Source organism: Argiope bruennichi, chromosome 2 (assembly GCF_947563725.1).
Source record: "Argiope bruennichi chromosome 2, qqArgBrue1.1, whole genome shotgun sequence".
Lineage (NCBI taxonomy): Eukaryota > Metazoa > Arthropoda > Arachnida > Araneae > Araneidae > Argiope > Argiope bruennichi.
Window position 1 is genome coordinate 44,599,922 of NC_079152.1, and position 144,179 is coordinate 44,744,100.

The following is a 144,179-nucleotide window of genomic DNA, read 5'->3' on the forward strand; positions in this document are numbered from 1 at the left end:
TATACTGATATTAATGGTCAAAGAAAGAAAAATGTACAAGTTATAATAAAGTAATTTTGTTAGGGAACTAAATTGTATATCACTCAGATTTTTCTTTAAAATAAATGGAAATTGAATCAGTGGTTTGTAAAATGGAACGAATGCAAAAACTACATTTCCTTGCATTCTTTTATTGCTTTTAAATAATTTCTTTTTAAAAAAAGAAGAACTTTACTTTTGTGGCAATATCTTCATTTGTTTTTCCAAAGAATAATGAATATCTGTTTGATAACAGAAAACTCAGGGTTAGTTGTTTTCTTCTTTATTCTATAACTTACATTGAATATCTAGATGATTACAGACACTCATTAGGCCGCGGTGGACTGGTGGTAAGGTCTCGGCTTGTGAGCCGTAGGATTTCAGGTTCGAGACCCGATTCCACCGAAGAACCGTCGTGTAAGGGGGTCTGTTGCACGTTAAATCAGTCATGCCAAACGTCCTCCCGCTGGTGTGGCGTGGAGAGGGGGGGATGTCGCTGATGCTCAGATGTCGTCCTCGTTATCTGACCGCGGTTCAAAATTACGTGGTCCGTCCCAAAATAGCCCTAGTGTTGCGTTACAACGGGACGTTAATGTAACTAAACTACAGACACTCATTATATCTATAATCATCTAGTTGTCGTTGCTACTTATGGCACTTTATAAGCTCGCTGATAATCATCTTTCAGCTTACTTCATGCGTCATATTCACTTGAACAACCCCTTTTTTACAGAGGGGCACATTCACACACCTCACAGATAGAACGCATAAGAAGGATAACCATGACAGATGACGGGTAAGAGACGCTACCCCTATGCCAGGACGTCAGCAAAATTATCTAGTAATTGTCCGTAATCACAATTAGTCGCTTTTAAAGTTTGTTTTCCGTATATTATGTTCATTCCAATTTTTTCGGTGCCTTGTTTACTTCATTGAACTTGTACTTTAATACCGAAAACCTCATTTATCATATTAATTATTATGTCAGCTAAAAAATTAATATCGAACAAATATGAGTTCAAATCATGGTTGTAAATAATTAATTATTTGCAAATATAAAAAGTGAATAGAAATTATTTTTATATACTAGATATATTTAATATTTGTTTTTATACTATATAATAATATTTTTTCATGAAAGAAATACGAATATGAATGAAGATATTTTTGTGCACTTCTAGTTTGCAAGCATGTAACTATAATGCAATGTAGAAATAGAAAATTCATTGATAAATCCCTAGACAAAAGCTTCACAACTTTTTCTTCACGTAATATGAATAAATATATAAAAGTGAGATATGGTTTAAATTGCTTAAAATTCATTGAAATGCTGTATACAATCTCTTGCACGATTCGTCTGTTCTATACTCCATCAGAATTATAAGCCTATGAAGAACTGAAATATTTATTAAAATGTTCGTATATCATCTTTTACAGACGATTTATCTTTCGTATACTCCTTCAGAATTGTAAGCCTATGAAGAACAGAAATATTTATTAAAATGCCTGTATACCAGAATTTTAAGCAGACGATTCATCATTCGCATACTCCATTAGAATTATAAGAAAATGAAGAACTTCTTTGTTGAATATGGATTGCTATTTTATTCGAGTTTCTCCAAGCGAAAGGTTATTTGAAGCATTTACTGTAATGAGGTTTGGTATTAAAGGACATGAAATGGATTTTTATTCTTGAGTTGAGTTCTTTGGATATGTGATATACTCGGAATGCTAAAATTATTGATAAACGGTCTATGTAAAATACTTAAATTAATAGCAACATTTGACACAGAAACAGTCTCATTTTCTTGCCTTAGAATGAAAAATAATAAAGCATCGAAGAAATTCAGTGAAACCTGTCGGATAATTAAATAAGCCTGATACAGATAATTAAATAGAATTTTGAATAGAAGCTTTCCACTATCGGTGGTTTTTGGAACTAATTTTTTGTAATGAAAAAAATTCCGATTATTTACCAATCAAATTCATAAAAACGACAATATGTTATCATTATTTGTTTTCTTTCAATGCATTTTTTAATAAAATATGAAGATTGTATTTTATATATTCAAGGCACTCGGTAAAAGTGTCTGTCATTTGGGATCAACGGAGCAGATTGGAGACGGATGATTAGAGCTTTCCCATGGGGCTAGAGGCTTGGCAGCTCGCCAGAGAACAGAATAATGAGTTTTCAATGTAATTTCCCTTAGAATTAATGGAGGCAATTCAGAATTTAAATAATTCGGCTTACTTATTTAAAGATAGACACTGGAAAAGAAATTCTGTACAGTGTTTCGTGATAGGAAAGACACAAGTAAATGATAAGACACCAAATAAACAAAATGAAAACAACATATAATAATAATGTAAGTACCAAATAATTTGAGATTGAACTTTCGTTATTAACCATAAAAACATTAAAAGACAAAAATCAAGCTTTTCAGAATATTTATAAAAAATCTTTAATTCTTAAATAATTTTTATAAGTAAAAATCCTCAGTTTAATTAAATGTAATAAAAACAATCTGAAATAGTCTACTAGGAATTATATCGAACAGTTTCGAGAATACGAATTAGAAATACGAATTTCTGAATGAAAACATTGAATTATCAGACATCTTTAAATAAAACGTCTTAATATTCTCTAATTAGAAATAAATTCTTTTTTGAAGTCCAATTTCAACATTATTTTTGTTTATATATTTTAAATCACAATTTTGAGTTACAATCAACAATATTACTTTATTTCAAATCTAATAAGTAGCTCGAATAAAATGCTTGAATTCTTCATTTTGTTTTGAAAAAAACTCTTTTTAAATTAGTTTAATATTTCTACCTTTATAATTTTTATGAAAATAAAATCCAATGAAACAAAGAAAATATTGTATTTTGAACTGTATTCTAGAAGGATTTGAGTGCATAATATAATCGTATTTTTTATGGAGCCATTAGAATGTTTGAGTAAGCGAATAAAGTACTGATTTTTTTAGCTTCCAGTTTTTTTAATCAGTGAATTAAAAGAATATTAAAAAAATGCCTTTTTTAAAAAAATAAATAAAAAATAAATGGAAATCAATGTAATGCAATTATATTCAGCACATGTAGTGTTTTAGTTTTGACAATATATTTAGTCTAAGAAAATATTGCATGTGACTTTATGAAATATGGACGTTGAAAAATTATTCATTCAATAATTTATAAAAAATGCAAAATAAACAAGTTATGCAACGTTTCTGTTTCTAAATAGATGTGTCTAAAGTTATGAAATTAATTTTTGCATCCTCTTCATTTGATGGCTGAGTTTTAAAAAATGTTTCGTTTTTTCAGTTATTTTTCCGAGGAAACTTCAAATCAGAAGAGTACTATATCAGTGAACTGAATATAGTGATATATTAAATAAGAATTTCAAACTCTTCCTTTGTAAAGTTTCTGGATTTCGAGAAATTTCAAAAATGGAACAACCTAGAAATTTGCATAATTGCTCCGGCAGAAACGAATTATTGTAATATGAATTAAATGGCTGGTATCAACCCTATACGATAACTTTTAAAAGGCTATGAAAACAATTCTTATTTTTTCGAGTTTATTCGCAGTTTCTGAAAATAATGTTACCCTTGATTTCTTCAAACAGCAATTTTCTATCTGTGCATGCGATTGTTTTCTGTAAAACAAAAGTTTTGAATTAAATTAACGACAGAAGTCAAATGGAAAATGGCTCAATTGTTCTTTGATCGTGGAGTTACTTCACGTGAAATCTTTAATCAATTAAAATGCTTTGCTTTTGAGAGGATATTTATTTAGAGTCTTGCATCTGTTATTGAATAATAATGAATCGATTTAGGACTCGTCATGAGATACCTTATACAAATGGTTTTATCAGAATAATCAGGAATAAAGCTGGAGAAAGAATAAAGAATAAAGCAAGAGCCGTAGAGCTATTCACGAAATAACTGTTAAAAATTTGACTGCCATATATATTTAGAAAAAGATTGCAAAGACGCAAGATAATGTTGAAAAGACACAGTAGCAAAATTGTGAAATAATACTTTCCAATGAAAAATCGTTTTGCTCAGAATGTTGTTAAAACATCAAATATGATATATTATCCATAAAGCTTTGAAGCTGGTGTCTGAGAGCTTTCGATTTATTAAATGCATTCAGAGCAGGAATATATTATGGTTTGGGTTGTATTGTCACGCTATCGAAAATTGCCGATAAAAGGATAAATTCCAATACGGATATTGACATATTTGACAAGATATATTGGTTACACATTTATCAGCAAATTCTGATATATTGTATTTGAAAGAAACATGATATTTAAACAAGATTCTGCATCATTGCACCAAACCAGTACAAATTGTTCAAATCTTACAAATAAAAAAAAAACTCTTCTTCTTTGGATCAAAGTCCTTTAGAACAATGGTTTTGGATGATTTTAGAAGCTAAAATAAATGCTAAATGACACATAGGATTATCTGGACGTGTATATAGTACATTAATGAAAGAAATTATCTCTTGAAATGATGCTTGTCTCATTTTGATAATGATGAAAGCGAGTAAATTCAGTCATCGATAATGATGATGGTCTATTTAAATAAAAATATTTCAAGATAAGCTTCCGTTAATGAGTTTCATCGCGTAGGTATATTCTTCATTTCCTATCTTATATCTGTAAAATAAAATGAATAATATTTGAACAATATTTATTAGCCACCATGTAATTAATAATTTAATTCTTCGCATTAAAGTTCATATTTTTAATTTTCTGTTAAGGATGTTAAAAAATTAAAATTTCATTTCATTTTGAAAATTTTTTTTAACAGAATATTTTCTCCACATTAATTAACAAAATTAAATTGCTAAGATCCGCGTTTTGCTGCGAAGAATCTCATTGAGTAATATCTATTCATTTTTATATCTGTTTACATAACTTTTAAAAACGCTTCTGTATATTTTCATGGAATAAATGTCTAGATAAAACACACATTATTTGACCTTATCTATTGTATTAAAACTATTATATTGTATTAAAACATTTCAAATGTTAAAATTATTTTCTTTTAATAACTACCTAGGAAAATAGATTATTATGATAGCAAAATTAGCCTAACACAATTTAGGCAATTACTTCTTTTTTTCTTTTAAGCTTAATAACATAATTAATTAAATGGTTTTTGAAAGCTAAAGAGAGAAAATAATTAAAAATAAAAATGTAAAATAACAAATAATCAGAAAACCCTAGAAATTTATACAGAATAAAATTGTTAAAGCTCATTTTATATTTATGTCACCGAATTTTCTATTTTTAACAACAAATAAATGATCTTAAATTGTAAAATATATTATTTAAATCTTTTAGATCTTAATTATTAGTTAATTGATTAATTTAATTAAATTTGTTAATTGATTGATTAATTTTGCACATATTGCAAGGAATTTGAAGGAAGCAGAATCTTGAGAGCTCCATATTTAATATCATAAATTAAAAACCTAAAAACATAAAATGATTAAAATAATAAAAAATACATAGTTTTATATATTTTAAAAAGTGTTTTTTACGATTGTTTATTGTATTTTTTATGTTGTATTTTTATTATTTTTATTGTACATTTACTGCAATGTATGTAATATTTGAAAGTGAAATACGAAATGCAAAGTTAAGTTTTAGTCATCAAGTGGAACTTTGAGTAAATTTCCAATTTCTTAATTTCACATGTAAAATACTATTAATCTAATAAATTTCTTTCGGTTTCTTGTCGAACGTAATAGACTCCAAAAGAGAAACGTTGTGATAAATGAAATACTCTTAAAGCAATTATATTGTTCTTTAAGATGTCGGAAGGTAAGAAAAAGGAAATTTCTCGAATCAGAGATATATTGATGTTATCAATATTCGCTGTAATTTTTAATTAACATTTAATTTCTTGATAAAACTTTTTCTCCTTTATTAATTATATCAGCATGCTCAAAAATAAAACAAAAATAAATATATTTTTTTATACAATTTAACTGAAAAATGTAACATAATAATTTCCAAGGAGCAAGAGATTTGTAAAACCTTTTAAAACCTCCCATCTGAATTTTCGATACAACAAAGTACACGTTCTTACTAAAACGCTCCTACATCTTTTTTTATTTTAAAATCTGTGAAACTAATGTAGCATTTCCTTCAAACAGCTGTTAAAGATGCGACATTTCTAAAACAAGCTCCCTCTGCTCCTCTGAAAGAATCGAATTTTCCCAGCCATGGTTGCTATGGACAGGAAGTTCCGGTATCGATCAGGCCTACGCTTCCTACCTTCCCCTAAATGCTCTCAGCGAATCGGTAGAGTAAATGGAGATTAACCCTCCATAAACCACAAAATGTGCGGTTTACTTAAGTTTAGATTCGTTGGATTTAGTTTATAGTTAGTGCGTCCATAACTAGTTAGAATTATAATAATGAATAACATGCGCACGTTTTCATATAATTTAAATCTGCTATTCCTTCGCCAAGTATATCGCCAAGTATACTTTTATTTGAAATAGTTATTCAGTTTGGATGCATTATAATAGGTGTATGGAAGAATTATATGAAATTGGAAATTTATCTTATATCTGAAAAATAAATGACTTATTTTAAAAGTTTTTCAAAAAGATTAAAAGAAATGAAATGATAAGGAATTTATGAAGTATCTGCAATTGAAGAGACGGTGTATAACAATTTTATATTTAATGTTTACTACGGTAAATGAAGGAGCAAAAAAATGGTATAAGTTTTCATAAATCTCGCCAAGAAAATTCGAACATGACGTTAAAATAATTAAAATAAGTATCACTTTGTAAACATTAGATTTTACTAATGTATTAAAATGTATTTTGCTTGCAGATTAGATTTTATTAGTGTGCTAGAAAATATCTTTTATTAAAACCAAAAAAAAAAAAATGTTTCTTTTTAATATCTATGATAGAAGAAAATATAAACTTTCGGATCTAATGGGCATACATGTTTCGGAGCTCAGATTTCATTAAATAATATATCTTATTTTTACATGGTTCATTGTAGAATGGATCAATTTTACATGGGATTTAAAAGTATAAAAATCTGTTTGATGTAAAAGTAGGTTCGGGAGGGTTAAGCAATAAAATTATTTGTTTCGAACCCTCAAACTAATTTTGAAATGGACTTAAGTTAAAAATTGAAATAGATGGTAATTAATTTCATATCATTTAATGAAAATAAGACTTCGAATAGGGACTTCATTTAGGTAATGATTGAATTTTCATATTTTGTGTATCAATGAAAATTTTAGATGGAGTGAATAAAATAAAGCTGTGATCAGCGAAATGGAGTTTATCTAAGAAAATCAACAACTGATTAATTCAATTGGAATCATTATCTTTCCACAAACATCCACTTCAGGGGAGCGAACAATTGTGAAAGGATGTAATTAATGTGCATCTGATCCACCCTTCAGATCATTAAAGGGATCTGCTCCCGAGTTTTACAGTTTGAAGTTCAAACTACACCACCGGACCCTTGCACCATCGAATTCCAATGCATTCAATGTATAGTAATATAAATAAATTGTTAACTTACCAAAATAAAATAAATTTTTGTTGAAATGAATTAGTATTTACTTATCACAAAGTATTGCAGTAATTAATTTCCATACTCTTAAAGTTTAATAAACATATTTTAAAATCTTTCCAAAAAAATAGAAAAAAATTGAATCTGTCAGAAAGCATAAAACTATTGAATGATTGTAAAGATTAACAATTTCGTTGTTAAATTCTGCAAATTACGATAAATTACAAAAGAAAATATTAATAAGAAATAAAGAAAATATTTTAATCTAATTAATTAATATTTTATAGAACATATAAGTATGTATTAAACAGTGTAATGACATTAGTTATTTATTGTACTTAATTCTATTTTTTAATTCATTTTTAAGATTATTTATGAATATTAAAATTTAGTGCTACATCAGTGAAACATTTATTTTTCAGGTTTAAGCAGGAAGGAATTTTAAATGCAATATTCTGTTCAACGACTGACTTATTTCTAAAATCACAATTCCAATAATTAGATAAAGAGAATGCTTTGCTTTTAATAATATTGTTACAAATCTGTAATTTTGCTTCCCAGCTCGAATAGTGTCATTATAAGAAAGACCGTTTTACAGACTGTCGGATGCCGAGTCAGTGGTCCCAGAGCTTGACGACAACTTGGCGACTTTGGCGACAAAATGGATAATACTCGAAACTTCGAGAATTTTGTTGATCTGTCCATTAGGAACCGAGATACGCCAGATTGGTCTTGAAGATTCCAGCCCCGTCTCCCAGACCTATAAAAGGCCGGCACTCTCAAGCTATGTCGAATGGAGTAGTCGGAGTCGCCGACAAGAAACGAGCCTTCCAGAGAATAGCGAAGAAACGGCGAATTACCAGCGTTGTGTGGAGTGAGTACTGAACTACTGTGTGCCGAATCCTGTGGAGGAAGCGTCGTATATTGTGTGTAGCCAGTTGTGAGAAGTAGTGACTCGGCAGCTAAAGTGAGAGAAGACAGAGAGAAGTTCGTTTGGAGAGACTATAGAGGGAAGATCCGAGGATCCCATTCCTACTGGATTCTGTCTAGCCGCTTCGTGTGCTGTGGACAATTACTACTTGTGGGCTACTGTAGTCTATAGTGTGCTGCTGTGTGCTGTCCTGTGTTAGTCACGGCTGTAAATATTTGTCGTTTGTGTATTCGTCGTCTTTGTGTACTCTTATTTTTGTGTAAATAAAAGTCGTCGTCGTTTTCTACTGAGACCTGCTGATTGTGTGTGCTTTCATACCATATCATTACCACTACCAAAAAGAACCCGAAGGCAGAAGAGGAAAATTCGTAATAACATTAATTTTGATAAATTTATAATTTTTTTAAAATCCTTAGTTGTTAAATTCACAATTGAAATTATAAAATTCATAATTTGATAAAATTTTGAAAAATTATTTAGATATTTAACTGATTCTGCATTCTGCTTTCGCTTAATTGCTTATTTACATTAAAAAAAATTAACGCACATTTTTTTTATTCCTAGCTCATAATTAGAACATATTTTTTCGGTTATCGAAGATAGAACAACGCATTATTTTATTCCCAATAAATATGCGTTAAATTGGAGACTTGTTTCCTAGCGAAAAATATTTACTAAAGCGCTTTGTTTTTCCTAAACAAATATTTTTATTTCTGAAATATTCTTTCTTTCATAGACATTTGAAATAAATATTTATTTAAATCAGAACTTTCAAGATTTACTTAAGAAGGATGAAATGTTTTATTAAATTTTCCAGCCTCTGCCACAATAAAGATGTGCGCAGCTGCCTTTGGAATTTTTTGTTACCCTAATAGTTGCTGCAATTGTACGAAAATACGCATACATCAAATATCAATATTGATAATTATCAAAATTAATGAAACGTAATAAAATGTATGACTAAACATTAATAATTTCTTATTTAAGAGGTAATATTTATTCAGTTTTAAATCATTGATTCATCCCTTTCGCTAAATATTTTACGAGGATTATAAATAAAGTAACCACACTCCCAAACAAATTGTTTAAGAAAACCCATATTATTGATTTCTGTGAGTAATACGAGTTATTTCATTTCACGGTTGTTCTTTTTTTTACACTTGTTGCGTATTATTTTATTTAAAACTATCTGATTAATGCTGAATTTAGACATGAAGTGAGAGAAATAAGAAAAAAAAAGAGAGAAGTATTGTCAATTTTTAATTTTGTATTATAAATAAAGGAAGAACGCTGCTGACAATCCGAATTTTTTAAAAGTGTTTTACGCCATTATTTTTGGTGGAAATACAAAGTTATTAGTATTTTAATTTACTTCCAGTGTGCCGTGAAAAATAGTGAATAGTGATAAAAGAAAATGGATTTAAATTTGATATCAAGTATCTTCCTGGCAACTGAGGACCATGAACAGATTTAGTATTGTCAAGAAGTTTAGTTAAGAAATGATGCTACACCAATCAAGGAAAGCAAACTTGACAAGATCAAATTATTATTTATGTTTCGCCAAGATCATATGAATTATAAAATTCATAATGATAATGGTGCAATTAAATATCAATCGGTTTATCTTTTTATTGGAAAGACTAGAAATTCTGTGGATTGATGATCAAAAATGATGGTAAAATATTATCAATAAAATTTATCGTATGGAACTAATCAAAACTTATTAGTTATTTATGAATAATGCTTCAGTTTGTTATTAAAAACGCAATTGTTTTCTCACCAACCAAATATTTCTGTGAAATGTATAGATATATTTTTATTTCCTATAGCATATTTTTGCTGTAATACTTATAAAAGCAGAAAGATTGGAAAAATTATAAAATGTATGTAATGTTCATATTTGTTAAAACTTTCTATTTAAAAACGTGTTGTCAGAATACAATGAGGTACCGAGAAACCATAAAAAAACTTCCTCGATATGTGGATCAATAGAAGCATATTTATTCAACCAATCGAAAGGAAATTTAAGATACTATAATCCGAAGAAAAGCACTTGAGGTTGAGTTCTCATGGTTGAAATGACAGCGTTCGAAATTTTCTAATGTTCATCGCCACGTTTGTTCTTTGCAAATAGTTCAGCATATTAGAAAACTATAAAAGGGATTGAAACGATTCACGTACAACATACCCAACTTCATAGACGATAATGCATTGTTGTAGAAAATTGTTGACAATCACGAAGAACGTAACATCACAGGAGAAATTAGTATAATTTGAAGTTCCATGGCATCTTTCAGTTCTAATAGATCTCGTGAATTTGATGTATATTCCTCAAATTTCAGATATTCTCAGAATCAGAAATCCAACATAGTGAAATCAGGGAATCTCGGTGACTACATCGCTAAAGTGCTATTACAGCACTTATCGAACGCATGAGGCGAAGTGTCACCATCCTGTTTCCATATAGTGTCAGTTATGATATTTCGCTGCTGCAATTCTGGCATTACAAAATTCTGTAACGTTATTTCATAGTAGATGCTATGATGGAGAGCGTTTTCATACCTGAGAAAGTAACCTCTTCGAAGAAGTACAAACCGAGAACGATTGCGATGTTGCCTCATACATTCGCTTTAGTTTCATATATGGGTGCTGATGTCACATTATGAGAATTTTCGTCAATCCTTGAGAGTCAGTTCTTGTCGTTTACATTTCGATTGAGAAGATGTTTCATCTATCAATAATATCCACAGAGGCCACCAGTTATCATGAATATTTCTGAGGAGTTCAAAATTAACAAAATTAAAAAAAAATTCTCCTTTTTTTCGTTTTGCTAAACAGATTTTGAAGCTTAATATTCTACTCATAAATTCATATTGTTGAGGCAGCATTTTTCCGGTTTAAATAAAACAGCTTACCATTTAATCTTGTTTACTTGTAATTGTCATTTCGTTTCTGCGTTCGAACACTTGATAAAGAAACAGGTTTCCTACACTGCTTATTAAAAATTTTCCAAAACCTATGCTTTGCAGATGGTGTTCTGAGAATGGTGCTTTAACTGGCTACTTCTGTTCTTGGTCTACCCTACCAACGATCCATATACCAAGAGGGTATAAGACCTTGAAGATCGCTTGGGAGAACTGTCTAAGCTTAAGAATTATGCAAAATGCATCAATACACATTCTCTCTGCGTTTTCAATAATCCTTTAGAATGATCCTTTTTTTTGCAAATGTTTTATGCTGGTAAATTCTTAAATTCTTCACCCGTACATACTCCTAAAAACATTCATGGGTTCTTCAAATATGCGTATCAATTTTCGAAGAAAAAAAAAGTGGGTAATACAATTCGAAAATTCCTAGTTGTTATCAAAACAACAGCAATCGTGAGAGAATCGTCATGACAATCTCAAGCGCATACCTGCAAATAACAATATCTAGAATTTCCTTTCTATTGATTGAGTGGATTTCTAGAGAGTTCATATATTAAAAATACTTTTTTATCACTATCCTGTACATATATGTGCTATTTCTTCAATTTGGATTGTGAAGAAATCTTAACAAAAGGATGTAACAAAAGGATGATGAGATTCACAAATCTTAACAAACTTAACAAATGGATGTTTTCCTAGGTGAATATAAATAAAGTTTAACAAAATAATGTATTGATGGCACGAGGAATATGGCAAAAATTAATTAAGCCATAATATTTTTTTTGAGAATGCAAAGAAATAATATCCGTAAACTGACTTCTGAGCGACCAAATCGTCATTTAATTATACGATTAAAAATCTACAAGGAAATAAATTGCATTTTAATTGTTCATTAATTTTCGTGAAATTTCATTCTTATGAAAAATTGTTACAACATATTCACCCTAATTATTATCAAAAATTGTGAATTAGATTGTAATAGCCAGCGCCATTTTATTAAAAACATACTTCATGAATTGAAGCGTGAAATGGCACTTTTATTAAAACGAAAAATAATACGTAAAATAGGACGCATCGCTGGTAATAAATGTGTTAATTAAATTTGCTTGAAAAATGAAATATGTTCATTTCTATCTGTAATAACTCTTTACTTCAATTTATTTTTCTTAAGAATGACCCAGATCTTTTTAAAAATGACTTTAAACATGCCATTTTCCTTTAATTCATAATTTCAAGATTGATTTGATTTGTGAATCTCTGTGGTTTTTGCATGTTTTCTGCTTTCAAATATATTATATTACTTTATATTGCAGTTTTTATTTACAAAAATGCTTGAAAGTATTACCGAAAGAACAGAAAACCAATGTTGAAAATTACAAATTAATATTTGCTTTCTGTATAATGTGGCTATCCAAAATTCTATTCTTTTTCATCAAATTCTATTCATCCCCCAAATGCCTTTGTATCCAAATCTTGCTGGCAAATTTTGTGTTAAGGAACATATTTTATATGGTCAAAGTTCAAATACGGTTCGTCTCAGTTTTTTTGGAGGTATTCGCAGAAATGCTTACATATAATAAGTGTGAATACTTTTAATTGACTAATTAAAAATATCCATACACTTTTGGGAATAATTTCAGAAAATGCCAGTTTTAATATTGATACAATTGATATGATATTAGTGGAAATTTAATGTTAACGCAATGACTCAACTTGAAAATGATTGTTAACACAATAATGGCAAAAAAAATGTAATTTTTTTTGGGGGGGTATGGAATAGTTGTTTTATTTCTGTGTCTAATTCTACGTCAGTTTTCATTTTGTTTTGTTGCAGCTGCATAGAAAAAAAAACTTTCCTAAAAACAATGTGACCTTAAAACAACGTAATCAACTGATTCGGCAAAATTCGAAGCATAAGAAAAAAGTTAGAAGCAATTTCATCAATGTTTCTTAGGAAATGAGTTTCGTTTGTTTTTTAATTTCTCTGAAATATCAATATCCCGAATTTTTACTTCCGGGGGTAAGGGGCATGGATGGATAATAGGCGCAATTTTAACAAATGTAATTAAATGATTTATTATTTATGACGCAAGTGAAATAGAAGTACCAAGGAAGATATAGGATTTAGAGCTCTGTTACTTTAAAATTCATTATCTTCTATACAGGATGTCGGCACTTACTGTGACCTCATAACTAAGTTATAAATTGTTAGATATATACATATTGTTCCAGTTGCAAAAATGATTTAAACCTTTATTGGAGAAATGCTTTAACCCTTTGTTGGAAAAATGCTTTATCCTTTATTGGAAAAATGCTTCAACCCTTTATTGGAAAAATGCTTTACTCTTTATTGGAAAAATGCTTTAACCCTTTATTAAACGAATTATTTTAGCATCAATTTTTTTAAATTCGATTTGAACCATTAGTTAAGTTTTGATACAGTATAACTGCAGGAAGAAAAAAAAACTTTTTTAATTAATTAAAATAATTTAATTAATTAAATTAATAATAAAATGTTAATGTTATTTATGGCTGATATTTACTACTTTCTATTGGAAATATATTCATCGTGTTCTTTCATGTAATTTTATAAAAAATAGTCATATTATGACGATGTCATCCGGATTTAAACAATACTTTAAAGTATCGTCGGTAAATAAAGGGTTAAATGAAGGAAAAAATGACATATTACATTGATGGAGAATCAATAACTATTTTCTCTGAACATTCCGAAATCAAACTTTTCATACAGTTCCGGATCCTATCATTCATAGTTAGCAAATATCCTCGACAATGTAACATTTTAAATAAAAAAAGCACATTCTTTCTTAACTAAAATTGATTGATCTTAAATTGTAAAAAATCATCATTTTAAACAAATTTTAGAGATAATTTCGGTACCTTGGGAAAGATATGGAATCGTTTGTAAATTGTATGCAATCTTTAATTAGATTAAACATTTATAACTCGGTCATTTTCGTCATAAACTATTTTTTACCATATGTTTCAGAGTGCCAATAGTTTTTACGAAATATGGCTTATAGGACTGAAGGATCGTATAAAAAGTTCGAGTTGGTAACTTTTTCAGAAATATGTTTGTTGAGCGACATAAAATATAATTGTCCCCGTTATTTAAAGCATTTTTATTGTTGAAATTATTTGTTTATTTCTATTGTTTAGAAATTTACTATTGGGTTATTATAACAGTAGAACATCCTATATATTTGAATCATATTTTAGTTTAGCCACCTAAATGCACGCTAACACAGTTCTTTATACTATATTCATATCAAATAATAATTGAACAAATATTAATATTTCGTTGTTTACTTTCCAACAATTATTTTTTTGACTATAAAAGTATGTCTGGCTTGTACATTGAGTTGTAAAGTTTTTGATAATTAAATATATAATTAAAGAGACGAGACTACTTACATTTGAGAGGAATTTTTTTTTTGATAAAAGCTATTAAAAAAAATGCGTTATATCTCCTTGTTAAAAAACACATAAAAAATATAAAAATTAAACAAAACAAGCGTATACCTATAAATGTTCTGTTTTATAAATTGACTAATATAATTGAAATTTCAACAAAATTCAAAGCAAGTAGTTAACAGTACAGACAGAATTCTAATGGAAAGATTATAATTTCTTTTACACATTAGATACATAACAACGTTATCTTTAAAATGATATCAACACAAGAAATTAATTAATGCAAAAATTTTATAAAAGTTTATATGTCATAACGTAGACATTATCCTTTATTTTCCAAATATTTTGCTATGAAAAATCTATGAATAATGTATTTGTTCTACATAAAAACCTTTAGTTTAATCTATAGCAACAGTATACAAAATATTTCCTTAAGCCTTCATTATAAATTTTAATTAATTTTAGAGTTATTATGTTAATGATCGATAATTTATTTCGCAAAAATAATTGTGAGAAAAACTTGATTAAAGTTTGTAGATACTGTAAAAAAAAAAAAAAAACTTCTTCCTTCGAGGTATTTATTTTCTCCTTATTTATACGTTCAACCTTTTTGTCTTCATACATAAACATTTTTTTTTCTCTCGATAGGCTCGCATTTTTACTTTCTCCTATATGGAGTATAGAGGAAGTATAGCAATCTTCAAAAAATTGAACTCGAAATTTTAACCACTCTTAACGTTTTAGATCTCCCTGAGTTCAAAAAAACATATTTTTGGAAAATGTCCACTGTTTATTTGTCTATCACAAAGAAAGCTCAAAAATTTGGGTTAAGGTCTCTGAAATTTGGGTTAAGGTCTTTATACAAAATTTGCAGATTTCTATCAAATTTTGAGTTAAATTTGTTCTAAGGACGTCTATTGAATATCTAAAAAGTCCGCATCATCTAATTTCAAGATTAAACAATTTTATAAGCTTATGCTTCAATTTACTGTTAATTTTTAAAAATTTCTCGTAATTCTTTCGCTTTGGAACTTATGCATTTATTAGATATGATTTTAATGTAATTCTATATCATTAGAAAAATTTAGTTTTGCTCTATTTTTTATATTAAATGTTTAATATAATAATTTTTTTAACATTTTTGAATTTTAACACTGATTTTTAGAATGCGTTTTCTTTGAATTAACTCGTGTTCTACCTTTGGAATCACACTTCTTAAAAGTGTATTTAAGGCATTCCTCCATGGTGGACTTTTTAACAATAAAATAAGTATTTTCTAATTATAACTATGTGCCTAGAAATACAATGCATTTCTTATCATTCGATTTAAAAAGCATTTAAAAAATTAAGTTTATATGATATGTGTCTTAAGCTAATTAATCCTCCAATTTGAATAATGTCTATAAATTACAGCAGTTTTTTTATTGTGTGCGTGCGTGCGTGCGCGTGTGTGTGTGTGTGTGTGTGTGTGTGCAGTAGATGCGACATATTTCTAAAAGCTCAGGGCATACTTTAATTAGATCAGGTATACAGAAACAAGGCAATTTTGTATTAAATATGGACACCAAACGCTAAGAGATTGTAATATGAAGATTTTTGTCATTAAATTAAATATTAGAAAAATATACCAAATAAAATATGTAAAATATGTCACACGTATTTAACAGAGTGTAAATTTACAATCGCTAAATAATGCAGCGTGTATAACTTTGAACGGTTAGTCCCTTGAACACTCTTAGTCAAAAGATTTGCTTTTGATACTGCTTGCTATTTGACATCTTCGTAAGATATATACAGGCTTGTAATGTTGAAATTCATCCAATTTGCTTATTGTTCATTTTTAAATTAAATTTGTATTATGAATTTAATCTTCTTAATCCACAAACGAAAACTCTTCTGTAATTACCTGCAGGGTATTATAGGGTTACAAGTACATTTTGCAATAGAAAATGATACCTTGGTGTATTTGGATATCCTTGTTCCAATGCAAATTGTACTTGATTCTTCATATATCAATTATCCCTTTTCTCAAGATTTTATAAAAACTATGCATCTTAATATTCTGATTTACTTCAGCTTATTGAATTAACAAGAGTAACAGAGTTTTTCTAATTCGAGTAATTCGGTATTGTTTTAACGAAATCCCAATCCCATGATTAAATGAAGAAATGGTTTTTTCGTTTTCACGTAGTTTTTCTCTTTTTATTTTTAAATCAATTTTAGCTATATTTAAGTCCCGTTTTAAAATAAAAGATATTTTTGGATGCTTATATTTTTAATTATAACCGAAATCAGAGAACAACGATGACATCGAAGCAAGGAAGAAATGACTATTTGCGTCTGTCTATCCCTCCACATTATACTAGTGAAAGGCCCAGTCTTTTTTACGTATATTATTTTACATTATAACAAAGATTAAATAATGATTCATTTTAATTAATTGAAATATAAGTATTTAATCATGATGTAAAGTCATATAATTTCGGTGAGAAATTGCTATCGTATTAAGAAATTAAAGCAAAGTAAATTATTTTAAGAGCTCATACCAAAATCTTTAGTTATTTTCATTAGTCTAATATGAAGCAAAATTTTCGAAATAAAAGTGCAGCTCTCTACTACTTAGTTAAAAAAATTGACATAATTATATTGCCAAAATAATTCTTTTTTAACATTTATTTGAAAATTACATTTCCATAATTTAGAGTTCAAAACATTAATTTAGAAAAAAATCTACAAGAATAGGGAAACATTTCTTCATTTAATATTGAATTTTATAAAACTTATTTAGAATAATTCTGAATAAAGTAAATCTTTCGTCATAAATCAGAAATTTATAAGAAGAAGAGTTAAATGGAAAAATACTTTTCAGACATTTGAATATATTTAAATTCAAACATGAAATTTCAGAGAAATGAGCTGTTTTTAAATACGAGTTAATGATAAACTTTCATCGAGTCAGTTTTTACTTTTTTTTAATTCCTAGAAGTCTTACTCATCAGGTTGTTCGATGATTTGCAAATTATATTTCGGCTCATCTTTGAAAGAAAATTCCGATGTTATTTGATTAAAAAAAATCATAAAAACATTCTACTGACGAGCCAATGCGTTCGAAATAAATTACTTTTTCAAAATCATTGGCTGAAATATTAAAAACTTTGCGCAATATTATTACACGGAGAAATCTGAGACCTTGAAGATTTTCCAAGTATTTATGCGAAGAATAACAGTCCCAGGAATCTCGTTTTACTAAACTTCAGCTATTTGTCATACGATGCATTCAATTATAAATTAGTTTTCGCAACCTCAATTTATTAGCAGCTTCATAATAAGAAATAAACTTTTAAATTATAAAAAGAAAAAAAGTTTTATTCAATATTTGAATCAAACTTTTATTGGCTTTTTATTCACTCATTTGAAACTATTAGTATTCTTTGAAGTTCATTTTATTTTTAAACATTAATTAAATATAAAGGATGAAACAGATTTTTTTAACATTTCATTCAACTGAAAAAAGTCTTAAAATGTGTTTACAATCGGCATCACAAATAGAATTCGTAAGTTGTTATGAAATAGGGATCCAGCAATTATTTTATGGATTTCGGATTCCCTTTTGCAAACTATTAACAAATTTGTGGCTTTGCTCTGTAATAGAGATTCAACCGTTCATTACAACCAAGCATTCCATCCACACGTACAGGTTCTATCAACCTTTGGCGGACATATTTAGATTTTTGAAGAAGCAGTTGTTAAAGAAGCTGCCAGATTACATCTTTGTGTCAATATCTTAAAGGAAAATGTGTATCAATGTATCTCTGTGCAAAATAAGTTTATTGCACTTGTGGTGATAGCATATAAGCCAGTTAACAACTACGCTACACGAGCATATGCTTTTGTATCTTGGTTATGTTACTGGACTGCGAACCACAAGGTCGCAGGTTCTATCCTCGCGCAATTCAATCCGCTAAATTGATAACCTCGGACGAAGAATCTTCAACCTTCGTACAGCTGTTGTGGCGCCATCTACCCGCAACCAAAGTCGTCAGACTCACTTGACGCAGCAACCCAAACACTCTGGTCATAACTCTTGGCGCTACTCATATGGGTACAGGCGCATTTGAGTCAACAGCTAATACATTGCCACTCAACAGCCATATCGTTCGTCTCATCTCCGACTCACTGGAGGGAGAGTCTGTGGTGAATAGCATATAAACCAGTTAACAAGCGTACACGAGTATTTTTGTTCTTAATGTGATTCACTGTTTTGAAACTATACAGGAAAAAAGGATCGTTTTTCAGAATTAATTATTCGTTTAATTCTAGAAGGAAACAACGTATGTTTTTTCTGCTTTAATTTAATAATTGTAGCAAGAAATAATAGGGTATTAAATAATGGTAAATGCACTGCAACAAATATGCAAATTAAGTTTATTGCATTGTACTTATTATTGTCTGTTATCCTAACGTGGTATTTTATCGAGAATGTGATTCACTGTTTTCGCTAAAGAATACAGGAAAAAAATGTAATGACGTTTCCTTCAGGAATTAAACAAATAACTAATTCTGGAAAAAAACAGCATCAAAATTTTTTCCTCTTTAATTCACTAATTGCGTAAAGAAATAATAGGGTATTAGGTAATGATAAGTTCACGCAACAAACTTATTTTGAAGGGAATGATTCTTTCAAGAATAGATATAAAGATACCTTCTGTCAGCTTCCGCGATAACTATTTCTTCACACCAATTGCTAATCAAAATGTGCTCGCCAAAGGCTAACAGAATTTGAAAGTGCTGATGATGTATTTGGAAGACATTTTAAAACAAATTAGTCTGAGGATCTCGTCATTTGAAAGTTGCTCGTCACAAATTTAAGAGAAATATCTGGTATCTCTGAAATCGTATAACTTACTCTGTTGATGATACCGTAAATATATTACTGTTGATGACTCAGTTTCGAATTATTATTAAAGAAACAGTTATAAAGAAATTATTGTCAATTACTCTGCTAAATAATAGCTTAAATTTCCATTCATGTTTATTTCATGTTTTTGAGTTTTGATAAATTACTTTCTACTATAAAATTAGTCCATAATAAATATTTTTATACAAAATTTGTGTTCTGATTCATTATTTTTTTAAATATGCATTTGTAAAATTTCATGCTTTGGTTAAATGGTAGAAGATTAACATAATATTTTGAATAAAATATCTAATAAAATTTTAATTATCTATTCATATATTCTGCAAGCTTCTTAAAGCTCACTGACTGCAAACCGAGGAGTTCTGCAACAAAGGACGATGTAAATTCGCAAGAAAAAAATGCAATTAGTTAAGTAAAAATATTAATTTAGGGCATTTTAATAACTCTGAATTGAAAATTCTAAAGTTTCGCAATAGTTAATTATAATTACTCACTTATGAAAAGTTATTTTTTTTTATCTTTTGGTAGTAATTAGGTAGCATTTTAAAGATGCAGGGAGAAAAATCAATAAAAATTCATTAGCTGTGGAGGACATATATTTAACTTTAAATCGTTGATTATTTACGTAGAAAAAGCTCTGTTTCTTTGAAAATTATTATTCAGTGCTTCTTTTTCATATATATATATGTGTATATATACATATATTGTCATGAATAAACTTTAAAAAATACTTTTTAACAATAGATTGTTGTTTACTTTTAAAGGCAAAGAGAAAAATAACAAAAGGAAACGCTCTCAATGTTGCGTTTGAGATCAAGATTAATGTATAAAACACACACATGCAGTTTCTGGAAACTTCCAATCAATCTCTGTATGATGCTGTCAATGAATGTTATTGTTTCTATATTTTCATTCATACGATTATCTTTCTCGCTTCTGGTTATTAAACTTAAGTCCACTTGAGTTTAATCATTATTGAAATCTAAAGTAATTATTTATTTCTTAGAAATTCCATCATTTATGCTTTTTAATGTAGTATTATTCCCTTCGTAGATGAATGGCTCCCAGTTTTTGTTTTTATATTTTGATTTCTTTGAAATGTTATATTTTATGATGGAGTTATCATAAGCAAAATTCTTCGTTTAAGGAGGATTGTCGGAAGAATCTGATTCTCAGAATGGATATATTATTTTCTTTATTTACTTATCATTGTTTTATTTTTATAAGTATCTTCAATTCCACCCTTTTCTAATATACTTGAAGGGACATGGTAAGCATGTGAATTATATCTTTCGTTTTCCGACTGATAGCCGCAACGACTTCGTACGTTGCATCCATATATTCAAGCAGGATCCAAAATATTTCTTTAACACGTTTTCAGATAATCCTGCATTTATAATCAGCTTAAAAACACCTGGTGCATGAGACGCTAGTCGATTTTTGCAACATATCTTGACCTCTCTTGTACGTCATTGTTGCAAAGCAATTTGTCGAGCTACCTCTATACAAGATGGGTTGCATAGTCAGTTTCATATTTTATTTCTTGGTTGTAAAGCATTGTGTCGTCTATGTTTTGCATTTATAAAGAAGACAAAAAAATTCATCTCGGCAAGATGGAAGACAAAGTTAGATTCCGTTTCACCTGAGTTATTATTTTCAAAACTCGTTTCAATCCGTAGTCAAAAAACAACGGAATGGTCTTCTCGAAACATTCTCGTATATCCTCCAATTATTTTTTTCTCCCCACCCGCATAAAATTGTGGATATTGGATATAGACATAAGAATATTTTGCATGCCATACAAAGTAATTACAAATTAGAGATCTTTAGAATGCATCTAGCATATTTACAGAATCTATTTTGTAATAAGTGTTTTAGATGCCTTTTTATAGACAAGTGCATATCAAAATTTGACACGGAATTACGATTGTTGTCATAAAATAACACACTGGGGTTCTCACCTTGCAATGTCCTCTTGGGTTAATAAATTGCCATTTACTGCCTTTAGGGTTAAGTTTGGCTTATTTAAGAGTATGCCTTTCTTTAATACGGTACTGTGGATTTAGTCAGAAATGACCAAGTATGAAACACCTGAATCAGCTAAAGTTATAACTGGTTTACCCTCTATTATTAAATTAATTTTATTTTTTCTCATTTGGATGACTGCCGGTATTTAATAACTAATCCTTTTGATATTGCTTCGATCAGCGGTAATGGGATGGCTGGTTGTACACACGCACCAATGAACTTGACTTGGCCGACTACAGCGAAAGCAAACTGGCCTATCATCATCAGCCTTCCAAACGTTGGTTTTCGTCGATATGACCCAGGATATGGAGTTTATTTTGGCTGATGAGGAGCAGAAGACCTGCTCATTGTCATTTACGAAATGCAATGGCGAAAGAAACAGGTGCGATTGATTTTGGATTTGGCGATTTTCTATTCATATTCATTGAGCACTCTGATATGGAAGCTAAAATCTTTAGATCTTCGTTCTTTACGATATCTTCTAAAGAATACACTTGAGGTTCTGCAGGAGGAATTAACAATGACGGAAACAGATTTATTTCTTCTCCCACAATTTGGTGTATTATAAAAAGTAGATCCTTATTATTATCTATAGTATTAAAGTAAGAACATGTGGTTATATTTCAGATTTCTTTCATGTAATTCCTTATTGTTGCCATTATCCATATATTTGTATTCAATAACTTATATGTTGTTTTTATGTCTTTTATTAATAACATTTGGTAAATGTTTTTAGTGACACTTTTCATGAATCGGACAGTTTTATCGTTTATTCGAGGATTTAATCGATTGCACACAGCTAGGATCAATTGAATATATGACTGACTTGTTTCACTCTGCATTTGGATTCATGTTTTTGTCCGGCTCTTCAGTTCTATATCCCTGCAATAAGCTATAGATGAAAGTTGTTTTATAGTGTGTTTTGAAGGCTTCCTATGATATGAGCACAATTTCGTTGCTTTACTATGCCATTGCTTTGCTGTGGTTATTAAAAAAACAGGTATTTGCTAGGCACATCTTGCCATTCAAACGATGAAATGGTACTACGCACGATTATACTTAGAAATTCGATCAAACTTTTAAAACCAATTTCCCGGGTCTTAGAATGTATCTCCAGAAACATAGGAGGGGTATCTGACTTAAAAAAATAGAGGGACATTAAATTTCAGATCTTATTAAAGAACAAGCAAAATTTAGCAATCATTTAAAAATTATTGTGAAACTATATTATTAAGCAAATATGTGAAATGTAAATGATCAAAGATCTGTATAGTAAATAAAAATTACTCTTTTATCTTTTCTACTGAAATTTGAAAATATACGCGTATTTATAACTCCTGCTAACTACCATACTAATAAAATTAAGTTAGTTACATTATTACTTAGCAATCTTTAAATTTATTTGAAATTACAAATGAATTTTTGTTCCTTGAGTGTTATTGAAATTTTGAATGATGTTGACATTTATCCTTAATGTAATAAAATTAAATTAATATTGTTGTAATCTCTTAAGTAACGTACTCAACAACTGCTATTTTAAAGCATAATAATATTTTAAGCTGAGCTAATAAATACATGTAATGCTTATTCGCTATTCCGCTAAGTAATTGAATATTTATTATTGCTAGTATTATCAAGAAATAAACTTGTTACTTTCAAAATACTGGCAAAAATATCCTCTTGATAAAAACATATAAGATTGAATTTAACAAATAAAATAGTAATAAATGAATTGAAGAAAATCTACGAAGATGTGAACTGACAGTTACATCTGAAAATCACACAAACATAAAAATGTTCGCGATTGTGACTTGCGCTTTTCTTAAATGATAAGCTGACATGAACGAAATTCTAGTAATAGAAAACTAGTAAAATTTTCTGCTGACAAGAATTTACTGATTTTTTCTGCTTTTCAAAGCTAGATAAAATAAATGCAAATAAAATAGTCAATAAAATTACAATCAATTTAAGAAAAAAGCATTTATGTTACGTTCTGAAAATACCTATTATGTGAAAACGCTTAAAACATTTATTTAATTTCTATAATATGATATAAATTTAGAGAAGATTTAATGATAGTTAAAGAAGTAATTTCTAGAATTTGATAAATTTGATTATTTTAGATCTCTCGTAGACTAAAAACAATATTTTTGAAATCCATTCCATCTTTGTATCTTCTTCTACCAATTTATTTGCGTGTAGAAGTGCGATAACTCAAGAAACCCAGCATACATAATTGAAATTTGTCTTAAGATCTTGACATCTAATCTATACATTTTTAACATCTTTGGGCAGGATGCCTTAAAAGAAAGGGGAATTTTTAACAATTACTCACTCAGTTTTCTAAAGAAAATAAATAAACCTCTTGGATTTATTTAAAACTTTTGCATACATTTTACCTTTCACATTTCATGAAAATATTTTCACATTATTCATTGCATGTTTTAAGCATAAAAATTTAGAAGTGTCAAAATTTTTTTTTTCACAAAATGCTTTCTAAAATTTTCTTTAATAAACGTAGAGAAATAAAAACATTTTTTATTTGCGAATTAAAAAATTACGAATTTCTTTGTGGAAAAGGATATATTGCCTCAATTAAATGATTTTTATTGACACTTTGTGGAATCGTTTGATATTACGATACGTAAGCAGACTTAAAGATTTGTATCGATGCTTAAGAAATTCTTAGGACTTTGATTGTGATATGTGCAATTACAATGTCATAGTTCATTTCACAACTGTGAGTCATGCTCGCAGTCACTGACGGAATTTCGATAGCCGTCTTCTCAATGAGGCTATCGCAATCTTCTGGTTCATTACTTAGATCTTTATTTCGTTAGAATATATCGTAGATTTCTACCTTAAATCTGATTTCTCTTATAACGGTTAGCGAACAGCTTCTTTGTGAGCTTCTCTGTTTAAAACAGTATAGAAGATATTTCATTCGGCAGAAAAATAATTAAGTACAGGAATATTGCCTGTTTAATCAACAAAATACACTAAAGTATCAAAAACAGCAAAAATTTGATTTCTGAACTTATCAAAACATTAATCTTTTTGCTATTATGTGTTCACATTTTTATATTCTCATATATGAAGTATAAAGCAAGTCAGCGAATTTCTACGCTTTAAAATATTTTTACTTAATGCCTGTCTCTCTGTCTGCCGATCAATCAGTCTGTCTGTTATCTTGATAATTAAAAACGCTTTGAGCAAGGTGGCTGAAATTTAATAGGTACTTTTCCGTTATCCGGACGGAAGTGAAAAATCGACAAATAATGTAGAATTCCGCCAAATTTCTTACGTTGAATATGCGTTTGGTTCATAATTGGCGACATTTGCGCCTGACAAACTGAAAAGTACCATTTAATATATGGAATTACGATCAAATTTACACATTTCTATCAATGTTGATTGAAATGCAACATGGTATATGACTATTTGGCTGTTCGAGTAGAATTGAACTTGACATCTGCAAAATGCAAAAAGCTAGCTAGATAGATGAAATTTGGTACTCAAATTTAAAATATAGATTTCTGTCAAATTATGAAGACATTTAATTGGTGGAAGTCTGTCTAGATGGCTATACGAGTAGTATTGAATTCGACAGCTAAAAAACATAAAGCTTTAGTTCGATAAAATTTTGGTGCACAGATTAAGCATTTAAATTATGATTCTTGTAAAATTTTCAGCTAACTCCATCAAATGGTTGAATGACTGTCTGTCTGTACTTTCACACACATATACACTCAATAACTCACAAACATGACGACCTAAATCAATGAAATTCAGTGCTTTATTTTGTGAATACAGTTACAGTTTTATTTCAGATTTTGGTGCCAATCGATTGCCAAAAAATATGTCAAAAATACATATTATCGTGATAGATTCATTAAAAATGCTAGATTCACACCAAAGACCTAGGGTCCTTAACTATCATTCACCTATGCCACGCATTAGCATCCAAGTGCCGCGGTGGCCTGGTGATAAGGTCTCGGCTCGTGATCTGTAGGGTATCAGGTTTGATACCCGATTCCACCGAAGAACCGTCATGTAAGGGTGTCTGTTGCACGTTAAATCCGTCAGGGCCAAACGCCCTCATACTTGTGTGGTAAGGGGGTGCCAGCTCAGGTATCGTCCACGTCATCTGACCGCGGTTCAAAATTACGAGGTTCGTCGTTAGTACTACTTTGCAACGGGGCGTTAATATAACTAAACTAAAAGCAACATTATCCAAGATCAACAATTTTCTATGGTAAAAATGTAATAACAAATTTTTTGGAGAGTATACAAGAAAGTTTCGGCTAGGCCACTCCAGCTGAATTCTTCTTATAGCTGTTTACAAAGAAATTATATTCATTTGCAATTCAAGAAATTTATTTTGACGAAACCAATATAATTAAAATAACACTATTCTTGTAACTTTGCAAACTAAAATGAATAATAGTAATTTATACTCTGATTGTTGCGTACTTATCAGAACGAATTAGAAAAAAAAAATATAAAAAATATCATGTGATCTGAAGTACAGCATTAACGAAACATAAATAGCTTCAAGATGCTGGTGAAATGCACTTCATTGTATTTTTTAAAGACAAATTTTTTTTAAAAAGTGTCCTGTCTCAACAAGAAAGAGAAGAAATTCTGAAGAGAAACATGAGTTGCCATGCAACCTGTTCTGCCCCATTAGTTTTTTCCCTATCTCTTTTCCACACAATAAAATGATGAGGTGGGTGGAGCTGTGCATAGTGACAAAGAAAGTGAAATCCTACTTCATTTATTAAGTTTGTGAGAGAAAAGAAATATGAACAAATAATTATGTATGAGATAAAAATTCTTTATTGGAGCACCGTTTTACTAGTTTTCTTTGAATGAAGTAACAATTACAGCATAAATTCAATGATATAAAAAATATAGCCAATATCATATTTGTGGCTTAATTGTTCTAATTCAATTTAAATTCCATTAAATAAGCACTATTTCTGGACTGCTCACTAAAAGATTTATATTTGACTCTTAAAATTATAACAAAATTACTATTCTTGAATTAATTCTACGAAAAGAATTTTTTACATATACATGCAATTGATACTATAGTCTAAAACTGCAATAAAAAAATCTGTAATGAACTAAAATATTTTGATGATATTAAGACAGAATGTATTTCATTCATACTTTACGGTAAAATAAATTTATTGCATTTCCGTATAAACATTTAAATTATTTTTTCTATCCAAGATATTCTTATTATATGAAACTTCCAGATTTTGAAACAATTGTTCACAAATTGTTTACTATAGTGAACTACTACATTTAAAATAGAAGAATTCTTGTTTTCAAAATAAATAAGCCAGCATTCATTTAACGATATAGTTTATTCCTTTGATGCTGCCTAACTGAAGGCATGAGATGCGCACAATGATTTTATTTAACTAGTAGAAAGGTACGAACGAAAATAATTGTGAAAATGAGTTAAAGAGTTGCACCAGTTTCTAAAGAAAAAAAAATCAATGCAATTATTAACAAACAGATTATTCTAACGCCCTCATATATTTCATCTCCATTTGGAATTAAAATCTATTATTTACCCTTTTTATGGTACCTATTATCCGGAGTTCTTATTCTGTTTTCAAGGGTGTAATAATATCAAATTATTTTAGTAGCAATATATAAGGAACTTAATAAAGTCAAAACTGTAATCGTTTCTACACAGAACAAACATTTTACTTGTATAAACTATTTACTTGACTCTTCAAGTTATTTGAGGAAATGGAAAGAGCTCGGTAAATTATTTTCAATGATTTTTAGTGACATGACTATGCAATAAATTGCATTACTGTGTGCATTCTGCACAGATATAAGATTATGTTGTAACAGGATTTAAGGATTTATAAATATCGAGGCCAATTAGTAGAAATTGTTTTCAATTACTTCATTTTATTCAATACTTCTTACATTGTATAGGTTTCGTCTATTATTTTATATTATATAACTAATACATCTAGATTAAAATCTTTTAAAAAACTAGTTCGTATAATTAGATTTTATTTTCTGGCTTTAATTTTTCATTCATTGAAATTTTTCCAATTTAATGAGCTAAAGAATTAAGAAGAACATTAATACATCTTATTCATTTAATTCTCTAGTTGCCTAGGTGAGAAAATTGAGAGTTAGAAACATTTAATATTTCTTTCAGCTTTTTGAAAGTAAGAAGAAAATATTTTTTTGAAGTTGTAAAATTTCTTGGAATTCAAAATTAAATTAGAAAAAATTACTTCTCAACTGTTTGCTGTTATTAATTCCGAAATGTATGTAAAAAAGTTTCACCAAAAAGAAAAAATGAGGTTTTTATACCAAAACAACAATAGCAAAACAAAACAAGAACAAATGTCCAATGTTTCTTTTGCAAAATGTAAGCCTGCAAAATTTAATTATAGAAATTTGCTTTTTATTGAAACTCCAGTGTGTCTTTTGGCCTCTACTATAAACATAAAAACTTTGAAAAGCATTTATATCTTGATTTGTGTATTTTTCGTTATTTTGTATATTAGCTGCAGTTTTTCAATTTCTGTGGATAATCGAGTATTTACTGAATTCTTTTCCTACAACAATGAAATGTAAAATATATTCCCGAGATTCTTAAAGAATTCTTTTCAATTAGAAATTTCGTTACAAAAATTTCTTTTTGAGTAGTTTTTTTTATTAGCTAGCTTTCTTTTTGTCATATTTATTGATCATTTTGAGCAATCCTTTCTATTTTTTGAATTTCATTTAGAACTATAGAAATGATTGAAGATTTCATAATTGTCATAACTTTTGCTGCGAAAGGAAATGGTGATGATTGCTTTATTTGGTTCAATACATTAGGTGAGAAAATGTTATTTGCATTCTACATTAAATGTATCACATGTACTATGTATAATTGTAATTATAGAAAAAATATTCTTATATGAATACAAAATACATTCTAAGACCTTTCCCTTGAGTAAATAAAAGCAAAGCAGAAAGGAAAGAAAGTTGTTGAATGCGCATCTAAAAAGAAATAGGTTTTAAATAAAAAGAAATAGGGTTTCAGGAGTGACATAAAATTTATGAATTAAGAAAATATTTCTCATCTATAAAAAGGGAAATAATCGTTTATTAAATATAACAAACAAAATTTTGAGCGAAATCAACTTTCATTCAGAACAAAATTTACTAAAAGTTTAAAAATATCAATAATATAATTATATTTTAAATTAGCCAGTCTCGTATAAAGTTATATACGAAACAACACCGATGATGTAAAAATCTATATTTCCCTGTAAAACTTTTAAAAAACTTTGAATGTTGTTGCTGTTTTTATGGCACTTACCACGGACAAATCCACTGTTCAAAGACAGCCGAATTAAGCCTAAGGGGAAGCGCCTCTTGTTTTTATCATAGAGCCAACTTGGGCCAAGAGTACGACTTGACTACTCACGCCTCACTCATTCGCTTGCACAACCTCTTTTTACAGGAGGGCACATTCACACATCTTACAGATAGAACATGAAAAACAACCATGCCCAACCAAGTCGAACCCGGGACACCCAGATCGCGGGGAAGATGCGCTACCCCTATGCCAGGACGCCGTCAGCTTTGAATGTATTATTTATGTACGTATGCCATGTATTGAAGTAGTTGGAATTTTTTAAAATTTGAATCCATGCAATTCTTATATAGACGAGTGAAAGTTATAGTGATACAGGCCATATTTTCCTTATTTTTCAGAAATTAAAGCGTCGCGAAAAGTTCTGTTTTATTCGAAAATAAAAACGTGTTAAGGTCATCATTTATAAGAAGAGTTTAGATCATAATTTAACAAAAGGGTTGAGTGGGATTGAATTTAAAATTTTAAACAACTTTGAATTTAAAAAAAATATTTTACATCTCTGCATATTCAATTATCCCTATTTTGCAATTTGGAAACAGAATATATTTAAAGATAAAAATATTGTTTTATACACGAAAAACGTCTGTCAAAGGATAAACTGATGAAAACTTAATGACCTTTTAAATTTCGAGAAATTGAAATGATCTTGTAGTCATGTATGCAGAATTATATACTCAGTAACATACGAAAATTATTATTTCTAATTGAAATTTCGTATTTTCCTTTAAAATATATCTGTATAATAAGGTTTTATTCAGTAACATAAAAGCATAAACTTCCTAATGTATTTAATATTTATTAAATTTGGAAAGATATTTATTCATGTGAAAAATTAAACTATGGAATACCGGGAAGATCTTTATATGTATTCTGAATAATGTCTTACTCTAAATATAGAAGACTTCCAACATAAGATAGTTGAACAACTTTCAAACCCAAATATGTTCAAACTCATATAGGATTTTCATTTTCATAGCAAAGAGAAAAGGAAAGATTGGAAAACGGAAGATAATGATATTTTACTTTTTCTACTAACATATATTTGATCTCTTTTTATACTTTATATATGGTTCACAATTTTTTTAATCAATATTATGAAGACCCCCTGGGGTAACCTCGAAATGAGGATGAGATGCTTCCGGCATGGTGGTTGGATCTCGCCACCCTGAAGGGTACACTAATAGGTGAAGGAACTGACTTCTCCCATCGATGACGGGGCGTACTTCCTTCGGGGAGGGTTGTACCGTGGCCGGTGACGGCTCTTAGGATTCAACCACAGTTCCCGCCAATGTTGCTGTTGCGGCGGTCCGGTCATTCAGTTTCTATGGTTTAAATCCGTGTGCCTTCGTGGCGGGGCGGAGAGTTAGATGGCTGACTTATCAATATTATGAAAAGAAAATGTCAGTTGAATGCAAATACATGTACAAATATCAGACAAGTTGAAAGAAAACTTTATACTGTGGTTTCTTTGAATAGGTTTTTCTTTTTATATGTTGATATATTAAAATGACAAGTGAAAAAAAAAACGATTTTGAAAATTCGAAGAAAAGATATTATTTTAAGAAGAATTTATATTTTTATATTTAATTCAGACAAGTTTTGTGTAAGATGGCATTCTGTGAATAGATTCAAACTTAGAAGCAAGGATATATGGTACTTAAATAATTAAAATTTTTAATTGAAAAATTACCATTTGTGCATATTTTATATATTTTTTATATTCATTATAAAGAATATTTATAAGGCAATGAGAATTAACAAGTCCAATTAAATTTACTAAAAAGTCCTATCGAGCAAAAGAGAGTTACAGAAGTAAATAACGTTAAGAATAAATATGTGTAATAAAGCAGTATATATATCGTGGAAGAGATTAAGTAACTCCTGTTACCATTAAAATTGATTTATTGAATCATCGCATTATGCTAATGGCTAAAAGGATGTGTCTTTAGAATTCTAATGAAAATTTTAAGCTTGCACTTATCGACGATAGCTGCCAAATCATAGAATGAGAACATCAAAATCGCGGTTGCGGTCTTTAAAACGTCGATATTGGGAATACCCATAATTTGGAACACGATTAATGAGAAAATGCTAATCCGGCTAATGCTAATGCTAATGCAAATATACTGTCTAAGTTGATCGAGAGTAGATGGTCTAGGTGAGATACTGCAAGTTATAATAGTTGCAATCTGAAAGGCATGATTAAAATGGATGAAATATTACAGATTTGTCTAATTTTAGCTGAATTTACAATGAAAAATAATTAATTTGAAAGAATATCGCGGTAGGTGATATTGATTGAAATAATAGCAAAATACAAATTTTATTAATTTTTTTAACGATTTTTTCCCATTAGAATAATTCAAAAATAAAGAGAAAACTTTAAGTGTAGTTGTGTCAATCTAACATATCCGAATCCTTACTATTTTTTTCTAATAAAATGGACCCTATTTAATGATAAATTTCTGCATAACATTCAACCGTTAATTTCATATCACTCGAAAAAATTGAAAATAATTTAAATTATGAATAATTTTTATTTTGAGAAATGTATGATAGCTTAAAAAATGTTATAATTTGCCATTGATTTTTTTGTACACTCCCTTTATTTCCTTCGCTTTTCAGTAAAATTGATTTATGGATGAAAGTAAAACTTACTTTCGCTGCTCCTATACTAATTTTCGAAAATAACAACCTTCGAATTATCATAAGTAAAATAACATACCTTCTGGAGTATTAATAATAAAGAAGAAATATAAGATAGAAAAAGGAACGTTAGAATTCCTTAATAAAAAAATTGAGCACTTTCTAAAATAAGTACAAAATGTTGCCCCATGTTCTATCGTTTCATGTTGTTCCTTTTTAGATTGGAAGGATTATTTTCTTCGTTCTGTGAGTGACAGGTGGCATTTTGGTTAGTTTGTAAAAGTAACTTTTGTCCTTGGGGAATAAAGCAAATCGATGTAAAATGAAGAGAAAGAAAGAAAATTTCAAAACTATTTCTAAAGAGTTTATATACTGTTCGTCAGAATTTTCCTCAAGGAAATGAGATTAAATTTTATATTTTTACTAAGTTTTAATATTATGTAGAAGAAATGACATTTTCTGTAGGAATTTAACTTAACTTCCATAAAATGCACAGTAAACATTATTTGCACAATTTATCAAAAATTTATTCGAGCACTCTTGGGTATTCAGGAGAAAATTATCATATAATGAATAAAAAAGCTTTTTTTCCTAGAAAAAAGATTTCTAAAAGTATGTGTAATTTTTTTGGTTATACAAGAGATTGTAATATCTTGATCCTGATCGATCAAATAAGAGTGTAGCGTAAAAAGACAATTCTTTCATTTACTGCCTTATATATGTACAAAAACAAAACAAAAAAAACTTGCTTTCAATGAGGTTAATATCAATTACAAAAAATCATATAACAGCTGAAAGTTTAATCACGAAAGAGTTTCTCGATCAAATAGGAGAATAAATAAATAATATTAATAAAAAAATCCACGAGAACAGGCTGTTAACTCTTAACGGCTATACCAGGGGCAGCTCCAGAAATCCGCCGATCTTTATCGGTTGATCCTAACACGGAAACCCCAAACACTTAGATCTTCTCAAAAAAATCAGAAGCAACTTCTTCGGATAATGACGTCTCTCCGAGTTCCAATTAGACACCTCTCACTGCTCCTCTTCCTAAACAAACAAAAATACCGCATTTTATTTTCTTCAGATCTCCGCTAAATTTCGCATTGGGGCACTTGAGCTCCCTATCACCGAATAGCTGCTCAGCAATTCTTCCTCTTTGGTCTCCAGTCGATCTTGGAGGATCCGTCTCTATATTGGTCCCTTCCGAACACAGGTTAATTATAATTCATTCACAGCTAACACCGGCCAAAGTTAGTTCCGGTTAGTTAACACCGGCCTACTTGAGTTCGACAATTCATGACAACGGTTGCTGGTTATTGATCATTACTTGAAGCGTTGAGGAGTGTCTTCATACGGGAAAAAAGTTGAACATCTGAATGTTTTGACGTTCTTCGCCCTAGTAGACATGATGGATCTATTTGAAACGACGAGACACTCACATGTGGCCCTTCATCTGGATATAACAAATGACCAAACAAGATGACTTAACTATATGTGGAAAACGAGTAACGTTACATCTAACCAGAGTACCACTTACTATGTGAGAAAAAAGGGGAAACGTTACAAGATTGTATTTAATGTCTAACATATTTAATGCATTTTCATTCGATTTCTTCGAACAGAAACGCCTCTTTAGGAGACGAATTCAAATTCTCCAAATGAGTTTAACTGGAGTACATATAAAATCCTTTTGTTTTAAAGAGGCAAATGATAAATTATGAGTTCTTTCAATTACTGCTTTTAATGATAAATGAAGTTTGCAGTTTTTTCCCCTCTATTTCTGGAAATAGTAGGTCTATTAGTTTAAATAAAATTGTTTTGTGACAAAAATAAAATCTGTAGATTTTTTCAAATATTAATTTAATGTTTTATAATTTTATATTTTAAAAAATCTATTGCAGAAGAACTTATGAAAGTTTTGATATTACTACTTAAAAAAACTACTTAAATATTATTTTGCAAACTTTTAGGTATTGCCATTCAGAAATTCAAAACATATGCAACGAAATTCAAAAATCTTCAGAATATCATTGTTTTTCATTTTTTTGTATTTTCTTTTTTTTTCAAAGTTCAAAGAATGAATGAATGAACTAAGAGAATCTTGTTACTGAAATGGATCAGACAAATTAAGTATTGTTTTAATCTAACAATTAGATATTAATATTGTTCTCTTCTTTTCCAAATAACCTAATATAATATTCAGGATAGAAGTGAATAATTATTAAAAAATATTGGGACTTCTTAGAAATGTTTAGGAAATCATTGGTTTACAAATTAATAATAATGAAAAAAATTCCTTTGAAATTTGGTTGAACGAAACACGGTAAAACAGATGTAAAAAATGTGATCAAATAAGAATATAAAAGAAAAAAAAGCGAAATAATAAATTTATAATCGTATTAAATACCAGTATTAAGTTTTAATACAGTATTATTCTTAGATTCAAAATAAAAAAAACAAATTGAAGAATTGTCAACCTATTTTCTTTTTCCTTATTTCTGAATTTTCTTATTAAAAACATAATACTATATGAAAAAGTGTATAGCTGATATTAATTTCGGTCCGCGAAAATTTTATCAATAAAAATTAAATTTTATTGAGAAAGATACTTTCCAATTATCATCATTGAACTATTCAATAAATAATTTTGTTGAAATATATTTTATTTTTCAGAACATTTTATTTTCTGGATTATTATTATTTTACTCTATAAAAATATGGTTGATTTGATTTCATTTGATAGACTTAAAAAAATAGTTACTGTGGCTAAAACAGTTTCTAATTCTAAAGCGCCAACCCGAAGTTATATGTAAGCGAATGTCTTCAAAAAACGTATAGAAAAAGTATAAACAATGGAGAAGGTTAGAAGAAAATTTCAAATAACTGGTATTTTTTGTGCACCTGGATCGAAGCGTGTGTAGAAGTTACACGCATACACACATAGAATGTGAGCTAATATGAACATATTTGTGATGACGTTCTGTTTATAAAGCCTCTTCTTTTAACATATATGCAAATCACGATCTACATCCATTAAAAGATGATACATTATTAATCATATTTTGCTTGAATTTAAAATTTGTAAAGTGCAAGCAAAGAGAGGTAACCGGGTATCGTGCAATTCATGATATATTATAAATATGTTGGTCATATATTCTAAACATTTATTTCTGGAATTATCTAAAATATGATGCTTAATCTCTGCAACAAATATCTTGTGATTCTTTTAATGCTTTGCAAATTCGTTATTTAAACGAATATGATAAAACGTATTGATCGAAATATTTTATTTTATATAGTGGAACTTATGAGTAAAGGAAAACAAATTATTCCTAGAGGAAAATTTAACAATTAGCAATAAATAATTTCACTGGCAATAGTTTAAGATCTACAAAAAAAAACTGGAAGCATATATTTCTATTTTTCTTTGTAAAGAAAACCATGAAATTGATTTCATTACACTACAGTTTAGTAATACCACATTCAAATAAAATTATTAATTCCATTAAAATAGTTTGATAATTTGTAGTAAATTACTAATACAGTTTCATCAAGGGCAATGAAATTATTAACCATAGAAATTGCATAGCGTTCTAATATGATAATGCTCCAACCGAATATTACCTTTTATTTTTTTTTAAATTCCAAAGAGAAAATTTATTTTATTAGGGTGTTTGAAATAGATGTCACCCAAATATTGTTGTATTAATTTCCCTTAATTGTTAAAAAATGATATTAATGATGTCGGATAGGTACAATGCCTAATAATATTAAAAGAAAGAAGACGTATTACTTCTTTTCTCTAATGGAAATACCGTTAGTGTGATGTGTTTCGTTAATCTGTTGTGATGTACATTGAAAACTCACACTCAATTCATTTAAAGGATGACAAACAAAAGAATGCTTTTAAAAGTAAGAATTTGTAGTTATTCGTAAATTCGTAAATTTATAAATTTAAATCCCCGTAAAATAAAAACCAATTTTTCTATTTACTCTCTGGATTTAGATGCTAGATTTATTGTAGTTACAGTCAAATTTCCATATATCAAAAATGAATTTCCTGGAAAGATATTCGATATATATAGTAAAACCAATGAAAGGAATTCATATTGCAAATTTTTTAATCTCTTTTAAATTAATAACACATATTTAAAATTAATTTTAAATTTTAAATAAAACAAATATACTATTGAAGAAATTTACACATATAAGTAATTTCCAAATATCTTTTTAATGTAGTAAAACTACGTTAACGATCTTCACTAATACTTTTAAATATTTTACTAACCGAATCAGGATTTTCCTAAATTGCTTATGCTGTACTTGAATGTCCTTATTTTTTGGTCACATGTTTATTTTTTATTACCCTTTATATACCTTTTAGAAAGATAAATTTCTCTTCAAGATTTACGTCAATGGGGCATGTTTACTATAATGCTACTGAAATTTAGTGGGCTTTTAAATTAAGAAAATCAGCTTTTAAGTTAAAAGTGAGATAACTAACACTAAAGCGTATTTTAGTTTTGTTTTTCTATATTTTTGTGAATTTCTGTTGCAGGAAGAGCAGTGTTTTTTTTATTACTGAATTTGTATTCTTCTTATAAGCGGAATTCATGCAAATATATAATTTGAAGTTAATAATGGGATAACTAATAGTTAAATGTATTTTAGCTTTTTGTAAACATTTTTCAGTGAATTTCTGTTAATTTGTACTCTTTCGTATAAGAGAAATCCAAGTTCATTACTTAACTGCAATAGATTTGCATAAAATTTTAAGCGGGCATTTTTTTTCTTTTTGTGCAAAGAAATCTATTGGTGAAACGGTAGAAAGTGGGATCACTGACTACATTTCATAAAAAATGATTTTATAACAGTTTTTTATATAGCATCTTCACATTACGTATTTCTTGTATATCTACTTCAGCGACACAATTCTTATCGTTCTTTTTCAAAATAGAAGACATTGTGACTGCGAAAGGGGGCAAAAGGACAGAGACGATATATTAGTGATCAAATCGGTAACGTCTAAATTGAAGTCCCTGGGAAATAACTTAAAATGATTTATTAGTTAAAGTGCAACTACGCTTGTACATTATGTTTACTAAGCAATTTCAATCGCCACATATGGTTTAAAATAGTAATTGCTGTGAATCATATGGTGGGTAAGTAGAGTCCCCAACAATTAACTTTAAATAAAGAATTAACCATGAGGTAAATTAATAGAAGCAATAAAAATTGAAGAAATTTTTATAAATTAACAATATCAAAACCAATTTATTTATATGGAGATCAGAACGGGTTTACTTATTTTCACGAAAATTCAGCGATAATTTATTCATGTTAGGAGTTGCTTACAACCAGTGTTTAAGAAAAACTATCATGCATTGAAATATTTAGAAATGTTTTAAAACCAGCAGGAGTAGTCTCTTCGAAACTTTCTCGCTTACTCTATAATAAATGTGCTTGTGTATTATTAACCGTATATCATCGGCAAATAATGATTTGAAATAGCCTATTAGTGTGCGACCTTTGACGAATAGTTGCTAGGATGCAATTAATACATAAATATCAGAATATGGAAAGTGAATTTTGGTGTTTTTGTTCCGAGTGTTTAAAACTAAAATTTCTCCTGGAACTAAAGTTACTTTTAGTCACAAAATACTTGTGAAAAAACAAACCGACAGACATGCAATCCTTGAAGGGATTTTGTTTCAAAATTGATGAATACCTATACTTTAGATGTTACATAAGATAACCAAATTTATTCAACTAGTTTTCTGTGTTTTGTATTTACCGTTTAAACTTATATTCGGCTCGCTAGGAAGTCTGACTTTTCCAAAACCGATTTTATAAAATTTGATAGAAATTCGTACAAATTTTGATGAAAAGCTCATATTTCAGTTTTTCTACCTCTGATTCAAAACGTTTGTGAGTTATTTTGTTGACAGACAAGCATAATAATAAAAATGAGCTTTTCGGACTCAGAGAGCTTTGAAATGTTAATACATCTCCAAATGTGGAGTTCAAAGTTTTCATTATTTGCAATACTTTTTTTATTTATACATTGTATAAGAGAAAATAAAAAAAAAATCTATGGAATTTAAAAATTTCTATGGAAGCATAAATGAAAGACGGGGAACACCGGTCATGACAAGGTGCATTAATTTAATTTCAATTTCCAGTCGACAGTGAATCGATATCACAACGTGTCATAGCCACTGGTTGCCCGGAGGCAGAATTTCTACATCGTGATTGGATTTTCGTTGAAGGCTTGCTGCTTGAACTTGGCTTATCAGCACTATGTTAGTAAAAGAGAACACTTCTTTCCAATAAAATCGCCATGTTAAGAACTATATGTCATTCTTATCATCCGTACTCAGTAATGGAGAAGAGGGAAGGATGAAAGCCATTTTTGAGAGGGTGATTTTTCTTCACTATAATTTTACTTTTATAGTTTGAATGCTGTAAATTAAGTAATAAATGTGTCACCATTAAACAATTTTTAACATGCCATAAACAATAGCTGAATAAAAACATAATAATATTAATCTATTGGCATTATAACAAAGATTATGGGATTTTTTTGTTAGTTAAAACAAATTGCTTTCATGCATTCTCAACATAAGTGATTTTATTTCCAGCATAAACAGAGGTTATGCAGAAATGCAGAATCGATGCAACTATCTCACTGCCATTACAAATCATTTACATCAGTAACATAGAATTATTTACAGCTGTGGCGTAGAATAAAGGCTTCAATGCATTAATAATTTAAAAGAAGGAATTCAGTTACCTCTATATGAAACACTTAATCAAACATATTGATTCTATAATCAAGAATAATTATTATTAATAAGGACAGTTTATTATTCTAAGCTTATAATTTCACTTATCTAAAAAATATTTTATCTTTTTATCAATACATTTTTATTACTCACATATAGAGTCTTCATAAGTGAAGTATTGAATAACTTAAAGTCTAATATGTTTCTAAGTATCTGGGGATAAATTATATATTTCAGTTCATTCATCCTTTACCGAAGCTGTCATTCGTGTGATGGATTCCATTTTATTTTAAAATGAATAAAGAGAGAATATTGTAAAGATTTTTGAATAATTTAAAGAAAAAAAATGACGAACGTACAAATAGACTATACGTACATTTTAAGTTGAAATAATGGAAATAAAAACTATCAAAGCCATAAAACAGCCCAAAAATGAACATGACCGAAATAATACATATTTTTGCAGAAATATTTTACAAGGAATCGTAATTGTTATTTTATTTAAGAAGAAACCTGTTACTGGTGTTTTTTTTTTTAAACTAAACCAATCAATAATTTTCTTGATTTTCATACGATTTGCAATTTGATTGCAAGAGCCTTTAACGATATCTATTTATTTTTCCTGTAATAATGTTGGAATGTGAATGAAACAAATGAATATGTTTGTGTGATGCTTTATAATTTTGTTGCCATAGGAAATTATAAGAGCACATATTTAAATTTGATTTATATTTATAATTCCAATGTTGGTAATATTTATAATAAACTTGTAAATTAATCAGTTAATCTAAAAAAATACGATATATCTAATAGGTGAGTCAGGTAAAATTGTACGTAATGCTTTTTTTCCTAGGTAAAAATAGCTAAATATTTAAAAGTAGAATTTAATTGGATAACTGATTTCTTCTGATATAGCAAGATTTATTTTGAATGTTATGATTCGTTGTATAATAAATGTATAAAAAATGTAGTAGTAGTAAATGTATAATAAATAACAAGTGCTGATATAAGGCAATAAAAAAAAGAACAAAAACCCTTGAATAAAGATAAAATTTAATATTTATTGACAATATAACAGCTTTTTATTTTTGAAGTACATAATGATACATTAGAGCATTGGATGAAAATAATTAATTATTTGTTTCCACACATTGTGTGATGTTGTTTTGAGTTAGTTCAAGTCTTCATTATCATACCTGCAAAACGTTTCACAATCTGTAAGTTATTGAATATTATTATAAGTAAATTACGCGATTTATAAAGAATTTATTTTTCCTTAAGGTGTCAATAACCAGTCACATAATTCGAATTCACTTGCAGGTATTAAGGAATCAATCAAACATAATTTAGAACATTCCATCTCATTCTCATAATAACTTTCCAATGTTTTGGAAATGATGACTATTGTGAAAGTGCAGGCCAAGAAAGACTTCTGTTGAGTTTTTTCTGTTGAGTTGAGTTTTATTATACATGTTTATCTAGTGTTCTGCTGACCAAAGGAGACAAAATCTGACTAAGAAAATTAAAGATAAAATCATCTATTGCCTCATGAATACAATTAGGTCTTAATTGGTGCATTAATAATATCTACCCTTACTTTAAAATATTTTAGGAACATAATCAGAATCGACTTTTCTGATCCATCCTGAGGCAAGCGGAGAAATTCGAATGATTGGAATATTACCACAGCATTTGCGAGTTTTATAATTGAATCCTAAGGTTCTTTGTTGGCCACGATACAACTGTTCCCATAGAATGTACTTCCTGTTACAGGTAAGGGAGAGCCAATTTCACACCATTTTCGTACTCACCAGGTCGAGAACCAACTACCATGCTGGAAGTTCCCCGTCTCCATTTTTGAAGTTCCTCCCGATGGAATATTTTAGGAGTATAAATCAGATTCTGGAATTATAGTATATTCCATTATATATCATTGGTTTACGATTCAAAATATTTAAAATTGTGTCATAAATGTGTTTATGATTATTGATAGAAGGAATTTAACTTTTTAGGGCGTTATTTTTTAAAAAGTTAAAAAATAATTGTGAAAAAAGAAAAAGAAAAGGGAAATTTAACTTTTAGACATAAATATCAAAAGACATAATTTCTTTTAGATATAAATTTCATGAATTTTCTGCAATTTCATTCAACTTTTTCATGAAATTTTTAAAACAGACAAAGAGATAATTGTGAAAAATCTAAAGGAAAAAGAAATTTAACTTTTAGACATAAAAATAAAAAAATTCCATGCATTGGAAGATAGCTGTTTTGTGGTATTTTGTTTCATTTTCTGCACCTGTTTTTTAAAAATTTGTAAACAATACAGAAACAAATTGGATAATTTTTCACATTTTTTCTTTGAAATTATAATTTCTATTTGAATATCTGCTGTAGAGAACGACATAGATGCACGCTCCCAACTTCAAGATGTAACGATCTTGGTTTGAAACCTGGTTCTAGCAAAAGACCAACCATGTGCGATGGTTTGTCTTTTGCTTCCTTGTACCCGAAGTATAAAGGAAGAATTGTAATCGCCAAAATATTCGAACATGAGATTTTAACAAATCTTCAAGTTTGAGACCCCCCTCTGTTCGAAAAACACAATTTTGTTACTATATCTTTTTGTCTGTCTGTGAACACGATAACTCAAAAATGCTTTGAGAGAAACGGATAAAATTTGGTATACAGGGAATTTTGACTAAATATATAGATTTTTGTCAAATAAATATATAGATTCGGTCAAATGTTGAACGAAATCCATTCACATGAAGTCTATTTGTCTGACTGTTAGAGTTCAAGTTAACCCCATAGCTACAAAATACAAAAAGCTAAGTAGATAAAATTTGGCACACAAACTTAGCATCTAAAATATAAATTTATGCCAAGTTTTGAAAGAAATCCATTTTCAGAAAAGCTGTCTGCCTGGTTATTCGAGTGCAAAGTTTGAAGATGATTTGAAGACGGTTAAAAAATGGGTTATAGAAGAAATGAGGAGAAAGTTTGGATGTTCAGATCTCTAAAGTTTTTATCATATGACAATTCGTTAAGACCCATGTGATTATCTCAAAACACTCCTCAAATTAAGAGGTTAGTAAAATTTTGATTTTTTGAAATTTAAGAATTGCATAAAAATCTTCCGCAATAGATTAATCAAAAATCTCAAAATTTCATTAAAAAATCTTAAAATTTTCAACTTTTAAAAAATTCCTAAAAAACACATGTACTATAAGAAATGTTCCATTTATTATATTTGCAAGACATATTTTTTTCTCCATATTTCAGAAAAAATAAAAAGGGGGAGGGAAGGGGAAAGAAGACACTTTTAAAACGATGATTAAATAAAATGATTAAATAAGTAATTGCTTATCAAAATCCCAGATGGCAGCACATTGCTTTACAACGTTTAAGCTGTTATAATCTGGGATTACATTCTTGATTGTTCTTGGGCAGAGATATCGCTCTTTTTACAAGGGTTGTGCTCGTAAATAGAATGTGGAGTTACGATAACTACTTGCTCATAAATATTATTTACAATAAAATTATTCTCAAATGAAACAGAAAACCAAAGCAATTGATCTTCGCTTAATTATATCAATTTCCAAAACGACTGGTATTTCATCACTTTTTGCATATGTATAATATGTGTAATAATTGCATATGTATAATAAACATAATTTTAAAAAATAACTTCTTAGAATTTTAACTCTTCAATCAAGTTGAAATTGAGTGAGAAATTTATTTAAAGATTTTTCTTCTATTAAATGCAATATCGATCGACATGTTCCAAAAATAGTATATACATATAATAAACTGATTTTAAGCTTAACACAATAGCTGTATTTTTATGTCATACTAATTTTATACCATGTTTCAAAAGACCTTTTTTTTATAAGATTAATTTGTTTTGTATTCTGCATTGAATGTAAATAAAAGAATATTTCTTCTCACCCCTAAAACTAATACTGCACTTCCAAATAAATATCCTTGTTTCGTATGTTGTTCTCTCAGATTTGTCATTTTCATTTTTAGTACTACATAAATTAATTTCCTGTGTAAACGTCCCATTAAAATTAAATCATTAATTCTATAAATTAAAGGACTTTTGGAGTAGATATTAAAAGAAAAAAAAACAGAATAATTATGAAGGCACAATTCCTAGCTGCATTCAGATAACAATTTGGGAAAACACGCACATATATACGCACATGCACACGCATGCACACACACATATATACGCACATGCACGCGCATGCACACACACACATACACATACACACACACCCCCACACACACACATACACATACACACACACCCCCACACACACACATACACACACACACGCACATACACGCACCCACTCATACCCCCACACTCACATATACACACACACACACATACACGCACCCACTCATACCCCACACTCACATATACACACACACACACATACACGCACCCACTCATACCCCCACACTCACATATACACACACACACACATACACGCACCCACTCATACCCCCACACTCACATATACACACACACACACATACACGCACCCACTCATACCCCCACACTCACATATACACACACACACACATACACGCACCCACTCATACCCTCACACTCACATATACACACACACACACCTTTGAATGGGTGCATTCTACTCTAATCTTCTACACAACACCAATGGAGGGACTTTTTCTTTGGTTAAGCTCTTACCCCTCGTTGATCATTCGTAGAATAGAATACCAAGTTTGGGAACTTGACCCGTTACTAACAGACAACTCTCATATTTACAGAAAATCCTAGAAATTAGGAATTTATAGAAATTTCTAGTTTCTATTAATAGTTTTTGCAATATAATAAATATTAGATTAAAATATATTGGAACTGAAATAAAACAGAAAATGCTTCATGTTTATTTGGATAAAATAGTTATGCATTTTCAAAATTTTACTTGAAACGTAAATCCTTGTAAGAATTTTGAAAATCATTCGATTTTTAAACAAGTACAAATAAAAGTCATTATAATTTTGATGACATTAAATTAAGAAAAAAAAATGGTCAAATGAAGCTTATCAGAATGTTTTATGGCATACTTTCAATGAAATAAAAAATCGAAAATTGAAACGTTAGAATTATTTCTAGAAATATGTGCTTTTACATTATTGGTTTCGTAAAAGTGAGATTGAAAAGCGAAGTAAAGCTTTCCGCCTTAAATAAAATTAGAAAATATTATAGAAAATTTTTCTGTGAGTAAATCCTTAATTTAACAAGTATGTATTTGTGAAAGTCATTAAAGAAGTAATTGGATGTGTAAATTAAATTTCCATATTTCAACGCATATAATTTTAAAACTAAATGCCAGACACGAAAAAGCTGTAATTTTCGTCATTGTTATCATTTAAATCTATGTTTTGCTCTATTGCATTCATTAACAATTTTATGTAAAAAAAAACTACACTATGCTTTTTACAGATACATATTTTAAATATAAGTGCAAGTGCATGAAATGTCAAGAGAAAGAGAGAGAGAGAGAATGTTCTTATTTTCTTCTCCCCATGCACCTATTGCATGAATAAATAAAAAACAAATCCTTTCAGAAACTAGAAAATTCGGTTACCTTATATATCTCTATTTAAAGAAAATCCCCTCACGTTTTTACATTCGCATATAAGCTTATCTTCGCAACTGTGGAATAAATAAATAACAGTGGCGTGTGCAGGATATATTTTTCATTTCTAACGTTCTATTCCAAACTTCTATGCAATTTTTTTGCATTTCTAGCTCATTTATTTTGTACGACAGATATTAGTTTCGTTCAGCAAAGTGCGCATCGGTTACAGTGAAAAATTCTCTATATTTTGGATATTTTTGAGAATGGACAAATACCTTAATGCTTTTTGCATTGCATTGTTGGTTTTCTTTTGAATAATTCAATCTGTTTTTTTTAAAGTTTTTGATGAATAAATGGATAAAAACTCGTCGAATTTATAAGAATTTATTAAGATTCTGCGATTATCCTTATTTATTCTACACAAATTCAAACCGAATACATAATTGCTTTTTCTGTAATGGTGTGAATCATTATTTACAATTCTGGTAGAGATTAGAATGCTTTTCTGCAAAACAGGTAGAATGGAAGTAACAAGTATTTGTTTTACGCGTGTTATAAGATTATCGCATATAATTAGAAACATATTTTATACAATATATAATCAGAAGTTTTATTATTCCATTTATAATAATCTCATTATTTTTTTTAGATAAGTAACTTCAAAAAATTATTCAAAATATTGACATAGTTGTGTAATGTTTTCATATAAAACTGCTTTTTTCAGCCATTACCGAAAGTACGATGGAATTTCCCCACTCTATTTGCCCATATAGTCACACATAAATTAATATTAGTGTTTCAGATTATCGAAAAGTAAACCAATGCTGAATTTTGGACATTATACATCTGTTCGATCGGTAGAAAATGCATTGGAAATTGTATTGAATTTGAAATGTATTGATTCGCAATTATGAAGGCGAGAATTATATATTAATTTCCATGCATCAAAGTTTTTGCTTTTATAAACAGATATGTACGAATGAGTAGATGGTCACTTATTTTTTGATTTTTCAAAGATTGTTAGAAATATATCCTTCTAATGATAAAACATACACCAAATTTCATTCAATTCCCTTTTTGTTTTTGAAAATCGTTTCGATAATCGAATAGACAGACAAAATCTAAAATTTGATGGGAATCCTTTTAGTTAATTGGTTATCATGATTAAAATTAGTTTATTTTGATTAAAAATTAGTTTATTGTTATTATTTGAAAAGCATTCAACAGTTCATAAATTTTTAAATTATTTGAAATTAGTTTTTCTATATTATGTATAGTTATTAAGAAATGAATATTTTGGTAATGGGTAAATAATTTTGAAACTTATTCCAAAGACGAAGGCGGCATTTAGGTCTCCATATGTTATTCAAACTTCCATTTCGTACCAAGAAAGTCGTTTCATCATAAAGAATTTAACTCCCTTTCAATAAAGAGTGGAATTTACTCTCAAATACCGAATTTACTATTCAGAAATCAGATACCTAGATTCATTTCACTGCAGTATTAAAATATGGAAAGAACTGGAATATATAATTGAAATTTAGTTCACCGAAATAGTAATAATTATCTTGAAAAGAAGAACCGGAAAAATGTATACCAACTGTATATATTTAGAGGTATGCACAACTGTACATACTTCTAAATGACTTGCGTCATGTAGTCAAATACACAATTTACTTTTTGGATTGTTGCTTGCATTTGGCTTACTAAAAGAAATTGAAAGGATCTCCCATAAAGCTTTAAAGATTAAAATTGCAAATATTTCCTTTAGAGATTCCTTCACATATATTTCTTGCGGAAATTATGGAAACTTATATCAAAGAAATCTGGCTTCATGATTAGTAGAAAAAAGTAGAAGAAGAGAAGAAAGATGTAAGAAGATGTAGAAGAGAAGAAGATGTAGGAAAGATGTAAAAAGAAGAAAAGTAGTAAAAGAAGTAGACAAAGGAGTAAAAAATAGAGAAAATAGGAAAAAAATTACATTTGCCGTAACTTATATATTATACAACAGGTTATATTTGCAGTTCTCAATTTTTTGAAAAAATGAAAAGAGTGAAAGATGGAGCCTGATATAGGTTTTAAAATGAAATTTTCAGTAGGAACCGAAATGAATATTCAGTAACTGATTAATTGGACGATCTTTTATCGAAAAGCTAATTAAAGTTATCACTGATGAACATTATTTTTTTTAAATATCTTTGATTTATCCTCTCTATTAGCAATTCATGTTTACTACTTAGTGGCACTAAAGATAATAATCAGTGCAATCTATAACTAGACAGTGGTTCTAGAACCGACAAAGTCTAATGATTTATCTTAGCTAATCTGTTTTCGTATAAAGAAAAAATACTTTCAATGGAAAATGTGCATCATTGCAAACTTCAGAAAACATGTTGAAAGGTTTTTATTCATTAGCGTCTTCATGGCTGCTTCAAATTCACTGTTAAACGGCTGATTCTAAGTTAAGTTTCTTTGACTTCACTTAAATCATTATCTGATGCCTATAAGTTGTGGCAAGTCAAGTTGAGGAGAGGAAGCTATGTAGCTCATTTTCATGCTGATTAAATAATATTGAATATAACACTTGTGTATTTAAAAGTAGTTCCTATTTATGAACAAATTTATTTTTGTTTTGAACAGTGTATATAACAATAATGTATCTGTGAAAATTTGTACTAGAAATAGGAGTTGCTTTCTGAGTCCCTTGTTTTCAGTTTTCTTAGAAATTCATATCGAATAATTTATCGGCGAATCCATCCATATAAACCATTTTGAAAACCCGAAATCAGTCAAAACGCGAATTAACTTGGTAAAATGCGTTCTAATTGACATCGCCAGGGAAAACCCGAATTAACTAGGGAAAACGCGTTCAGACTGGCAGCGCCAGGGAAAACCCGAATTAACAAGGAAAAATGCGTTCTCACTAACAGAGCTAGGGATAACCATTTTATTCGTGTTTTGACTGATTTGTTAGACAAAATTATTTGCATCTATTCAAAATTATTATATTAAATTATACTTAGTAAAACAGTATTTGAGGAAAAATCCTATCATTGAAGAAAAACATACTTCCTTTTTTTTGGATATTGTTTAAAGCAGTACTGTTATTACAGGTTATTTATTTCGACAAAGCAAACTATTGTGACACTTAGAATTGCAAAGAGAATAATTTTTCATGCATAAACTTCTCTCTGAAGAACAATGTTTTTTTACAAGAACAGTGGCGAAGAAACTATAGTTCCTATAGTTTCTTGCTGTTATTCTCAGAGATATTTCCTGATTCGGTACTTGTTCTTTAGCTGAAGAATAGAATCATATATATAATTTTAGGATTTGTAGAGTAAAACAGTAGGTTTAAGAGCCAATAATTTTCACTGCAAAAAATATTTATACTAAAATACTAATTTCTAATTTATTAATTCTGCGTCAAGACATAAAAATTATCTATTTCTTTTACTATCCTGATTCATTCTCATGTGAATGAAAAATTCTTGAATTGAAAGACACTTCTTTTTCTAAAAAGAGAAAGTTAACAATTAAGCAAAGTCTGTAATTAAAAGAAATGATAAAGTATAGCATATCGACTTTATAAGTTCAATATAGCGATTTAATTCAAATGCTAAATAATATCAAAGACTTCACATTACATGTTAAACAAGCCAATTAATTCACTGTTAGCTATATGATGATAATTTCGATGATATACAAAATGGATTTATAAGACTTCTTTCGAATGAGTAGGTAAAATTTTAATTTACTTTCTCCTTCAGTCAGAAAAATATCGGTAAGCAAAATAATGAATTTAATTGAAACCATGTTTTCCGATTTTACAGATTAAAACGAATCGTTTGTCAAAATAGACAAGTATAGTATATTTTCTAACTTCAGATAAGATCGGCAGATGACGCCACGAGCTAAAGAACGAAATTAATGAATTCTCAAAATCTGAAGAACTTTTCAAAGCCATATAAATAAATAAATATAATCGTATGTTCAGATTTATTTTCTTAAAAAACTTTTGAGTGAGACAATGGTATTTTCAGAATTTTGGTTATCATTTTGTGTCACAGCAAAAGTTGAATGAAACATTTCTTAAATTATTGTAATTTTTCTGAAACAGACAAGGAAGTTAAATTTGAGAAAATTCCATGAATACAAGAAATTATATTTTAAAACTTAATACAACAAAAGTGATTTCCTTAACAAATTTTCGCTTTTGAATTATTAATAATAGAGTTATTTGTTGTTAATTGTAGTGAATCTTCAGTTTAAATCTCTTCTATTAAAAAGTTCCTAAAACCATTCGTCTGTAACATTCAATTCTTTTCCTAGTCTTTGTAGAAGAAGAACAAAAAAATATAAGGGACTGTAATTGTTACATTTTTAATATGCTCTTGGATAATTATTTTACATTTTAAGATTTTAAAATGAAATTATTGCAATTAATCCTAGAATTTTCCTTTGTGTATTGTCTTTATTTTTTAATAAAAAGTATTTTAAAACACCATTTTTTCTTTATTTAAAAATTAATAATTAATCAATTTATGATAAAAATGAATTAAATAACTTTAAAGTAAAGAATTAGAAATGAAGTATCGAAAAAGTTCATTTGTTCAAAAAGAACTGTTCAATAAGAGAAAACGAAGTCGTGATCATGTTGTGTGAGTTTAGCAATAGTAAGAAAGTAAGATTAATTTGATTTGAAAGGAAGAAGAATTATGAAATATTCATTTACATTAAATGAAAATTCCATAAGTCATTTTAAAAATCAAACAAAACATTTAAATAATAAACACTTTTAACCAAGAATTTTTTCTTGCAATTCGACTACAATCAAATTTCTCAATAAAAAGCTCAAATTTAAAATAAGATTTCATATCATAAATTTGTTTTGTGAAAAAGGGTTAAGAAAAGTTGAAGAGTTTAGACATGGAAAACATTTGTATTCCAATTAAATTTAGCATTGCAATCAGCCTTGCTGAATGTACATAATACTAAATGTACAGTGCGTCATGAGCCATTTACATAATGCTAAATGTACAGTGCGTCATGAGCCATTTACGAATAATTCGTCTCGCATTTAACCATTTGGTGATTTTCAACTAACTATTCGAATATGATTGTTTTAATGAATAGTTTATTTATGAGAATGTATGCATATAGAAATTAATAATTAAAAAAAATGTTTATTGGAAAATGTTCGTGTGCAAAATGTATGCACACTATTATTTTTATTTGATCTTCCTTTTATGAATTTTTAATTGGTTGCTTTTCATGAAGGGCATTGAAAATTCCTGGCGTCAATCAGTATTTCTGTTCCCCCCTCCCCCAACTCCAACAAAATATGAAAACCAAATGTTTATGATCACACTTTACGGAAATTAAGTTTCTGGTATTTTTTATAAAGAAAAATTTATTTAAAATAGAAATTTAATTACTTTTACCACTCAAAGGCTTAAGTTGTCATAAAAAATATGAATATTTTCTGTCACTTTGAAAAACTAATATTTCAAATTTCTGACAAGCAGTATCTGAAGTACTGCCCCATAAGACGAAATTGAAAATTTAATTAGAAAACTTAACTTCAAACGTCCATCTTCCGAAAAAATGCTCCTTTTAAAAGTCAATTTCACGCCGGTTTAAATCCTCCCCCCCCCCTAGCATTTACTGACTAGTTCTTGAGGATGGTAAATTTATCTTTTCTATCCGCAGAAACCTCCCTTGAATAATTTTCTTTAATTAATGAGAAAAAATACCGTAAAAAGGTGAAGAAAGCTATGAAAAAAATTCCCTCGTATTATGTACCTTTCAACATGCCTAGGTTTCTAATTACTTAACGCAAACCATTCACCTGAAATGATGATAGTAGAAAGGACTTCTTTTATCATTGCTTTATTTTTTTTTATTTATATTAGTATTCCTTATCCCCTCCTTCTCCTTTTTTTCCTTGCGAATGAATTTCTTTTTTTTTCTTCATGCTCAAAAAATCGGGTGAAAAAATGCTGAAGAATTCCGCGATAGAAAAATCTCCCTTAAGAACCTTTCTTCAGTTTATAGTTATTGGAAAAGACTTTTCTACAATTTTAAAAAAATAAAATAAAAACACTGATTTAAGACAAAAGAAATGCATAAATCATCGACGAAATAAATTTGTTCCCGTTATCTTGGTTTTTCAAAACCTGCTTTTATTTCTTTACTAACATTAGAATTTATTGCCGTAGAATATTAAACAGAGTTTATTTCTTAATCTCAAACAGAGCACAAATCTTTTGTTCAAATTCAAGGAATAATTTTAAGGTAAAAAATAATTCTAAGGATTTTTTACTTATTTTATTCGTTCTTTCAAACTTATATATATATAAAACGAAATGGAAGTTTTCGAATATTTAATTTTTTTAAGCAATCCAGTGGAAGATAGCATTTGATAACTTATACCCATTATTTAATTATCTCTGTAATAAACGTTCTCTTTAAAATTATCTAATAGAAGACGAAAATATACGATCTAAGTAAAACTTAATAAAGTAATTAATTAATGTGTTTGTATTTGTATGTGTGTGTATGCAGGCCTGAATATCTGATCTAGAACTTCCAGATATAATATATATGTACTTTGGAGGTTAGAATTGTGCATCTAGGAGATTTTTTTTTAAACATTACTTATAATTTTAATTAAGTAAAAATGAAGCAAAAGTTTGACGTTTTTTTCGTCATAACATCCGAAAATATTGCAGGACGTAAATGAAATTTACATAATATCATAGTTAAAAAAAGTATCCTTTCAATGACACCATTATTTAAAATTATAAATTAAATTTCTATGTTTAATGAATTAAAAATATTTCAACCATATTTTCAAACAATTTATTTCGCACAAAATAAAAAATGGTTCATTTGTACGACCACATTAAGTATGCATGAAAAAAAGATTTTATTAAAGTATTGTCATCACATTGACAAAAGCTCATATTAAAAGTTTTAATTGATTATCATTGCAAAATAAATTTAGGAAAATAATTTGGCGGCACATGTATGTATGAAATAGAAGCAATATGAACTCTGTTGCTTTCTAATACAATATACTCTAAAAAAGTGTTTTCTGTGGCCTTTTAAAATATTAATTTATCAATTCAGTTTTATTTCAGACAAACATAGCTTAATGTATACAGGCTATCCTCTCTAATTAGTGTCCAACATCTAATTTCTAAAACATTTGTTAAAGCATCTAATAAAAAGCAATAGCATCTAATAAAAAGTATTGTAAATGAAGGAAATAATTATATTTTCTGTAGTTTAAATCAATAAATGTTCAAAAGGATTAAGAATTTAAAATTTTTATTCACATATTCTGTGCTGCAAGTTATAATTAAGACACTAATATGTTAAATAAGAAAAGTTCTAGTTTTCTGCAACAAAAACGATTGAATTATAAAAATATGAATATGTCTAATCTATAAAAACATATGATTTTAGACTTCTTCACTGATCGTCTGAAAGAAGATATCTCAATTAAGGACCAGGGTGTTCTAAGGTCGGTTGACCTAAAATAATGAAATGTTGATTATCTTATAGTCATAATATTCAAAGCTATATAACTCGGTCAGATTTTATCACAGAAATTTGAAACATTAGATTGTCTAGATTGTTTTACTGAATATGGTCGAAGGTATGTATAAAATTTAGACTTCATGATTATTCTTCAAATACATATTTATTGGCAGAAGTAAAATAAAATATTATTTGCCGCATTTAATTCCTTTGAAAATAAAACTGAAAACTGAATTTTATGATAAAATGGATATTTTTTGTATTGAATAATTCTTTGAGTTATTGCATCAATTAAAAAAAAATTATTCTACAATACTCATAAGACTTCAGTGTTGAAGAATTCAATTTACTGTAGGCAAATTTCTAAAAAAAATATTTAGTTTCAGCGAAAAAATGTTTGCTAAGCGAAATTTAAAAACGGTTAGTAAAGATTTATCTCATTCTTTATAATTTAAAATTCAAATTTAATGGCATCTGACAGAAAATTAGAGATATACATAATACAATGCACATAATACCATAAGGCTTTTATAAAATATGAGTTATATGACAGTCAAAATGTAAAGCTTAAAAATATTTTGCTGCAGAAGCTCTTTAGATACCAAGCTATAATAAAATAATCAACTGGAAATTTTAGTGAGCATTAATCTTGGGGAATAAGTTGGTAGTCAAAGGCGGTGTAATAAAGATTAATATATACGTCTGTGTGAGTACGTTTGTTGGCCTGACCGTTAAACCTACCAAATTTAGCTTATAAATGCATTGGAAAGTGGGAATGTGTTACTCGGAGGATTTCTTGGGCATTTTAATAGCTAGTAAAATTGTTAACTAGGTAACTGCTGCTAAAACTGTTAATTGGTTAATTATCTGGTGTTAACTGGCTAAAAATTAAGCTGAATCCTGATTTTTCTCCGATACTTTCAAACATATTATTGCACAAATGGGAATTTTCCAAGATTTTAAAATTTAAAAATTATTTCTTTTAATGATATCAATTAAATAATTATACAAATTTTTCCTGAGTTTTGGCACTTTTTTAAAATCTTAATTTCCAACAATATATATTGATATCCTGAAATTCAAACCTTTTCGTTGTTTTATCAAATAATTGGTTGTACAATTTTCTTCCTTAGTTAAAAACAGATGAAAGTTTCTGTTTAACATGACGAATAAAAATTGAAGTTACAATGTCGCGAACTTTTGAAAATAAATAACAATGAGTTTATTTGCAATTTTAATTGTACTTTGATTCATAGGAAATGTCTCTATTAGAATGATTCATATATGCACAATGAACAGAGCATGTGAAAGAAAATTTTAGTGTCTGAAAATATCAAGGTAATGTGGATATAAAAAATTATGTCTAAATGGTTTTACTAAGATTAAATATAATTAACTCCGGCGAACCAATTAATTGCCAAAGGTGATTTGTTAATAAAGAAGTATTAATTTCCTCCTGAAGCAGAAAAAATGCAATACTTTGCTCTGGAAAATTAAAATGTGTATTTTCCTTTTTAAATTATTATTTTTTCAATTGCATATTTTTTTCGTTGACCCTTTAAGCAATTTAAATGCCTCAAAACATATATTTTTTCAATGTTTACCAAAGAATTGCAGCAATGATAATCGACATTAATAGGGTGCATATATCCAAGTATTATTTTTATGAAAAAAAATTTAATTTCTTTCTGTGTTGCACTTAATATTTTTGATAAATCAAGAGAAAATAAAGTATTAAAAATAGTTAAGTATAATTAATTCATTTGACTTTTTCAGAATGATAATAATTTTCATGGCAAATAAAGGAAAATAAGAGAAAATTTTAAGCTGAAAAATTTCCAATATTTCATGTAGGGCGAAAGAATAAATGAAAAAAAAGAAAAAAATAGGTACAGTATTTTGAAAATTAATTCTAAAGGTGAAATTTATTATGAAAAATCTAGGCTTGTTCTTCTTTTGTGATTCTTAATAATTCAGATTTTATTTGGAAGAACTTTCTTGATGATCAGAAACTTTATAAAATGATTAAGGTACTTACTTCGAAGTAAAATGAATCTGTTTTACTTATTTCTTCTTGCTTGTCATATTTCTTGAGTGGTAAGGTATAGAAATATACAACTATAGCACCTCTTTTTCCCCTTGAGCAAAGAGCGTCCCCTTGTGGCGTTTTACAGAAGCCCCTTGTGGCGTTTACAGACAAGCAGTTAAAAGGGAGACATGCATCCTGAGGTCGACTTTTCCCTATGCGCACCCCTTGCGCTAACGCCAAATGATTTCGGTTGGAAACGGTGGAATCCCTCCACCATACTGTTTACTTTAACCTAATTTTCTATGTGTGTTTGTAAATTTTGTAGTGTAGCTGTGTTTGTATAGATTAAAAATATTATATTTAAAACCGGGCAGTTCATTAGAAAATCACTCACTATACAACTAGTTAATATTTTACTAAAGACCAATTTTCAAGATTAAAATAAAGATTTGATATGTCTAGTTTTATGTCACGTCTGTTATTTTATATTAAGAAACATGATTATTCCCACTATTTATATCAAACACTATAAATTAGTGTTAAATATCGTTTCAGGCTTGGAAACCATTACCATTATTTTTAGCTTTTAACTTTAAAACAAAGATATTCATTGAAAATTTATGATTCTAGCACTTATAATTATATGGTTCTAGAACTTATAATTTTTTACAATAAAATAAATGACTTTTTCACAAAACCCTTTCCCAAATTTATATTTTCTTGAAATTGGTTTGATGTTGTACATTTTGAAATTGTTTTCTTAAAGAGCGTCTTTCTTGCAGTTCAACAAAAATAAATCTTATTTTTTAGACAAAAATTTCGCTTATAATTTAATGAAAAATGATTTATTTTCAGAGTTTCTGTTTATAACATAGGAGCCAATCTGCAAAAAGATAAAAATAATTAGTTGTTAAATCTGTAAGAAACATTGCTAGTCCCATTTTTCTAAAACTCATGTTGAATTATTTTTTCTTTGAGTTGATTATTATTATAATTAGTTATTTCCATTTACAGTGATCTATAATAAAACATAAAAATATTGTGAATCATTATATGATGACAACATCTTTAATCATCATTTAATATCTAAAATAATGAAGAGATTCAGTGAAATATATTTGAGTATTTAAGTATAATCTTAAAGAATTGTTTATTTAGGTTCAATAATGCAATCATTACAAAGTTTCAGCAATATGCATTTTAACTAAAAATGACAAGGGTAAAAGACAGAAATAAATAAAGAAATCCAAAGGAAAGGAATATGTTGCTTTTTGCATAATAATTTGCATAAACATTACTTGTTCGAAACTCTTGGATATATTTAGGATTGAGCAGGAATGTATGCACTCGAAGAAAGGAAAATAATTTAGATAATCAAAACATACAACTTGAAGGAAAACGGACGGCCATGAGAGAAAGTTTTGCTGCTTTTTTTCGAAATAAAAACTAAAGTAAAAATAGATAAGATTGACACATCAGGGAGCATTGCATCGAATGATTAATGAGTCGCCTATCAAATCGACTGTATAAATGCCAGAACCATGCAAAAAATATTTGGTTGTCAAAATGATTCATGATCGCGGTGATATGTGTTTATATCCTATTCGTCTTGACTCCCAGAATTGTTTATCGAGGATTTTCCCCAAGTTTAAGTACTTTGAGCAATTATTATGAAAAAATAAGATCGGAGGATATTTTTCTTAAATAGTTAAGAATATTATCTGTGCTGTAGTGAATGATCACTCCAAGATAAAATAAAATCCAAAAACTCTATTAATAATCTCCATCAATCAAAGACAAAACTTGTAAATAACTTTTTACAAATGCTCAAAGTTCGAAATATCACTAATGCACATATTCATGGTATTTTAATCAGAAGAATATTATTAAAATAGGAAAAGTTATTTAAGAACAGAATCATACTCTTGAAAGTTAAATACAAATCTTAAATTTATTTTATATTAATAAACCTTAATCTTATAACTTCAAACGAGTGTTTCTTGTATATATATAAATTTATTTATTTCGTGTATCTCGAAAACAGCTCTAAGATTTGGATCAAATTTCATATTTATAAAGGTTTTAGTTTTTAATATAAGTGTCTTTCCTGGAAAAAATATCTCTCAATTTTACACACACACACAAAAAAAAAAAACATTTTTTAATGACTCTCAGATCTGTTCTCATGTTGAGAATGTCATGTAGCGCCATCTCGTAAATTTTTGTGTTACTTGCATTGTTGCCATAGAATGATAATCTATTGGTACCTTAAAATTCTGTGAGATGGCCCTGACGGATGTAGGGTGAAGCAAGATAGAAAAATATACATATGTAATCAGTATGAGATTCGTACTTAAATATTATCTCCAAGAGAAAATACAATTTTACAAAAAAAAAAAAAAAAAAAAAAACATCCTGCAGAGTGAAATTCTGTCTCTCAAATATTTTATTTTAATATTCAATTAAAGACTTTTTACAAGTCATGTGAGATTCCAGCAAATCTGCAGGATAATTATATAAACTATTAGATAATAATTTTTAATTTTTTTTGTCTAATTTTTTAATGACTTTAGTCAAAACATTCGTTTTCTTGCCTTTATTAAAGCTTTTAATCCTCGATAGTCTTCCAAATATCCAAAGTTACTTGAAATATAAATGCTCATATAGGACACGATTATTTTAGTATAATCATTAATTTTTATTCTTTTATCATTAACCAAGATATTTATGAATAGACAAATATTAATTCTGGCAAAAAAAAGTATTTCTGGTATATTTAATATACTCTAAAATTATATTTAAAGACTGTCCTAACATAAAAATAATGTTCAATATAATGTTTCTGGAATTTAACAAATTGTTGTGAAATGAATATAACGAAACAGTAGTTCAATTGAAAAAAGCATAAGACAAAGAACTTTAAATTTAATTTACAAAAAAAAGATTAAATTAATTATTTTGACTTTTGAAAATAGTTCAAAAGCGTTAACCCAATATATATGCGAATAAATAAATCATGCATAAAAATGTGTAGCTGAAGCTTCATTTTTGTTTAATTAACACAATATAATATAATTTAATCTGCAATAACATAGCATTTTGAGGTAATTCGATATCTATCTGTGGACTGACCTCGTAGACGGTCAAGAACAACACTTGATTTGATATGATTGACTTGATTTACCATGATGTTCAGATTTAGAGTACATCATGCCCACATGAACATCAAATCTAAAATGGAATCACGTCTCGAACCTAGCATCAACTAGCTGATACCTTACTACTAAACCATCGAAGTCCAAATAATGGTCCCCGATTTAATTAAAGAAGAGAGCCAATATAATTGATTAAACGCTACTTAAAATCATGCACCAGGTACTTTCATATCTTAGTATCGTAAAAAAAAATTGTGAGTGGTATTTGAAACTGCGTGATGTTAAATTCAAGAATCTTCTGTTATTAGAGAGAGCAAAATGTAAGAAATTAGAATTCTAGTTTTTCTTGAAATTTTGCATGGAATAATCACGCCTCATAAACTAAGCTATCAATTCTTTGAGCATTAAATCTAGCTTAATATATATATCCAGATCAGAATTAAATGGGAAAAAAGTATTAACATACTTGACTGATGTTCTCACGAATGGAAAAATCTGGAATTTAAAGGAGATTGTCGTTTATTCCCACATGAAAAAAATTCCCTACCTCATATAAAATGTAAAAAGGAAAAGGGAGAAATTTACTCCAGACTGAAGTAGATCTCCAAAAGCTTTTTGCGCAAGAAACATAATGTTACATTCTTCTTCTGGTAACTAAATAATGGAATTCTAGAAATTGTCATTATCTTTCGGTTATAGTATTTATTGACAGATGTTTGTTATGAAAATTAGATTTTAGCGAAACTATGAAATATGTTATTAAATATTTCTCAGTTTGGAATAGTTTTCTTCATAAAATCAGTTGGATTTTGCTTATATGTCCATTTTTGAAGATATGTGATGATTTTTATAATTTCGTTATGCACATTTTAATATTTAAATTTTTAAAAACTACTTTTTTAAATTGAAAATTTTGATAAAATCTTGTAAAGAAAAACCCCTTACAAGTTAGAAACAACAATTATTATCAATTTCCAGATCATTTATCAGTCGTATTTTTGTGTTTAGTCGCTTGTCTAAGATCATTTTGATTCAAATGAGAATCCATCAATTTCTTAAGATTTTTATCTATTCCTGATTAAAATTTTACATTAAGGAATGGCTTGATTGTTGTTTAAATTTGAAAAGTGCGACAAAAATTATTTACAACAGTATACAGGTAAAACATTATGAGAATAAAGATTGCAAAAAAAAAAAAAATACAGCATATTTCATATTTCAGGAACGGCAATATATTTTTTAAGTTACCTGCAATTTTCTCTGCTACTCATAATTTGATAAATTTTTAAGCAAGACGATTTTAGCCAAATAAAAATTTAGCTTAAATATTTAACGAAACAATTCCTATTTCTATAATTTCTAATTCCGTTTCTAGTTTTAAAACGTATTTAGTTTTAACTGGTAATTTTTTTTGTATATAGTTGAATTTTTTCTATCTATTTTATGAACAAATTTAAAAATATAAGTATTTATAATTAAAAAAAAAACTTTCATTTTGACATATTTCATAGTTTCATATTAAAAATAAATATTTGTCTGACAGATGCGTTAACGAAAGAGAAATATTTTGTTTATGACAATTGTTTTTAGTGTTAAATGCTTTTAACAAAGTTTATAATATTATTGTTATAGAAAATTACCACTTCTACGTGATTTTACTTATCGTCTAGTCTTATGATAGGCCGCTATGTTGAATTATCAACTAATTAATTTTGGTTAAATATTCAGATAATAGATTCATTCCAGTATATAAACAAAAGATTTTTTCGACATAATTTCTTCTAGTATTTAATGTATTCTATATCCATGTTTATATATGTACTCTCATAATAGGATACAGTAAGAAATTTAGTACACCCAGATTAATTTTTCAGATCTTTTCAACAGCACTCAGTAGGAGGTGCATTTTATAGTTCATCTAGAGCATTTCGTATAAGTCTGCAGAGTATTTGTTTCACGATAAATTCGTTTTGTAATTTAGCACAACATTGACAAATAATGTGACAAATCTAAAAACTTATCTCCATATTTAATCATGACTTACATAATATATGTTATGGTGTATGCAATTAATCACTGGTAATTATCTATAATTACCTGTATTACCTGCATGTACTTTTGATTATTCATAATCGTCATTTAAATTATTAATGATTAGTTATAAATTTATTATATTTATATATAAAATGAGATGAAACTTAGTTTATTAAATTACAAATGTTAATTTCCGAATTTCGTTGATAAGGAATTATGGCTTAAATTTAATTGCAAATCTTTTAAACGTGCTTCTTACAACTTTCCAAAAGACCTTTATTCACGCACTTGACTTTTTTTAATCATATTAGAACATTAAATAGTTATTGGAAAATGCAATTATAGTTAAGTCAACCGAGCAGTAAATAGAAATATATGTGTATGAAAACAAACCATTAAGGGCTTTTCATACTATTTGTGAGAAAATTTCAAATGAGCTATGACGTTAATTATATTATCGCATATGAAGATGCCTATTTTGATTCGTTATTTACTAATTGCTTTTAAGAAACTTAGTTAAATAATTAAATACATCTCCGTTTAACTTAGTTGTTTCGACGTTTTCCAAGAAATGTTTAGGCAGATAATCTTCCTCCTTTATGAAGATTTAATTATAGCATTATTGTATGTATTTGAAAATAAAATAATTTTATTCCTGAATAGTGAAACTCTATTCGGATTTCTAACATTCAATAAAGCCACATTAAAGTTTTGAAATCTCGTAATATTTTGCAATATATATAAATTACTACTTAGAGAATATTTGAGAAAACTGGAATTTGTACTAAAACACAAGCGAATAACATTATTTAATATTAATGTTAAATTGTTTAAGGGGAAAAGTGTATTTTGGCGCAGTTTTGATTTCTTATAACTTCCCTATTGTTGTTTGTGCATATTGTATCAAATACATGATTAAAAGGTTAACAAATTACATAATTGATACTATTATAATATTATTATATCAAATAATAGGGAAATTTATTATATTATCCTAAGTATTGGAAGAGCCCGAATCTGATATCCTCTTTGTATTTAATGAAGTTATGAATCCTTTTGATACGTTTTTCTCCATTAAAGGAAAAGTTTCTGTCGAAATATTCCCATTATGATAAAAATCTATACAGCATAAATGCTAGAATTTTAACTGTGATACTTTTCCGTAATTTGAAACATAGCAATTTTAATCCTATATCTCTAATTAGATACAGATAAATTACAGTATTGAGAGCCAACTGTTTTATAAAAACTCATTGAGTTATAATTAAACGTAGAAATATTTTAACAAAACATTTTAAAATAAAGTCATTATGCTTCAACTTTAAATATTTTCCCGTAAAATATAAAATACCAAAATATGCTTTAATATTTCAATTTACATTTAAATCGTAATTAATCGTTCAGAACATTTTCATATTTTATATAATTATAAAACGTAGAAATACTTATCATATAATTTTCATAGAAAATTTCTTGTTAAGGATCATAACCTCCAAGAAAAAATGAAATTTTTGCAAGGAAATAAGAAAGTCTTTGGAAAATAACATATATCATCTTCTCTCAATTTCTGTTCTTACCTTCAAAAGCATTAAAACTTGTGAATATATATATGGCATTATATAATTACTTATATAATGTCAGTGAAATTACTTATCGGATTATTGGAAATTCATTCTGTAAATAGATTGTAATCCTTACTGCTTTAGTGCTAAATAGGGGAATTTATATGACAGAAATTGCACCTCATGCAAGGAGAAAGTTAAAGGAGTATGAATGCGCATAAAATCGGAATCGTTTTGAAAATTATGTCATACTCTAAAATTTGTATTATGCTCTTTTTTGCAAAAAAAAATTATATTATGTGTTATATTACATTATATAAATAATTACTATAAATTTTGCTAGCAATCTTAACTTTTCAACTTATAATGAAAAACCAGGCAGTGATAAAAACATTTTGCTTTTATATAGTTAAACTAAGCAAATCTTTCTATTGTTGGTATTTATGTAACTTGTCACAGACAAGCGCGTTGACGAAGTCAGCAATTTAAGCCTAATTTGTGCAGTAGCTTCTGAGGGTAAAGGCCCCTGAGGACACAAGGACAGAAGTCTAGCTCATATGAAGATGACACTCACACGCGCTTGCACACCCCTTTTCACAAGGGGACCCATTCACAAACCTCACAGATAGTATACAGAGAATATAACAAGTATGCCCGAACCAAGACTCGAACCCGGGACGGCCAGTTCATGGGAGAAGACGCGCTTCCCCTAGGTCAGAACGCCTCAAGTCAGTCGGTTTATATAACGGAGCATTTAATATTAAAATGAAAATAAAGAAACAAAATAGATATAAAAAACAATGAAATACCATGTGATCGTTTCTCATAAAGTATTAAACAATACAACAATACCTATAAAACAGCTTTCTTATAAAGATTTAGAAATAGACTTTTTCTGAAACTGAGCAGAATTTTTATTAACCTTTTAAAATATGACCATACATTTTTTTTTCTTTAATGAACCATATGTTTTGCTAATACTTCATGGTTGACGCTTCATAATCAGAAATGGTTTTAGCGCCAGTAAATTCCCTCAAATTCAAACTCATAAATTATTCAAGTTAATATAAATTAAAATTATATTGAAGTTTAGTTTAAGATGAAAGAAAAATCTAACAAAGAAGTATTAACTGAAAAAAATTTAGAAGAATATAAAGTATTGGTAATAATATTTTTTTTTTCACTCAGCATGCTAAGTGAGCAAGAAATTGAAGTCACTATCTTTGATTGAATTCAACAATGAAAATAAATGAAATGAAATTTTATATTTAACTTACATCTTAAAGAACTACAATTTCCACTGCTTTCTCTTCAGAAATCGATAGCTTTTCCAAATCTATAATTAGAAAATCGCAAAATACATAATGTTTTTTTTTAATTCTCAAATCATTATAATTATATCCAATTTTAAATTATGTTCAGCTACATTATGAATACAAATAAAAGCCTTCCAGCTCTGATGCCAAGTTTTCAAATTTTTACCGCGTTACTTGGAATTCATACCTTATCACACGAGCCACATTTTTTAGTGCTGAGTTAAATTGTTCTTGAAAGTGGATACCATAGACGAGCAAAACTCACCCGTTGAGAGAAAGAATCCCTCAATCCATCTGCCATTAGACGCATCGCTGATGTTGTTGATGTGGCTGTGGAAAGTTTTTTTTTCTTTCTTGACACCCTCATCAACTCTTTAAATCACGGGATTTTTCCTTTTCTTTACTTTAGTTCGCGACTTCCGAGTGTCTTTCCACATTTTTTTCTTCAGAATATTTTCTGAAATTCCCATGAAAAAAGTTTCTTTTGAGAATTTCAGAAACGTGGGGGAAAAGAGACGAACTTTAACTGCATTTTGATTAATGTACCTTGTCGTTTCTTTCTTTTTTTTACAGTCATTTGATCTTTCACATAAACCGACTTTTAACAGATTTTTTTTACAAACCTTTTAAGAGGATATATCGGTGCGTGTATATCTCCAATGTAATTACCAGCTACCAACAGCACACAAAAAATAAGACTTGTTTTGTCTTTTTATACTTTTGATAATTTTATTCAAAGTGCAGTTGAGTGTGCTTAATTGAATCATAATTAGAAGGAAATAAAAGAAAGTCATCCAGCTGATGAAAAATCAACAAAGCAATTATTCATATTTAGACAGGTTTGAATTTATGCTATTAAGTTCTTTAATAAATAAGATATAAAAGCAAATAAAATAAAAAAAAAACATCTGGCTATTAACTGTAAATTAAATATGTTGAATGGAAATGCAAAGTAGAAGAATTAAATAAAGTTTATAAGAACTTTTAAATAAATATCATGGAGAACACACACAAAAAAAAATGTAACTAGTTTTCATGACCAAGTTTTATTTTTTAATTTTTCAAAACTATCTTTGGTTTTGTTTAAAATAATATCGATTATAATTTACAATGTCTTCACTTTTAAAGAAATTTTTTATTAATTCTTTTAAATAATGTTTTATTAATTCTTTTAAAAATGTCAGAAAGAATGCTTTCTATTGAGTACTCTTCAGAAATTCCTAAAAAAATAATTCATTCCTTTCTATTAATTTTTAAAAAAATGAAAAGTTAAAAAATTATTTGTTTTAAATAATGATTCTCTCTTTCTTAACCTTTTTCTTAGTATCTTAAGCAACTATCAATGCTAAATTCATTCGAATTACAATTGATATTCGGTATTATAGATTGAAGGTATTGATATAGCCATATATAATTTTTTCCCCTTTAAAACAATTTTGTGCAACAAAGACATAAAAAGCATAAAATGTTATGGATTTTAACCAATTCACACAACGGTTTTTAGTTTCTGCAATTTGAAATAGAATTACGAATCTTTACAATATGTGAAATTAAAATCATTCATCTCTGAATTGAACAACAGATATACAATACCAAGCAAACTTCAAATAGCCTTGTTGAGTTAAATTCCCTTCTAGAGCCTTGTTTACAGATGTGAAATTTCTTTTCAAATACAAGATTATGAATAGGAATAAGATAATGTGTAAGATAAATTCCGGAATTAAATTAGAAGCGCGTTTGTATAAATTTCATCTCATTAATATATTACATTTCATAAAACAAAGAAAAACCTATTGAAATGTATATATTATTGTTAAAATATGGAATTCGTTATCTAATAAAATAGATAATTTCATTATATAACTATAAACTTTATGATATATCTTTGAAGTTGATATATGCACTTAAATGAAACTTTATTTATTTCCAAAAATATAGATCAAAAGAATCCCTATGTAAGCATATGATTATGATAAATGCCTCTTTAAAAATAATTCAAAGTACTGCAGATATTTTTTTTCTCTGCATGTCGGGATTTGTAAATGTTCTCTTAAAGCAATAATCTAATAATAAATGCCCTCTTAAAGGATTAATCTAATAATAAATGTACTCTTAAAGGAATAATGCCAGTTCTTTTAGATATAGATAATGGAAAAAGGTATAATATTATAGAAATGATGGCTTAAACATCGAATTCGAACAGGAAACTGAAAATTTATACTTGTCTGAAAGTTAGTAGCTGATATTTGATCAATATTTCTTCATTATCTTAAAAATCCTTTATATATACATGTGCTATATATATATATAAATGAGTTTGGTTTTTAATTTAAAGAATATCATGAAGATTTCATTGGAAGCTCTTTCTTCTCATCTGAAAGGATTTATTAAAGAATAAATTTTTCTCATCCTTTTGTTGTTTGAAGATAAAATGAAAAAGGAAACGAAACCTGATTCAAAGGAAGAATTTCTTTCAGGTGAATAAATCTTCGAATTTGGATGATTGATGTCTTTTCATTCGCAGCCTTTAAAAATAAAGGCTGTGGATTTAAATAAAGGAATTGTTTTTGTCATTGCTAAATGATTTTTTTGCTTTGTTTTATAAGAAAGTTCAATCTTGGTTTTAGTTTCATATGATAATGGAAGGTAAAATGATAAAGGATTTGGAATAAAATTTAGTTTAAGAAAGTTATTCTTCCGTTTCTTAGAATATACCAGGGAATTTATTCCAACTGCATTAATAGTATTATATCTGAAACAATGTATTTATACACAAAAATCATATTTCTTTTGACATAAAACGGAATGTTTTTTTTTTGAAAAGTTATGGATGTTATAATTGGAATCGATTTTATTCCACTGATCTTTGAAATTATTTTATCGAAGAATAAACATTTTTGCACCCTTATCAGTTTTATTCCAGAAGTGAGTGAAACCAATTTCTGAAAAATTTAGAATTTAGTGCTGAAATTTCAGTACTAAGTTTTCTAAAGAAAGTATTACAACATAAGTTCCAGATATTAGCATTTTAATGCATTTCCTTGAAAATGTAACCCGGCTATATAAAAACCTCAACACTCTGGCTACGCAATTCTTTAAAATTACTATTTAAATGCGATGTTTGCAAATAAGTTCAAATATTTTTCAAAGAAAGTGAACTGATACTACATGTTACATGATAATAATATACTATAATAAGAATCTGTAGTCGTAAAAATAAACACTATAAGTTTCGAAAAACGCGGGATGCAACTGAAATGGACTGATTGCCAAACAGAGGAAATCGCGCGATATGAGCTGGAGGGTTAAAAATAAGCTATTCATATGAATTATAACTTTTCATATTTTTGTATTAAAAATTAATTTAATTTTCAACTTTTATGCTTGAATTAGTATGAAAGGAAAACATTTAACCCAATAGATGAGGCGGCATTAGTTTGTGATTAGTCAAGTGCAGAAACAAATTTAATCCATTTCACCGTTTTACATATCAGATCATTTAAATTACAAGGTACGAGCATTATTAAGCCTTTATAAATATATATGTCGCTGTAAATGTGATTAATCAGGTGATTATGCATAATTAATTACCAGTGAATATTCATAGTCACAGTTAAATTTACTGGTGATTTCGAATAATCACTGGTGATGATATATAATTACCAGTTTATTACAATTATGTAACAAATATAAAGCATTTTGAAATTAGATATAAATATTAAGAAAAACATTTTTTTTGGTTATGTAATATATAAATGAGTTAACATTAAGATTCTTTCATCCATTCAGACAAAAATGCAATCAATTGTAATATAAAAAAACTGGTTATCCAAGTATTATTTTTTTGCCTCATAAGCAACTATGATTATCTCACAATTATTTATAACCGAAAATGTCATTTAAAATTTATCCAAAAATTTACCAGAAGAGCTAATTAAAATAAAGACATATTAAAAAAATTAATGGCCTAAACTACTGAAGAGGTTTCTAAGTTTATTAGAATTACTGATTTTTACTAAACTGACCAGAAGTCTCAAATTGATTAATACAGTACTACATTTTTGACTTTTTATTCAAGAGTGAAACAACTGTCCTAATGGAATGAATATGAATTGAATGAATCCATCTGATTTGTGTTTTCATATTAGGAAATAATTCAATGCCAAAGGAAGATAAATCAAATTTAAATTCTAATATGTTCGCTTTTGAAAGATTTACTTCCCTAAGAAACTCAATTATCATTTACGTGTGTGTATAAAATCTGAAAAAATAGTGAATATAAAACCAAAATATGTTTTTTAAATTTATTTTGGTCTTTTTTTCTCAGTTTATTGCAATAAATAAGTATTTGATTTTGAAATTTATTTACATTTTACATTTTTATCAATGTTCCAACCTTCTTAATATTCTTGTGCATTATCGACGTTTGTATTATTTCGAACTGTTTATTTTGTATTCTTTTGTATTTTGTTTTATGTATTATTTTTATTATGGTAACTTGTTACCATCACTTTAGTATAATGGAAAAAGAAGTCCAAAAACTCTTGGATCTTTTTTTGAAGTTGCAAATTCTAAGACTTGCGTATTGCAAATTTGTTATTGCGTAAAAATAAATTGGTTCTTGGGTCAATATGATGCGGTTGTTCGAAAATGGAGAAAGTAACTTTAATATGTTCTCAGATTTATCTTTGTTGAGGATCACCTGATGAATTTTCAATTTTTAAGTTCAGTCAATCTTTCTACGAAGAAGATTGGAATAAAAATCGCTTTCTTTTTCTTTTATTTAGAATTATGAATAATGTACATAGATTCAACGATGCCCTAGACAAAATATTACAACATCTGGTAACAATATTTTTATGGCTTTTTGAGTACTTATGAAGTCCATTCGAAGTAGGTATTTTCTCTTATGTCATCCTGAATATACCATTATACCCTTTTCTGTACAGCGACAAATATAAATATGAATAAAAATATTACCATTTTAAATAAATAAATAAAAAAACCGTTATGAAAGGCTATTAATATACTGGAACAATATTTTTTGTAGTAAGATTTTGAATTCTTTCAGAATTATTACTGTAATATAACATTTCTTTAATATAACTATACTTTTAAGTACAGTGAATTTCCAAGAATTTCTAAACAGTGGTTCTGACATTTGAGTTTTGTGTCGATCGCAAAGCAGTTGAAATGCCAAAGCGTGTTCAAAAAATAAATGATTAACAATATCGTTATGTCATCGGACATTTTTTGGGAGCTTTTATTTACAAATTTCATAAGAATAAATATTCCAAAAATTTTCGTACATGTTGTATGTCATTTCGTATATGTCGTATGCCATTTATTCATTTCATTATAACTCATGGAAGAAATTTAATACAGTTTACTCCCTATTGTCTGAGGAAATGGTTAGCACAGAAATCATAAAAAAAACCCTCAACATTAACGAAAAATTACAAAAATCAAGACGAAAGCGCTTTTATTTTTTTACTTCAAAGGGCCTCTTCTTACAAATTTAATAGCCTGCAAGTTTATAAATAGTTATCATTTTCTTTGTTTTGGGTAAATTTGTTTTTCTTGTTAAGATATATCTTTTTTTAAATTTCCATTAAGATTTTGAAACTATATTTTGCTATAAAAAATGCATCATTCATTCCTCAAGTCTCTGAAGGAAAAAAAAATGAATAAACCTCGAATACCGATGAAATTCAGTAGAACGGAAAATCCAAAAACATATAATACAGAGTTTTAATAATACGGAATTAAAAGACTGTTTTAGATTTCTGAACATTCATCTACGAAGTATTCCACCAGCAAAGAGTAAAATAAGAATAATGTTTATAAGGGGACATAAAAAGTATTTGTTGACCCATCCATGAAAATTCTTTATTAATGGTCAATAAATATTGTCAGTGAACAAGACCTGGTTTCCGCAAGTAAATTCTTTTTCTCACTGCTGCGAAGCTTTTGTTTTTAAACAAAATAAATAAAATGTATAATTTTTTTAAAAGAATCCAGTATTGATTTACATAGAAATTTTTCAATTGTTATTCTAGATTTCTAGCTATATTTAGCATTGCACCAACAATTGTTTCAATATATAGAGACGTTTTTACTTTCCGTTGAATAACTGCTTCGCAAAACATAAAAAAATAATCTTAAAGCAGTTCCTTGTTTCTCGAAAAAGTAAAAGAAGAAAGCTTATTTGCTTTATAATTTCCCTATTTAAAAAACTGTTTACTCAATAAAATTATTATTTATTGAAAAAAATTTCACTTTATTGCAACTGTAAATAATTTTATATAAGAATTTCTGTCAAAAATATTATTATTTCCATTTAAATAAACTTTAACTCTCACTCTTCAAACTTTTGGGATTTTATTTTATCTTTTTATAGTAGAAGCTTTTGAAGCTATTGTTAAAAGCTTCCATAATATTTTTCCACATAAAATATCACCCTTTATTTGCGCCAAATAATTTTCTGTACTTGTAATATTAAAAAAATTTCGGATATAATATTATTTTTTATATATGTTCCACATTTTACATTTTTTCAGGGAGAAAAGATTTCTAAGATCGTCAGCAGCTGTGATGAAAAAACAAACAAACTTTTCTTGAACTTTTGTGTCTGTGCTAAATACGGAAGATTATTTCATCTCTGTTACAATCCCCTTGGTCAAAGACAAAGGGTAAATTCCTAGAGTATCCTCTTATTTATACTTTAGTGTTTAGTTGCTGTCGTTTTAAAAGCTGACAGTCTTTTGAAATTTTTCTTTAATTTTCGATGTTGAAATTGTGGCATTAAAAAGAAAGTAATTTCCTTTGTTGGAATTACCGGAGGATGTAGACAAAAAAAAAATGAAGTTTGTAATGACAGTAAGGCTGATTTTGGAAATTAATTGGAATTCCATACTCATCTTGGCAAGCAATTTTCTTTTTTTACAAAGTAAATATCGTGAAGCAAAATTCAGAAAAAATACGAAAATCGGGCAAAAAAAAAATAAAAAATCATGATTTTAGAAGATGAAAAATTCTTTGTTTAAATGATTCGTCGATATTCGTCCAACAAACATTGAGTTTTAAAAGAGAAAAAACTAAACATTGCCTTTAAGCTAGGAATTCAATTCTTCCAGTAGTTGATTATACCATTTTTAGAATACGGACAAATTTTACAAGTCTGTTTGTGGCAAATGGATCCCGAGACTCTCAAGAGTCAATGGAGAAACATTACCCCCATAGATCCACTAATATTTTAGAAAATACATTTTCAGTAGTGATAATCTTCTTCAGACATGAAGTTTGCCATAAAAGTGGGTATTTTGTTTTATTTTTCTTTAATTCATATGGGACCAAAATGCAAATGACCTCAGTTGTTGAAAAATCCAAAAAACCAAGGGGCTTCAAGAATATGAAGATCTTTCTACTAAATATGCCCCAAAGAAAATATCTTGGATGACAATTTTTGAAAACTATCTCCGCAAATTGGATAGACAACTGCATTCACAGGAACGTAAGATGATTATGTTTACTGATCATTGCACAATCTATATTGTAGCTTTAAATTTATAAAATGTAAAAACTAAATTTTCTCTTCCAATTGCGCAAAACAGAGCTCAGAATTGTGATTTGTTATTATAAAATGCTTGAATGTGCACTACCGAAACCAACATTTTGAAAGACATTTTTGTAATTATATAATTAGGAGGAAAGAAAAAATCAGTAAACGTATTTGAAGGCCTCCATATAGGATTTCTCCAGGACTGAAATAATTGGTTCTGAAGTACTTTCGTAAAATGTGGCTTCCATTTGGTTAGAGGTGATGAATTTGACAATAAAAATTCTATTAAAAGGAATGAGTTATTTTTATTTCAGATGAATTTGAGGACTATATAATTTGCGATATAAACCACTTTACATCAGAGATTCCGATTCTAGGTAATTTTATAGAAGCAGAATTAGATTGTTTGGGTACTGATCAATATGATAATGAAGTGCACGAAATTTATTCTGTAAAAGAAGCCCTTCAATCTTTGAAAATAATGGCAAATAGAGAAGGTCGTTGAAGGTCAGTGATAAGTCTGCGAGAACTCATATGTATTGAGAATTCGATCCATTATTAACTGACAAAAATAAAACATAAAATTAAAATAATCAATTTCCTTAAAAATAATTTTAAAAAAAAACGATATCCTTACTAAAAACAAAACATACAATTAAAATAATCAATTTCCTTAAAAATAATTTTAAAAAAACAAAAAAACTGATATCCTCACCACTGTGAAGAAATAAATAAAGGGTATGTAATCTAAATTAGTATTTGTTTCATATTCAGTTTTTAGTTTTTTGCATATTTCTTTTTCGTTTTTCCTCATATAACAGTAATTTCATTTTAATTCCTTGAATAACGTTAAATCGAAATTTTATTTAACTTTAATCTGCATCTTTTTTTACCTGTAATGATCTGTTTTCTTCCAAGATTGCCAAATTCTTTTATAAGACACCGAACAACACCGGAGACACCGAAGTGCTCGGTCTATATTATCTTTGGCTTCGTTAAATTTTCTCTAACACCATTAAGTTTCAAATGAATTAGTTAGACATTTTTAATAAAATTTTGAAATTTTTCATTAAAATTTTTATTTACTTCCTATTGTTGACGGGTTTTTTTTCTAATTCTCTCTTTATTAGATCATAAACGTGTTTTAGAATAGCCTGTAAAAAAGAAGTTACCAGCATTTTGTAAGTGAATAAATATGATACTGAAATTAAAGGATTTCATTTGTTTAAAATAATCCTGATTATTATTTTGAGATGCGTTTAAACGTAGGAAGTTTCAGGTTTGATTTAATTTGTCGTTTGTTATAGTAATTATTTGTTATGTTAGAAAAGTTTATTTATTAAAAATTTAAAAATCCAGAAGAGTAATTTACAAACAAAACATCCTAAATTGTAGTTTTGGCTAATTTTTCGTATATTCCCATAATTAGACTAAATCTTTATGCTTGATTAATTAATCTTGAACTATGCAAAATTCGTTTCAAGATATAAATTGAAACTACGGATATTCAATTAATATTTTTATAGATTTTTGCAATGCTAAGCAACATGTAAAAATAGGAACAACATCAACACATATTTGAAATATAAATTCATATCTTTAACATAAGTCTAAATGAATTTCAAACTATTTCACAACTACATACGGTGAGCGACGATGAAAAAACTGAAAAATTCCATTCAATAGCGAGACGTTTCTGATAGAAGCCCATAATTGTATAGAAGATTTTAGAAATTGTGGCCTAAATCTTTATCGTTCGGTTTAACTTAATTGAATCATCATCATTAATCCGCTTTGATATAAATTATTATGATACTTTCTTTAAGCATGTATTGATAATCTTCCTACCATTTCATAATGATGATATAATAATAACCCATTTTGTTTTATATGTTTGAAATATTTTAGATAACATTATCCTTATCAATACTTTATTTACACAAGTATTGATAATCTTCATACCGTTTTATAATAGTAATGATATAATCAAAATTTATCTTGTTTTATATATTTGGAATATTTTAGATTATACTATTCGTATCAATACTTTTTTAAGTATGTATTGATAGTATTAAAACCATTTTTTACGGAACTTTAATAAACGTTTGTGGAGGATTGGTATGAGCGAGGATAGAACCTGGAATCTTGTGGTTTGCAGCCCAGAAAGCCCCAATTGCTCGGGTAGCGTAGCTGTTAACTGGCTTATAAGCTATTCACCACAGTCTCTCCCTCCAGTGAGTCGGAGGTGAGACGAACGATATGGCCATTGAGTGGTGATGTATTTAGCTGTTGATTCTAATGCACCTGTAATCATTTGAGTAGCGCCAAGCATTATGGCGAGCATGTGTGGGTGAGTGGTTGCTGATGCTGTTTACTGCGTCAAGTGAGTCGGACGACTTTGGGTTGCTGCGGCCTTTTTTTTTTTTGTGTTGTTGTGTCAAGTGAATCTGACGACTTTGGTTTGCTGCGGCCTTATTTTTGTGTTGCTGCGTCAAGTGAATCTGACGGCTTTTGTGTTGCTGCGTCAAGTGAGTCTGTCGACTTTGGTTGCGGTAGATGGCGCCACAACAGCTGTATGAAGGTTGAAGGTTCATCGTCCGAGATCACCAATGTGGAGGATTGGAATGAGCGAGGATAGAACATTGTGGTTTGCAGCCCAGTAACATGACCATGATACAAAAGCAATTGCTCGGGTAGCGTAGCTGTTAACTGGCTTCTAAGCTATTCATCACACGCTTTTAAAAGCTCATGCCATTAAAGATGACATAATTAAGAATATTAATTATTGTTACGCCCGCATAAGAAAACAAAATTAAAATTTATAACAAAATTATATGTTTTTATATCCGTATAATTGCGGGTATTCAAAAAAAATACAGAAGGTTTGTATAAAGAAATAATTATTCCAAATTGTGAATGAAACCTCGCTTACAAAATGAATTAATAAATTATTTCAGTTTCCTTTAATCCTGTGAAAGAGTGTTACAAATTTACATTGACACAAAATCTGATTACTTTCCTGTACTTAATTAATGAAACTCAAAAGAAAACAATTTATGTAAAAATTAATTTACCAACATGAAGAAATGAAAAATTCGCTTTTTTTTCTTTTCTTGTATTTAATGCTAATGATATAAAATTCTGTGAACTTGTATAAATCAATATTGAAAATGCTTAGTTCTTTCTCTCGAATTAATAAATTATTGCATAGCCATTTGTAAAATCGCAATTTTTTTTTGTATACTAAAAGGCAGTCTTTTTTGTCTTAAATTTCCCTTATATTTTATTATTTAACTTGTAATTCGTTATAAAATATACATAATGTACCTGATTAAAGTTTACTAATTTAGAATTGCTAAATATACTAGAATATCACAACAACTGATCACTAATTTCTATGCCAGTAAACATATCGACCAGAAGAAAACTCAGTATACAAAAATTATTAATTCGAAATATGACTGTTGTCAGACTGCATATTATGATGGAATACACAAACATATTTTCTTCCATTTGAGAAAATTGCTGTTCCAAATCCTGAATTCATTCGTAAAGAATTTTTATTCAATATACTCACCTCGAAATAAAGCTTTTCTTATGAAACAGTTTTTATCAAAACGGTTATTTTGGGTGATGACAAAATTATGAAACTGCATTTTAAACCGCATAATTTTAATTTTAATTAATGAACTGTTATACTTTTAAAAATACAGTTTCATGATTTGATATTTTCGAATGGAAAACATCTGATCGATACAATTTTATTTCATAATTTCTTGCAACCAACTTAATAAATATAACAAGAAATTATCAAGATGTGTTGAGGCGTTACATTAATCATCCTGAGAATAATTTCAATGCAGGCCATGAAAAACAGTTTCATCAACTGTTGATTGAAAATTTTAGAATTAGAAATGTCTGAACACAAACGCAGGAATTATTTAAACTTAGAACAGATGGAATCTGTTTTAAAATAGAGACAAAATAATTCTTTAAATTGACTCGCAGCTCAATTTTTTTTAAAGTCAATTCCGTAGGAAATCACACTCTAAGGAAAAAAAAAATCAACAAAGAAGAGCCAAAAGTATCAAACAGAACTTAGTAATTTATAAAGATATTCATGTATAGATTCCAAATTTCCTGTATTACATAATCTGTTATAATAAAACAAAATGATTAATAACAGTTTTATCGTGAATTCTTTGGAAATATCAAATACAATTCCGCTTAATCCACAGAGACGTATTCGTCTCTCTCCAGGGAATCCAAACTAGTATATTTTCGGAATATTTCAAGTTTCACGGAAGTAAGATTATGTAGATATCATTTAGAAGTATGTTTGACTTTTAGCATGGGATAAATCGTGTTAATGAGTCTCTTTGAGATTATTAATTCTCTCTGGGAAACAGTTATTAATTCCTATATTAAATTATGCTGACAAATGGAAATATTTTCCATGTTGTTAATGTCAGGAACTATATCACTTTTTGCAATATTGTTCCTGGATATTTTTTTTTCCTTTAAAGGAAACAATATTTATAAATTCTTTCAGTCCACTATTTCTTTTATTTTAATTTTGAATTTATGAGTTTAATCTAACTTTTTTTTGTATAAATTCGAATGATCCGCGAGTAAATTTGATCTAGATATTCTCATGAAATTCCACATTTTATATCTATCGTAACCTACTAAGTCAATAATAAAAAAACAGAATGACATGCTCATGCAAAATTTTGTTTGTTAGCTATATTCCATAACTGTAACATTCTTTAAAATTTTTGAAGAAACTAAATCTAAGAGAACATTTATCTATTTGTCTAACCATGTGAAAATCAAATATATATATATATATATATATATATATATATATACACTCATGTCCAAAATTAAGGTCACAAACATAAAATCTGCAAAAAAATGAAAAACTATCCACTGTGTTGTCACGAAATTTGGCACAGAGGTACACTATAACGGAAGAAAGAACATAGACACATAACAACATGGAAAATATTTTAATTGGGAATTAAGAAACAGTATATATCAAAAAGTGTTACATTATGAATCAGAGATAAAGCCTTTATCTTGGGAAAATCTTGTCTAATATGAAATGTGACCACCGTGCACTGCTATAATGACATCACAACGAGCTTTCATACTGTTTATGAGAGTGTCGATCAATGCTGGGAGCAACAAAGCCCATTCTTCCAAAAGGGCGGCTTTTAACTTTTGGAGGGTATTAGTAGGGGGGTTACGCTGTGCAATGGCTCTTCCGAGACCATCCCAAACATGTTCAATAGGATTGTGATCCGGAGCCCTCGAGGACCAGTCCATACGTCGTATATCCTCTTCCTCAAGAAAATCCTCAACGATCTGGGCTCTGTGTGGAAGCGCGTTTTCATCCATAAATATGAAGTCTGGGCCAAAAGCACCCCGAAACAACCTCACATAGGTTTCAAGGATCTCATCCCTATAGCGATGTGCATTGACAGTACCCGCATCGAAGACGTGCAGTGGTGTACGACTGCCCAACATTATGCCACCCCAGATAAGGATTCCTCTGCCACCAAATCTGTCAATTTCTTTTACGTAGGAGGGATGATAGTGAGCTCGTTGCTCTCTCCATATGAAGATTCGACGAGTGTCACTATGTGTGGTAAATCTCGACTCATCACTGAAAAGAAAACGCCCCCATTCTTGCTGTGCCCAAGACTGATATGCTAGGCACCACAACAGCCAGGCTTTTCTGTTGGATGCAGTCAAAGGGACGCATTCAACTGGTCGTTGGGCATAAAGAGCCCTCTATGCTAGACATCTGTATACTTTTTGTCTGTAAATTCTTATTCCAGACGCAGCAGCAAGGTCACGAGCAAGTTGAGGAGCCGTTGTCAGCCTATGCCCTCGTGCGCTTCATGCCAAATAGTGATTCTGTGCAGGCGTCTTTGCTCTGTGACGGCCTAGGCCGGCGTTCCTAGTTACAGTACCACTTGTTTGGAATTGATTCCACAGCCTGGATACCACTTTCGGTGCCACTTGTAACCATCAATCCACCCCCCACTTGAGACTGCCCAGCTTCAAGCCTACCAACGGTTCTCCATCTCAAGGCATCGTCTAAACGATCATGAGAACTCGTTGTCACTGAAACAGGTTAAAGTTTTTGTTTTAATGCAATATTCACAAAATGGCAGGCAAAAATCCCAGATGCCTAAACTGTCTAATTTCAATAGTTCCCAAAAAACTAATGCTAAACAACATTTTTTCCCACAAAAAAGGTTAATATCGTGTTAGCTGTCCTTCACAATATATAAAATATAATTTGTTTGTTTGTTTTATGAGTTTTTTACATGAGTGTATATATATATATATATATATATATATATATATATATATATATATATATATATATCAAATCCACTAAAAATTTTAATTGTCTGTCATCTCATCTTCTGCTTAGAATCATATTTTAAATGACTTAATAGATTAATTGATAGTTCTAAAATGTTGAAAGAGTAAACTATCATTGATATCTGATTTACTAATTTTTCATTATTAATTACAAAAGCATTCAAAATTCCAGTTCATCAGGAAATGATAGGAAATTTAATTTCGAAATTCACCTTTTTTTTGATATTTATAACTAATATAACAGAGTCATTTCTTCTTATTGATGTACGTAGATTCTAAGCTATATTTACTTTATATTACCTCTGTTCCATGATAATAAAAACAAGTGAATAAATAAACTGGAATTATTGTATATTGCAGCTGTGAATTACGTTGTAGAGAAAAATTCCTGTTTTCAATTAAAATGGTCTGGTTGAATGAATATTGTTCATCTGTATTGACATATTCTTTTTTGTGTGTACCGAATTGTTACGAATTGTAGCAATTTTTCTAACGTCATGAGCTAATCTTAATCAATTATTTTGTTTCATAATGAATATCAACCTATTGTAAAGGTAAGATGAAAACAAAATCAACAAAGATTGAATGGCAATTATGCATCAAAAGTTCGAAACAAAATGAAAATTTTTTACTTTGATGCATCAAAAGAAAAACAGTAAGTTGCAAAAAGATGCAATTACGTTAGTGCAAAATAATTTAAAAGGCAAAAGGATAATCTTATCAAGAATGTGGAAACATAAATCCGACACATGATTTTCATTATGAGTCTTATTCAAGTGCTAAATCTTTGAAAACTCAAACTGCAGATATTTTTTTTTAATTTAGAAAAAGTAAATGCCATCCAGACGATATCAAGCAAACAAGAACTCCAGAAGATTTTTTAGGGGAACAGAAATGAAGAAACCAAATAAATTTTACTCCTATGTGATGAAGTTCGGGCAATTAAGGTAGATGTTTACGTTAAACGTCGATTTTTTGTGAAAATATCATTTTTTTTTTCATTTAATATTTTTAATGTTTGAGCAGAATTTCTTTTTTATAAAACCGTTTAAATTTTTTTTCGAACTTCATTTTTTTTTGGAAAGTTACACCAATTTTTATATTTGTTTATACAAGTTTTGATGCTATTTTGCATTTTTAAAGACCATTTACTCAAAAGTTTTGGTAGAAGTTTCTTATGGAAACTTCATAATGCATATTTTGTATTTAAATTTGGTATACTAATTTCTCAAAATGTTCTACAGTTTCTACACTACGGAATAAGAAATTTATTCATTTAGAAACATTTCATAATTGTTTTTATACTTCGCAATGAGAACAAAAATGAAAATTTCATGTTGTTTATCAGTTGAAACCCAATATTTAAAACGGTATCTCAATATTTAAAGAGTAAATAGAAATAAAGTTCATTTTTTTTGTCTATGGGTAATATACGTCTATATTTAAAGAGTAAATAGAAATACAGTTCATTTTTTTTGTCTATGGGTAATATATGTCTTTATGAAGCTGTTGGAAAAATTGTAAGCAAATCATTTTATAAACCTCTAAATCTAAATATTTATGCTTTATATCTATTGTTAGTAAAAAAACAACAAAAAAACCCTGAAACTTTTAAAAACTTCCAATTATTAAATATCTTTTGTCATTAACCAATATTTTTTAGTTCCATATACGTTTTTTTTCCATATTTTTTTAAGCGAAAGTTTAAAAATATAGTTATTTTAGAGCCCGTTTAAAAAATTCATCTCGAAGGTAGTCGCATACCTGAAATTAATGAAAGTTGATTCTTAGAAATTTAAGGAATCTTAACGTCAAAGCAGAGATTTCGCTCTGTTGTAACTTTAAAATCGAACAAAGAAAATGATATTAAAATGGAAGCAAACGGTTAGTTAAAGTTAAGAGAAACCAATAAATTTCAAAATTTTATCGAAATAAGTAAATTTGTGTGATTTTTGTTCCCTAAAAAAAGATCAAATAAAGTCATTAGAGATAAATTTTTATTCTCCAAATGGACGAATGTGATAAAGAACCAGAATATATTGTAGTTTGTGGTCCATGTCAAAGACGTTAACAGTCTCAAGATAAATGAAAACTTCAGTCCTGATTTCAGAAATACTTTTCGAAAATAAAGCTTAATAATAAATAAAGCTAAAATAAAGCTTAAGATATTTATTTGCAACTATTTGTTTAGATTCAATATGTATATTTGTTATGCCTACCCCTGACTTTGAAGAGGTGCCATTAGTTAATGTCAAGTTGAATGAATTCCTCCAACAAATTGCAAACTAATCAAGGCATTTAATTTGCAGGTGGTTAAATCTTTGAATTTCGAAAATCATTAGAATAAATAAGAAAGGAATTAGAGTAAATAAGATTTCTATACACCATACACCGACAAATTTTACTAAACCATCAAAAGTATTCTAAAAGTATCATGCATTGAAACAGCCCGTGAGTAAAAAAAGCAAGTCTCTGAAGTTTACAATTTCCTTAAAAAATATTATAAAACCTTAAGGAAAATGTACATATACAACAATAAAAAATAAAGATAAAACACACACACACACACACACACACACACACACACACACACACACACACACACACACACACACACACACACATATATTATATATACAATAACGATAGTAACTAAATATAACTATAATAACTAAAATACAATAACTATGGCAAATTTTCTTTTAATTTCTGCAACTAACATTTACGAAATAATCTGTAAGTTTTGTAAGTTATTTCTGATTAAAGCCATTCACAAACAACTGATAAAATTCATTATCTTATAAATCGCGGAACATTTTCAATTAATTATTTACTCTGCCACTACAATTTGCACTGCTATTTTCGCCTCAACTCTCTTTAAATTTAGAGACTTTAAATTAGATGCCGTAATTCACTGAACTTCATTCTTTCCTTTATTCAATTGAGTAGTTAACGTGATATTTCATCAATCCGTGTAACAAGCTTCTCTATTTTGCCTCTCTTTGAAAATCCCCCCAGGATGTACCTTGTTAACGTAACTAGATTCATTGAAATTGTTGTATCGGCATCTGTTCCAGAGGCTCACCAGAAATGCTCTCTAAATTTCCGAGATAGGGTTTAGAAAGCAAACTAGATCATCTTTTGTTTGTAACAAAGTTTTCATATTATTGAATATTATGATCTAACATCGCGTTCATTCAGATAAATGCAATTCTGTGTATTTAATGAATATGTAAGTACCCTTTTTCTATTGTTAGAAATTATTCCTAAAAGAAAGACCATAGCAATTTTAGGTAAGTACAAAACAATACATTTTATGGAAACAAGACTAAAGTATTGACTGACACTTCGCTTACTTGGTTAAAGAAAGACGAAATAATATATATATATATATATAATTTGAAAGTATATATAAATTTTTAACGGAATAAATTTTGTCATAATCTTATTAGAACTTCCTGTTAATATTTAAATCAATTTCATAATATGGAAAAGACAAAAAATATTGAAAAAGTAAACTTTGCAAGAATACTTGTTTTCAACTTAGAATGCTAAGTGAGATATATCTAGGCGGATACCGTAATATATGCCCAGGAGGCAAATATGGGCTTAAAATTGTTATTAAACATTTAAAGTTTATATGAAATTATTTAATTTAAATAATTTTTATTGAAAATTCACTAAAAAAAATCTTCTTTCAAGTTTATATGATTTTTTTTAATTGAAATATTACGTATGTGAGATATAGAAATAAGACGTTAGAGTTAAAAATATAGAAATCAGATAGTAATATAGAAATCAAATTGTAGTTAAAATAAACGACTCATTCATCTAGCATTTCATTAAGAAGTTACTGTTGCCTTCTAATGAAATGTGATAAAAAAGAGAAAACCACCACGATTAAAAATTAACTGTTGGCTATTGCAGCTAAAGTATGATGCTTTAAAGGAACAACTCAAGGTAGATGAATCCGATGTAGTGAGAAACAAGATTAAGGAATAATGAATTCAAATCAAGAATACATATGAGTGACTTTCTATAGAATTTCAAAGAAAATATTTATAGATTTTCATTTATGCATATTTTGTGCAAATATATATTCATTATTCACTTCAATAATCTCGGATAGAATTGGAAAATGTTCCCGACTGAGAAGAGGTTAAAGGCCATATATAAAACTTTCCCTCACCTCCCAATGATTGATAACTTTCAATCAAAGTATTAAAAACTGAAGTTAAAAACAATTAAAAAGGAACCTGGATTTGAATTTGACCTATTAATGATTATGTTCAGTATTGAAATAACTAATATGGAAGCACTTAAAGAGATTCAGAGGAAGAGACCACAACGTCGTTGGTTTTTAACAAGGTTGGTTCTCCTTTAAAATACAGTTTTCAAATACAGATTGAATTATTCTATTCAATTTTTATATACATATATTTTTTATACATATGCTCGTTAATTTAAGTCTTGAATTGCGATGACTAAATGAACGATTGAATTCTCTTGTGAATGAGTTTTTCTTTACTAATTATTTTGTGTGAATCTAAATTTTGCAGTTAGTCACTCAGCCAGCATGTTATTCAGAAACTTAAACATCCGACAATTCAGATGAGCAGTCAACAGTTCGAAGCATAATGCAGTCACTGCAATCTAAATAATGCTATATAGTTGATGGTATCTTTATGCTTTCCAAATTATTTTCTACTTTGCATTTTCGCTTTATCATATACGAAATATAAAAAGAGAACATTTGGTAACTGTTAAAAAATTCGATTTTGAGATTTTTACAAATACCAACATTTTAGATTTTCCCGAGGTTGGAATATACGTTTCCGTAATTACGTCTCTCATTCTGTTTGTTTTTGAACACTATATCTCAACATTTTTTGAGCCATATGGCTAAAATTTGGCTATGATCTTTAGATGCATTTGTAGATTTTGATAATATTTTGAACGAAATTCATTTAGAAGATGTTGTTTTTTTGTTTGTTTGAATATTCGATAATTACAAAATAGAGTTTGATGAATAAAATTTGGCGTATAGATTTAAAATCTAACTAATGATCAAAGTTGCAGAACACTAACAGCCTTCTCTAAAGAGGATCAGTTTTTGTTTCTTTCTCCTTTTTTAAATCATACCCCAAAACCTTCTGGTGATAGAACTTTCACTCAAAAATATAAATTCAAGAGTATTCTTTCTATGTTAAAAGTTAAGTAATTTTATAGCTAAATTCAAAATAAAAATTTGTATATCCTAAGGTATCCGTTATCTTTTTTATTTTATATTGTAAATTTAAATAACGAAATATATAAATACACAAATAAAATAATAATACATTTTATAAATAAATTTTTATCTACCAAAACAGCATCGATTTTTTTTCTTGAAAATATTTTCACACACACACACACACACACACACACACACACACACACACACACACACACACACACACACACACACACACACACACACACACACACACACACAAAATACACACCTATATATATATTAGCGAGACTGCATAGCGAGCAATAAAAATATCTTCATAGCGAGTTTTATTTTCCTATTTCAATTGTTTTCCTTTTCCTATTTCCTGTATTCGATGAATGTATATATACACATGAATTTCAATTCTTTAAAAATTATTAAAGCAGCTTCCATGAATTTTACAAAATATTGCTAATTGTAAAAGTGTTATTGGCACAATGGCCAACCAATTTAAGTCTATTAGGGAAAAAATCTTGCGAATTCGAAAAATAAATATTGAATAATTGAATCATAAATTCTGAATTCCTTCTGTATTTACGGAAACAATAAATATGAAAGAGCTGTAAATCTGATATAAATTATTTCCTCAATCGACAGAAACGAGAATGGGATATTCTTTAACAGTTAAGTAACACTTACGTTGCCAAATCCAACAAAAAAAGAGGTATATATTACTTCTGTTTTTACTATCAATTTATAAGTCGTTTAATCTTTTTAATTATATTGATTGATATTTTAAAATAGTACTCCCTCAGGAAGAAATTTATGATGGAAGAAACATTCCTTTTTTTATATTTTCGTATACGATATATACAAAAAAAAAAGTATTGTAACTGTCAAAAAATTTGAAATCGAGTGAATTGATGTATTACCACGTTTCAAACTTCTCTGAGTCAGAAAAACATATTTCTGGAATTATGTCTGCCTCTCTGTCTGTATAAGCTAAAATAAAAATGCTTTGAAGTTGTTCTAACTTCTAACAAATTTTGAGAAAAATTCATTCAGAGAAAGTCTGTTTGTCCGACTGTCCAAACATAAGCGAACTAAACATACCAAACTAAAGAAACTAGAAATATAATATTTAATGTACAGATTTAGCATCTAAATTATAGATATGAATGGGACTTGGAACCAAATCCTTCATGGGATTGATTGTCAGTCGTTTTACATATATTCATGAATATAAATGAGATTACATAAGCGCAGAATAATTTAAATAAATGGTGTTTGTTATATGTTCTTATAACTACCGTTGAAGTTCTTTGTCAAATTTTGATTTCATTCAATCTGAAAAAAATATTCCAAAGTGTATATTATCATTATAGATTAAGTAAAAATACTCTCCATTTCATATATATTCATAAAATACTTTGCATTTCGTATATATTCATAAAATACTCTATATCTCGTATATATTCGTAGACATATTCTATATTTCACACCAAATTTCTATATTTCTGTTTTGACCATAGACTTCTTTTTGTTCATCATGCGAGAAATTTAGGGGAAAAAGTTCAAGCTGGTTTATTTCCACAAACCAACAATCAATCGCCATAAATAAATAGTTTTTTTTCCTTAACAATTGTTCATCAATCATACGTTAATGTTTTTTCTGTAACAATTACTCATCAATGGCATCTGGTTAACAATATACATGCATATTCTTTACTGTTCGACGAAGCACATTACTCTTATGTGAGGGATTGGGGAAGGAATAGCAACTTTATTAGCGAGTATGGAAGAAAGTTTGGAGACCTCTTCGGTTTATTTCAAACAATTTTGCATGGATTTTTTTAATGAAATTTACTTTAAGATAACCAAAATTAAGTCGGAAACAAGCAAGAAAAAAAGTATTTTAAAGCGGATCCAAAGAAAAGAATTAATTATTAATTGCAAGCAAAGTAATAATTAAATTCTTTAAATATAATATTCTTAAACACGTTTGTTTTAAAATATTAGCAAATCGAATTAACTGAAGAAATCAAATTGGTAAAATGTCATGTGGTATTAAAAACAAAATTCTTTTCATTGCATACTGTAAACCTGCGAAATTTTTATTATTCAATTTTATGTACAAAATTTATGTATTTATTTTTTTATCGAAACTTAAAAGTAAAAAAAATATCCTGTAATACAAGTTCGTATTATATTTTATATATGAATTCAAATAGGCAATCAACAACTATTTATTTAATTTTAAAATCTGAAAAAAATCCCTACTTAATTATAATTTGAATACTTCAAATGAATAATTTTGAAGGATTTATTAATTTACTTTTAATAATTTAAACAAGAGAAACTATTTCAAAGCTTCACCAAAGACATTTTTACAAAATTATAAACGCATTGCAGATTTAAAGCATTTTGAAACATTAGACAATTTTATCAAGGGAAGTGTTCCCCTAAAATGAAAATTGATCTTATGTCAAGTGACTAATTTATGTTAAATTATTCTAATTTCATCTGTATAAACGCATTTAAAAATACAACTTAAGATACCTGTAAAGGAGCTGTAAGCCCTATTCATCAACTTAAATCTTTTTTATTAGATCGAGAGCTTATAGGTTAATCTAAATTGATGTCTTAATTCCCTGAGAGGCTTAGCAGTGAAAGGAGCGTTAAGATTAAGTGACAATAAACCAGTTTATTTTTAGACATAAGAAATTAACGACGAGGCTAAAGAAGGATAAGAATTTACTAGAATTTCCCATGAGAAAACTCATCTTGCAAGCGTAGAAAACATACTTTTAGCTAATTGATCCAAGATGCGTGTTTTGCTTACTTCACTGTTTTTGGAGAAAGAATTCCTCTTAAGATGTTACTTAAAGAAAACTTATTGAAAGAAAAAGATTATCATTTTGTATATCAACAATTTCATGCTTTCAAGAAATTTTAAATTGAATATATCAATGTTGTTAAAAAGTTGCTTGAAAATGGAGTGCATTTTCTGAGAGTAGAATGTATCTCGCTTAAAAAAGAAAACTGTTAGAACTGCTATTATTTTTCAGTGCAGATTTTAAATAAATTGCTCTGTATTCCAATCTTTTAAGTAAGATAACACTTTTAAATTTTATGGAAAATTCTAAAAGAAAACCTTTTTTCAATCTACAACTAAGAGTGAATTATTTAAAAGAACATTTGTGAATTTTTGCGTTCAATTTTTTTATAATGGTGATGAATACTGCTATGAATTGTATTCTGAGAGTAGAAAGTATCTCGCTTAAAAAAGAAAACTGTTAGAACAGCTATTATTTTTCAGTGCAGATTTTAAATAAATTGCTCTGTATTCCAATCTTTTAAGTAAGATAACACTTTTAAATTTTATGGAAAATTCTAAAAGAAAACCTTTTTTCAATCTACAACTAAGAGCGAATTATTTAAAAGAACATTTGGGAATTTTTGCGTTCAATTTTTTTATAATGGTGATGAATACTGCTATGAATTGTATTCTGAGAGTAGAAAGTATCTCGCTTAAAAAAGAAAACTGTTAGAACAGCTATTATTTTTCAGTGTAGATTTTAAATAAATTGCTCTGTATTCCAATCTTTTAAGTAAGATAACACTTTTAAATTTTATGGAAAATTCTAAAAGAAAACCTTTTTTCAATCTACAACTAAGAGTGAATTATTTAAAAGAACATTTGTGAATTTTTGCGTTCAATTTTTTTATAATGGTGATGAATACTGCTATGAATTGCCAATTGAATTTTTTTATCAAATTCAAAATATATATTATAAATAAAAATTTAGAATTTTGAAACTCGCAAATCAGTTAGACATTTATCCAGCAACGACTTTTTATCTAAACAAATTTTTTTCATGAAGTCGATTTGTTTCACATTAATAAACATTTTCATGTAAAATAAATTCGAAATTTTGAATAAAATTAACATAGCCAAAAACAGTAAATTGATTTTAGTTAATCAACTTTCTATTTTAAAATGAATCATGGTCAGATGATGAGTATGACATTTGAGCTTGCTAATCTCCCTCACAGCTGCCACAGAAACCTGATGATATTGGATCAAATAACACATATTTAATACGCACCTGATTCATTATAAGATGGAATTTCATAAGCATTTCCGTTTCAAATCCGGTGTCCTCGAACGAAACTGCTCATACTTTACCACAAATAAATGTGACTGTTTTCAAAGGAAAATTATATTCCAATAAAAGAAATTAACTCATGTAGAACATCTGAAAATTGATCTGTGGAGGGATATCAAAATATAAATACTGTTATGAAGCAAATTAAAAATGTTTTAATAACATTCATTGGTGAATTGATTATTCATTTAAAATATTGTTACGTAGATATTATTAATTGATAATCAATTCGCCCAGGAACTAAATTGCTTAACCTTCATTTACGTGGAAGTTTCGTAAGAAAAGGGAGCATTATATAAAGATAGAATCTATTCATTCATATACTTATAAGAAAATCAATAATTTTAGAATTATATACAAAACGCATCACCATGATTCTTGTTAAATTGCTTGATTAATTCATAAATAAAAATGAATTAATTAGGCTGAAAATATCTTGGTACTTGAGACCAGTAAAACTGTTCTATTGCGTATCATGTAAAATCGAGTGTTAGATTAGCTACATCAACAACAACAGAAAGTTTTATTAAATAATCCAAGATGTAAGAACTGTTGGGAAAAATTTGCTGTGCTAAATAAATTGAGTGTAGTATATCTAACGATTAATTTTATATTGCTCTTGAAAAGAGTTAAGACGATATTTTACTTGATTTTGACATATTCTAAAATAGAGCAAGACATCTAATAAAATCGCTAATATTTATGCCCTTAAAAATAGATTGGTACATTGCTGTATATCTTTGAAAAAAAAATTCAACTTATCCACATTGAATAAACAGATAACTTTCAGATAATTGAGCGAAGTTCATCTCTGACAAATCATGCAGATATAGCAGATTATTTCATATCGACTGGTTCTTAAAATTTCCAACAATAACAGGAAAATATAAAACTAATTTGGACACAAAAAATAAGAATGCAGTGAGTATGAAATCTGAAAAATAAATACATAAATCTAAAAATAATTTTTGAACCATCTAAGTAAGATTATAAGAAAAACAAATCTAATAAAAAAATTATTATCAATAAAATATAATTAATAATGATAATAATAGATGTAGCCGATATGGCAATGTATAATATCGTTTAACCCTTTAAAAGGCCATTTTTTTCTAGTCATGTTACGTTAAAATATTTTTAGGTTTGAAATTAGAATAAGAAAATGGATTCATTTAACTTATTAGATAAATTTAGTTTGATTAATTAATTAATTTGGTTAATTAATAATTAAGTAACAAATCAAGACACATCATTTTGTGTAAGATAAAGAATTGAAGCATCTAAATTTCTGTCTTTGTAAAAAAAATTGTCAGAACTCATGCCAACCTACATAATTTCATACAAATATTGATAAATTTGGTGGGAAGCATACCTCCTACGGCCATAGAAAGGGTTAAGGTATCAAATTAAGATGCAACTTAGTGTTAATATGAATTTTAGCATATTTCGTCTGAGATTCATTGATATTTTATTCTTAAGTCTTATTCTGCACATTTTGCTAACTCCCCATAATTCTATAAGTTTTAAAAAGATTTTAATCAATTTTTTAAGCAGTCATTTAAGAAATGATTGAGATCATTATTTACATCGCCGTAGTATAGTAAATTTTTAAGAAAATGGTAGAGAAAATGACAGGAATCTATAATTTTAGTCTGTTTTTAAGTAGTCATTTAAGAAATGATTGATATCTTCATTATTTCCATCGCCGTAGTATAGTAAAGTTTTTAAAAAAATGGGGCAGAAAATGACAGGAATCTATCATTTTTTCTTGAATTTTCTTACATGTTACATGTACATTAATAAAAACAATCAATTGTTTCAAAAAATAAAATGAAGCTTTGAACTGCAATTGATCGACAAATTGTGAATCAATGTAAAAAAATTATGTATTGTTGGATTCTTAAAAATTTTTATCTTTTTTAAAATGAAAAATTTAAAATTACTATAATTCACATGATTGCAATTTGCTGAGAAAGTTGCAGAAGGAATGATTTAGTTGAAATCTTTTACGGTTTGATTCATACATCTTAATTTCATCACATTCTAAGAAATAATTTTCTATAAAAATCATATTAAATCAAAACTGAATATTTCGGTGGAATTTTGGCAATTTGATATAAATAAAATAATTATTAATATTCAATATGGATATTAACTTTTCATAAACAATAGTCATAGCTTTTCTTCATGGATATCAAATAAACAAAACGTCAGTGGGAGAGATCTCATTAAATTTCCCCGCATATTCTCTAATAAAAGTATTATACCACGCATAAAACTGCGGACATTTGGCAAGACTATAAACCCACAAAATGCTCAGATATTATTTTCAGAATAGTGTATATTAGAGTTATATGCAACGAAGAAATCCAAATATTATTTTTGTCGCCTGTTGACCGATTAACAGAGAATAACAAATGAAATCACTAGGTCACCAAACACCAATGAAATCACTATAGCAAATACTATTTATTTAAGCAATTGACTTTATATGCATGTGAAAGTTCAGACGGATAGACAGTCAATTCTCTAAGATTAGACGCCAAATTCGAACGAGGTTCCAGAATTCGTACATAACTACATTTTCGATATTAAATATGTGTATCATATTCATCTAATTCATTTTATTAATTTAATTTATTTCATTACCGTTTTCATTGCTGACAATAGCAAAGCAGCAGCACTTCTGAATTGAATTCGTGTAAAATTTGAATACAAATTTGGTATAATGCCCATGTACCAGATTTTGTTCGCACCGTCTTAGTGGCAAAAATGTAGTATTAAGGGACATCTCAAACGTGAAGGTTTATACAAATCTTGAGTTCGAATTTATTTTGATAATCATAATAATTTCTCTTTGTATGCTTAATTTATGGGAAAATAAAAAGCGGATTTTTTTTAATGTGAAATTCTCTGTACCTTGTGCTGAGCTAAATATCTATTCTCTTACCCGACATTTATAGATAAAAATATGGGGACTTATAAATTTATAAATTTATGTGGGCATTACCAATTTATGCATTTACTTATTGTTATTTAAAAACAATATATATAAAGGCTCAACTGCATCTGAGATAAATTTATAAAAAATAAAATTTATAAATATATTAAAATATATTAATGAGGATAGTCTATAATATTCAATGATATTAAGAAGTAGAATTTTTGTAATTCTAAAGCAAGTTAAAGAAAATTGTGGACATTCATACTTGCAAACGAAAAAAAGATTATAGAAAGCTAAGAAACAACCGAAAGATATGGAATAAGAAATGTATTTTACTCCGTGTCTCTTAATTTAAAGTACAGTACCGATTCTTTAAAATCAAGTTTGTCCCGCGTCAGATTTCTACTCGGCATTTCGTTTAGAAATGAAAATTCAATTACTTGAGATGTTGGATTCCAGAAAATTTCGGAACGAATAGAAGAAAATAAGTACATTATTTTTTCACGCGAAAGTGAGCAAAAAAATAACAAAACGAAATTCTTTTCAATCAAAAAGTACAGGAACAAAAATTGTTCGCAAATTTCCGGCACTCGCAAAGATAAAGTCAACGTAAAAAAAAAGCTCCGAAAAGTTGTGGGAAGAGAAAATTCGAAATGAATTGTGAAAGCAACTCCATGAAAGAGTCCTTAATGATGCCACTCACTATTTCTCTGAAATGAAACTCTGAAGAGAATACTAAATTCTCTTTCTACTTTTAAGAAGACGAAAAATATTTCAGGAAAGAGATTTGATTATTCCTCTTTTATTTGCTTCTTGGAGTTAAAAAAAAGAACAGAATAACTTAAGAATGTCAATCCCGTTTTGAGCTGAGAAATATAAGGCACTTCCGGGTTCTGTAATGTTATTACATGAATTCAGAATTCTTGGAAATAGACACAAAAAAATGAAGTAGAATTTATTTCTTCTCAACTACAATGTAATATTTTTTTATGTTTCACATGTAATCTAATAATATTACAAAACTTGATTTCATGCTTTTGGCATTAAATGATCTCAAATAATTTTTATATCTTTGTATTAATAAAATGAATAATGGAACCTGACTAGAATATTGATTCCCGAGATTTTAGATATTTATTACTGAAAGAAATTCTTAGCATAAGTTTCGCCTCTAATCAGATCCTAAATGACGGAAATTGTCTTGCGAAATGCGGGAGGTTAGATAACAAAATAGAATAGCTTGGAGAAGCGCACAATATCCGGAACTAACCTGAACAACGGAAGTCTTGTAGGTATACTCTAAAGTAATGGTTAAAAGTTTTTGATACGTGCAACGAAAATGAAACACAAAACTAATACTGCTGCTGAATATACAGGAACAGTATCGATTATCTTGTTCTAAAAAATTCCCTAGTTTTGCTTAAATATAATAATAAATGTCACCCTACAACTCAACAGTTCAAATTCAGCAACCCCAAGAATAGGCCCAGGGCTATGTTGAGTTGAATCATTGAGAATTTTCCAATGATATAAAGATATGCCGTGAGATTAGCAAAGTGGATTTGATTATGTGGCCTCAATTCTGAAATTATTCAGTTTGGACAAACTGCTTGGAGTTACGACGAAAGATTTCTTTCACCGAAAACTTTGTTTCACTATTCAATGTCGCTGAATTTTGGAGTTAATAAATCAGACCAAAAAAAAATCAGTAAATGAGTTTGGAAAAATAATTACTTTCCTTATAATTACTTACCTTATGTTTTTAAAAGCAATTACTGCTGAGTAGAAATTCTTTCGATTTATTTTAATAGTAAATCTTAATCATGAGAGGAAATTCTCCTCCCTTTGAAATCAAATTAAATTCTTAGTATAAATTTGCAAAATTTAATTTTATTAAAAGGATAATTCTAAGCAGATTTAGAGGTTCACCATGCTCGTTACTGAGCAGAACGCCTATTAGAACTCCTACACCATAAAAGTTTTTTTTAGCGGATTTTTATAAAAGAATGTTCGAACCATTTTTTTTTTTCTTAAAGGCGAAAGGGCTAAAAAATTTTACAACTTCTTTTGTTTGAAATGAATTGCCTTTTTAAATATATTTTTATTAGCACCAATTTATATGTTAATATCATGTACTATTATTAACAACCAGACATATTTTTTTTTATTTTATGTGTTAGAGAACAAGTTAAACACTAGATATTTCATGAAAAATTTTCGTCTATATTTATTAACCGCTAATCTGAAGCTTTCAATAAGAAAATGAAATATCCTAATAATAAAACGAACAGCATTATTAACATTAAGCAGGTGACTACTCAGAAAATAACAAGTTCATTTTGTTTAAATTCAATTATTTCATTTCATTTTCAATTATTATTAATATTTAATGACACTTCATTTGTGCTTTGCAAAGGTAATTGAGATACCTGCCACGAATTCGTTAAGAATTCAAAGAAAACGCACCTCCTTCTTACAGAATGTGGTAAAGTCAATGGATTGCAGGGGTTAGTGATAGGAGGAAAGGAGGCGAAACAAGGAGCCTGGCCTTGGATGGTAAGTCCCTCTAATTAAAAAAATATATTTTGTTTAAGTATTTCTTGTCCATAGGAAGCACCTCGTCATTGAGGATGAGAAGCTGCCAGCATGAGGATTGGTTCTAGCCGTCCTTGTGGTTACACGAAAATGTGGAGGTCTGGCTCCTCCCATCGATGACGGGACGTACTTCCTTATGAAAGGATTGTACCGTGGCCGGGGATGGCACTTAGGACTCAACTACAGTTCCGGCCTGTGTTGCTGCTGCATCGTTTATTCTCATTTTTCATCATTTTTACTCAACTTTCAAATGTGTGTAGAACATTGGAACAATTTTTCACGTTTGTTTATCATCTCGATTGATTTGTTTCATAATTTCTTAAAATTGACTGCAAATGAAGATTAAACTATGAATATTAAAATTGTTAATTATTCTACGAAAAGAACATATTTTAGTTCCCTAACTATTTATTTGAAAAGAATTAACACTTGTCAGCAAGCTGGGAATTTGAAATATATTTTTTTCTGTCTGGATTAAATATGAAGTAATTATAAATAAAGTGGTCTTACTCAGACTTATAAAGAAATAATTTTGTTTGATGTATTTTCTTGAAACTTGATACATTCGTTATTTGGACCATTAGAAAAAACGCATGCAATAAAAATTAATACTTGCAATATTAAAAAGATGATAAAAAGGTGGTGCATAAAGAGAAAAAATGCAGAAATTTGGAACACAAAACTTTATTTTATCATATTATTTGTTCAATGTGCATTAGATTTGCATCAATCTTATATTCAGAATTTGTTCAACAGCAGGACGAAGTATCTTCTGAAGAATCGCCGAAACGTGGGGTGTTATTTTTGCTTTCATTCCTAACCGAGTCTAAGCTTTTTTAGAAGACATGAGCTTCCAGGAATAGCCAGAAACGCATTTTATTTATGTTAGAAAAGATAACTTAAATATCATTTTTTTGGCTGTAATATTTTCAATTTTTATAGTAAAAAAATGCCAAAGCTTCGCTTAATTTTAAATTAATTAAAATTCTAAATAAATGTTTAAAAAAACCCGCAGAGATGTATATTTCTACACTACAAAATATATATGTGTCAGTTTTGGTAGCTCTGGTTAAATGGGCAAATACACAAACATGTATCATTAATATCAAGGTGGGTTTACACCCGACCAATTATTATTGTATTTTTTTCTACTGCTCATACGTTTGTAGAATTTGACGGATTTTTGGAGTGAAAAAATTGATAACTTATCATATATTATTTCCGACATTTTTTACTCTTTGTTCTTTCTGAAACTAGGTTTTTTTTTCTTCATTTTTTTGCCATTTCTTTTCTACAGTTTTCCAAATATGGGTATTTTGATCTTTTTTTTATTTTACCATGTTTTTTTGTGTAAATATTCATCATTTTAATATAATACGCAATGAAAAAGAAAAATTCAGGGACACTGCAAAAATTTTCTCAAACTCCTGTTATGCGAACGTTTTTATAATTTTGCAATAGCCTTTCTATGATAAATCTACATAATATGAATTTATCGGCAATTTACGACCTATTAATATTGAATTGCTGCATTTACTATCTTATTTATTTCAATATTGGATAAGTCTGGAGCTTTCCACATACAAAATGCAATTGCATCATGTTGACGGTGATTTCAGAAAATAAGTCTTCGTTTATTTTTTGTTTTGAAAGAGAATGAAACATTCACGAGAGACAGTCGAACTGAGTCCCAAATCAAATACTTTTTTAAATTAAAAAAATTATAGTGATACTATCTAAGCCATTTTCGAAAAACTGGCTGTTAAAACTAAAAAAAAATGTTTTTAGACAGGTTTCTTGACCATAAAATTTAAGAATTCCATTTCAGAATTGATTTCAGTTGCTTTAAATTATGAATTTATTTTGTTATTTTAAATGCTATTGTAATATTTGAATCACTTCATAATTTCAAATCGTTTTCTGACTTCAAAGATTCTTCATTTTTGCATGTGAGCATTTTTTCTCCTGGTAAATTTGATTTTATTTTCTTGAAAATCTTTAATATGTTAAGTGTTCCTCAAACCAAGCATATTTCCCTCAATCTAGTTGAATTTATTCCATATTTTCAGTTTTTTTTAATTTTGGATTCCGTTCGTTAACTTAAAAACTGGTTGTAAAAATGTTTTTAGACAGGTTTCCCAACCCGAAAACCATAAGGGATTCCATTTTAGAATTGATTTCATTGCTTTAAATTATGAATTCATCTTGTTACGGGAAATTTGAATGTAATTGACGAATCACTTCATAATTTCAAATTTCAAAGAATCATTTTTGCATGTAAACTTTTTTTTACCTTCTGATAAATTTTATTTTCTTGAAAACCTTTAATATATTAAGCGTTTCTCAAACCAGGCATATTTCCCGCCGTTTAATTGAATTTATTTCATACTTTCTGTTTTTCTTAATTTTGGATTCCGGAAATTCTTCAATGTCTGTATTTTTTTGCAGGTGGCAATTTTTATGCGAGACCGATATGGAATATTTACTCATAAATGTACAGGTGCCATGATTACCAGAAAGCATGTGCTATCCGCTGCTCACTGCTTCAAAAGAAAAGAGTATGTTTCAAATATAATCATATTTATAGAATATCATAAAATTCATATTACTATTTCAACTGCTCACCAAATGTGCCTAAAGAAAATTGGAAATCGTAATTAAAAGAAAGCAAACTCAAACTCCATGGTTTGATTTAAGACAAGTTATCGGTTCAAAGAAAACTCGAAAAGCTATTAAAATTACTACACCTCGCTGTCTCATAAAATCTGCTTTGTAACAAAACTTAAATCATCCTCAAAATAAATAATTTTTTTGAATGTCAAATTATTAAAATTGTCTATAGAATTCACAAATAAAAAAAATGTCAGAATATTAAAACTTTTCTCTAAGTATAATAGTAAGCTAACTTTCGAAAAATTGAGGATACTCAAATAAATTTCATTCAAAATATCTATCTTTGTATTCATTATTACTACCTCCAATAGCTGTTATGACTTTAACAGATAATTTACAGCAAATATCTTCTTATTTCCTATTTCAGGAGGCATTATTTTTCTTATGGTTGTACATTTGTAGGCAATTAAATAAGAATGACATTCAATAGTATTTTTCTATGAAATTCAGCTTCACCCATTAAATTTATATCATTAACCTTTGCTAACCATTAAAAATTTATTCATGTTTAGGTTTATTTGAACAATGATAAATCAGTTAACTTTAAAAAAAAACCCTGTCCCCATTGCTAGATGACAAAATAAAATTGGGATTTCGCTTCCAGTAGTGGTGCAGACCAAGACGGAGAAAAAATATTTTTAACACTGATCGGGGTTACAGACGATGTTGGACGACTATATATATATTGATACCCTTTTGTTGAAATAAAATTACCAAAATGTGTCGTCTATCTGTTTTACGATGAGTTAAAATCCAAAATGATCAGTAATTGGAAGAATAACACTAGGAATTATAAGATGCATATTTAAAACAAACAAATGAAAAAAAATTAACAATATTAATTATTTATAATAATTTAAATTATTTTAAAATGTCCTTTAAAAATAAAATTTACCAGAAAAGAAAATATAAACAAAACCAAATACCTTTAAAACTGACATGAGTTTTTTTCTTTTTTAGTCCGTCTCTATATGTAGCAAGGATAGGACACGTCTATCAGAATCTAGCTTATGAGTACGGTATCAGTCAGATACATGTTCCTAATACTTACAGCCGTAACCAATATTATGACGATATAGCTGTCCTGACTTTGTCGAGAGAGATAAATTCTAAGAATGTCAGTCCTATCTGCTTGCCTTTGAGTTCTGAATTCGTAAATTTGGAGGGAACCGGTACCACAGCTGCTGGTTGGGGATCTACAAAACCAGGTAAGTATCTTTTATTTGTCAATAAATTAAAAAAAAGTATTCAGTACCTTTATTAAAATTCAGCTATTTGACAGAAAATTTGCCCTGTGGGATTTTGATTGCGTGTGAGATTTCAAACCAGAAATGTTTAATGCTTGCTGATATATGACAGTATAAAGCTGGAAAGGTATAATATCTTTCAAAATGAATTACTTGCAATGATGCACGAAGGAGAAACACACTTTGCAGATTTTTCCCCGTCTTAAAAATTTTTAAGAATATACTATTGATAAAATAATCACCTTACTTCACTCTCTTCATATGTGAAGAAAAAATAAAAACTTGGATAGACAAAAAAAAAAAAAAAAATCATCGCTACATGTCAAAGTTATATAATATATTAAAGTCAGAGTTATATTCAGAAAAAGAAGGTCAATGTGTAATAACAGGGTTATTTGTTATACACTGTTTTTTATATTTAGATAACGTTAAAATTATTTTTTTATTACTTTATATAGACGGTCCTGCAAGTCGTTTGTTAATGGAGCTCCCTGCCATTCCTGTTATATCTAACCAGAAATGTAACGCTATATTGACTGAAAAAGTGCTAGACTTTCGACAACAGTTCCCAAGAGGAATTACAGATGGATTTGTATGCGCAGGATTTTTGGAAGGTGGTAGAGACACTTGTGGGGTAATTATTACATTATTTTTTCATTAACATTATTTTTTCTTATTAATAAACATTAGCATAAATTATTAATCAAAGAAATGCATAAGAACGAAACATTTGGTTTTAACCAATCAGAAGGATTAAAAAAAGGCTCTGAGTCTAGTGAAGGAAGGATTTTCATTTTGGGGAAAAACCGTCTCTTCAGTTAAATGACCTTATTCGGAATTTCCAAACTGGATTTTTAATCTGCGTCAAATTTTGGTAGGATCACGACAAGAAATGGAATATTTATATCTTTTCACAATTTGCAAAACTGCAATATGTGCTTAAAAGCTTTATCAAACTACTTATCAGAAACGCGACAAAAAAAATGTGCAATACGCAAACAAGTGACTCATGTCGAATAACAAGAAATAAAGAAACAAAACAAGCTTTTTTTAAAACATGTAGGTGTATTTAAAGATCCAGCTTGCATACAAATCATATGTTGCATTGCCTTTGCATGCAATATATCAGACCCGAACTACCTAATGTTTTTCGTTTTGGGACAATTATAGTGCTTGCTTGTTTATGCAATGACAAGATCGAATATTCATGGTTCGAAAGCCATGCTTTGTATTTGGTGCGATGAACTTGAACTTAGTGTTATAGTATAAAATCTGCTTCAATTGAATGAAGAAGGCTATTAAACCAACTGATGCATTTGAACCATGCATTGAAGGGTCACATTTCGAGCAAACACGTGGTGAAATTTTTGAACGGGACATCGCTCGATCACATATTGATCCGCTAGTTAAAAAAATAGAAACTCTGAAATAAGAAAATTTATCACACCCGCCAATGCACCAGATATTGCTTTATCGGATAACTACTTTTTTCTATCCATAAAACATACCCCTGTGAAGTAATACTTCCAAACTTCCGAATGATATAAGAAAAATGGATCTATTGGGGAATACTGTTTTCGATATGGTATCCATATAACATCAGAAAGATAAAAGAATAGTTAGCGATAAACAATACTTTGAAAAATAATAACATAAACAATTTTTGACAAGTAAGCATTTAATTTGCAAAAAATTCCTTCAAAATTAATTCACAGTCATAGTAAGTAATTCTGTATCAAAAGAAATAATTTCAATTTGGGTAATTTTAAACCTGCAAAAATATTACAAAATTAATATATTTGTTTCAAATATATGGAAAATTAGTTTCACATTAGATTTTAATACAGAATGAATATTTCTAACCTTTTTTAAAACTATATTTTACAGTTCCTTAATTTCTTATTTAAATTTGAAAAAGTTACTAATGAATGCTGCTGCTATTTTTTCACAGCTTGAGACTAATATCATAAAATATTTATAAATTTCTGAGCAATAACTCAAATATTGAGAAAATTTGTTTTGAACGCTTGCAACATAAATCAGCTCTAGGAAAGTAATTGGAAGGGAAATAATCAAAGAAAAGTCAGTTCTGTATTCCTTCTCATGAGTTTATTATCCAATATGCGTTCTCACTAGGGGATCCTTTGTTGCTTGTAAGTGTCAAATATCATGAAGGATCGTTTATTCCTTAGCATTAGGTGGGGTTGCTCTTCGGCGACTCCATCAAGTTTCACGCATGGCCTCTGTCTAGGTAGGGGTATTGTTTGCTTTCCACCTTAAGAGACTTTAGTAAAATAGAAAAGGGCTCGGTATATTTAATTCGATTTTTTCTTTGACAAGAATTTAATATTTTCTTTTATTCATCTTGCAGGGTGATTCCGGGGGACCTCTGATGGATCTTCAAGGTGATCATTTGTATGTCGTTGGAGTGGTTTCATTTGGAGTGGATTGCGCCAAACCAGGTTTTCCGGGAGGTTACACAAGAGTGTCCAAATATCTGAAATGGATTCACCAAATCATTAGATCATGATTGCTCAAGTATTTTTAGGATACGTTGCTTTCAGAATCACTGGATTTTATTTCAAAATTTATTTATGATCCATCTATTTATTGAGAAAGAAAAACCATTTTATCATCATTTGTATAGATATATTTGCAGAATAAAATTATATATGCATTATTTCATTGTCCCCTTTCAATGTTTAAATTGGAATTTCATTTTTAAAAACTAAAAATGGATGAAATTTCATTGTGAAACTGTGTTTCTATCAAAGAAATTATAAATAATTTTTTCCCTCTTCGTTCAAGTCTTTAGAAATAAGAATTTATTGATTTCACAAAAAGACTATATTAAAATTATAACTGCATTTTTTATTGAGTCGTTTTAATGTATATCTGAATTTTTATGTGAAAGATGCTTTAAATATCAAAATATTATTGTAAAAATTTATTTTCGCCATAGAAATACAATAGATTCTCCATCCATTCTAAATCATTAGGAGAATCTATAATTTTCATTTTAGTGCTTATTATAGTAAGATTTATAATTCTTTTCAACAAAACGCGGTTTTATCTATTTTTAACATTCCTTTGTAAGGAATAATAGCAGCCATTCAAAAATAAAATGATAGAATAAAGTACGAGAAAAAAATTATCCACGGAGTGATAAAAAAAATGCAGATAAGTTTATGCAAAGGAAGAAAATTTTAATTATTAAATAATACAGGATCTGTGTCAATCCACACAAACTAGAACGTTTTTTTCTGGTTTATCGCCTGATACAAATCTGAATAAGTTATCATGCAACAAAGTAATCAAAAATCATGATGATTTTGACATCTAGTTGAAAAAAATTTGAATATTACATTTTTCCAAATGCTGTCTTTCTGAATTTGTTTCCTTTGTTTGTTAGTTTAGTTTGGGGTTTTCTGGTGAAAGAGCCATGATGTTGACCCTGCTGCGCTAAACAATAGGTAAAATTATATCATTTTAAAGTAGTTTCAAACAGATAATGAATGAATCAAGATTTAAATAACTGGATAGAACTTTATGGACTTTAAAAATACAAAGAATTGGACATGAAGTGTCTTATTAAGCAAGAAAGATAATAGCGTGCAAGATTTTTGAAAAAACTGTAAACACTCGGCATTGAAATATGGGCTATCTTTCAATATATTTTGAACAAACTTTTGAGAATGACATTGAGAACTCAGTGGAAATTTATTCCCTTATCTGATTAATCATGATACTTAAAATCTAACATTTAATATATCTAGTAGTATATCCAAATCCATTTTAAAGCATAATCAGTGACAATTTAAATTAAATACACTACACTTTATATATTTATCATTAAATTCTTTTCTCAGTATTTTGCCACCATGATTTTCTAAATTAAATTGAATTCAGCTTCAAACAAATATATTTTTGATGATGTACATTTCTAATATTTGCTTGTATTCAGTTTCAAGTTTTCCATATTCTGGGTTCTGGATTTTCTGCAATCTTGTGATTCTAGATTTTTTTTTTGAACAACGATTAAAATTATTCTGGATAATTACATAAGTGTGATAGCCGAGAAGTGATAAAAAAAATCAGGAATCTTCTGATTTTCTAAATTTTTAGCCATCAAACAATTTGCATTGCTAAGAATTAAAGGAGATCTAGTTTTTTCATTAAACATCCAAAAAGCAATTAAAGAAAAATGACCGCACATGCTATTTCTCAAAGACATTCGAAAAAGATTTTTTTAATAGCATCAAAAACTTTAGAATACGTAATTTTCAAAATCCAATGAAAACGCCAGTAAACACAGATCATGCTATTTTAGTTAGACAATTAGATTTTTCGGAATAGTATTTACATTATGATTCACTGGAAATACGGAATCAATAATTCACAAAAAGTCGGTAAATTGGATAAAAATATCTCACGAAGATAAATTTCAATTTGTTTGTGTCTTTCAAAATGTAATTTGTTGTCGCGGGAATCGATTCAGAAATTGAGATGTTTAAAGAAAATAAGATCAAGACAGTTCAATTGCAACGATAATTATCTGTCCATCAAAATTGCTCGAGAAGTACTACCTATCTTCAAAAAAAGCTTCTTTAAGGCAACAAAAAAGGATGAACTGAATTTTGTATGCGGTCTCTATATCAAAATTGCAGATATGCATTAAATTTTGAATTGAATCGTATAACGAAGAGAAGTTCAACATGAAAATTCAATTCTTTTACTTAAGCAAAAAGTCCTAAATGCATGCGAGACAGTCAAAAAAAAAATAAAAAAAATACTAGGTTTGGTTTTTACAATTTAGAAACAACAGTATATTTTTGACTAGATGTTAACTGAAAATGGTTTTGGTTATATTAACGTCCCGTTTTGAAGCAACACTAGGGCTATTTTGGGACGGACCTCATAATTTTGAACCACGGTCAGATAACGAGAACGACACCTGAGCTGGCACCCCCTCTCCACGCCACACCACACTAGCGGGAGGACATTTGGTTAGGACAGATTTAACGTGCAACAGACCCCCTTACACAGCGGTTCTTTGGTGGAATCGGGTCTCGAACCTGAAACCCTCCGGTTCCGAAGCCGAGACCTCACCACCAGGCCACCGCGGCCCTTAACTGAAAACGGTGTAGTCCCCCTAATTGATTTTCAAGTACTGAAGTAAACCACTTGCAGTATAGGTAAGGATTCTTTGAAGTTATCTAATATTGTTTCTTCTTTACAGATCTTAACATAACAGATAAAGTTAATTAACAATAAGGAAGATAACATGCTGAATTCTCGTCATATTTAGCAAATCATTCCTAATTTTCAATTTAAAAGAAATGCGAATTTGAAAAATCTTAATCATTTAAACATAACAGAATTTGGAAATTTCTCTGCATTAAATAATTCTTTATCATGCACTAATTTAATGGCATTTGTTTATTTTTGTGGTCCGCTGAGAAAAATTGCCAGAATAAAGTGTAACCCGTCTCCAAGTTAGTGATTAGCGAATGGCAAGTCGGTGTTAGCGATTTTGGCGTAATCTGAAAATCGCCAAATAAACGCATTATCCCGGTGTAATCACTCAAAAATCACCAGATAAATCTTGGAATACAACCATCTTGATATCTTATGAATAATGTAGCTTGTCAATCTTGGCACAATCTATAAAACGCCAAGTAAATCCATTATTTTGGTGTTGTTTGTATAATCTGAAAATCAAGTAAACTCGGGTGCCGAGAAAAAAAGGAAATACCAATTTTACTTAAAACCTTGTAATGAAAATATATAAAATATAATGGAAAGCATATATACTAACCTCCTACGCCGATCAGCTGCCAGTAATACTGTTTGTATTCAAATACAGTTAAATATAATATATCTAATTTTCTTCACAAAGTCCGACTGAGAAATTAATAGAAAAAATAATTGGTATCATTGAAAATATAGTGTTTGAATTTTAAGATGGTGTAAATAATTCTTTTAAATGGGCAATTAATCCTTCTGGGTGCTTACCATGTGCTCATAATTCCGTTTGAATCCGTATGGTAGTATTGAGTAGAATTGTTTAAGATTAAAACAACAAACAGTTATTCAATTATATATACATGATGTCCAACATGATATAAATTTTCTGTAATATGGCACCTAGACGCATACTTTCAAATACAGACAAAGCTTCGTACTTCTATCTAGGAAATTTGCAAAGAAATTAAAAAGTCAAATTTATTGACTTAGATTATTATTTCATACTTATGACTGGTGACTGGCTTTTCTTTGTAGTTCACTGGATTAATACACATATCACTATAAGAATTAAAAGAGCGGAATCACAAAAAATTCAACATGTCCTCATACTAAAATTAAAAAATTGGCCAATAATTGATGTTTTAATTCAAGATTTTTCACACGTTCTCATGTTACAAGAGGTTTTTATTAAGTAATAAAAGAGAGTCAAAGAAGATTTTTAACAGAGTAGTTAATCTTTCTAGAGGATACAGACTATGTATGTCGTGCTCCATTTCATCCGATTCTATTATGTATATTAGAATACTGAGATTCAAACAGAAATATGGCTTAATAGTAAGTGTATCTTCAAAGTTTCTTGGGCTATTATTTTTTATTCAGAATAAAACACTGAGTTGACAAATTCAATTCTGACATTATATCAGATCTGAATACTTTATTACATTCTCTTTTACATACATTCGAATTTTATTTATTCTGTTTAATACAGTGCTTTCACTATAATATATACAAAAAATAGCGACAAATGCTAAAATTGGGATTATCCTTTAAAAGTATTGAAGAAAAGGCATAGTTAAATATAGAAATATTTTGAAATTAAAATATATTTATAAAATATATGATTCGGAAATAATTCATAGAAACTCTATGAATAATGGAAAAATATAGATAAAATTTATTTAAAAAAAAGAAAAATTATAAAATTATTTGCCGCTCCCCAGATTCTAACAGAAGATCAGCAAAATACAATGACACACACTGCCGATGTAGCCACCTAGCCTCGTATAAAAAAAGATTATGAAGGATCAAAGATTATTATTACGACTCGGCAATAAGTTTTAAGTATTGTGTAAATCTGGATTTAAATGCACAATGTTAAGAACATTAACAGATTCTGCGCATGTGCGCGAATTGACGCTTAAAATTCCGATAAAATATAGATATTTTGAAATTCAAATATAGTTTTGAAATATATGATTTGGAATGATTCATATTAAATCTATGAATAATGGAGAAATATAGATAAAATTTATTTTTAAAAAAATTTTTTAAATTATTTGTCCATCTTGAGATTCGAACAGAAGACCAGCGAAATACAATGACACACCCTGCCGATCTACCCACCAAGACTCAAACCTTGGCAGATTCTGAAAGGTGAAAGATTCTGATTACGACTCGGCAATAAGCTTTAAGTATTGTGTAAATATGGTTTTAAAAGCACAATGCTAAGAATATTAATAGAATTTGCGCATGTGCGAGAACTTGACGTTCAAAATTCCGATAAAATTAAGAAATATTTTGAAATATATGATTTCGAATGATTCATAGTAACTGTATGAATAATGGATAAATACAGATAAAATTTATTTTTAAAAAAAGAAAAATTATAAAATTATTTGTCGATCTCGAGTTTCGAACAGACGACCAGCAAAATACGATGACACTCCAGCCTGATCTAGCCACCAAGCGCCGAACCGCGAGAGCTTCTGAAGGGTCAAAGATTCTCATTACGACTCGGCAATAAATTTTAAGTATTGTGTAAATCTGGTTTTAAAAGGACAATGCTAAGAATATTAATAGATTCTGCGCATGTGCGCGAACTTGACTCTTAAAATTCCGATAAAATATAGAAATATTTTAAATTTATAATATAGTTTTGAAATATATGATTTTGGATGATTCATAGTAACTCTATGAATAATGGAGAAACATAGATAAAATTTATGTAAAAAAAAGAAAATTTATAAATTATTTTTCGATCTCGAGATTCGAACCGAAGACCAGCAAAATACAATGACACACCCTGCCGATCTAGCCACCAAGACTCAAACCTCGGCAGTTTCTGAAGGGTGAAAGATTTTCATTACGACTCGGCAATAAGTTTTAAGTATAGTGTAAATATGGTTTTAAAAGCACAATGCTAAGAAAATTAATAGATTCTGCGCATGTGCGAGAACTTGACTTTCAAAATTCCGATAAAATATAGAAATATTTTGAAATATATGATTTCGAATGATTCATAGTAACTCCTTGAATAATGGATAAATATAGATAAAATTTATTTTAAAAAAAAAGAAAAATTATAAAATTATTTGTCGATTTCGAGCTTTGAACAGACGAGGAGCAAAATACGATGACACTCCCGCCCGATCTAGCCACCAAGCGTCGTACCGCGAGAGCTTCTGAAGGGTCAAAAATTCTCATTACGACTCGGCAATAAGTTTTAAGTATTGTGTAAATCTGATTTTAAAAGCACAATGTTAAGAATATTAATAGATTCTGCGCATGTGCGTGAACTTAACTCTCAAAATTCCTATAAAATATAGAAATATTTCAAATAGAAAATATAGTTTTGAAATATATGATTTGGAATGATTCATAGTAACTCTATGAATAATGGATAATATAGATAAGTTAATTTTAAAAAAATTTAAAAATAATTTGTCGATCTCGAGATTCGAACAGAAGACCTGCGAAAGACAATACACACCCTGCCGATCTAGCCACCAAGCGTCGTACCACGAGAGCTTCCGAAGGGTCAAGATTCTCATTACGACTCGGCAATAAGTTTTAAATATTGTGTAAATATGGTTTTAAAAGCACAATGCTAAGAATATTAATAGATTCTGCGCATGTGCGCGAACTTGACTCCTGAAATTCCGATAAAATATAGAGATATTTCAAATTGAAAATATAGTTTTGAAATATATGATTTGTAATGATTCATAGTAACTCTATGAATAATGGAGAAATATAGATAAAATTTATTTTAAAAAATTTTTTAAAATTATTTGTCGATCTCGAGATTCGAACCGAAGACCAGCAAAATACAATGACACAACCTGCCGATCTAGCCACCAAGACTCAAACCTTGGCAGTTTCTGAAGGGTGAAAGATTCTGATTACGAATCGGCAATAAGTTCTTAGTATTGTGTAAATATGGTTTTAAAAGCACAATGCTAAGAATATTAATAGAATTTGCGCATGTGCGAGAACTTGACGTTCAAAATTCCGATAAAATTAAGAAATATTTTGAAATATATGATTTCGAATGATCCATAGTAACTGTATCAATAATGGATAAATATATATAAAATTTATTTTTAAAAAAACAAAAATTATAAAATTATTTGTCGATCTCGAGCTTCGAACAGACGACCAGCAAAATACAATGACACACCCCGCCGATCTAGCCACCAAGACTCGTAACTCGAGAGCTTCTGAATGGTCAAAGACTCTCATTACGCCTCGGCAATAAGTATTAAGTATTGTGTAAATCTTGATTTAAAAGCACAAAGCTAAGAATATTAGTAGATTCTGCGCATGTGCGCGAACTTGACTCTTAAAATTCCGATAAAATATAGAAATATTTTAAATTTATAATATTGTTTTGAAATATATGATTTGGAATGATTCATAGTAACTCTATGAATCATGGAGAAATATAGATAAAATTTATTTGAAAAAAAGAAAAATTATAAAATTATTTTTCGATCCCGAGATTCGAACAGAAGACCAGCAAAATACAACGACACACTCTGCCGATCTATCCACGAAGAAAGGTACCTCGAGAGCTTCTGAAGGGTCAAAGTTTCTCATTAAGACTCGGCAATAAGTTTTAAGTATTGTGTAAATCTGGTTTTAAAAGCACAATGCTAAGAATATTAATTGATTTTGCGCATGTGCGGGAAATTGACTCTTAAAATTCCGATAAAATATAGAAATATTTTAAATTTATAATATAGTTTTGAAATATATGATTTGGAATGATTCATAGTAACTCTATGAATAATGGAGAAATATAAATAAAATTTATTTAAAAAAAAGAAAATTTATAAATTATTTTCCGATCTCGAGATTCGAACAGAAGACCAGCAAAATAAAATGACACACCCTGCCGATCTAGCCACCAAGACTCGTAACTCGAGAGCTTCTGAATGGTCAAAGACTCTCATTACGCCTCGGCAATAAGTTTTAAGTATTATGTAAATCTGGTTTTAAAAGCACAATGCTAAGAATATTAATAGATTCTGCGCATGTGCGCGAACTTTCAAAATTCCGATAAAATATAGAAATATTTTGAAATATATGATTTCGAATGATTCATAGTAACTCTATGAATAATGGATAAATATAGATAAAATTTATTTTTTAAAAAAAGAAAAATTATAAAATTATTTGTCGATCTCGAGCTTTGAACAGACGAGGAGCAAAATACGATGACACTCCCGCCCGATCTAGCCACCAAGCGTCGTACCGCGTGAGCTTCTGAAGGATCAAAAATTCTCATTACGACTCGGCAATAAGTTTTAAGTATTGTGTAAATCTGGTTTTAAAAGCACAATGTTAAGAATATTAATAGATTCTGCGCATGTGCGTGAACTTAACTCTCAAAATTCCTATAAAATATAGAAATATTTCAAATTGAAAATATAGTTTTGAAATATATGATTTGTAATGATTCATAGTAACTCTATGAATAATGGAGAAATATAGATAATATTTATTTGAAAAAAAGAAAAATTATAAAATTATTTGTCGATCTCGAGATTCGAACAGAAGACCAGCGAAATACAATGACACACCCTGCCGATCTAGCCACCAATACTCAAACCTTGGCAGATTCTGAAGGGTGAAAGATTCTGATTACGACTCGGCAATAAGTTTTAAGTATTGTGTAAATCTGGTTTTAAAAGCACAATGCTAAGAATATTAATAGATTCGTCGCATGTGCGCGAACATGACTCTTAAAATTCCGATAAAATATAGAAATATTTCAAATTCAAAATATTGTCTTGAAATATATGATTCATAGTAACTCTATGAATAATGGAGAAATATAAATAAAATTTTTTTAAAAAAAGAAAAATTATAAATTAGTTTTCGATCTCGAGATTCGAACAGAAGACCAGCAAAATACAATGACACACCGGGCCGATCTAGCCACCAAGACTCGTACCTCGAGAGCTTCTGAATAGTCAAGGACTCTCATTACGACTCGGCAATAAGTTTTAAGTATTGTGTAAATCTGGTTTTAAAAGCACAATTCTAAAAATATTAATAGATTCTGCGCATGTGCGCGAACATGACTCTTAAAATTCCGATAAAATATAGAAATATTTCAAATTCAAAATATTGTCTTGAAATATATGATTCATAGTAACTCTATGAATAATGGAGAAATATAAATAAAATTTATTTAAAAAAAGAAAAATTATAAATTAGTTTTGGATCTCGAGATTCGAACAGAAGACCAGCAAAATACAACGACCCACCCTGCCGATCTAGCCACCAAGACTGGTACATCAAGAGCTTCTGAAGGGTCAAAGATTCTCATTACGACTCGGCAATAAGTTTTAAGTATTGTGTAAATCTGGTTTTAAAAGCACAATTCTAAAAATATTAACAGATTCTGCGCATGTGCGCGAACTTGACTCTTAAAATTCCGATAAAATATAGAAATATTTTAAATTTAAAATATAGTTTTGAAATATATGATTTGGAATGATTCATAGTAACTCTATGAATAATGGAGAAATAAAGATAAAATTTATTTAAAAAAAAGAAAAATTATAAATTATTTGTCGATCTCGAGATTCGAACAGAAGACCAGCAAAACACAATGACACACCCTGCCGATTTAGCTACCAAGACTGGTACCGCGAGAGCTTCTGAAGGGTCAAAGATTCTCATTAAGACTCGGCAATAAGTTTTAAGTATTGTGTAAATCTTGTTTTAAAAGCACAATGATAAGAATATTAATAGATTCTGCGCATGTGCGGGAACTTGACTCTTAAAATTCCGATAAAATATAGAAATATATTGAATTTAAAATATTGTTTTTAAATATATAATTTGGAATGATTCATAGTTACTCTATGAATAATGGAGAAATATAGATAAAATTTATTTAAAAAAAAGAAAAATTATAAATTATTTTTTGATCTCGAGATTCGAACAGAAGACCAGCGAAATACAATGACACACCATGCCGATCTAGCCACCAATACTCAAACCTTGGCAGATTCTGAAGGGTGAAAAATTCTGATTACGACTCGGCAATAAGTTTTAAGTATTGTGTAAATCTGGTTTTAAAAGCACAATGCTAAGAATATTAATAGATTCGTCGCATGTGCGCGAACATGACTCTTAAAATTCCGATAAAATATAGAAATATTTCAAATTCAAAATATTGTCTTGAAATATATGATTCATAGTAACTCTATGAATAATGGAGAAATATAAATAAAATTTATTTAAAAAAAGAAAAATTATAAATTAGTTTTCGATCTCGAGATTCGAACAGAAGACCAGCAAAATACAACGACACACTCTGCCGATCTATCCACGAAGAATGGTACCTCGAGAGATTCTGAAGGGTCAAAGATTCTCATTAAGACTCGGCAATAAGTTTTAAGTATTGTGTAAATCTGGTTTTAAAAGCACAATGCTAAGAATATTAATTGATTTTGCGCATGTGCGGGAAATTGACTCTTAAAATTCCGATAAAATATAGAAATATTTTAAATTTATAATATAGTTTTGAAATATATGATTTGGAATGATTCATAGTAACTCTATGAATAATGAAGAAATATAAATAAAATTTATTTAAAAAAAAGAAAATTTATAAATTATTTTTCGATCTCGAGATTCGAACAGAAGACCAGCAAAATAAAATGACACACCCTGCCGATCTAGCCACCAAGACTCGCACCGCGAGAGCTTCTGAAGGGTCAAAGATTCTCATTAAGACTCGGCAATAAGTTTTAAGTATTGTGTAAATCTGGATTTAAAAGCACAATGATAAGAATATTAATAGATTCTGCGCATGTGCGAGAACTTGATATTCAAAATTCCGATAAAATATAGAAATATTTTGAAATATATGATTTCGAATGATTCATAGTAACTCTATGAATAATGGATAAATATAGATAAAATTTATTTTTTTAAAAAAGAAAAATTATAAAATTATTTGTCGATCTCGAGCTTTGAACAGACGAGGAGCAAAATACGATGACACTCCCGCCCGATCTAGCCACCAAGCGTCGTACCGCGTGAGCTTCTGAAGGATCAAAAATTCTCATTACGACTCGGCAATAAGTTTTAAGTATTGTGTAAATCTGGTTTTAAAAGCACAATGTTAAGAATATTAATAGATTCTGCGCATGTGCGTGAACTTAACTCTCAAAATTCCTATAAAATATAGAAATATTTCAAATTGAAAATATAGTTTTGAAATATATGATTTGTAATGATTCATAGTAACTCTATGAATAATGGAGAAATATAGATAATATTTATTTGAAAAAAAGAAAAATTATAAAATTATTTGTCGATCTCGAGATTCGAACAGAAGACCAGCGAAATACAATGACACACCCTGCCGATCTAGCCACCAATACTCAAACCTTGGCAGATTCTGAAGGGTGAAAGATTCTGATTACGACTCGGCAATAAGTTTTAAGTATTGTGTAAATCTGGTTTTAAAAGCACAATGCTAAGAATATTAATAGATTCGTCGCATGTGCGCGAACATGACTCTTAAAATTCCGATAAAATATAGAAATATTTCAAATTCAAAATATTGTCTTGAAATATATGATTCATAGTAACTCTATGAATAATGGAGAAATATAAATAAAATTTTTTTAAAAAAAGAAAAATTATAAATTAGTTTTCGATCTCGAGATTCGAACAGAAGACCAGCAAAATACAATGACACACCGGGCCGATCTAGCCACCAAGACTCGTACCTCGAGAGCTTCTGAATAGTCAAGGACTCTCATTACGACTCGGCAATAAGTTTTAAGTATTGTGTAAATCTGGTTTTAAAAGCACAATTCTAAAAATATTAATAGATTCTGCGCATGTGCGCGAACATGACTCTTAAAATTCCGATAAAATATAGAAATATTTCAAATTCAAAATATTGTCTTGAAATATATGATTCATAGTAACTCTATGAATAATGGAGAAATATAAATAAAATTTATTTAAAAAAAGAAAAATTATAAATTAGTTTTGGATCTCGAGATTCGAACAGAAGACCAGCAAAATACAACGACCCACCCTGCCGATCTAGCCACCAAGACTGGTACATCAAGAGCTTCTGAAGGGTCAAAGATTCTCATTACGACTCGGCAATAAGTTTTAAGTATTGTGTAAATCTGGTTTTAAAAGCACAATTCTAAAAATATTAACAGATTCTGCGCATGTGCGCGAACTTGACTCTTAAAATTCCGATAAAATATAGAAATATTTTAAATTTAAAATATAGTTTTGAAATATATGATTTGGAATGATTCATAGTAACTCTATGAATAATGGAGAAATAAAGATAAAATTTATTTAAAAAAAAGAAAAATTATAAATTATTTGTCGATCTCGAGATTCGAACAGAAGACCAGCAAAACACAATGACACACCCTGCCGATTTAGCTACCAAGACTGGTACCGCGAGAGCTTCTGAAGGGTCAAAGATTCTCATTAAGACTCGGCAATAAGTTTTAAGTATTGTGTAAATCTTGTTTTAAAAGCACAATGATAAGAATATTAATAGATTCTGCGCATGTGCGGGAACTTGACTCTTAAAATTCCGATAAAATATAGAAATATATTGAATTTAAAATATTGTTTTTAAATATATAATTTGGAATGATTCATAGTTACTCTATGAATAATGGAGAAATATAGATAAAATTTATTTAAAAAAAAGAAAAATTATAAATTATTTTTTGATCTCGAGATTCGAACAGAAGACCAGCGAAATACAATGACACACCATGCCGATCTAGCCACCAATACTCAAACCTTGGCAGATTCTGAAGGGTGAAAAATTCTGATTACGACTCGGCAATAAGTTTTAAGTATTGTGTAAATCTGGTTTTAAAAGCACAATGCTAAGAATATTAATAGATTCGTCGCATGTGCGCGAACATGACTCTTAAAATTCCGATAAAATATAGAAATATTTCAAATTCAAAATATTGTCTTGAAATATATGATTCATAGTAACTCTATGAATAATGGAGAAATATAAATAAAATTTATTTAAAAAAAGAAAAATTATAAATTAGTTTTCGATCTCGAGATTCGAACAGAAGACCAGCAAAATACAACGACACACTCTGCCGATCTATCCACGAAGAATGGTACCTCGAGAGATTCTGAAGGGTCAAAGATTCTCATTAAGACTCGGCAATAAGTTTTAAGTATTGTGTAAATCTGGTTTTAAAAGCACAATGCTAAGAATATTAATTGATTTTGCGCATGTGCGGGAAATTGACTCTTAAAATTCCGATAAAATATAGAAATATTTTAAATTTATAATATAGTTTTGAAATATATGATTTGGAATGATTCATAGTAACTCTATGAATAATGAAGAAATATAAATAAAATTTATTTAAAAAAAAGAAAATTTATAAATTATTTTTCGATCTCGAGATTCGAACAGAAGACCAGCAAAATAAAATGACACACCCTGCCGATCTAGCCACCAAGACTCGCACCGCGAGAGCTTCTGAAGGGTCAAAGATTCTCATTAAGACTCGGCAATAAGTTTTAAGTATTGTGTAAATCTGGATTTAAAAGCACAATGATAAGAATATTAATAGATTCTGCGCATGTGCGAGAACTTGATATTCAAAATTCCGATAAAATATAGAAATATTTTGAAATATATGATTTCGAATGATTCATAGTAACTCTATGAATAATGGATAAATATAGATAAAATTTATTTTTTTAAAAAAGAAAAATTATAAAATTATTTGTCGATCTCGAGCTTTGAACAGACGAGGAGCAAAATACGATGACACTCCCGCCCGATCTAGCCACCAAGCGTCGTACCGCGTGAGCTTCTGAAGGGTCAAAAATTCTCATTACGACTCGGCAATAAGTTTTAAGTATTGTGTAAATCTGGTTTTAAAAGCACAATGTTAAGAATATTAATAGATTCTGCGCATGTGCGTGAACTTAACTCTCAAAATTCCTATAAAATATAGAAATATTTCAAATTGAAAATATAGTTTTGAAATATATTATTTGTAATGATTCATAGTAAATCTATGAATAATGGAGAAATATAGATAAAATTTATTTTAAAAAATTTTTTTAAATTATTTGTCGATCTCGATATTCGAACAGAAGACCAGCAAAATACAATGACACACCCTGCCGATCAAGCCACCAAGACTCAAACCTCGGCAGTTTCTGAAGGGTGAAAGATTTTCATTACGACTCGGCAATAAGTTTTAAGTATAGTGTAAATATGGTTTTAAAAGCACAATGCTAAGAAAATTAATAGATTCTGCGCATGTGCGAGAACTTGACTTTCAAAATTCCGATAAAATATAGAAATATTTTGAAATATATGATTTCGAATGATTCATAGTAACTCCTTGAATAATGGATAAATATAGATAAAATTTATTTTAAAAAAAAAGAAAAATTATAAAATTATTTGTCGATCTCGAGCTTTGAACAGACGAGGAGCAAAATACGATGACACTCCCGCCCGATCTAGCCACCAAGCGTCGTACCGCGAGAGCTTCTGAAGGGTCAAAAATTCTCATTACGACTCGGCAATAAGTTTTAAGTATTGTGTAAATCTGATTTTAAAAGCACAATGTTAAGAATATTAATAGATTCTGCGCATGTGCGTGAACTTAACTCTCAAAATTCCTATAAAATATAGAAATATTTCAAATAGAAAATATAGTTTTGAAATATATGATTTGGAATGATTCATAGTAACTCTATGAATAATGGATAATATAGATAAGTTAATTTTAAAAAAATTTAAAAATAATTTGTCGATCTCGAGATTCGAACAGAAGACCTGCGAAAGACAATACACACCCTGCCGATCTAGCCACCAAGCGTCGTACCACGAGAGCTTCCGAAGGGTCAAGATTCTCATTACGACTCGGCAATAAGTTTTAAATATTGTGTAAATATGGTTTTAAAAGCACAATGCTAAGAATATTAATAGATTCTGCGCATGTGCGCGAACTTGACTCCTAAAATTCCGATAAAATATAGAAATATTTTAAATTTAAAATATAGTTTTGAAATATATGATTTTGGAATGATTCATAGTAACTCTATGAATAATGGAGAAATATAGATAAAATTTATTTGAAAAAAAGAAAAAATACAAAATTATTTGTCGATCTCGAGATTCGAACAGAAGACCAGCAAAATACAATGACACAACCTGCCGATATAGCCACAAAGAATCGTACCTCGAGAGCTTCTGAAGGGTCAAAGACTCTCATTACGCCTCGGCAATAAGTTTTAAGTATTGTGTAAATCTGGTGTTAAAAGCACAATGCTAAGAATATTAATAGATTCTGCGCATGTGCGCGAACATGACTCTTAAAATTCCGATAAAATATAGAAATATTTTAAATTTATAAATTGTTTTGAAATATATGATTTGGAATGATTCATGGTCACCCTATGAATAATTTAGAAATATTGATAAAATTTATTTAAAAAAAAGAACAATTATAAATTTATTTGTCTATCTCGAGATTCGAACAGAAGACCAGCAAAATTCAATGATACACCCTGCCGATCTAGCCACCAAGACTCGTACCTCGGCAGCTTCTGAAGGGTCAAAGATTCTCATTACACTCGGCAATAAGTTTTAAGTATTGTGTAAATCTGGTTTTAAAAGCACAATGCTAAGAATATTAATAGATTCTGCGCATGTGCTCGAACTTGACTCTTAAAATTCCGATAAAATATAGAAATATTTTAAATTTATAAAATTGTTTTGAAATATATGATTTGGAATGATTCATGGTCACTCTATGAATAATTTAGAATTATGGATAATATTTATTTAAAAAAAAAGAACAATTATAAAATTATTCGTCGATTTCGAGATTCAAACAGAAGACCAGCAAAATACAATGACACACACTGCCGATCTAGCTACCAAGACTCGTACTTCGAGAGCTTCTGAATGGTCAAAGACTCTCATTACGACTCGACAATAAGTTTTAAGCATTGTGTAAATCTGGTTTTAAAAGCACAGTGCTAAGAATATTAATAGATTCTGCGCATGTGCGCGAAGTTGACTCTTAAAATTCCGATAAAATATAGAAATATTTTGAATTTAAAATATAGTTTTGAAATATATGATTTGGAATGAATCATAGTAACTCTATGAATAATGGAGAAAAATAGATAAAATTTATTTAAAAAAAAGAAAAATTATTCGTCGATCTCGAGATTCGAACAGAAGACCAGCAAAATACAATGACACACCCTGCCGATCTAGCCACCAAGATTCGTACCTCGAGAGCTTCTGAATGGTCAAAGACTCTCATTACGACTCGGCAATAAGTTTTAAGTATTGTGTAAATCTGGTTTTAATAGCACAATGCTAAGAATATTAATAGATTCTGCGCATTGCGCGAACTTGACTCTTAAAATTCCGATAAAATATAGAAATATTTTAAATTTATAAATTGTTTTGAAATATATGATTTGGAATGATTCATGGTCACTCTATGAATAATTTAGAAATATTGATAAAATTTATTTAAAAAAAAGAACAATTATGAATTTATTTGTCTATCTCTAGATTCGAACAGAACACCAGCAAAATTCAATGATACACCCTGCCGATCTAGCCACCAAGACTCGTACCTCGACAGCTTCTGAAGGGTCATAGATTCTCATTACACTCGGCAATAAGTTTTAAGTATTGTGTAAATCTGGTTTTAAAAGCACAATGCTAAGAATATTAATAGATTCCTCGCATGTGCGCGAACTTGACTCTTAAAATTCCGATAAAATATAGAAATATTTTGAATTTAAAATATAGTTTTGAAATATATGATTTGGAATGATTCATAGTAACTCTATGAATAATGGAGAAAAATAGATAAAATTTATTTAAAAAAAAGAAAAATTATAAAATTATTCGTCGATCTCGAGATTCGAACAGAAGACCAGCAAAATACAATGACACACCCTGTCGATTTAGCCACCAAGATTCGTACCTCGAGAGCTTCTGAATGGTCAAAGACTCTCATTACGACTCGGCAATAAGTTTTAAGCATTGTGTAAATCTGGTTCTAAAAGCATAATGCTAAGAATATTAATAGATTCTGCGCATGTGCGCGAAGTTGACTCTTAAAATTCCGATAAAATATAGAAATATTTTGAATTTAAAATATAGTTTTGAAATATATGGTTTGGAATGATTCATAGTAACTCTATGAATAATTGAGAAAAATAGATAAAATTTATTTTAAAAAAAGAAAAATTATAAAATTATTCATCGATCTCGAGATTCGAACAGAAGACCAGCAAAATACAATGACACACCCTGCCGATCTAGCCACCAAGATTCGTACCTCGAGGGCTTCTGAATGGTCAAAGACTCTCATTACGACTCGGCAATAAGTTTTAAGTATTGTGTAAATCTGGTTTTAAAAGCACAATGCTAAGAATATTAATAGATTCTGCGCATGTGCGCGAACTTGACTCTTAAAATTCCGATAAAATATAGAAATATTTTAAATTTATAAAATTGTTTTGAAATATATGATTTGGAATGATTCATATTAACTCTATGAATAATGGAGAAATATAGATAAAATTTATTTAAAAAAAAGAAAAATTATAAAATTATTCGTCGATCTCGAGATTCGAACGGAAGACCAGCAAAATACAATGACACACCTTGCCGATCTAGCCACCAAGATTCGTACCTCGAGAGCTGCTGAATGGTCAAAGACTTTTATTACGACTCGGCAATAAGTTTTAAGTATTGTGTAAATCTGGTTTTAAAAGCACAATGCTAAGAATATTAATAGATTCTGCGCATGTGCGCGAAGTTGACTCTTAAAATTCCGATAAAATATAGAAATATTTTAAATTTATAAATTGTTTTGAAATATATGATTTGGAATGATTCATGGTCACTCTATGAATAATTTAGAAATATTGATAAAATTTATTTAAAAAAAAAGAACAATTATGAATTTATTTGTCTATCTCTAGATTCGAACAGAACACCAGCAAAATTCAATGATACACCCTGCCGATCTAGCCACCAAGACTCGTACCTCGACAGCTTCTGAAGGGTCAAAGATTCTCATTACACTCGGCAATAAGTTTTAAGTATTGTGTAAATCTGGTTTTAAAAGCACAATGCTAAGAATATTAATAGATTCCTCGCATGTGCGCGAACTTGACTCTTAAAATTCCGATAAAATATAGAAATATTTTGAATTTAAAATATAGTTTTGAAATATATGATTTGGAATGATTCATAGTAACTCTATGAATAATGGAGAAAAATAGATAAAATTTATTTAAAAAAAAGAAAAATTATAAAATTATTCGTCGATCTCGAGATTCGAACAGAAGACCAGCAAAATACAATGACACACCCTGTCGATTTAGCCACCAAGATTCGTACCTCGAGAGCTTCTGAATGGTCAAAGACTCTCATTACGACTCGGCAATAAGTTTTAAGTATTGTGTAAATCTGGTTTTAAAAGCACAATGCTAAGAATATTAATAGATTCTGCGCATGTGCGCGAACTTGACTCTTAAAATTCCGATAAAATATAGAAATATTTTAAATTTATAAAATTGTTTTGAAATATATGATTTGGAATGATTCATATTAACTCTATGAATAATGGAGAAATATAGATAAAATTTATTTAAAAAAAAGAAAAATTATAAAATTATTCGTCGATCTCGAGATTCGAACGGAAGACCAGCAAAATACAATGACACACCTTGCCGATCTAGCCACCAAGATTCGTACCTCGAGAGCTGCTGAATGGTCAAAGACTTTTATTACGACTCGGCAATAAGTTTTAAGTATTGTGTAAATCTGGTTTTAAAAGCACAATGCTAAGAATATTAATAGATTCTGCGCATGTGCGCGAAGTTGACTCTTAAAATTCCGATAAAATATAGAAATATTTTAAATTTATAAATTGTTTTGAAATATATGATTTGGAATGATTCATGGTCACTCTATGAATAATTTAGAAATATTGATAAAATTTATTTAAAAAAAAAGAACAATTATGAATTTATTTGTCTATCTCTAGATTCGAACAGAACACCAGCAAAATTCAATGATACACCCTGCCGATCTAGCCACCAAGACTCGTACCTCGACAGCTTCTGAAGGGTCAAAGATTCTCATTACACTCGGCAATAAGTTTTAAGTATTGTGTAAATCTGGTTTTAAAAGCACAATGCTAAGAATATTAATAGATTCCTCGCATGTGCGCGAACTTGACTCTTAAAATTCCGATAAAATATAGAAATATTTTGAATTTAAAATATAGTTTTGAAATATATGATTTGGAATGATTCATAGTAACTCTATGAATAATGGAGAAAAATAGATAAAATTTATTTAAAAAAAAGAAAAATTATAAAATTATTCGTCGATCTCGAGATTCGAACAGAAGACCAGCAAAATACAATGACACACCCTGTCGATTTAGCCACCAAGATTCGTACCTCGAGAGCTTCTGAATGGTCAAAGACTCTCATTACGACTCGGCAATAAGTTTTAAGCATTGTGTAAATCTGGTTCTAAAAGCATAATGCTAAGAATATTAATAGATTCTGCGCATGTGCGCGAACTTGACTCTTAAAATTCCGATAAAATATAGAAATATTTTAAATTTATAAAATTGTTTTGAAATATATGATTTGGAATGATTCATATTAACTCTATGAATAATGGAGAAATATAGATAAAATTTATTTAAAAAAAAGAAAAATTATAAAATTATTCGTCGATCTCGAGATTCGAACGGAAGACCAGCAAAATACAATGACACACCTTGCCGATCTAGCCACCAAGATTCGTACCTCGAGAGCTGCTGAATGGTCAAAGACTTTTATTACGACTCGGCAATAAGTTTTAAGTATTGTGTAAATCTGGTTTTAAAAGCACAATGCTAAGAATATTAATAGATTCTGCGCATGTGCGCGAAGTTGACTCTTAAAATTCCGATAAAATATAGAAATATTTTGAATTTAAAATATAGTTTTGAAATATATGGTTTGGAATGATTCATAGTAACTCTATGAATAATTGAGAAAAATAGATAAAATTTATTTAAAAAAAAGAAAAATTATAAAATTATTCATCGATCTCGAGATTCGAACAGAAGACCAGCAAAATACAATGACACACCCTGCCGATCTAGCCACCAAGATTCGTACCTCGAGGGCTTCTGAATGGTCAAAGACTCTCATTACGACTCGGCAATAAGTTTTAAGTATTGTGTAAATCTGGTTTTAAAAGCACAATGCTAAGAATATTAATAGATTCTGCGCATGTGCGCGAACTTGACTCTTAAAATTCCGATAAAATATAGAAATATTTTAAATTTATAAAATTGTTTTGAAATATATGATTTGGAATGATTCATATTAACTCTATGAATAATGGAGAAATATAGATAAAATTTATTTAAAAAAAAGAAAAATTATAAAATTATTCGTCGATCTCGAGATTCGAACGGAAGACCAGCAAAATACAATGACACACCTTGCCGATCTAGCCACCAAGATTCGTACCTCGAGAGCTGCTGAATGGTCAAAGACTTTTATTACGACTCGGCAATAAGTTTTAAGTATTGTGTAAATCTGGTTTTAAAAGCACAATGCTAAGAATATTAATAGATTCTGCGCATGTGCGCGAAGTTGACTCTTAAAATTCCGATAAAATATAGAAATATTTTGAATTTAAAATATAGTTTTGAAATATATGGTTTGGAATGATTCATAGTAACTCTATGAATAATTGAGAAAAATAGATAAAATTTATTTAAAAAAAAGAAAAATTATAAAATTATTCATCGATCTCGAGATTCGAACAGAAGACCAGCAAAATACAATGACACACCCTGCCGATCTAGCCACCAAGATTCGTACCTCGAGGGCTTCTGAATGGTCAAAGACTCTCATTACGACTCGGCAATAAGTTTTAAGTATTGTGTAAATCTGGTTTTAAAAGCACAATGCTAAGAATATTAATAGATTCTGCGCATGTGCGCGAACTTGACTCTTAAAATTCCGATAAAATATAGAAATATTTTAAATTTATAAATTGTTTTGAAATATATGATTTGGAATGATTCATGGTCACTCTATGAATAATTTAGAAATATTGATAAAATTTATTTAAAAAAAAGAACAATTATGAATTTATTTGTCTATCTCTAGATTCGAACAGAAGACCAGCAAAATTCAATGATACACCCTGCCGATCTAGCCACCAAGACTCGTACCTCGACAGCTTCTGAAGGGTCAAAGATTCTCATTACACTCGGCAATAAGTTTTAAGTATTGTGTAAATCTGGTTTTAAAAGCACAATGCTGAGAATAATAATAGATTCTGCGCATGTGCGCGAACTTGACTCTTAAAATTCCGATAAAATATAGAAATATTTTGAATTTAAAATATAGTTTTGAAATATATGATTTGGAATGATTCATAGTAACTCTATGAATAATGGAGAAAAATAGATAAAATTTATTTAAAAAAAGAAAAATTATAAAATTATTCGTCGATCTCGAGATTCGAACAGAAGACCAGCAAAATACAATGACACACCCTGTCGATTTAGCCACCAAGATTCGTACCTCGAGAGCTTCTGAATGGTCAAAGACTCTCATTACGACTCGGCAATAAGTTTTAAGCATTGTGTAAATCTGGTTCTAAAAGCATAATGCTAAGAATATTAATAGATTCTGCGCATGTGCGCGAACTTGACTCTTAAAATTCCGATAAAATATAGAAATATTTTAAATTTATAAAATTGTTTTGAAATATATGATTTGGAATGATTCATATTAACTCTATGAATAATGGAGAAATATAGATAAAATTTATTTAAAAAAAAGAAAAATTATAAAATTATTCGTCGATCTCGAGATTCGAACGGAAGACCAGCAAAATACAATGACACACCTTGCCTATCTAGCCACCAAGATTCGTACCTCGAGAGCTGCTGAATGGTCAAAGACTTTTATTACGACTCGGCAATAAGTTTTAAGTATTGTGTAAATCTGGTTTTAAAAGCACAATGCTAAGAATATTAATAGATTCTGCGCATGTGCGCGAAGTTGACTCTTAAAATTCCGATAAAATATAGAAATATTTTGAATTTAAAATATAGTTTTGAAATATATGGTTTGGAATGATTCATAGTAACTCTATGAATAATTGAGAAAAATAGATAAAATTTATTTAAAAAAAAGAAAAATTATAAAATTATTCATCGATCTCGAGATTCGAACAGAAGACCAGCAAAATACAATGACACACCCTGCCGATCTAGCCACCAAGATTCGTACCTCGAGGGCTTCTGAATGGTCAAAGACTCTCATTACGACTCGGCAATAAGTTTTAAGTATTGTGTAAATCTGGTTTTAAAAGCACAATGCTAAGAATATTAATAGATTCTGCGCATGTGCGCGAACTTGACTCTTAAAATTCCGATAAAATATAGAAATATTTTAAATTTATAAAATTGTTTTGAAATATATGATTTGGAATGATTCATATTAACTCTATGAATAATGGAGAAATATAGATAAAATTTATTTAAAAAAAAGAAAAATTATAAAATTATTCGTCGATCTCGAGATTCGAACGGAAGACCAGCAAAATACAATGACACACCTTGCCGATCTAGCCACCAAGATTCGTACCTCGAGAGCTGCTGAATGGTCAAAGACTTTTATTACGACTCGGCAATAAGTTTTAAGTATTGTGTAAATCTGGTTTTAAAAGCACAATGCTAAGAATATTAATAGATTCTGCGCATGTGCGCGAAGTTGACTCTTAAAATTCCGATAAAATATAGAAATATTTTGAATTTAAAATATAGTTTTGAAATATATGGTTTGGAATGATTCATAGTAACTCTATGAATAATTGAGAAAAATAGATAAAATTTATTTAAAAAAAAGAAAAATTATAAAATTATTCATCGATCTCGAGATTCGAACAGAAGACCAGCAAAATACAATGACACACCCTGCCGATCTAGCCACCAAGATTCGTACCTCGAGGGCTTCTGAATGGTCAAAGACTCTCATTACGACTCGGCAATAAGTTTTAAGTATTGTGTAAATCTGGTTTTAAAAGCACAATGCTAAGAATATTAATAGATTCTGCGCATGTGCGCGAACTTGACTCTTAAAATTCCGATAAAATATAGAAATATTTTAAATTTATAAATTGTTTTGAAATATATGATTTGGAATGATTCATGGTCACTCTATGAATAATTTAGAAATATTGATAAAATTTATTTAAAAAAAAGAACAATTATGAATTTATTTGTCTATCTCTAGATTCGAACAGAAGACCAGCAAAATTCAATGATACACCCTGCCGATCTAGCCACCAAGACTCGTACCTCGACAGCTTCTGAAGGGTCAAAGATTCTCATTACACTCGGCAATAAGTTTTAAGTATTGTGTAAATCTGGTTTTAAAAGCACAATGCTGAGAATATTAATAGATTCTGCGCATGTGCGCGAACTTGACTCTTAAAATTCCGATAAAATATAGAAATATTTTGAATTTAAAATATAGTTTTGAAATATATGATTTGGAATGATTCATAGTAACTCTATGAATAATGGAGAAAAATAGATAAAATTAATTTAAAAAAAAGAAAAATTATAAAATTATTCGTCGATCTCGAGATTCGAACAGAAGACCAGCAAAATACAATGACACACCCTGCCGATTTAGCCACCAAGATTCGTACCCCGAGAGCTTCTGAATGGTCAAAGACTCTCATTACGACTCGGCAATAAGTTTTAAGCATTGTGTAAATCTTTTTCTAAAAGCATAATGCTAAGAATATTAATAGATTCTGCGCATGTGCGCAAACTTGACTCTAAAAATTCCGATAACATATAGAATTATTTTAAATTTATAAAATTGTTTTGAAATATATGATTTGGAATGATTCATATTAACTCTATGAATAATGCAGAAATATAGATAAAATTTATTTAAAAAAAAGAAAAATTATAAAATTATTCGTCGATCTCGAGATTCGAACGGAAGACCAGCAAAATACAATGACACACCCTGCCTATCTAGCCACCAAGACTCGTACCTCGAGAGCTTCTGAATGGTCAAAGACTCTCATTACGACTCGGCAATAAGTTTTAAGTATTGTAAATCTGGTTTTAAAAGCACAATGCTAAGAATATTAATAGATTCTGCGCATGTGCGCGAACTTGACTCTTAAAATTCCGATAAAATATAGAAATATTTTAAATTTATAAAATTGTTTTGAAATATATGATTTGGAATGATTCATATTAACTCTATGAATAATGGAGAAATATAGATAAAATTTATTTAAAAAAAAGAAAAATTATAAAATTATTCGTCGATCTCGAGATTCGAACGGAAGACCAGTAAAATACAATGACACACCCTGCCGATCTAGCCACCAAGATTCGCACCTCGAGAGCTTCTGAATGGTCAAAGACTCTCATTACGACTCGGCAATAAGTTTTAAGTATTGTGTAAATCTGGTTTTAAAAGCACAATGCTAAGAATATTAATAGATTCTGCGCATGTGCGCAAACTTGACTCTAAAAATTCCGATAAAATATAGAAATATTTTAAATTTATAAAATTGTTTTGAAATATATGATTTGGAATGATTCATGGTCACTCTATGAATAATTTAGAAATATTGATAAAATGTATTTAAAAAAAAGAACAATTATGAATTTATTTGTCTATCTCGAGATTCGAACAGAACACCAGCAAAATTCAATGATACACCCTGCCGATCTAGCCACCAAGACTCGTACCTCGACAGCTTCTGAAGGGTCAAAGATTCTCATTACACTCGGCAATAAGTTTTAAGTATTGTGTAAATCTGGTTTTAAAAGCACAATGCTAAGAATATTAATAGATTCCTCGCATGTGCGCGAACTTGACTCTTAAAATTCCGATAAAATATAGAAATATTTTGAATTTAAAATATAGTTTTGAAATATATGATTTGGAATGATTCATAGTAACTCTATGAATAATGGAGAAAAATAGATAAAATTTATTGAAAAAAAAGAAAAATTATAAAATTATTCGTCGATCTCGAGATTCGAACAGAAGACCAGCAAAATGCAATGACACACCCTGCCGATTTAGCCACCAAGATTCGTACCTCGAGAGCTTCTGAATGGTCAAAGACTCTCATTACGACTCGGCAATAAGTTTTAAGCATTGTGTAAATCTGGTTCTAAAAGCATAATGCTAAGAATATTAATAGATTCTGCGCATGTGCGCGAACTTGACTCTTAAAATTCCGATAAAATATAGAAATATTTTAAATTTACAAAATTGTTTTGAAATATATGATTTGGAATGATTCATATTAACTCTATGAATAATGGAGAAATATAGATAAAATTTATTTAAAAAAAAGAAAAATTATAAAATTATTCGTCGATCTCGAGATTTGAACGGAAGACCAGTAAAATACAATGACACACCCTGCCGATCTAGCCACCAAGATTCGCACCTCGAGAGCTTCTGAATGGTCAAAGACTCTCATTACGACTCGGCAATAAGTTTTAAGTATTGTGTAAATCTGGTTTTAAAAGCACAATGCTAAGAATATTAATAGATTCTGCGCATGTGCGCAAACTTGACTCTAAAAATTCCGATAAAATATAGAAATATTTTAAATTTATAAAATTGTTTTGAAATATATGATTTGGAATGATTCATGGTCACTCTATGAATAATTTAGAAATATTGATAAAATGTATTTAAAAAAAAGAACAATTATGAATTTATTTGTCTATCTCGAGATTCGAACAGAACACCAGCAAAATTCAATGATACACCCTGCCGATCTAGCCACCAAGACTCGTACCTCGACAGCTTCTGAAGGGTCAAAGATTCTCATTACACTCGGCAATAAGTTTTAAGTATTGTGTAAATCTGGTTTTAAAAGCACAATGCTAAGAATATTAATAGATTCCTCGCATGTGCGCGAACTTGACTCTTAAAATTCCGATAAAATATAGAAATATTTTGAATTTAAAATATAGTTTTGAAATATATGATTTGGAATGATTCATAGTAACTCTATGAATAATGGAGAAAAATAGATAAAATTTATTTAAAAAAAAGAAAAATTATAAAATTATTCGTCGATCTCGAGATTCGAACAGAAGACCAGCAAAATACAATGACACACCCTGCCGATCTAGCCACCAAGACTCGTACCTCGACAGCTTCTGAAGGGTCAAAGATTCTCATTACACTCGGCAATAAGTTTTAAGCATTGTGTAAATCTGGTTCTAAAAGCATAATGCTAAGAATATTAATAGATTCTGCGCATGTGCGCGAACTTGACTCTTAAAATTCCGATAAAATATAGAAATATTTTAAATTTATAAAATTGTTTTGAAATATATGATTTGGAATGATTCATATTAACTCTATGAATAATGGAGAAATATAGATAAAATTTATTTAAAAAAAAGAAAAATTATAAAATTATTCGTCGATCTCGAGATTCGAACAGAAGACCAGCAAAATACAATGACACACCCTGCCGATCAAGCCACCAAGACTCAAACCTCGGCAGTTTCTGAAGGGTGAAAGATTTTCATTACGACTCGGCAATAAGTTTTAAGTATAGTGTAAATATGGTTTTAAAAGCACAATGCTAAGAAAATTAATAGATTCTGCGCATGTGCGAGAACTTGACTTTCAAAATTCCGATAAAATATAGAAATATTTTGAAATATATGATTTCGAATGATTCATAGTAACTCCTTGAATAATGGATAAATATAGATAAAATTTATTTTAAAAAAAAAGAAAAATTATAAAATTATTTGTCGATCTCGAGCTTTGAACAGACGAGGAGCAAAATACGATGACACTCCCGCCCGATCTAGCCACCAAGCGTCGTACCGCGAGAGCTTCTGAAGGGTCAAAAATTCTCATTACGACTCGGCAATAAGTTTTAAGTATTGTGTAAATCTGATTTTAAAAGCACAATGTTAAGAATATTAATAGATTCTGCGCATGTGCGTGAACTTAACTCTCAAAATTCCTATAAAATATAGAAATATTTCAAATAGAAAATATAGTTTTGAAATATATGATTTGGAATGATTCATAGTAACTCTATGAATAATGGATAATATAGATAAGTTAATTTTAAAAAAATTTAAAAATAATTTGTCGATCTCGAGATTCGAACAGAAGACCTGCGAAAGACAATACACACCCTGCCGATCTAGCCACCAAGCGTCGTACCACGAGAGCTTCCGAAGGGTCAAGATTCTCATTACGACTCGGCAATAAGTTTTAAATATTGTGTAAATATGGTTTTAAAAGCACAATGCTAAGAATATTAATAGATTCTGCGCATGTGCGCGAACTTGACTCCTAAAATTCCGATAAAATATAGAAATATTTTAAATTTAAAATATAGTTTTGAAATATATGATTTTGGAATGATTCATAGTAACTCTATGAATAATGGAGAAATATAGATAAAATTTATTTGAAAAAAAGAAAAAATACAAAATTATTTGTCGATCTCGAGATTCGAACAGAAGACCAGCAAAATACAATGACACAACCTGCCGATATAGCCACAAAGAATCGTACCTCGAGAGCTTCTGAAGGGTCAAAGACTCTCATTACGCCTCGGCAATAAGTTTTAAGTATTGTGTAAATCTGGTGTTAAAAGCACAATGCTAAGAATATTAATAGATTCTGCGCATGTGCGCGAACATGACTCTTAAAATTCCGATAAAATATAGAAATATTTTAAATTTATAAATTGTTTTGAAATATATGATTTGGAATGATTCATGGTCACCCTATGAATAATTTAGAAATATTGATAAAATTTATTTAAAAAAAAGAACAATTATAAATTTATTTGTCTATCTCGAGATTCGAACAGAAGACCAGCAAAATTCAATGATACACCCTGCCGATCTAGCCACCAAGACTCGTACCTCGGCAGCTTCTGAAGGGTCAAAGATTCTCATTACACTCGGCAATAAGTTTTAAGTATTGTGTAAATCTGGTTTTAAAAGCACAATGCTAAGAATATTAATAGATTCTGCGCATGTGCTCGAACTTGACTCTTAAAATTCCGATAAAATATAGAAATATTTTAAATTTATAAAATTGTTTTGAAATATATGATTTGGAATGATTCATGGTCACTCTATGAATAATTTAGAATTATGGATAATATTTATTTAAAAAAAAAGAACAATTATAAAATTATTCGTCGATTTCGAGATTCAAACAGAAGACCAGCAAAATACAATGACACACACTGCCGATCTAGCTACCAAGACTCGTACTTCGAGAGCTTCTGAATGGTCAAAGACTCTCATTACGACTCGACAATAAGTTTTAAGCATTGTGTAAATCTGGTTTTAAAAGCACAGTGCTAAGAATATTAATAGATTCTGCGCATGTGCGCGAAGTTGACTCTTAAAATTCCGATAAAATATAGAAATATTTTGAATTTAAAATATAGTTTTGAAATATATGATTTGGAATGAATCATAGTAACTCTATGAATAATGGAGAAAAATAGATAAAATTTATTTAAAAAAAAGAAAAATTATTCGTCGATCTCGAGATTCGAACAGAAGACCAGCAAAATACAATGACACACCCTGCCGATCTAGCCACCAAGATTCGTACCTCGAGAGCTTCTGAATGGTCAAAGACTCTCATTACGACTCGGCAATAAGTTTTAAGTATTGTGTAAATCTGGTTTTAATAGCACAATGCTAAGAATATTAATAGATTCTGCGCATTGCGCGAACTTGACTCTTAAAATTCCGATAAAATATAGAAATATTTTAAATTTATAAATTGTTTTGAAATATATGATTTGGAATGATTCATGGTCACTCTATGAATAATTTAGAAATATTGATAAAATTTATTTAAAAAAAAGAACAATTATGAATTTATTTGTCTATCTCTAGATTCGAACAGAACACCAGCAAAATTCAATGATACACCCTGCCGATCTAGCCACCAAGACTCGTACCTCGACAGCTTCTGAAGGGTCATAGATTCTCATTACACTCGGCAATAAGTTTTAAGTATTGTGTAAATCTGGTTTTAAAAGCACAATGCTAAGAATATTAATAGATTCCTCGCATGTGCGCGAACTTGACTCTTAAAATTCCGATAAAATATAGAAATATTTTGAATTTAAAATATAGTTTTGAAATATATGATTTGGAATGATTCATAGTAACTCTATGAATAATGGAGAAAAATAGATAAAATTTATTTAAAAAAAAGAAAAATTATAAAATTATTCGTCGATCTCGAGATTCGAACAGAAGACCAGCAAAATACAATGACACACCCTGTCGATTTAGCCACCAAGATTCGTACCTCGAGAGCTTCTGAATGGTCAAAGACTCTCATTACGACTCGGCAATAAGTTTTAAGCATTGTGTAAATCTGGTTCTAAAAGCATAATGCTAAGAATATTAATAGATTCTGCGCATGTGCGCGAACTTGACTCTTAAAATTCCGATAAAATATAGAAATATTTTAAATTTATAAAATTGTTTTGAAATATATGATTTGGAATGATTCATATTAACTCTATGAATAATGGAGAAATATAGATAAAATTTATTTAAAAAAAAGAAAAATTATAAAATTATTCGTCGATCTCGAGATTCGAACGGAAGACCAGCAAAATACAATGACACACCTTGCCGATCTAGCCACCAAGATTCGTACCTCGAGAGCTGCTGAATGGTCAAAGACTTTTATTACGACTCGGCAATAAGTTTTAAGTATTGTGTAAATCTGGTTTTAAAAGCACAATGCTAAGAATATTAATAGATTCTGCGCATGTGCGCGAAGTTGACTCTTAAAATTCCGATAAAATATAGAAATATTTTGAATTTAAAATATAGTTTTGAAATATATGGTTTGGAATGATTCATAGTAACTCTATGAATAATTGAGAAAAATAGATAAAATTTATTTTAAAAAAAGAAAAATTATAAAATTATTCATCGATCTCGAGATTCGAACAGAAGACCAGCAAAATACAATGACACACCCTGCCGATCTAGCCACCAAGATTCGTACCTCGAGGGCTTCTGAATGGTCAAAGACTCTCATTACGACTCGGCAATAAGTTTTAAGTATTGTGTAAATCTGGTTTTAAAAGCACAATGCTAAGAATATTAATAGATTCTGCGCATGTGCGCGAACTTGACTCTTAAAATTCCGATAAAATATAGAAATATTTTAAATTTATAAAATTGTTTTGAAATATATGATTTGGAATGATTCATATTAACTCTATGAATAATGGAGAAATATAGATAAAATTTATTTAAAAAAAAGAAAAATTATAAAATTATTCGTCGATCTCGAGATTCGAACGGAAGACCAGCAAAATACAATGACACACCTTGCCGATCTAGCCACCAAGATTCGTACCTCGAGAGCTGCTGAATGGTCAAAGACTTTTATTACGACTCGGCAATAAGTTTTAAGTATTGTGTAAATCTGGTTTTAAAAGCACAATGCTAAGAATATTAATAGATTCTGCGCATGTGCGCGAAGTTGACTCTTAAAATTCCGATAAAATATAGAAATATTTTAAATTTATAAATTGTTTTGAAATATATGATTTGGAATGATTCATGGTCACTCTATGAATAATTTAGAAATATTGATAAAATTTATTTAAAAAAAAAGAACAATTATGAATTTATTTGTCTATCTCTAGATTCGAACAGAACACCAGCAAAATTCAATGACACACCCTGCCGATCTAGCCACCAAGACTCGTACCTCGACAGCTTCTGAAGGGTCAAAGATTCTCATTACACTCGGCAATAAGTTTTAAGTATTGTGTAAATCTGGTTTTAAAAGCACAATGCTAAGAATATTAATAGATTCCTAGCATGTGCGCGAACTTGACTCTTAAAATTCCGATAAAATATAGAAATATTTTGAATTTAAAATATAGTTTTGAAATATATGATTTGGAATGATTCATAGTAACTCTATGAATAATGGAGAAAAATAGATAAAATTTATTTAAAAAAAAGAAAAATTATAAAATTATTCGTCGATCTCGAGATTCGAACAGAAGACCAGCAAAATACAATGACACACCCTGTCGATTTAGCCACCAAGATTCGTACCTCGAGAGCTTCTGAATGGTCAAAGACTCTCATTACGACTCGGCAATAAGTTTTAAGCATTGTGTAAATCTGGTTCTAAAAGCATAATGCTAAGAATATTAATAGATTCTGCGCATGTGCGCGAACTTGACTCTTAAAATTCCGATAAAATATAGAAATATTTTAAATTTATAAAATTGTTTTGAAATATATGATTTGGAATGATTCATATTAACTCTATGAATAATGGAGAAATATAGATAAAATTTATTTAAAAAAAAGAAAAATTATAAAATTATTCGTCGATCTCGAGATTCGAACGGAAGACCAGCAAAATACAATGACACACCCTGCCGATCTAGCCACCAAGATTCGTACCTCGAGGGCTTCTGAATGGTCAAAGACTCTCATTACGACTCGGCAATAAGTTTTAAGTATTGTGTAAATCTGGTTTTAAAAGCACAATGCTAAGAATATTAATAGATTCTGCGCATGTGCGCGAACTTGACTCTTAAAATTCCGATAAAATATAGAAATATTTTAAATTTATAAAATTGTTTTGAAATATATGATTTGGAATGATTCATATTAACTCTATGAATAATGGAGAAATATAGATAAAATTTATTTAAAAAAAAGAAAAATTATAAAATTATTCGTCGATCTCGAGATTCGAACGGAAGACCAGCAAAATACAATGACACACCTTGCCGATCTAGCCACCAAGATTCGTACCTCGAGAGCTGCTGAATGGTCAAAGACTTTTATTACGACTCGGCAATAAGTTTTAAGTATTGTGTAAATCTGGTTTTAAAAGCACAATGCTAAGAATATTAATAGATTCTGCGCATGTGCGCGAAGTTGACTCTTAAAATTCCGATAAAATATAGAAATATTTTAAATTTATAAATTGTTTTGAAATATATGATTTGGAATGATTCATGGTCACTCTATGAATAATTTAGAAATATTGATAAAATTTATTTAAAAAAAAAGAACAATTATGAATTTATTTGTCTATCTCTAGATTCGAACAGAACACCAGCAAAATTCAATGATACACCCTGCCGATCTAGCCACCAAGACTCGTACCTCGACAGCTTCTGAAGGGTCAAAGATTCTCATTACACTCGGCAATAAGTTTTAAGTATTGTGTAAATCTGGTTTTAAAAGCACAATGCTAAGAATATTAATAGATTCCTCGCATGTGCGCGAACTTGACTCTTAAAATTCCGATAAAATATAGAAATATTTTGAATTTAAAATATAGTTTTGAAATATATGATTTGGAATGATTCATAGTAACTCTATGAATAATGGAGAAAAATAGATAAAATTTATTTAAAAAAAAGAAAAATTATAAAATTATTCGTCGATCTCGAGATTCGAACAGAAGACCAGCAAAATACAATGACACACCCTGTCGATTTAGCCACCAAGATTCGTACCTCGAGAGCTTCTGAATGGTCAAAGACTCTCATTACGACTCGGCAATAAGTTTTAAGCATTGTGTAAATCTGGTTCTAAAAGCATAATGCTAAGAATATTAATAGATTCTGCGCATGTGCGCGAACTTGACTCTTAAAATTCCGATAAAATATAGAAATATTTTAAATTTATAAAATTGTTTTGAAATATATGATTTGGAATGATTCATATTAACTCTATGAATAATGGAGAAATATAGATAAAATTTATTTAAAAAAAAGAAAAATTATAAAATTATTCGTCGATCTCGAGATTCGAACGGAAGACCAGCAAAATACAATGACACACCTTGCCGATCTAGCCACCAAGATTCGTACCTCGAGAGCTGCTGAATGGTCAAAGACTTTTATTACGACTCGGCAATAAGTTTTAAGTATTGTGTAAATCTGGTTTTAAAAGCACAATGCTAAGAATATTAATAGATTCTGCGCATGTGCGCGAAGTTGACTCTTAAAATTCCGATAAAATATAGAAATATTTTGAATTTAAAATATAGTTTTGAAATATATGGTTTGGAATGATTCATAGTAACTCTATGAATAATTGAGAAAAATAGATAAAATTTATTTAAAAAAAAGAAAAATTATAAAATTATTCATCGATCTCGAGATTCGAACAGAAGACCAGCAAAATACAATGACACACCCTGCCGATCTAGCCACCAAGATTCGTACCTCGAGGGCTTCTGAATGGTCAAAGACTCTCATTACGACTCGGCAATAAGTTTTAAGTATTGTGTAAATCTGGTTTTAAAAGCACAATGCTAAGAATATTAATAGATTCTGCGCATGTGCGCGAACTTGACTCTTAAAATTCCGATAAAATATAGAAATATTTTAAATTTATAAAATTGTTTTGAAATATATGATTTGGAATGATTCATATTAACTCTATGAATAATGGAGAAATATAGATAAAATTTATTTAAAAAAAAGAAAAATTATAAAATTATTCGTCGATCTCGAGATTCGAACGGAAGACCAGCAAAATACAATGACACACCTTGCCGATCTAGCCACCAAGATTCGTACCTCGAGAGCTGCTGAATGGTCAAAGACTTTTATTACGACTCGGCAATAAGTTTTAAGTATTGTGTAAATCTGGTTTTAAAAGCACAATGCTAAGAATATTAATAGATTCTGCGCATGTGCGCGAAGTTGACTCTTAAAATTCCGATAAAATATAGAAATATTTTGAATTTAAAATATAGTTTTGAAATATATGGTTTGGAATGATTCATAGTAACTCTATGAATAATTGAGAAAAATAGATAAAATTTATTTAAAAAAAAGAAAAATTATAAAATTATTCATCGATCTCGAGATTCGAACAGAAGACCAGCAAAATACAATGACACACCCTGCCGATCTAGCCACCAAGATTCGTACCTCGAGGGCTTCTGAATGGTCAAAGACTCTCATTACGACTCGGCAATAAGTTTTAAGTATTGTGTAAATCTGGTTTTAAAAGCACAATGCTAAGAATATTAATAGATTCTGCGCATGTGCGCGAACTTGACTCTTAAAATTCCGATAAAATATAGAAATATTTTAAATTTATAAATTGTTTTGAAATATATGATTTGGAATGATTCATGGTCACTCTATGAATAATTTAGAAATATTGATAAAATTTATTTAAAAAAAAGAACAATTATGAATTTATTTGTCTATCTCTAGATTCGAACAGAAGACCAGCAAAATTCAATGATACACCCTGCCGATCTAGCCACCAAGACTCGTACCTCGACAGCTTCTGAAGGGTCAAAGATTCTCATTACACTCGGCAATAAGTTTTAAGTATTGTGTAAATCTGGTTTTAAAAGCACAATGCTAAGAATATTAATAGATTCCTCGCATGTGCGCGAACTTGACTCTTAAAATTCCGATAAAATATAGAAATATTTTGAATTTAAAATATAGTTTTGAAATATATGATTTGGAATGATTCATAGTAACTCTATGAATAATGGAGAAAAATAGATAAAATTTATTTAAAAAAAAGAAAAATTATAAAATTATTCGTCGATCTCGAGATTCGAACAGAAGACCAGCAAAATACAATGACACACCCTGTCGATTTAGCCACCAAGATTCGTACCTCGAGAGCTTCTGAATGGTCAAAGACTCTCATTACGACTCGGCAATAAGTTTTAAGCATTGTGTAAATCTGGTTCTAAAAGCATAATGCTAAGAATATTAATAGATTCTGCGCATGTGCGCGAACTTGACTCTTAAAATTCCGATAAAATATAGAAATATTTTAAATTTATAAAATTGTTTTGAAATATATGATTTGGAATGATTCATATTAACTCTATGAATAATGGAGAAATATAGATAAAATTTATTTAAAAAAAAGAAAAATTATAAAATTATTCGTCGATCTCGAGATTCGAACGGAAGACCAGCAAAATACAATGACACACCTTGCCTATCTAGCCACCAAGATTCGTACCTCGAGAGCTGCTGAATGGTCAAAGACTTTTATTACGACTCGGCAATAAGTTTTAAGTATTGTGTAAATCTGGTTTTAAAAGCACAATGCTAAGAATATTAATAGATTCTGCGCATGTGCGCGAAGTTGACTCTTAAAATTCCGATAAAATATAGAAATATTTTGAATTTAAAATATAGTTTTGAAATATATGGTTTGGAATGATTCATAGTAACTCTATGAATAATTGAGAAAAATAGATAAAATTTATTTAAAAAAAAGAAAAATTATAAAATTATTCATCGATCTCGAGATTCGAACAGAAGACCAGCAAAATACAATGACACACCCTGCCGATCTAGCCACCAAGATTCGTACCTCGAGGGCTTCTGAATGGTCAAAGACTCTCATTACGACTCGGCAATAAGTTTTAAGTATTGTGTAAATCTGGTTTTAAAAGCACAATGCTAAGAATATTAATAGATTCTGCGCATGTGCGCGAACTTGACTCTTAAAATTCCGATAAAATATAGAAATATTTTAAATTTATAAAATTGTTTTGAAATATATGATTTGGAATGATTCATATTAACTCTATGAATAATGGAGAAATATAGATAAAATTTATTTAAAAAAAAGAAAAATTATAAAATTATTCGTCGATCTCGAGATTCGAACGGAAGACCAGCAAAATACAATGACACACCTTGCCGATCTAGCCACCAAGATTCGTACCTCGAGAGCTGCTGAATGGTCAAAGACTTTTATTACGACTCGGCAATAAGTTTTAAGTATTGTGTAAATCTGGTTTTAAAAGCACAATGCTAAGAATATTAATAGATTCTGCGCATGTGCGCGAAGTTGACTCTTAAAATTCCGATAAAATATAGAAATATTTTGAATTTAAAATATAGTTTTGAAATATATGGTTTGGAATGATTCATAGTAACTCTATGAATAATTGAGAAAAATAGATAAAATTTATTTAAAAAAAAGAAAAATTATAAAATTATTCATCGATCTCGAGATTCGAACAGAAGACCAGCAAAATACAATGACACACCCTGCCGATCTAGCCACCAAGATTCGTACCTCGAGGGCTTCTGAATGGTCAAAGACTCTCATTACGACTCGGCAATAAGTTTTAAGTATTGTGTAAATCTGGTTTTAAAAGCACAATGCTAAGAATATTAATAGATTCTGCGCATGTGCGCGAACTTGACTCTTAAAATTCCGATAAAATATAGAAATATTTTAAATTTATAAATTGTTTTGAAATATATGATTTGGAATGATTCATGGTCACTCTATGAATAATTTAGAAATATTGATAAAATTTATTTAAAAAAAAGAACAATTATGAATTTATTTGTCTATCTCTAGATTCGAACAGAAGACCAGCAAAATTCAATGATACACCCTGCCGATCTAGCCACCAAGACTCGTACCTCGACAGCTTCTGAAGGGTCAAAGATTCTCATTACACTCGGCAATAAGTTTTAAGTATTGTGTAAATCTGGTTTTAAAAGCACAATGCTGAGAATATTAATAGATTCTGCGCATGTGCGCGAACTTGACTCTTAAAATTCCGATAAAATATAGAAATATTTTGAATTTAAAATATAGTTTTGAAATATATGATTTGGAATGATTCATAGTAACTCTATGAATAATGGAGAAAAATAGATAAAATTAATTTAAAAAAAAGAAAAATTATAAAATTATTCGTCGATCTCGAGATTCGAACAGAAGACCAGCAAAATACAATGACACACCCTGCCGATTTAGCCACCAAGATTCGTACCCCGAGAGCTTCTGAATGGTCAAAGACTCTCATTACGACTCGGCAATAAGTTTTAAGCATTGTGTAAATCTTTTTCTAAAAGCATAATGCTAAGAATATTAATAGATTCTGCGCATGTGCGCAAACTTGACTCTAAAAATTCCGATAACATATAGAATTATTTTAAATTTATAAAATTGTTTTGAAATATATGATTTGGAATGATTCATATTAACTCTATGAATAATGCAGAAATATAGATAAAATTTATTTAAAAAAAAGAAAAATTATAAAATTATTCGTCGATCTCGAGATTCGAACGGAAGACCAGCAAAATACAATGACACACCCTGCCTATCTAGCCACCAAGACTCGTACCTCGAGAGCTTCTGAATGGTCAAAGACTCTCATTACGACTCGGCAATAAGTTTTAAGTATTGTAAATCTGGTTTTAAAAGCACAATGCTAAGAATATTAATAGATTCTGCGCATGTGCGCGAACTTGACTCTTAAAATTCCGATAAAATATAGAAATATTTTAAATTTATAAAATTGTTTTGAAATATATGATTTGGAATGATTCATATTAACTCTATGAATAATGGAGAAATATAGATAAAATTTATTTAAAAAAAAGAAAAATTATAAAATTATTCGTCGATCTCGAGATTCGAACGGAAGACCAGTAAAATACAATGACACACCCTGCCGATCTAGCCACCAAGATTCGCACCTCGAGAGCTTCTGAATGGTCAAAGACTCTCATTACGACTCGGCAATAAGTTTTAAGTATTGTGTAAATCTGGTTTTAAAAGCACAATGCTAAGAATATTAATAGATTCTGCGCATGTGCGCAAACTTGACTCTAAAAATTCCGATAAAATATAGAAATATTTTAAATTTATAAAATTGTTTTGAAATATATGATTTGGAATGATTCATGGTCACTCTATGAATAATTTAGAAATATTGATAAAATGTATTTAAAAAAAAGAACAATTATGAATTTATTTGTCTATCTCGAGATTCGAACAGAACACCAGCAAAATTCAATGATACACCCTGCCGATCTAGCCACCAAGACTCGTACCTCGACAGCTTCTGAAGGGTCAAAGATTCTCATTACACTCGGCAATAAGTTTTAAGTATTGTGTAAATCTGGTTTTAAAAGCACAATGCTAAGAATATTAATAGATTCCTCGCATGTGCGCGAACTTGACTCTTAAAATTCCGATAAAATATAGAAATATTTTGAATTTAAAATATAGTTTTGAAATATATGATTTGGAATGATTCATAGTAACTCTATGAATAATGGAGAAAAATAGATAAAATTTATTGAAAAAAAAGAAAAATTATAAAATTATTCGTCGATCTCGAGATTCGAACAGAAGACCAGCAAAATGCAATGACACACCCTGCCGATTTAGCCACCAAGATTCGTACCTCGAGAGCTTCTGAATGGTCAAAGACTCTCATTACGACTCGGCAATAAGTTTTAAGCATTGTGTAAATCTGGTTCTAAAAGCATAATGCTAAGAATATTAATAGATTCTGCGCATGTGCGCGAACTTGACTCTTAAAATTCCGATAAAATATAGAAATATTTTAAATTTACAAAATTGTTTTGAAATATATGATTTGGAATGATTCATATTAACTCTATGAATAATGGAGAAATATAGATAAAATTTATTTAAAAAAAAGAAAAATTATAAAATTATTCGTCGATCTCGAGATTTGAACGGAAGACCAGTAAAATACAATGACACACCCTGCCGATCTAGCCACCAAGATTCGCACCTCGAGAGCTTCTGAATGGTCAAAGACTCTCATTACGACTCGGCAATAAGTTTTAAGTATTGTGTAAATCTGGTTATAAAAGCACAATGCTAAGAATATTAATAGATTCTGCGCATGTGCGCAAACTTGACTCTAAAAATTCCGATAAAATATAGAAATATTTTAAATTTATAAAATTGTTTTGAAATATATGATTTGGAATGATTCATGGTCACTCTATGAATAATTTAGAAATATTGATAAAATGTATTTAAAAAAAAGAACAATTATGAATTTATTTGTCTATCTCGAGATTCGAACAGAACACCAGCAAAATTCAATGATACACCCTGCCGATCTAGCCACCAAGACTCGTACCTCGACAGCTTCTGAAGGGTCAAAGATTCTCATTACACTCGGCAATAAGTTTTAAGTATTGTGTAAATCTGGTTTTAAAAGCACAATGCTAAGAATATTAATAGATTCCTCGCATGTGCGCGAACTTGACTCTTAAAATTCCGATAAAATATAGAAATATTTTGAATTTAAAATATAGTTTTGAAATATATGATTTGGAATGATTCATAGTAACTCTATGAATAATGGAGAAAAATAGATAAAATTTATTTAAAAAAAAGAAAAATTATAAAATTATTCGTCGATCTCGAGATTCGAACAGAAGACCAGCAAAATACAATGACACACCCTGCCGATCTAGCCACCAAGACTCGTACCTCGACAGCTTCTGAAGGGTCAAAGATTCTCATTACACTCGGCAATAAGTTTTAAGCATTGTGTAAATCTGGTTCTAAAAGCATAATGCTAAGAATATTAATAGATTCTGCGCATGTGCGCGAACTTGACTCTTAAAATTCCGATAAAATATAGAAATATTTTAAATTTATAAAATTGTTTTGAAATATATGATTTGGAATGATTCATATTAACTCTATGAATAATGGATAAATATAGATAAAATTTATTTAAAAAAAAGAAAAATTATAAAATTATTCGTCGATCTCGAGATTCGAACGGAAGACCAGCAAAATATAATGACACACCTTGCCGATCTAGCCACCAAGATTCGTACCTCGAGAGCTTCTGAATGGTCAAAGACTTTTATTACGACTCGGCAATAAGTTTTAAGTATTGTGTAAATCTGGTTTTAAAAGCACAATGCTAAGAATATTAATAGATTCTGCGCATGTGCGCGAAGTTGACTCTTAAAATTCCGATAAAATATAGAAATATTTTGAATTTAAAATATAGTTTTGAAATATATGGTTTGGAATGATTCATAGTAACTCTATGAATAATTGAGAAAAATAGATAAAATTTATTTAAAAAAAAGAAAAATTATAAAATTATTCGTCGATCTCGAGATTCGAACAGAAGACCAGCAAAATACAATGACACACCCTGCCGATCTAGCCACCAAGATTCGTACCTCGAGGGCTTCTGAATGGTCAAAGACTCTCATTACGACTCGGCAATAAGTTTTAAGTATTGTGTAAATCTGGTTTTAAAAGCACAATGCTAAGAATATTAATAGATTCTGCGCATGTGCGCAAACTTGACTCTAAAAATTCCGATAAAATATAGAAATATTTTAAATTTATAAAATTGTTTTGAAATATATGATTTGGAATGATTCATATTAACTCTATGAATAATAATGCAGAAATATAGATAAAATTTATTTAAAAAAAAAGAAAAATTATAAAATTATTCGTCGATCTCGAGATTCGAACGGAAGACCAGCAAAATACAATGACACACCCTGCCTATCTAGCCACCAAGACTCGTACCTCGAGAGCTTCTGAATGGTCAAAGACTCTCATTACGACTCGGCAATAAGTTTTAAGCATTGTGTAAATCTGGTTCTAAAAGCATAATGCTAAGAATATTAATAGATTCTGCGCATGTGCGCGAACTTGACTCTTAAAATTCCGATAAAATATAGAAATATTTTAAATTTACAAAATTGTTTTGAAATATATGATTTGGAATGATTCATATTAACTCTATGAATAATGGAGAAATATAGATAAAATTTATTTAAAAAAAAGAAAAATTATAAAATTATTCGTCGATCTCGAGATTCGAACGGAAGACCAGTAAAATACAATGACACACCCTGCCGATCTAGCCACCAAGATTCGCACCTCGAGAGCTTCTGAATGGTCAAAGACTCTCATTACGACTCGGCAATAAGTTTTAAGTATTGTGTAAATCTGGTTTTAAAAGCACAATGCTAAGAATATTAATAGATTCTGCGCATGTGCGCAAACTTGACTCTAAAAATTCCGATAAAATATAGAAATATTTTAAATTTATAAAATTGTTTTGAAATATATGATTTGGAATGATTCATGGTCACTCTATGAATAATTTAGAAATATTGATAAAATGTATTTAAAAAAAAGAACAATTATGAATTTATTTGTCTATCTCGAGATTCGAACAGAACACCAGCAAAATTCAATGATACACCCTGCCGATCTAGCCACCAAGACTCGTACCTCGACAGCTTCTGAAGGGTCAAAGATTCTCATTACACTCGGCAATAAGTTTTAAGTATTGTGTAAATCTGGTTTTAAAAGCACAATGCTAAGAATATTAATAGATTCCTCGCATGTGCGCGAACTTGACTCTTAAAATTCCGATAAAATATAGAAATATTTTGAATTTAAAATATAGTTTTGAAATATATGATTTGGAATGATTCATAGTAACTCTATGAATAATGGAGAAAAATAGATAAAATTTATTTAAAAAAAAGAAAAATTATAAAATTATTCGTCGATCTCGAGATTCGAACAGAAGACCAGCAAAATACAATGACACACCCTGCCGATTTAGCCACCAAGATTCGTACCTCGAGAGCTTCTGAATGGTCAAAGACTCTCATTACGACTCGGCAATAAGTTTTAAGCATTGTGTAAATCTGGTTCTAAAAGCATAATGCTAAGAATATTAATAGATTCTGCGCATGTGCGCGAACTTGACTCTTAAAATTCCGATAAAATATAGAAATATTTTAAATTTATAAAATTGTTTTGAAATATATGATTTGGAATGATTCATATTAACTCTATGAATAATGGATAAATATAGATAAAATTTATTTAAAAAAAAGAAAAATTATAAAATTATTCGTCGATCTCGAGATTCGAACGGAAGACCAGCAAAATATAATGACACACCTTGCCGATCTAGCCACCAAGATTCGTACCTCGAGAGCTTCTGAATGGTCAAAGACTTTTATTACGACTCGGCAATAAGTTTTAAGTATTGTGTAAATCTGGTTTTAAAAGCACAATGCTAAGAATATTAATAGATTCTGCGCATGTGCGCGAAGTTGACTCTTAAAATTCCGATAAAATATAGAAATATTTTGAATTTAAAATATAGTTTTGAAATATATGGTTTGGAATGATTCATAGTAACTCTATGAATAATTGAGAAAAATAGATAAAATTTATTTAAAAAAAAGAAAAATTATAAAATTATTCGTCGATCTCGAGATTCGAACAGAAGACCAGCAAAATACAATGACACACCCTGCCGATCTAGCCACCAAGATTCGTACCTCGAGGGCTTCTGAATGGTCAAAGACTCTCATTACGACTCGGCAATAAGTTTTAAGTATTGTGTAAATCTGGTTTTAAAAGCACAATGCTAAGAATATTAATAGATTCTGCGCATGTGCGCAAACTTGACTCTAAAAATTCCGATAAAATATAGAAATATTTTAAATTTATAAAATTGTTTTGAAATATATGATTTGGAATGATTCATATTAACTCTATGAATAATAATGCAGAAATATAGATAAAATTTATTTAAAAAAAAAGAAAAATTATAAAATTATTCGTCGATCTCGAGATTCGAACGGAAGACCAGCAAAATACAATGACACACCCTGCCTATCTAGCCACCAAGACTCGTACCTCGAGAGCTTCTGAATGGTCAAAGACTCTCATTACGACTCGGCAATAAGTTTTAAGTATTGTAAATCTGGTTTTAAAAGCACAATGCTAAGAATATTAATAGATTCTGCGCATGTGCGCGAACTTGACTCTTAAAATTCCGATAAAATATAGAATTATTTTAAATTTATAAAATTGTTTTGAAATATATGATTTGGAATGATTCATATTAACTCTATGAATAATGCAGAAATATAGATAAAATTTATTTAAAAAAAAGAAAAATTATAAAATTATTCGTCGATCTCGAGATTCGAACGGAAGACCAGCAAAATACAATGACACACCCTGCCTATCTAGCCACCAAGACTCGTACCTCGAGAGCTTCTGAATGGTCAAAGACTCTCATTACGACTCGGCAATAAGTTTTAAGTATTGTAAATCTGGTTTTAAAAGCACAATGCTAAGAATATTAATAGATTCTGCGCATGTGCGCGAACTTGACTCTTAAAATTCCGATAAAATATAGAAATATTTTAAATTTATAAAATTGTTTTGAAATATATGATTTGGAATGATTCATATTAACTCTATGAATAATGGAGAAATATAGATAAAATTTATTTAAAAAAAAGAAAAATTATAAAATTATTCGTCGATCTCGAGATTCGAACGGAAGACCAGTAAAATACAATGACACACCCTGCCGATCTAGCCACCAAGATTCGCACCTCGAGAGCTTCTGAATGGTCAAAGACTCTCATTACGACTCGGCAATAAGTTTTAAGTATTGTGTAAATCTGGTTTTAAAAGCACAATGCTAAGAATATTAATAGATTCTGCGCATGTGCGCAAACTTGACTCTAAAAATTCCGATAAAATATAGAAATATTTTAAATTTATAAAATTGTTTTGAAATATATGATTTGGAATGATTCATGGTCACTCTATGAATAATTTAGAAATATTGATAAAATGTATTTAAAAAAAAGAACAATTATGAATTTATTTGTCTATCTCGAGATTCGAACAGAACACCAGCAAAATTCAATGATACACCCTGCCGATCTAGCCACCAAGACTCGTACCTCGACAGCTTCTGAAGGGTCAAAGATTCTCATTACACTCGGCAATAAGTTTTAAGTATTGTGTAAATCTGGTTTTAAAAGCACAATGCTAAGAATATTAATAGATTCCTCGCATGTGCGCGAACTTGACTCTTAAAATTCCGATAAAATATAGAAATATTTTGAATTTAAAATATAGTTTTGAAATATATGATTTGGAATGATTCATAGTAACTCTATGAATAATGGAGAAAAATAGACAAAATTTATTTAAAAAAAAGAAAATTTATAAAATTATTCGTCGATCTCGAGATTCGAACAGAAGACCAGCAAAATGCAATGACACACCCTGCCGATTTAGCCACCAAGATTCGTACCTCGAGAGCTTCTGAATGGTCAAAGACTCTCATTACGACTCGGCAATAAGTTTTAAGCATTGTGTAAATCTGGTTCTAAAAGCATAATGCTAAGAATATTAATAGATTCTGCGCATGTGCGCGAACTTGACTCTTAAAATTCCGATAAAATATAGAAATATTTTAAATTTACAAAATTGTTTTGAAATATATGATTTGGAATGATTCATATTAACTCTATGAATAATGGAGAAATATAGATAAAATTTATTTAAAAAAAAGAAAAATTATAAAATTATTCGTCGATCTCGAGATTCGAACGGAAGACCAGTAAAATACAATGACACACCCTGCCGATCTAGCCACCAAGATTCGCACCTCGAGAGCTTCTGAATGGTCAAAGACTCTCATTACGACTCGGCAATAAGTTTTAAGTATTGTGTAAATCTGGTTTTAAAAGCACAATGCTAAGAATATTAATAGATTCTGCGCATGTGCGCAAACTTGACTCTAAAAATTCCGATAAAATATAGAAATATTTTAAATTTATAAAATTGTTTTGAAATATATGATTTGGAATGATTCATGGTCACTCTATGAATAATTTAGAAATATTGATAAAATGTATTTAAAAAAAAGAACAATTATGAATTTATTTGTCTATCTCGAGATTCGAACAGAACACCAGCAAAATTCAATGATACACCCTGCCGATCTAGCCACCAAGACTCGTACCTCGACAGCTTCTGAAGGGTCAAAGATTCTCATTACACTCGGCAATAAGTTTTAAGTATTGTGTAAATCTGGTTTTAAAAGCACAATGCTAAGAATATTAATAGATTCCTCGCATGTGCGCGAACTTGACTCTTAAAATTCCGATAAAATATAGAAATATTTTGAATTTAAAATATAGTTTTGAAATATATGATTTGGAATGATTCATAGTAACTCTATGAATAATGGAGAAAAATAGATAAAATTTATTTAAAAAAAAGAAAAATTATAAAATTATTCGTCGATCTCGAGATTCGAACAGAAGACCAGCAAAATACAATGACACACCCTGCCGATTTAGCCACCAAGATTCGTACCTCGAGAGCTTCTGAATGGTCAAAGACTCTCATTACGACTCGGCAATAAGTTTTAAGCATTGTGTAAATCTGGTTCTAAAAGCATAATGCTAAGAATATTAATAGATTCTGCGCATGTGCGCGAACTTGACTCTTAAAATTCCGATAAAATATAGAAATATTTTAAATTTATAAAATTGTTTTGAAATATATGATTTGGAATGATTCATATTAACTCTATGAATAATGGATAAATATAGATAAAATTTATTTAAAAAAAAGAAAAATTATAAAATTATTCGTCGATCTCGAGATTCGAACGGAAGACCAGCAAAATATAATGACACACCTTGCCGATCTAGCCACCAAGATTCGTACCTCGAGAGCTTCTGAATGGTCAAAGACTTTTATTACGACTCGGCAATAAGTTTTAAGTATTGTGTAAATCTGGTTTTAAAAGCACAATGCTAAGAATATTAATAGATTCTGCGCATGTGCGCGAAGTTGACTCTTAAAATTCCGATAAAATATAGAAATATTTTGAATTTAAAATATAGTTTTGAAATATATGGTTTGGAATGATTCATAGTAACTCTATGAATAATTGAGAAAAATAGATAAAACTTATTTAAAAAAAAGAAAAATTATAAAATTATTCGTCGATCTCGAGATTCGAACAGAAGACCAGCAAAATACAATGACACACCCTGCCGATCTAGCCACCAAGATTCGTACCTCGAGGGCTTCTGAATGGTCAAAGACTCTCATTACGACTCGGCAATAAGTTTTAAGTATTGTGTAAATCTGGTTTTAAAAGCACAATGCTAAGAATATTAATAGATTCTGCGCATGTGCGCAAACTTGACTCTAAAAATTCCGATAAAATATAGAAATATTTTAAATTTATAAAATTGTTTTGAAATATATGATTTGGAATGATTCATATTAACTCTATGAATAATAATGCAGAAATATAGATAAAATTTATTTAAAAAAAAAGAAAAATTATAAAATTATTCGTCGATCTCGAGATTCGAACGGAAGACCAGCAAAATACAATGACACACCCTGCCTATCTAGCCACCAAGACTCGTACCTCGAGAGCTTCTGAATGGTCAAAGACTCTCATTACGACTCGGCAATAAGTTTTAAGCATTGTGTAAATCTGGTTCTAAAAGCATAATGCTAAGAATATTAATAGATTCTGCGCATGTGCGCGAACTTGACTCTTAAAATTCCGATAAAATATAGAAATATTTTAAATTTACAAAATTGTTTTGAAATATATGATTTGGAATGATTCATATTAACTCTATGAATAATTTAGAAATATTGATAAAATGTATTTAAAAAAAAGAACAATTATGAATTTATTTGTCTATCTCGAGATTCGAACAGAACACCAGCAAAATTCAATGATACACCCTGCCGATCTAGCCACCAAGACTCGTACCTCGACAGCTTCTGAAGGGTCAAAGATTCTCATTACACTCGGCAATAAGTTTTAAGTATTGTGTAAATCTGGTTTTAAAAGCACAATGCTAAGAATATTAATAGATTCCTCGCATGTGCGCGAACTTGACTCTTAAAATTCCGATAAAATATAGAAATATTTTGAATTTAAAATATAGTTTTGAAATATATGATTTGGAATGATTCATAGTAACTCTATGAATAATGGAGAAAAATAGATAAAATTTATTTAAAAAAAAGAAAAATTATAAAATTATTCGTCGATCTCGAGATTCGAACAGAAGACCAGCAAAATACAATGACACACCCTGCCGATTTAGCCACCAAGATTCGTACCTCGAGAGCTTCTGAATGGTCAAAGACTCTCATTACGACTCGGCAATAAGTTTTAAGCATTGTGTAAATCTGGTTCTAAAAGCATAATGCTAAGAATATTAATAGATTCTGCGCATGTGCGCGAACTTGACTCTTAAAATTCCGATAAAATATAGAAATATTTTAAATTTATAAAATTGTTTTGAAATATATGATTTGGAATGATTCATATTAACTCTATGAATAATG

At 29.0% G+C, this 144,179-nt stretch overlaps 1 protein-coding gene across 1 annotated transcript; it reads left to right on the forward strand.

Annotated features, from left to right (window-relative positions):
• The first annotated feature begins 6,267 nt into the window (after positions 1-6,267).
• LOC129962177 (clotting factor B-like) lies at positions 6,268-97,276 on the forward strand. Its single transcript, XM_056075916.1, has 7 exons — positions 6,268-6,351; positions 8,300-8,465; positions 90,711-90,787; positions 93,275-93,384; positions 94,460-94,707; positions 95,205-95,380; positions 97,118-97,276. Exons 1-7 carry the CDS (start codon positions 6,268-6,270, stop codon positions 97,274-97,276), a joined length of 1,020 nt encoding a protein of 339 aa, XP_055931891.1.
• Positions 97,277-144,179: the final 46,903 nt, after the last annotated feature.

What these genes read in the sequence shown, in the direction of transcription:
- LOC129962177 (XM_056075916.1), top strand. Translation starts at nt 6,268, where the DNA reads ATGGTTGCTATGGACAGGAAGTTCCGGTATCGATCAGGCCTACGCTTC. An exon ending in AATTACCAGCGTTGTGTGGA is followed by an intron (nt 8,466 to 90,710) that starts GTGAGTACTGAA and finishes TCCTTCTTACAG; the next exon opens with AATGTGGTAAAGTCAATGGA. An exon ending in AAGGAGCCTGGCCTTGGATG is followed by an intron (nt 90,788 to 93,274) that starts GTAAGTCCCTCT and finishes ATTTTTTTGCAG; the next exon opens with GTGGCAATTTTTATGCGAGA.